This window comes from Diadema antillarum, unplaced genomic scaffold, assembly GCF_040938485.1.
Source record: "Diadema antillarum isolate AM-2024a unplaced genomic scaffold, OU_Dant_1.0 scf00000136, whole genome shotgun sequence".
Taxonomy (NCBI): Eukaryota; Metazoa; Echinodermata; class Echinoidea; order Diadematoida; family Diadematidae; genus Diadema; species Diadema antillarum.
The window spans coordinates 2228133-2372311 of record NW_027271025.1 but is presented as its reverse complement, the minus strand read 5'-3'; the positions used below and the strand labels follow the sequence as shown (position 1 = coordinate 2372311).

Sequence of the window (144179 nt, the reverse complement as noted above, 5' to 3'; positions counted from 1 at the left end):
AAGGAAATTATTCACAGGTACTATGGCTTGGCCCTGCACTCGGTATTGTGTATCAGTTTGCTTGGGTCATTGTACATGACTACAACATTGCCTCCATCTGCAACAAATGAGGTGTGACTTAAGCCCACTGGTAAGCTTACTGTTCCTGTGGAACAGGATTAGGGATTACCTCACCATCTGCAATTCATCTGCACAATGGGGCTAAAGAAGTTTCCAGCATGAAGTACACTTTGATTGTCTAATAAGTCCAGACAAGCTGCCAGCTATTTAGTCTACTCAAAACTGTTGGGGTATGTGATTGTGATACGGTCACTGCTGGTGGCGACCTTTTGAGAAACTCTACAACACTACAGGGCTGCCAATAATCACACTTCAAAAACAGAGAGGTTCTCATTTATATGAAGCTATACAGCACTGGAAAGCATACTATGCATAATCATGTGCCACTAAATGATTCAAGAAAGGGAGGCTTTCACATACAGCTATATATTCCTTTGTCAGGATGTGGAGAAATAACTTTTAGACATATAGGTCTAATTTCTTCCCAGAAACATCCTGCAGAGTCAGAGGACACGACAGCCTGACAACATTTTTATAAGCTGAAACAACAAGATCAAATTCTTGTGCTGCCTATTCAAAATCAACTGCTGGCTGATCGTGTTATATTTTACCCCCTCCATTAGAAGGTAGTATAATACATATCATGAAAGGGGTGGAAGTTTAATTTGCTGACAACACAACACAGCTCAATGCCAGTATCAGACCTCCCAACCTTCTGACTGAAAAATAGGAATGATACAGCTCAAAAGTAGGAAAGAAAGAGCAGTTCCCATAGAAGTGTGACATAGTCAAACTATTCAGAAAATAGGAAATTCCTGTAGAAACAATAGCTGCATATGGTCAATATTCAGATTCTTTCCTCCAAATTCAGTATGATTGGGAGGTCTGCAGAATGCTCTTGCACCTAACCCTCAATATGAACATACAACACTTTCAGTAACGTATTGCTATAACCATTTTGGATAGCTTGTAGCTCTGTAAAACCAGATCAGATTTACTATAAAATCATCCTGCATGCACAGCACTATTTTTGCACTACAGTCATCCACAGCAAACCAAAACCTTACTCAGCCTCAGACGTGGCAATCAATGAATGCAATCACAGAATTTCAAACAAATTTCAGATTCAAGATTCCAATTCCAAAAACAAGCATTTAAACACCTGACAATCTGTTCATAATAAAACATTCGCATAGTTGATAGTACACTGTACTACAATAATGATGATATGGTTGGATTGATGTCATCTGCAAAACCATCTATCTACTAAGCGAGAGAACTTGAATGCCAGACCTCAAGAGCCACAGTTTCTTTACAAGCACAAAAAACAACAACAGTGTGACAAAAATTTAGAAAAGAAAATTTGCCCCAATTGAATGAGAGAATCAAGTACATGCACCTTGCGACTAAAATGTCTTCCTCTCTCTCTCTCTCTGTTGTCCTGATATCTCAGATTTTTGTTGCTACCTTGGCATTAGCACAGTGCTGGCACTTCCATGTGACCTGTGATCATTTAGCTGTGAAACCGAGGTGAAGTGTGAGTCTGACATGGAGGTGGTTTCCGAGTTGGGGGAGGAGGTGGTAAAGAAGCTGCCCGGAAGAACCAGGGTGCAACAGGACATCCTGAGGCTCGAATCCGGTAACTCGGCAACCACATCCCATTCGTCCGCATCCACGTTGTAGCAGTGGACATCCTTCTCCCGCTGCCTTCCGAGGCCGTTGTAGCCACCGATGACGAAGATCTTCTTGTCCTCGGTCGCCACGCAACCCGCCATGCTGAGCCCCGTGAGCATCGGCGACATGGTGATCCACGCATCGTGCCGCGGGTCGTAGCGCTCAACACCCATCACGTCGACACGGTCACCGTACGGGTTGAGGTGGTTGCCTCCCATTACGTACATCATGCCTCGAATGCTGCACGTCATGTGGAACCCACGGGCAATGTTCATTTGGCACTTGGGGATCCAGTGGTCAGACTCATGGTCATACATGTAGCACATCTTGCTAAAGTTATGGCTCGCAAATCCACCGGTAATGTATAAGTAGTTATTCACAACTGTACCAGAATGTGCGTAGGTGGGTTCGTCCAGCCGGTGGATGTATCGCCAGCGGTTTTCTGTCGGATTGAAAATCTCCACAGAAGCCAGAGGACCCTGCTCATTCTTGCCCCCGATGGCAACAAGGCTGTCGTTCAGAGTTGTGAGATAGAAGAAGGCACGCCGCTGCTGCATGGGACACATCTGCAGCCACTTGTTGAATCGCGGATCAAAGCGGTGGACTGTTCCTATACTCTCCTTGCCGTTGGAGTTGAGCGTGACCTGACCCCCAACCACGTACAGGAAGTGGTTGAGATTAGCCACGCAGTGGTCGACTCTCTTCAGCGGCATGCGAGCCAGCTCCTTCCACACGAAGTTGAGCTCGTCGAGTACCAAGACCTTGTTGCTGACCCGGTGGTGGGGGAGCTCCCCACCCATCATTACGATCACCTCCCTGGTGGAGCGGAGACGGGTGCGAGGCGTCTGCATGGAGTGCTGACGGTGGGGGACGAGGTGGTAGTTGAGGGCCTCGATGAGGTAGTGGTGGCAGGCGGGATCTTCCATCATGAAGGAATGCGACTGGACGTGTTCCACAAGATCATCACTTGCGATGAGGGGGAAGCGAATATGTTTCATCAGCTGGGGTGCATACCTGCCAGACAGTGATGAAACAATTAAAAAAGAAATTAATAACTAACTGTGCATGACGTGCTTCTGGGAGATAGATGATAAAACAAAGCAATGGCGATAACCTTATCACTATCATATGAATGACATCTTTTTAAGTAACATTTCTGTGTTCCTATGCGGATGCAATCCAAAGAAAACATGTCAACATGATTATTCAGTGACACATATGATGAAAAGAGTGTAAGTTTGTAATAGAGAAAAACAGACTCAATGCATTCTATTTTGTACTGGCTAACATAATCCTTTTTTCCCCTGACATTTTCCAACATCCAACATCATGGAAAAGTGACTTTTTAAACATTTCTTGGAATACAGAGCAAATTAATACCTGAATGCCCTTCAAAAGTAGCTTTGATAATCTGGGTCATATACTGTATGTGTGCTAAGGATTGGTCATTTCTTTGCACACAAGTAAATTGTTCTAAGAAATCAATATTTTATCTAATCAGCTTTAAATACACAATCATGCACACATTTTCCTCAAGGTATATGTACATTCTGGATTCATTGATATGATTATGAAAGATAGCTAATCTATAGCAAAATCATTATAATGATTACCGGCAACTCTACACTTCTGCCTCATTTACATTTCATGTTGAAACATAGTGTGTTCTGAAAAATGATTGTGGATCAATATTGATGTACCATACCTAACTCTGTTGTGTTTGTCATGGTCAATCCACCTGGCTCCAATCTTAAAGAGCTCAATCTCGGATCCGATGGACATGCGATCCTGCCTGAGGAAGAAGCACATGTCGTCATACTTGAGCGACTGAAACTCCGGTCTCTCTGCCACCGCCGTGAAGTTGTCCACAATAAAGTCGTGCGCGTCCTTCTCCAAGTCCTTGAAGTTGAACTTCCTCGACAGGTGCAGGACGCCGATGCAGTTTTCGAGGGCGAGGACTGAGGTGAGGTACTGGATGCAGATGTTGATGACGCTGTGCATCTTCAGCTGCACGGCCCCACTCACCACCTTGCGCACGTTCTCCAGGGTCAGCTCGATCTGCGAGGTGTAGGCGTAGTTGAGCAGGAGCTCGAGGCAGTCTTGGGTGATGTTGCTGTGGAGCTGGACGTCGCGCACCGTGTCATTCTCCATGTAGATGGCACGGAAGTACTCGCTGCAGGAGGCAAGGACTGCCCGGTGGACGGAGAAGTGGCGGCCGTTGGCGATGATGGTGCCGTCGCACAGGATGCGCTCTCGCCACAGCCGGTACAGTTGTCCCAGGACGTCGGCGCTGTGCTCTGCACACTGGTACTGCCGACTTGGTGGTGGCGCATGATTCCGATGCGGTTCGGGCCGTATAGGCTTCTGCATGCTGAAATTGCTGGATATTGCAAGGCGGTCAGCCATGTTTATCTTGAAGTTTTCTCTCTCTCCTTTACCTTTCCTTCATTACAGCAATTGATAACCTGCAATGATGAATGAAAAATAAGCTATCAATAAAGGCATAGTTTCATCAATGGTATCTCCAATAAAGGAACTTAAACATGGTGATCTTGACACAGTAGACCCAGCTGTCTACATACACTGTATTTCTTTTTCACCTCTGCAGGGTAAATCAGTCATTACCATGAAACATTCGGATTGACAATATCTATTAGTATTACAATGTCAATGGCTGTTGTATCACATCTTTCAACAACACCATTTTGATTTTTATGTTCCTTTTGAGCAGTTGTTATGCAGCTGTCATTTGTATGACGCACCTCTTGACCCCCGGGATAGGTGCGTCAAAGTACCAATGTGCGTCATACCTTTTAGGTACCATGACGTACCCTCCGTCACAAAAAGTGACACACCTCTATGAGACATTGACGCATTAACCATGCAAAATGGCGACGCACCTCTTTGTGAAAATGACTGACCCTTGACGCACATGTTATTCGCGGTACGTACCAGACTGGAATGCTGCAGAGCTCTGAATGATCATGTCCCAGTGCAGTGGCTAGTTTTCGTTTTGTACGCGAGCACTGTAGCCTGGCGCGCTTCCCGACGGCTAGTTTTCATTTTGCATGCGAGCGCTATATATTATGGAAACCTAGGGTATGGCGCGCTTCCCGACGGCTAGTTTTCGTTTTGCACCCTAGCCTAGACTATATGGCTCGCTTCACGGCGCGTACGTTTGCAGGGTTTTTTGTTTGTTTGTTGATGTGTGTTTGTTTGTTTACACTTGTTTGTTTCTGTTGCCTGTAGGCGTGGATTAAAGATTGAAATTTGATTTCATTTGTATTTATTCATATCTATTTAAGCACGGTAAAAGCCCATTTTAGATACATGGCTGAATTACAATAGGGCCGCGTGTATGCATATTAAAAAAAGCAATTAAATAGAATATACGTATAGGAATGATTTCCCTATAGCTGGGTCGTAGTATACCAGGTACAAAAAATATATATAAACTTGGTCATATTGTAATTTTTATAATAATTTTGATAATCATTTAAATACTATTGTTTGATTTTTGAACTGGCATGCAATATTACTATTTAATTTAGTTTTTGTTCGATCTTTCGATCGTGGGGGGGGGGGGGGTGAATGTACACACCATCCCACCAGCTAAAATTCTGGGGGATGCATCCCCCATCCCCCCTGCTATCTATATGCCCCTGACTAGTTGACAATAAGAAATCAAATTTTTGAGATATGAACAAAAATGCGTAGGAAAAATAGCAATGAAATATAATATGAATACAAAGTATTAATATCAAAGAATATTTATATTATTAAGAAAATGCAAAACATATGAGATATAAAATACATAAAGTATTTTAATAAAGATACAAGGTAATTGTAAATATCTAAATATCCAAACAGTAGGCCTAGGCGCCTAGGCGTACTTTCTGAATATATTCAGAAATTTCTATCAACATTTTAAATATATTACAAGATTCCCAAATACTAGTTGAAAAAATTAGGAAATCGAATTTTTGAGATATGAACAACAACAAAAATAAAAATGTGTAGGAAAAAAAAACACTTCAACTTCGAATGACTTCGAATTTCTCAAAACCATTCCCTAGATCATGGACATCCCATACAAACGCGTGTTTTGATATGTACACGTTGCTATGGCATGTCCTCGAACTATCTAGTTTCGCGAAACTACGGCCTGGTTACAGTAATTTTTTCCGTAACCCCCCGCTTCCCCTTCCCCGATTCGAAAACAGCTTGATTGAAGCCCCTGCCTATTTAAACACGAACCTTATTAAACCCTAAGTTAGGTACATGGTTTATATGGCTAGTGTTTAAATAGAATTTACTATTTTAAGTTAATATAGGTTTTAATAGACTCTCAGTAGTTCCATAATCGTTTGTATGTGTCGATCGGCAGGTTAAGGTTATGGAAAAAAAAAATCGCGGCCTGGCCTCTGCCATGCCTCGTCTTCTGCATAGTCGTATACATATGTACACCTGTACTGTATACATCAATGTACCACATGGTCCACATCACGCACGTGGTTTTGCTGCAGATTCCACGGTCGACGGTCGATGCTACACTACAGTGAGAGTGACTGAAGGATAGCGAGCTTCGCGATGCCGCGGGCATGTATGTGATGATTTTAATCACAAATCATGTTTGGTAGTGTGGTTTCGGAGCAAATTTGTGCTCAAACTTTCTGAAAAGACCTTTAGTCTGACATCAGATAGAAAAAGAAGACATACGATAATGAAGTGAGTATCAGTATGTTATAATAAAACTGAATGAAAATTGTGTCATTTTCGCGTTTTCAGGAGCCGGTGAATTCGGCCGGCTCGCGATCCGATCGCGAGTTTGTTTTATTCTGTTACGGTGGAGGGATACCATGCAGGAAGCCTCGCAAAATTACATGAAGGTCCTATTAACGAACCTTTTGACACACTCTGGTTAAATGACCAACTATGACGCACATATGGGTCAGTATTGTGATAGACATTTTGCTCCCATGACGGTACCACGCGTCATCAAATTGGTGGTACTTGACACGACCATGACACACCTTTCCCGGGGGTCAAGAGGTGCGTCATACAAATGACAGAGCTCTGCATTGTCTAGACAGGTCTGACTGTAACTGTAAGTTTATAATACATGTCACATATTGACTGTGACTCAGAGTGAGTGTAGACACTCTAAACTAACATTAATTAGAGTTTTTCGGCCAGCGCCAGAGTGCAAGGGTCACATAGCCTATCTAAATAGTAAATTGTCTTGCTTGCCTACGCCTACAGAACAGTAGGACCCTATTGTTACATAATTTATACTAACAACATTCCACTCGATAGATAGACGTCTGTAAATCCAGCTAATGCGCTAGCCCCGGAGACCCGCCGCTCTGCATTACCCAACACTGTACGTTGTACGTTGGGGCTGCTGGTCGGTGTTACTAATGGCAATGCGCTAGCTAGTGCATGGAATGGCATGGTTGTCAAAAAAAAAAAAAAGTCTTCTTTTTAATTTAGATCCCTGAAATGTTCAAGGTTCAAGTGGTGGCTAGGATTGCCCAAAAAGGGCGCACGCGCCGGCGTCTTCTATTACTAGACCAAATCTAAACTTTACAAACTGTAGTTCTAAATTTACACTACTCTGATAAAACCTCACATAATAAAATGCATGTGGGACTGTTTGATGTGACATTGCAACGGAAACTGCGTCAGTGTTGATCGAAGGGCGATGCAATTTTCAAACAGTCATCGTAAGCCTAGCCTGAAGTTAATGCATAATGATTATGCCAATCTCGCAATCATATTCTTGATACTTACAATAATGTCGGACAAATTTTCCTTACGGCGAATTTACGTTTATTTCCCTTGCCATAGCCAATTGGTCATCACAGCCCTGAAAATGTACAAAGCGTCAGCCGTTGCTATAATTAACCACCGCGAAGTCGATAGAGGGCGTTATTCTCTGTTGTTTGTTTTGTTTTGTTTCATTCACCTTGATTTTGCAGTTTACTGGTACATGTACTTTGCTTTTGTGGTTGAACATTTTATTCAAATTTGCTTCATGTTATAACTCTCTTTTCCCCTAAAGGGTATATATTTTGAACTATGTGACCATGTTCGCTCAGTAAAAGAGAAATGTCAATATCATTTCTGAGCTCTTGGCAAACAAAGTAGCCTAACATTGTACTGAGTAAACTGAAGGATGAGTCATGTAGCCAGGCGTGGTCGCTATATCTCCAACAATACATGGATTGGGCGTTTGGGTCGGGTCATACCAAAGGGTGTGTAAATGCAGAGGCTGTAAGCAGTGAACTGGATGAGGTGGGAGTGGTTGATCCACACATAAAACTCTCTCTATCTCTTTGTGTTTTCATTAATAATTTCAAGAGAAAACCGCTAGGTCCCATCTAGTTTGGCCTATATGTAATTCCTGATATCCCGGTCATCATTTCATTTCGACCACACACACACACACACTCACACACACACACACACACACACACACACACACACACACACACACACACACACACATACACACACACACACACACACACACACACACACACACACACACACACACACACAAGTCATGTTACGTTATTTGGTATCAATACCTTCTTTATAATAAGCTGTGCAAATTACCAGCTAGTTGTCAATCATTCGTGTAATATGTCACCGATCACTGGTAATACTAGTATATAGGATGTATAATATAAATATATATATTATATATTATATATGATATATATATACAATAGTATATATAATATGAAGAGTTTTACTGCAAAATGAGCTGAGAGCCATTTTCTAACATTTCAAAGTCAGTCTATCATCTCTTAGAGCAAAATTAAACCTTTCCAGTAAATACTCACTTGTGACATAGCAAGGAATATTCTAATAGTTATGATTTAAAACATGTGTTTTCTCATTATCATTTTCTTTGTTTTTAGCTGCTTTAATCACAAATATCTCGACTGAACAAGAATGGATTTTGCACGTTTTGCGATAAAACTCATGTAATTATATGAAGAGTTTGCAAAAACCGATGTCCATTTTTGAAGATTTTGAAGTACGGTCTCTGTCAAAAAGTACAAAATAATACCTTTTGAATGACATATTGGTCACTACATAAAAGGGACATTTTTGAAGTTATGTTCAAAAGAAGCAAAAATTTTCTTATTATTCTCTTTATTTTTCTTGACCTTTAATCGCATATATCTCCATTTGGCAAATATGGACTTATCGGTTTTTGCAAACAAACTCTTCATATATTCATTGATATGTAATGTGTGCATGCGTGTGTGTGTGTGTGTGTGTGTGTGTGTGTGTGTGTGAGCGTAATATGTGAATGAAACGCAAACGCGTATTACTCTGCTGTAGATGAAAACAGCGGTATGTGTTTCTGATATTGAGAATCAAACCTGACAACACTGCTGTACCGCCCGGTGAAAAATCACCTCAGAACAGAACTCTTGGACCTTTACCAAGAGAATCTAGCACTTTGAAGGATTAAAGGGGAAGGCTAGTAACTGATCAGTGGGAATCAGTGCGAATGCTTGGGGATGATTGTTCCAATTATTGTGGGATTCATTTAAGAGTACATTATATATCTATTGTTGTGTGAAAATTATTTGCTTCAGAACGGTCTCATATTCAAGTAATGTGCAGCTTAATGCCCCGTCACTGACCAGGCATGCTAACCTGGAAACATTAAACTGCACATCACTTGAATATGAGACCATTCTGAAGCAAATAATTTTCACACAACAATAGATATAATGTACTCTTGGATGAATCCCAAAAGGATTGGAACAATCATCTTCCAGCATTTCCACTGATTCCCACTGATCAGTTACTAGCCTTCCCCTTTAAACTCCATGATCCAATCCTCTTCGTATTGTTGCAGTGCATCTTGACCTTGCAGCAAGACCAAGATGCACAGCAACAATAGGAAGAGGATTGGATCATGGAGTTTAATCCTTCGAAGTGCTAGATTCTCTCAGTGACCAGCAAACGGAAGCCTATCACTCAGTCTTAGGCCTACAATCACTATCTTCTTAGCGGGCCCTACGGGTAGGCCTACTTTTTAGGTTAGACACTGCAAAGTACTTTGGACTACAACTTAAAAAAAAAAATAAAGGCATAATTTACCATTTGCAGATGAAAGAAAAACCCAGCATTAGTGCTTCAAATATTTCTAAAATGTGAATTAAGGATAGAAACATGAGAAACAACCAATAACATAAAAATTTGAACCAGTATAATCGATGTTAAGTTTTGTTGAATATACAAAATGTGAATAATACTTACAATAAAAATGTTTCCATACTAAACTTTCTACAGTTATGGTTTAATAAGAAAAATAGTGATATATCCTTCTATTTTAGGCTTTATTGCAAAAGTGTTATGGTAGGATGTTTTGTGATACAACTGACCTACACATATGCATAAAAAATGATATTTTAAACATTTTTTAAATCACTGCTACCAAAGGTAAACAGGACCTTTAACTGGACCAATCATGTTATTTGATACTTAACCAAGAAAACAAAATCAACATTTATTACACCTTCCTCTGAAGGAACATTGGTGCATGCCAATGAAAAACTCAAATCCTATATGCTACATAGCACTGCTGCGTCCTATCCTGGCGTATGTTTGCACTGTCTGGGACCCTTAGGCAACGCAGGATAACATTGCCAAACTATGTTTTGCACGTTTCATCCTCAGTGATAACAAGCAGAATGTAGGCATATTAAACAAACGTAAAATCAGTGAATCACCAGCTTCACTGGCAAACCCTTGTAAAACGCAGAACCCATCAGATAAAGGCACTTAGTATGATGTACAGGATTATGAACTCCCTTGTAGATATCCCAGGGTTCTATAATATCCCAGTCAGGACAGTAGGCCTACTTGCGCATCAACCCATCTGCACCATGGACAGGCTATGAAATTTGTACTTTCAAAAGATTTTAATGCAAAGACGGTCACATAACAAAGATCGTTCGTACCAGATGCCACTCGATTGTGGAATATAATAGGCCTACATGTTGTTAAAATTTTCCACCGGATGTTGTAATGCCACGAATGCAGCTGCGCCTCTCTCGATCTTTTAAAAAGGGATGCAGGAAAGTCAACTAAAATTTTATTAGCCAGACAGGGCCTTTTTAACAGCACATAGATTATGAAAGGTGTTTTATTTTGTTGGCACGGTGTGCATCCTGCCGACACAGTAGTACGTGATACACCTTTGGTGGACTGTACTCGTAAGACTTCATGAAAGAAGAAGACGAAGAAGAACAAGAAGAAGAAGAAGAGGAGGAGGAAGAGGAAGAAGAAAATGAGCTCGGACTCTTAATATCATTATTGAGTTTGGTGCCCTATCTGAGTTTGTGATGTGCAAATCCTTAGGTTGCCCCTTCTATCACATGTTGTGTGTAATATATAAGTATAGAAAAAACAAATAAACAAAACAGCAACAACAACAAAACAAGAAAAACCTCTGCTTAATCTCTTAATAAGCCGAATGAAGTGGAAAATTGGTCATTGGCACAAGATATTACGTCGTTAAACCCACATGATTTTAACACATACATCATGTACATGACTGTATCATCCTATTGATTTTACCGAAGACACGATGGAATTCTGCGCATTGATATTCATTTTCTGCACAGGACCTGGGATATCAATATGAACGTCTAACCTTGAAAATGAAATTACCAATACAAATATTTCTTTTCCACTGTATGATACATACACTTGATAATGTCCTGCTTCGGTGTGGCAGTCATGTGCCAATGCGGATAATTGAATAGACAGCTGCTTTGCCAGCAGTAGAAATATTTGAACATCTGGCATGTTTTTGGCCCTATCATAATTATTTTATCATCGTAATCACAGGAATAGCGTATGGAAGTCACAAAGATGTTGCTGCCGATCATGACAATATCTGCCACTGGCAGTACGCTACTGTTAGACTGCTTACCAAACGCTATCGACAGGGTGCTCGGGTGTTCAACGGAATGGAATCATGTACGGTGTTTTACCTCGTTTAAAAATTGTGTAATCAGTGGTGCTGCGCAAGCTGTAGGCCTACTTCATCTCTTGGAGTTACCAATTTGTTCATGGTAAATCTAAATCTACCGTTTGATGATTGCGGGATTACCATCAGTTATCTTAGATTATCAATGGTAACATTGATATTGAGATGATGACTTCTCTTGTTCAAATGCTGAGTCTACGCCTTCTGATGTGCGTCCTGTCTGTTGGTACTCTCGCAATTGCTATCGACATGTACAATTGTTGCTCAGACACGGACAACGATATAACTTTCCGTTCCCCACTGTTGTGGAACAATACAGAATATGAATATGATATGTACTACGGGCATCTGGACTGCTTATTCTGTCAAAACGGAGTAGTAATCGGGGAGCATTGTTTGAAAGCTGGACAGGTGGATCGGTTTTCAGTGAAAGCAAATAATACCGAGGATGAGTTGACGGTGACTCTCACTGTCAGAGATGTGCAGAAGGAAGACGAAGGTGTCTACATACTTCTCGTTGCTCAAGAAAGAGATGGTGAAAGGCACAATGACGTCATAGATGCTTACATTGATGTAGTCATTCCACCTGCACCGGTCGAGTGTGAGGTCGTTTCATCGTCGTACTCTGCACACTGGATGGAGGTACACTGCTCTGCTCCGCTTGGAATGGACTCAGATCCACAAGGCTCTATCAGCTGTTTCCAAAATAACGTCAAGGCGCCATTTTTGAGCCCACCTGTTTACTCCACGGATCACGTTCAAGCTGTCTTCTGGATGAACGTCCACTTTTCTATCAACTGCTGCCCCTTCGCCCCTCAGTGTGAGAAACGTCCTGACCTTTGCATCGAATTCGTATATCCCAGTGAAAATTCGTCAAATTTGTTTGACGAGAATGATTCCGAAGCGACAACTCCTCGCCAGTTAACGATTGAACAATCCCTTGCCAACACTACCATGACTACGTTGGAATATGCTGATAGCTATGAGGACACTCATCAAACTTTCGTTGTATTAATCTCATGTATTGCTTTAACGTGTTTGGTAACTCTTACTGTCGTAGTTATTGTTAGTTGGAAATATGTTAATAAGTACCGAGTAAAATACAAGTCATATCAAAAAACTCAGATAACTTAAACGTGTCCAATGTGATTACCACAACGCTCGTTTCATTCACTCTTCAGATTTTTTTAAAGCAAATGAAATAAAACACACTTATGATTGTCCTATAGATAAGTCAGATATGATTTTTAATTGTTCAAAATCTTAGGTTGAATTATTTTGGTGTAGTTTAATTTCTGTATCATTTCTTCTTTTGATTTTATTGTGTCAAAACGGAGTAGTAAGAGGGGAGCATTGTTTGAAAACTGGACAAGTGGATCGGTTTTCAGTGAAATCATAACACTGAGGATGAGCTAGAGCTGACGGTGACTCTCACACTATCAGATATGTGCAAAAGGAAGACACAGGTTGTTTTTTTTTAGACCCTGCTCTTTGCGATGAATGAGTGAAGCGGGATCTTTTACGAGCATGAGTTGTGACTCTCTCACACACGGGACCACCATTTTATGTCCTATCCGAGGGACAGAGTGTTTTGCCTCTTGGTAGAGGGGACGGTATGATTACTGGATGGAGGTACACTGCTCTGCTCCGCTTGGAATGGATTCGGATCCAAAATGATCTATCAGCTGTTTCCAAAATAACGTCAAGACGCCATTTTTTAGCCCACCTGTTGTACACTCCACGGATCATGTTCAAGCTGTCTTCTGGATGAACGTCCAGTCTTCTATCAACTACTGTTTCTTTGCCCCTCAGTGTGAGAAACGCCCTGAGCTTTGCCTCGAATTCGTATATCCCGGTGAAAATTGGTCAGATTTGTTTGACGAGAATGATTCCGAGCAAAGAGAAGCAACGACTCCTCGCGAGTCAACGATTGAACAATCCCTTGCCTTCACCATGTTCGCTGCGATAGAATGTGTCGAAAGCTATGTGGTCATTCGATAAACTCTCGTATTAATCTCATGTATTGCTTTATAGTGTTTGGTGACCCTTGCTATCATATTTATTGCTAGCTGCAAATATGTTAAGACATCGAGTACGATAACTGTCATTTCAAGAGATCAGATTTAGTCTAGTGAGACTCTCGAAAAAAAAATGTGACCGAAGTCCGGCGCTCGGCGCAACCAGAGGGGGGTAGGCGGTCTCTTCCCTCTATGCAAAATAAAAAAGGAAGAATATATATATCTATATATATATATATATATATATATATATATAGGTTTTATTTTTTTAAATCAGATTTTGTATGTTCGGAGAGCATTGCGAGGAAAGAAATCATCGCTACGAATAAAACAATAGCCATGCGAAAATGAAGCATGAAATTGGATTTCTCCGATTTGTGTATTTGATGGAAGATTTCAATATTGATCTTTTGAAAGGCAAGAGTACTTATATATAATAAACTATGCATTATTTTGCCAGCAAACTTTTGTATGACACAATACGAGAAATGCAATTAACCCATCAACGTTGATTGAAATTATGCAAACTAAATATTGTATCTGGTCTTTTGTACAGTGAGATTTCTGATCACTAACCTATGTTCAGATGTTCCTAATTCGTAAAGACGTCAGTATTCTTATGTTAAACAAGCAAAATGTAAGATGAAGCGCAAATTTACATTTTTCATTAAATTTTTCATCATTGAATGGTGATTTAATCACAGAAACGTGGGATGGTGTGTTACCTTAGTAAAGACAAGTGGCTTGTTTTGTTAATTTTTGTTATTTTGATATTCTAAAGCATATCCCCAGTATTGAGAAAAGAAATTAAAAAAAAATCTCCGTGGACAACAAGGGGAATTTTTCGTTAAATTAAGAATTAAGAAATACATCATTACGACATCCTAATGATGAAAATGTTAGTACAGGTGTAGATTTTTCCAAAAATTAACTGACTCAAATTATTAGGCTTTCCCGAAAAATGTATTACATGGAAGCATTTGAAAATTTCAGTGGAAATATGTCAACCATTTGGAAAGTTATTGTGGTCATGGGTAAGCAAAAGGAGGTGTCAACAATTTAAATTGTACATAAAGGACAAGAGCTCTTTAATGCTAGGTTATAAAGATGTAGCACGTTGTTCTAATGATTTGTTTGTTAACGTAGGTCCTTCGCAAGCCTTAAAATTGATTTGACACAAACAGATTTTACGCATTTTTCAGCTATGCAAATATATTATTCCTTTAGAATTCCCTTGGAAACCAACAAACCATCAATGACCATAGTGAAATCCTTGACATTAATAAGTCTTTGAAAGTAAGCTACTCAAATAGTCACGATAAAAATGAGCACGTCTCTTTTAACATAAATTGTTGGTAATATAACGACACGTCCTATACTATATCCATTCGTCCTAGATAGTCTCTCTAAAGTCATATAAGAAGGAATTGTCTATCACAGACTATTATGATTTACTTTTTTAACTCTAAATGATGTACTGAACCACGATCAATATGGTTTCAGGAAACTCCATTCCACGGATAAGGCATTAACCCAATTGTACATTCTGTTGAATGCCTCAGTTGAGCAAAAACATGCTACCGGTGTGTTCATGGACCTATAAACAAGAAATTCGACTCTCTTGACCACACTATCCTTATACACAAATTAGAGTTCTATGGAGTTTGTGTCATTCCATTAGAAAGGTTTAAACTGCATGGGCGTCACCAGGGGGGGTGCGTTGGGTGCGAACGCACCCCCCTTCAGATCCTTAAAAACAAAACAAAAAAAAAAATCAGTCTGCGAGCGACCTCAACGCCGGTCGCTAAATAATTAATAATTAATAATTATTTGAATAAAATTTCAAATAATTCTTTTCTATTTTTTTAATATTTTGCACCAGGGACAAAAAAAAAAAAAATCGTCGGCAAAAACAATTCGCATCCCTGGTTCTGGTAGCACTGATTTTATACATATCTGCTAGTATTCTACAGTGTTTACTATTTATCGACCGTACTGTACATCCATATGATACGGAGCACTTATACACGTTTGCAGCTATGTACGTGTGCTACTTACAAGTATGTAGGGTCTATGTACGTTACTTCTGACCAATCCATATTGCCAGCCCAAGAGCGAGCCTTAGCCTCATTAAAAAAAAATGAAAAACAAAATGGACGAGCAAGCATATCATTTTGCCCACCCCCCCCCCCTCCATTATTCCAGAGACGGGAAGATTTTCTTATCTTTTTTTTTGACAGAAAAACAAAAACTTACCCCCATAAAAATATTGGAGGGGCAAGCATATTTCAATTTTGCCCCCCCCCATAACTAATAATTCCCGAAATGAGAAGATTTTCTTGCTTTTGAAAGAAAACAATAATGTTGCCCCCATAAAAATATTGGAAGGCAAGCGCACCATTTGCCCCACCCCACATAATCATAATTCTCGCGATGAAAAGATTTTCTTGCTTTTTTTGTTAGAATTCAAGCAATCTGTCCAATTATATCACCCAAAAGCAGGGAGGGGCTAAAAGCCAAAGCCAAAAGCTACGGGGGGGGGGGGGGGGGGGGAGGGGGTGCGCCCCCTCCCAATCCGCTGGTTAAAAAAAGACCTACCGAAATGGTAATTCAAGTGTTAGTAAACTGCTTTTGAATGAAAGGGTGATCAAGAAATAAGATATTTTTCTATGATTTCTTTTAACCATAATTAAATAGGTATATAGTGTGAAACATTGTTCAAAAAGCCCGGACCCGACAAAAGATTGTGATTCAGCGTGATTCCTGGTTGGCATTCTGCATATAAGCAGGATGTACAGTGCGCAGTGTATACTCAGTACATCCGAACGAAGAGTCGCTCGCTGTTGCGCAATGTGATGTAGAATGTACACCTTTGTACCTTACGCTTCGTTATATCAAAGCTAGATCATTGATTTTGCAGTGTTGCTTTGCATACTAGTCTATGATTATAAAAATGTCTTGCATTGCCAATAAAAAGACTTGACCTGGGCTAATTCCTAACTTTTCCATGTATATAATACACACACACACAAACAAACACGCACAATTAGTTTAGGGGACGCTCTAAAGTGCAGATTTTGGACATCATTCCCCCGCTTGGTCACTTCGACGCCACCTCGCTGGTCATACCTCCCCCAGTCATGAACATAAACCCACACCCTTGACTACCAGTGGCGGATCCAGGGGGATGGGCGCACCGGGCGTCCCCCCCCCCCCCTTTAATTTCCAAAGCGAAAAAAAAAATGATGTAGCTTCAAACGGCAGTTTCTGGACAGTAAAATCTCAAAATTTTCAAGCTCACTCGCTCCGCTCGCTCGCATTTTTTTAGTCGTAATGCCATTTTCCTGAAGTTGCTGCCAGTAATTGCCGGCAGTTGAACCTGGTGCGCCCCCCTTAATTTCCAAAGCGAAAAAATATAGCTACAATCGGCAGTTTTTGGACTGTGAGAATGCCAACATTTTCAAGCTCGCTTTCTCCGCTCGCTCGCATTTAAATTCTCCTGATATTGCTGCCAGTAATTGCCAGCAGTGTGTTGCGCCAGGTACGCCCCCTTAATTTCGAAAGCAAAAAAGCTATAGCTTCAAATGGCAGTTTTTGGACTGTAAAATGTCAAAATTTTCAAGCTTGCTCGCATTTAATCTTTATGCAATTCACCTGATGTTGCTGCCAGTAATTGCCAGCAGTTGCGCCCCGTGCGCCCCCCCCCCCCCGTAATTTCCAAAGCAAAAAAAATATGGCTACAAACGGCAGTTTTTGGACTGTAGAATGTCAAAATTTTCAAGCTCGCTCGCTCGCTCGCTCGCTCGCTCGCATTTAATTGTTATGTAATTCTCCTGATGTTATTGCTGCCAGTAATTACCGGCAGTTGCGCCCGTTGCGCTCCCCACTCCTCCTTTATTTCCAAAGCGAAAAAATATAGCTACAATCGGCAGTTTTTGGACTGTGAGAATGCCAACATTTTCAAGCTCGCTTGCTCCGCTCGCTCGCATTTAAATTCTCCTGATATTGCTGCCAGTAATTGCCAGCAGTGTGTTGCGCCAGGTACGCCCCCTTAATTTCGAAAGCAAAAAAGCTATAGCTTCAAATGGCAGGTTTTGGACTGTAAAATGTCAAAATTTCCAAGCTCGCTCTCTTCGCTCGCTCGCATTTAATTACTAGTATTATGCCATTCACCTGATGTTCCTGCCAGTAATTGCCAGCAGTTGCGCCCGGTGCGCCCCCCCCCCCCCCGCATTTAATTGTTATGCAATTCTCCTGATGTTATTGCTGCCAGTAATTACCGGCAGTTGCGCCCGTTGCGCCCCCACCCCTCCTTTATTTCCAAAGCGAAAAATATGGCTCCAAATGGCAGTTTTTGGACTATGAAATGTCAAAATTTCCAAGCTCGCTCTCTTCGCTCGCTCGCATTTAATTATTATGCCATTCACCTGATGTTATTGCTGCCAGTGATTACCGGCAGTTGCGCCCGTTGCGCGCCCCCCCCCCCCCCCTCCTTTATTTCCAAAGTGAAAAAATATGGCTACAAACGGAAGTTTTTGGACTGTAAAATGTCAAAATTTTCAAGCTCGCTCTCTTCGCTCGCTCGCGTTTAATTATTATGCCATTCACCTGATGTTGCTGCCAGTAATTGCCAGCAGTTGCACCCGGTGCGCCCCCCCCCCTTCATTTACAAAGCAAAAAAAAAAATATGGCTACAAACGGCAGTTTTTGGACTGTAAAATGTCAAAATTTTCAAGCTCGCTCGCTCCGCTCGCTCGCATCATACAAGTCATTATGCCATTCTCCTGATATCGCTGCCAGTAATTTGTCGTATCAAACCGTCATTCCATAATCCATTTATAGGGGGTACAACCCCCTCCGGCACTTCCACACCATCCCCCACCCTTGCTCGCTCCCTCGCATACTAACACCCCCCCCCCCCCCATGAAATCCTAGCTACGCCGGTGCCCTTTCCCCGCTTGGTTTCTCTCAAAAAACAGTAAAAGTCTAGGGATTGAGAGCTTCCTATATTCCAAATGTCTGTCCAAAAAATCTCGTAAACATTTAGTGTCAAAACGCACCCCCCTTGAAAAAAAGCTGGTGACGCCCCTGTAAAGACTATAGTAGTACTTGTCAAATAGAAAGCAATATGTCTGCTATGAATAAGTCAACTATTAATTATACAATGTGGTGTCCCATAAGGCTCTATGCTGGCCCCATATGACTATTCTTGGTGTATACATCAATGACATTTCGAACTCAACTCTGTCACTACAATACAATTTGCCGACGAGTATGCCAGTGTATTCTGTTCCAATTCAGATTTTACGAACAAACAATACTATGTTACCGAAATTGCCTATACATGGTCAAGAGCAATTGATTAACATTCAGTGAAAGAAACAACTATTTTTTGTTATTTTCATAATGGGGAAAATAATGCAGATACGCAACATCCCAATATTATGGTGGATGGTATGGTATTAGAACAAAAAGACAGCACTAGATTTCTTGGGATATGTATAATTAAAAATTTAAAATGGAACGCTGTGTGCAACATATCTCTGATAAAATTAGTTAAGACATACTTCATGAGCTATAAGGTATTATGTTCCAATAAATATTTCATTCATGCTCTATGACTCCTCGATACTATTGTGCATCTCATATTGCAACATTGTCTGGGTAAACTAAAAAAAAAAATGATAGCATATTACTCTTACAGAAGAAAGCCATGGCGTATATGCACTAACTCAGGTTTTCAGGATCATCCAGAAGCCTTATTTGCAGAATTAAAAATACTTAAGGCAACTGATTTTTTTTTTTTTTTTTTTTTGGGGGGGGGGGTGCAAAATTCACCCTTTACGTTTCGTTTTCATAACGATGGACGTACGTATGTACGTAACGATGTATGTACGCTGTACATAAGCTTCCATGTGAAATAATAAAAGCGCACTTGATCTTTATGCGTAACCATACTGACGAACAATCATGACCTGTGCCCCGTTGCATAAAAGTTACTATTGTGGTAAATTTGCCATCCAATGGTAACTACCATGGCAACAATACTCAACAGCCAATCAAAATCAAGAATTCAATGGAAGTTACCATTGGATGGTAAAGTTACCATTATAGTAACTTTGATGCAACAGGCTCCTGGCATACAAAGCTGTCCATTTGTACCTGGGTGAAAAAAACAAAACGAGGAAAAACATGCCACGTTATATGCTGGACTTTACAGAGGTGATGTTTTGCGTGAACAATACGCAAACCTTTTCCGAAAGCAGTCAAACCTCTCCTTTCACGTCTTCCCTTTCTTCTATTGTATAGGCCTATCTTTACACAAGGCACTCTTCTCTTCTATTTTTTCTTTGTTTGTATTGTGTATATTATGTATAAGGATTGTAAGCAAATCAAGGTACCCTTAACATGCTTAAGTTCCAGCCCTTCTGTAATTCGCTTAAGGTACGCTTAAGCTCTGTAGCCCTTCTGTAATTAAAAGTTCCTTAGAATATTATGTACTCATGAAAGCGTTATGTATATTGTTTTGTATCACTTTATATGGAAATAAAGTCATTTGAATTGAATCGAATTCTGTATTTTTAATTGCACCCTGTATACACTTTTATTGCACAACATTGTTAACAACATACGTATATATATGTACATGTAAATGATGTATTATGCATGTTATGTATAATTTATGTACAATATGTACATGTAGGCCTATACAATTGATAGTGCAAAACCCAATAAATCCAATAAAAAAAGAATATGCAATTCGCTTCCTCGCGCATGAATGTCCTCGTTGAATATCTTCCTATTCTGCCCCCTGAAAATTTGAAATCTTTTTACTTTGGATTCGGATTAAAGATTTCGCAAATACTACCTTGATCAGTAATCAAGAAATAACAGTAAATAAACATCAAACACTGTGTCAACTTTTTATTTGTGTTTATTCGTTATATTGCTCGCATCTTGTTATCCTGGTGTGTAATGTGACACATGATTTTATCATGAAATCTGTCACCACTCCATTATTTCACTGCCAAATATTTTGTCAATGCCATTTGAGCGATATTCACATCCACAGGACTTAGTATAGGGCCTACACATAGAAGACACACACGACGTTACAGATTCCACGATTTTGATAGCCAAAATATCCTCAATCTTTTTTTTTTTCAAATCTACTGACTTAAAACTTTGTTACAATTCCACCAGAAGTGGGCACCGTATCTTTGAATTTCAGTTCTAAAAATAAAAAAGCTCCCTCGTCTGGTAGGGGGAAACACACTCCCCTCACAGGTCACTCTCCTTTGGCTAAGCACACAGTGAAGACACACGCGCGATAAACAGAGCTTAGTTACCACATTTGTCATGCACATTGTCAGTAAATCTTTACTTTTCTTACATTTTGATTGATATTAATTTCCCAATATGTTTTACAAAAATATTTACCAGATCATGGGATCTCATTTCATTATTCATTTCATTTAATATCACCTTATTTCATTTCATTTATCTGTTTCCATATCCAAATGATTTAGAATTTCAATTCTAAAAAGGCAAGCTCCCTCGTTGTTTGATTTCACTTCTAAAGTTGCAAAACCTACCTCGTGTGGAAGAGGGTACCCCCTTCAACACTCTCTCCCTGTGGTCAATCTCCATTGGCTTATGATAGTAAAGACACGCGCTTGATAAGTGACAGATGCCACATTAGCCAATGCCATTGCTTGCGTATTAATTTCCTTAATTTGGGATTGACAAATATTCCCCCCAAAGTATTCACTATAGATCAAGAGTAGATCGTTGAATTCCAGTTCTAAAATGCAAAATCTCCCATTGAGTTTGTTGCCTTGTCTGAGTTTGTCATGTGCACTGAAATGATTATAGTTGCCCCTTACTTCGCATGTTACACATCAGTATACAAGAAAAAAAAAACAAACAAACTAAGAAGATTGAACCCCTGCATAACCCCTTGATAAGTCAATAGTAGTGCATGGGAGATATAGTTCATTTACACGTACGTCGTTAAACCTATGATAGCATATAGGCATATATATATATATATATATATATATATATATTTATACATATATATATATATAATTATATACACGTATATATATATATATATATATATATATATATATATATATCATTATACATTATAAACACATAAATTTAAAAAAAAAAGTTTAATAGGAGGATGCAGTTGCCTGATGTGCATGTCATCTACGCGTAAATGTATAACCCTATTCACCAAATACAGGGTGGAATGCCTGCACGTTGACATTGTCATTTTTTTTTTTTTGTTGCAATAGACCTGTGATAGAAAATAAATTTACCAATACAATCTCTCTTTTCCCCCACTGTCATGGCTGTATAATACATACACTGGATAATGTGTTTCAGTGGGGCATATGGTCATGTGTCAATGCGAATAATTGATTCATGTAGTCTAGACAGCTTCGCAGTAACATCTGTCATGTGTTTGGCCCTATCTTTATCATATGTGAACGTCACAGGTGGTAAGGTGCTGGTATCGATAAAGATAATGCTTGCAGCCTAATGGTGGCTACTGTTGGACTGCTTACCAATCGCTTTAGTAGGGTGCTCGGGTGTTCAATGGAATGGAATCATGTACGGTGTTTTACTTCGTTTAGAAATTGTTCAATCAGTGATGCTGCAAAAGCTGTAGGCCTATTTCATCTCTATATAAGAGTTACCCATTTGTTAATGGTAGATCTAAATCTACCGTTTGATGATTGCGGCATTGTTATCAGTTATCATCGTCACAAATCATAGATTATTAATGGCAACATTGAAATTGAGATGATGACTTCTCTTGTTACGATATCGGGTCTTCGGCTTCTGACGTGCGTCGTGTCTGTTGGTACTCTCGCAATTGCTATTGATGTGTACAATCTTTGCGTTGACACGGACAATGATATAACTTTTCGCTCCTCTCTTTGGAACAATTCAGAATATGAATATGACATGTATTACGGGCATCTGGAGTGCTTATTCTGCCAAAATGGAGTAGTGGTCGGGGAGCATTGTTTGAAAGCTGGACAAGTGGATCGGTTTAGAGTGAAAGCAAATAACACCGAGGATGAGTTGACGGTGACTCTAAGTGTCAGAGATGTGCAGAAGGAAGACGAAGGTGTCTACATACTTCTCGTTGCTCAAGACAGAGATGATGACAGGCATATTGACGTCACAGATACTTATATTGATGTAATCACTCCGCCTGGACCGGTCGAGTGTGAGGTCGTTTCATCTTCGTATTCTGCAGACTGGATGGAGGTACACTGCTCTGCTCCGCTTGGAATGGACTCAGATCCACAAGGGTCTATCAGCTGTTTCCAAAATAACGTCAAGGCGCCATTTTTGAGCCCACCTGTTCACTTCACGGATCACGTTCAAGCTGTCTTCTGGATGAACGTCCACTTTTCTATCAACTGTTGTTCCTTTGCCCCTCAGTGTGAGAAACGTCCTGAGCTTTGCCTCGATTTCATATATCCCAGTGAAAATTCGTCAAATTTGTTTGATGACAATGATTCCGAGCAAAGAGAAGCAACAACTCCTCTCGAGTCAACGATTGAACAATCCCTTGCCTTCACTACGACAGAATATCCCGACAGCTATGGGGACATTCAACAAACTTGCGTTGTATTAATCTCATGTATTGCTGTAGCCTGTATTGTAGCTCTTGCTGTCGTAATTATTGTTAGTTGGAGATATATTAATACATATCGAGTAAAATACCAGTCAATAAAGCTCACACAGAATAACAACGTGCCCGATTCGATTACCACATAAAGCATTTTATGTATACTTTATTCTTTAGCAAGTAAAATAGAACATACTTATGACTCTTTTGTTGATATACAGGTTATGGGTTTTAAATGTATAAAAATCAATATCAGGTTAAATTTGTTTCGGTGAAGTTATATTTCTGTTACGCTTTTTCTAGAATCCACAAAAGGTCGCTTGAAAAACCAGATGACCCACGAGTTTGGCACTGAGTAAAGGTCCAAGAGTCAAACAGCCCGCGTGTAATAAAGCTCATGATTTCGACACCAGGCAAGGGTTGAAGCCCATGAGTCCTATACTCTATGCAAGCAAAGCCAACGCGAGTTCGACACGAGGCAAACAAGGCCCAGGAGTTCAACACTGGGTAAAAACGACCCAGGAGTTCGACATTATACATGGACCTCGCTTGCTTAATGTCGAACTCGTGGGCCTTGTTGGTTCTTGCCTAGCGTCGGACTCATGGGCCTGCTCATGTTCTGTATGGCTCGTTGTGCTGTACACCTCGCAGGGGCGTCACCAGCTTTTTTTCAAGGGGGGTGCGTTTTGACACTAAATGTTTACGAGATTTTTTGGACAGACATTTGGAATATAGGAAGCTCTCAATCCCTAGACTTTTACTGTTTTTTGAGAGAAACCAAGCGGGGAAAGGGCACCGGCGTAGCTAGGATTTCATGGGGGGGGGGGGGGGGTGTTAGTATGCGAGGGAGCGAGCAAGGGTGGGGGGATGGTGTGGAAGTGCCGGAGGGGGTTGTACCCCCTATAAATGGATTATGGAATGACGGTTTGATACGACAAATTACTGGCAGCGATATCAGGAGAATGGCATAATGACTTGTATGATGCGAGCGAGCGGAGCGAGCGAGCGGAGCGAGCGAGCTTGAAAATTTTGACATTTTACAGTCCAAAAACTGCCGTTTGTAGCCATATTTTTTTTTTTGCTTTGTAAATGAAGGGGGGGGGGGGGCGCACCGGGTGCAACTGCTGGCAATTACTGGCAGCAACATCAGGTGAATGGCATAATAATTAAACGCGAGCGAGCGAAGAGAGCGAGCTTGAAAATTTTGACATTTTACAGTCCAAAAACTTCCGTTTGTAGCCATATTTTTTCACTTTGGAAATAAAGGAGGGGGGGGGGGGGCGCGCAACGGGCGCAACTGCCGGTAATCACTGGCAGCAATAACATCAGGTGAATGGCATAATAATTAAATGCGAGCGAGCGAAGAGAGCGAGCTTGGAAATTTTGACATTTCATAGTCCAAAAACTGCCATTTGGAGCCATATTTTTCGCTTTGGAAATAAAGGAGGGGTGGGGGCGCAACGGGCGCAACGGGCGCAACTGCCGGTAATTACTGGCAGCAATAACATCAGGAGAATTGCATAACAATTAAATGCGGGGGGGGGGGGGCGCACCGGGCGCAACTGCTGGCAATTACTGGCAGGAACATCAGGTGAATGGCATAATACTAGTAATTAAATGCGAGCGAGCGAAGAGAGCGAGCTTGGAAATTTTGACATTTTACAGTCCAAAACCTGCCATTTGAAGCTATAGCTTTTTTGCTTTCGAAATTAAGGGGGCGTACCTGGCGCAACACACTGCTGGCAATTACTGGCAGCAATATCAGGAGAATTTAAATGCGAGCGAGCGGAGCAAGCGAGCTTGAAAATGTTGGCATTCTCACAGTCCAAAAACTGCCGATTGTAGCTATATTTTTTCGCTTTGGAAATAAAGGAGGAGTGGGGAGCGCAACGGGCGCAACTGCCGGTAATTACTGGCAGCAATAACATCAGGAGAATTACATAACAATTAAATGCGAGCGAGCGAGCGAGCGAGCGAGCGAGCGAGCGAGCGAGCTTGAAAATTTTGACATTCTACAGTCCAAAAACTGCCGTTTGTAGCCATATTTTTTTTGCTTTGGAAATTACGGGGGGGGGGCGCACGGGGCGCAACTGCTGGCAATTACTGGCAGCAACATCAGGTGAATTGCATAAAGATTAAATGCGAGCAAGCTTGAAAATTTTGACATTTTACAGTCCAAAAACTGCCATTTGAAGCTATAGCTTTTTTGCTTTCGAAATTAAGGGGGCGTACCTGGCGCAACACACTGCTGGCAATTACTGGCAGCAATATCAGGAGAATTTAAATGCGAGCGAGCGGAGAAAGCGAGCTTGAAAATGTTGGCATTCTCACAGTCCAAAAACTGCCGATTGTAGCTATATTTTTTCGCTTTGGAAATTAAGGGGGGGCGCACCAGGTTCAACTGCCGGCAATTACTGGCAGCAACTTCAGGAAAATGGCATTACGACTAAAAAAATGCGAGCGAGCGGAGCGAGTGAGCTTGAAAATTTTGAGATTTTACTGTCCAGAAACTGCCGTTTGAAGCTACATCATTTTTTTTTTTCGCTTTGGAAATTAAAGGGGGGGGGGGGGGGGACGCCCGGTGCGCCCATCCCCCTGGATCCGCCACTGGTAGTCAAGGGTGTGGGTTTATGTTCATGACTGGGGGAGGTATGACCAGCGAGGTGGCGTCGAAGTGACCAAGCGGGGGAATGATGTCCAAAATCTGCACTTTAGAGCGTCCCCTAAACTAATTGTGCGTGTTTGTTTGTGTGTGTGTGTATTATATACATGGAAAAGTTAGGAATTAGCCCAGGTCAAGTCTTTTTATTGGCAATGCAAGACATTTTTATAATCATAGACTAGTATGCAAAGCAACACTGCAAAATCAATGATCTAGCTTTGATATAACGAAGCGTAAGGTACAAAGGTGTACATTCTACATCACATTGCGCAACAGCGAGCGACTCTTCGTTCGGATGTACTGAGTATACACTGCGCACTGTACATCCTGCTTATATGCAGAATGCCAACCAGGAATCACGCTGAATCACAATCTTTTGTCGGGTCCGGGCTTTTTGAACAATGTTTCACACTATATACCTATTTAATTATGGTTAAAAGAAATCATAGAAAAATATCTTATTTCTTGATCACCCTTTCATTCAAAAGCAGTTTACTAACACTTGAATTACCATTTCGGTAGGTCTTTTTTTAACCAGCGGATTGGGAGGGGGCGCACCCCCTCCCCCCCCCCCCCCCGTAGCTTTTGGCTTTGGCTTTTAGCCCCTCCCTGCTTTTGGGTGATATAATTGGACAGATTGCTTGAATTCTAACAAAAAAAGCAAGAAAATCTTTTCATCGCGAGAATTATGATTATGTGGGGTGGGGCAAATGGTGCGCTTGCCTTCCAATATTTTTATGGGGGCAACATTATTGTTTTCTTTCAAAAGCAAGAAAATCTTCTCATTTCGGGAATTATTAATTATGGGGGGGGGGGGGCAAAATTGAAATATGCTTGCCCCTCCAATATTTTTATGGGGGTAAGTTTTTGTTTTTCTGTCAAAAAAAAAAGATAAGAAAATCTTCCCGTCTCTGGAATAATGGAGGGGGGGGGGGGGGGGTGGGCAAAATGATATGCTTGCTCGTCCATTTTGTTTTTCATTTTTTTTTAATGAGGCTAAGGCTCGCTCTTGGGCTGGCAATATGGATTGGTCAGAAGTAACGTACATAGACCCTACATACTTGTAAGTAGCACACGTACATAGCTGCAAACGTGTATAAGTGCTCCGTATCATATGGATGTACAGTACGGTCGATAAATAGTAAACACTGTAGAATACTAGCAGATATGTATAAAATCAGTGCTACCAGAACCAGGGATGCGAATTGTTTTTGCCGACGATTTTTTTTTTTTTTTGTCCCTGGTGCAAAATATTAAAAAAATAGAAAAGAATTATTTGAAATTTTATTCAAATAATTATTAATTATTAATTATTTAGCGACCGGCGTTGAGGTCGCTCGCAGACTGATTTTTTTTTTTGTTTTGTTTTTAAGGATCTGAAGGGGGGTGCGTTCGCACCCAACGCACCCCCCCTGGTGACGCCCATGCCTCGTGGGCTGTATGATTAATGGACTGTGACTCGTATAGGTTGTATGATTCATCGAACTCTTCAAGTGCACCCCTATCGAATAACGACCAAATTTCAAGGGATTTATTTTGCCTTTGTTTTATATCTCCGTCTTTTCGCTGCAGTTGAAGTAATCGGTCTTGACAGTGTAACTCATTATTGTAGTTTGCCCACAGAATTTGTTCCGGAACATGCTCAAATGAAAAGTTATCAAATATCCGTGTAAAAGTTAGCGTATCTCTTATCATTATATACAATGAACTTCTCGATGGTAACATAGGCCTACCTCAGAATAGCACTTATCATGCTTATTGCATCGCACATAATAAAATTGACAAAGTACCTGTTTGGTCTTCATCAACTGACTATGTCTCTCTTTCCCTGAATAAGTTGTGTGAAGGTCACCATCCCTGGCTGTGGCAAAAAGACACTGGAGCAGCAAACGTATGTGAAATATAGAAAACGCAACATTGTTATTAACTGTGCTATACGAATGTCATAATTTTTAGCTGTTCACAATTACAAAAACTTGAATGTATATTTTAAGCATAGGCCCTACAGGAACCCTCGTGGCACTTAAAGTGATCGTATAGTTTTGGTTGAGACCTAATTTCAGGTTTCTAACATCTTTGGTGAGATAATGCATGAGAAACCTCTTATGAAATATGAAAGAGCATGTAATTCCATGAGGAATTCGACGTGTATTTGATGAAAATGGTTTTGAAATGGCTGAGATATCCAAAACAGAGCGATTCCAATAAAGTGTGGGGCCTTTCTTTTATTACGATCGCTTCGTTTTACTTTGTTTTTGTATGTTTCAGTCATTCCAAACCAGATTTTCATCAAATAAACTTTGAATTCCTCTTAAAATAGTATACTCTGTACTATTTCCTAGGTGTTTTCTTGGTATCTCGCAAAAAGTTAAAAGCCCAATTCTTATCTCCACCAATACTGTAACATCCCTTTAAACATGACAGAGTGCTTACAGACTCCAATTCCGATTCCAATCCCAATCCCAATTCAATTTCAAATTCAAATTTAAGGATGACAAATTTGGTTAATCTTGTCTTCAATGAGAGGTTTGTTGTTGTACTCATTTTGTGTCGCAAACTGTCAGGGTTTGGTGAATGATGAGCTCTTATTAGAAGCATTATCATACAATCATGTAAACCCACTTTCTAAATCGATAACGTTTCCCTAGCTGCGCTAAAGAACTCAGGAATAACCATACTTTTTCTGTGCTTCACAGTGATATGTTCACAGTGATATCTTCACATCAGAGTTTCTGCAGTTTTTTGTTTTTGTTTTCTTTTGCTATATTTTTTCATATTTTATTCGCCCCTTCAAATCTGCGCATGTTTCAATTGAGTTTATAGCGTCTCCTCATTTCTCTCGTATTTTTTCTTTATTGTACTACTCTTCGTGCTTCCAAGATCTTGTTGGTATCATACGCAAAATTTGATGTTTCCAGGTGTACTCATTGAGTTACCGTTATAGTATGACTTTTTTTATTTTACTAATTTCTTTGACACTTTGTTTGAGATTCATTTCTATATAATGTTTACCAAACTTCCTTTGTCCCTCTTTGACTATAACGTCCCTTATTCTATTATACAGGCATTCATCCCTTTATATTGATACTATACTGTGTGTATGGGTACAGTTATAAGTAGCTTCCTTCCTGATTCATTTATCCCTGTTCGATTTCATTTATTTTGTTGGATAGTGTTCATCGTATTAGTTGTTGGTTTTTATGTCGTCATAACTCTGGGTTCAGTCAATCAGTATTGTAATCTGCATACTACATTATCGCTCGATGTTAGTGTTATACGGCATTCAATTCCTAGTTATAGCACGTCGATTTAGCGTGTGTGTGTGTGTGTGTGTGTGTGTGACTACTGACTTCCTAAAATCATTTGACTTGATTGGTCACGCCATGGCACTTTGCAAGATGATCGAGCGTAGTGTTCGCCCCAATATCATTCCTGTCATTTCAAGTTTCTTATCTCATTGCACTTGTGGGGGATTTAAACTATATATTAATATAATATATTCTTGCGTGTATTACCTCCAAACACAAAGATCGACAAATGTAAACAAACCGGGAAATGTGCAAACGTTTTGCCAGGAAATGTGCAAACGCCGGGAAATGTGCAAACACCGGGAAATGTTCAAACGTCTCGCCGGGAAACCATGTGCAAATTTCATCAACGGGAAATGTGCAAACATGACGCCGGGAAATGTGCAAAAGTTCAATTTTTGCCGGGAAATGTGCAAATCATTTACTTTAATGATATTGTGTTTAAAGATGGTAGATAAACCCCATGTCAAAACTGCTCATGAACCTCCACAAATTATATTTTTAAATAAAATCTTTGACAGATTTTCAACAAAATTGACAGGTAGCACCATTTTGGCAATAGGATCTCAATTTGTTGAAATTATCCAACACCCCCCCCCCCCGAAAAAAGGGGGATCTCAAAGTCCCAGAACTACCGTTTTATCAAAATTCTTCTTATATTATATAACCAAATATTGTTAGAGCTAGGTTGAGGCTATAAAGACATTGATGACAGTAGTTCAAGTTTAAAGGGGATGGCTAGTAACTGATCAGTGGGAATCGGTAGGAATACTGGGGGTGATATTCCAATCCTTGTAGGATTCATTTAAGAGTATATTATATATCTATTGTTGTGTGAAAATTATTTGCTTCAGAATGGTCTCATATTCAAGTAATGTGCAGTTGTTTCCAGCTAGGTTAGCATGCCTGTACAGTGATGGGACGATCGTTAACATTAAACTGCACATTACGTGAATATGAGACCATTCTGAAGCAAACAATTTTCACACAAGAATAGATATACATTGTATAATGTACTCTTAAATGAATCTCACAAGATTTGAAATAACTATCCCCCGGCATTCCCACTGATTCCCACTGATCAGTTACTAGCCATCCCCTTTAATGACAGATCCAGGGATTCAGGGCGCGGGGGCTATGTGGGGGAGGGGAGGCTTTAACCCCCCTCGATCCCTTGCCTCCTGGGGGGGGGGGGGTAGGGGTGAATCAAGGGGGTGGGATCGTTTGGATGGGATTCAGAATGTCAGGTTTTTCTTGAAAACCTTACACTTGACAAAAGGATTGGTCATGTTTGCAGAAATTTTCTGTACAACTAAGAGTAAACGAACAAAATTTTATCACATTTTTGTAGGCCTACTTTGATGAAATTTCACGTCTGCTTATAACGTGGGGGCTACCCTCGTCTTAGCCCCCGCTTTGGGGAAGGGGAACAAATTGGACTTGTTGCCTCTTCGAATAAATTTGGATTCTAAACTACCCTAGAGATGTTACGTCCCACGTTTGGTAAAAATCCGTCAAAGATTACTCAAGAAGTTGCAGAAAATGTGGAAAATTCCCCCTCCTTTGCCTCACTCACCCCCCCCCCCCCATAAGGACACCCATCGATCCGCCATAATCAACATGATTTCAGTCATTAATGTCTTCATAGCACACATTATATAGCTCTCCATTTGTCGGTTAAACAGAAGAAGATAAAAATTCCAAAATTTAAGGACTCTGAGGCTGCACACCCCCCCCCCCCCCCCTTCAGCGATGTGTCATGTGTGTGTGTGTGGGGGGGGGGGGGGGGCTCATTTTAACAAATTAAGATCATAATAATGGCAAGTTTGGCGAAAATCCGTCGTTGATTTTTTCAAGAAGATGCTGAAAATGTGGAAAATTCCCCATCTCCCCTCACCCCCCCCCCCCCCCGATCAGGGCACCCCTGGATCCGCCATAATCAAACATGGAATTTCAGTAATTAATGTCTTCATAGCACTAACCGTACTCACACTATTTTTGCAAAGAAAACAATTATATTTACTGGACCCAGATATTGGAATGATCTCCCTCTAGATATCACTTCTTCCTTATCTTTATTCACCTTCAAACGCAAATTAAAACAGTTATTACTTAGTGGATACACACTACCAAGCTTTTAGCAACCTTTTTATGCTCCCAGTCTTTTGTCCTTGTCCGCAGCACCAAGTCATTCAAGTTATTTCATGGTACCGATACATCTTTTAATAATATAGCATTTTTGTTTTTCATACACTGCGAGATTTGTATGCAGTCTGGTTTGTGCGATATCTATGTGGTTCATTAGTTTATTACTCATCGATTTTTTGTACTGGTGTAATTTTAGTTGGTCAAGACAAACAAATCCGTTCTCCGTGTAAAATTATATGCCTATGAACTCGGGAACCTACAGTTTTACAAGCTTTAAAGCTTTTATGTAGGCCCCATCATATTTCTTATACTTACTAGTGACATTTTCGCACGATATGACCATGTACATTTGTGTCGAGTATATTTTTTTTCTTTTTCTTCTACAATCAAAAGACATGATTATATATATTTCGTATTCTTGTTTTGTTGTCAATAATTTTGTAATCTCATCATGGAGAAAATGGAAATATGAAATAAAATCTGAACTGAATGAACTAATTGAACTAACGTAGCTCTATCTAGAACTGATCTAAAAATTTTATTTCGGTTCGATAGAGTAAGAAAAAAAACCCCCAGAGTTTAGCATCTCCCCCCCCCCCTCCTTCAGCGATGGGGGGGGGGGGGGTGCTCATTAAAAAAATTACGATCATATTACCAGAAACATGCTTCTATGCCAAGTTTGATAGATTTTTTCAAGAAGATGCTGAAATCAATAGAATACAGTAGATGTTTGTGTGCTATGTATGTACATGACGTGTACTCTCTAAAGAAATTTAGTGAAAATATTCACTCATAAAGGAGTGAATACAAAAAAGAGTGAATTTAGAGTGAAATTGGAATAAATTTCGAGTGAAAATGTTCATATTCACTCATTTTGGAGTGACCTCAAGGATCACTCGAAGATTTTAACTTTCTCTTTTATTACTCTGAAATATGTAGGTTTTGTGGGATATATATATATATTTTTTTTTCCTGTAACCATAATTTCTTTCTTTATGCTTGGTAATATTAATCTAAAGTTTTGATGTCGTGCTCCTTTCTATTTTGTCATGCTACAATAGTGTGGAAATCAATTCTGTCTTACCGTCTAGTTTTTGAATATATCTGTATTCGTATGTATATCTACGTTGTATGTCAATAACGCCACGTGCGTATTCAGTTTTGACTTTCTCTAAGTGCAATATTTTATACCTATATAAGGTTATATTACATAATTATGATATTAATATTCAGGTGTTTTTCTGGGATGTACATACTTGCGTATTTATCTGTGTGTGACTTCTGTAATCATTTCTGTAATCCCTTTACGCATGGCAATATTAGTCTACGGACCTAATAATGTTATTCTACACTCAGCAAAAAAAGAAAGTAAACACTTTTTCGAGATTATATTTCTCATGTAACATTTGGCTAAAAGTTAATGTATTATACACCATATTAAAGATAATTAAATTGGCTATCAACCCGGTAGGTCAACCAAAAGGAAAACTTTACGCATGAGTGAACACCTTTGTTTTTCTCTTCCAGGGCACAAAAGTAAAAATTGCAAACTGAGCAAGTTGTCATTCATGCGTAGGCGCTCTTCCATATAACAATGAGAACAAACACAAATTTCACACAAAAAGCAACATGAATTAACTTGCAGAAATAAACCTATGATCTCTATGATATCTTTAAAGCCCAAAAAGATCAATGAAGGCTAAAAATAATGGAGGAAAATGAGGAATCTTCTGTCAAAACTTAATTCAAATGAAATAAGAAAAGAAGTAATAATTAACAAAAATGACAGATATTTTAGTTGTTTCTTTTTTCAAATTAGAAAATTGTCAATAATGTTTAGTTCGTGAATTTGTCTTGTGAATTCTTTAAAAAAATGAAATAAGAAAAATTATGTTCATTTAACCATGTTTATGCATATTACTCCCTATATCATTTGAAGTTTGAGTTGACAGAAAATTATTATTTGTCCTTTACTTTCCCACTTTGTTTTTGTTGGAGGTTATAAAGAGATAAAGAGAACAAAACCTTATTTTTGCTATTTCATTCATGTCTCTCATTGTGTTAAACCGGTCGTTTGTTGTCATTGTTATCGTGAAGGGCATTTGCAAATGAAAGGCAACATGTCAATTTTTGCAATTTTTACTTTTGTGCTTTGGAGGACAAAAACGAATGTGTTCACTCATGCATAACATTTCCTTTCGTATTAACCTACTAGCTTGATAGGCAATTAAATTACTTTTAATATGGTATATAATACATTGATTTTCATCAAAATCTTCTGTGAAAAATATGAACTCGAAAAAGTGTTTACTTTCTTTTTTTGCTGAGTGTATATACATGTATTTCTATTTGCAATAAAAGCGAAATTTAATTGATTTTAATCGAACTCAACAATGTTTTTAATACAGGATAGGGAGTTAATTGTGATATTGTCCAACAAATTTGTATAAAGTTTCATCACATTACTAAGGAAGTCGATGCTTGATTTCTAAATCTATGTCATGATATCAGAACCTACGTCAATGCGAGTAACGGGCTTTGCCCCTCGACGAAGATTTTATGGCCATGTTTAGTCTGCATATAATGTAGGACCCTGAGTAACTCAACACATTGAGATGATCAGCCAAGTTTGGATTTTCTTGTGCTTAATGACACGGTATATAGCACCCACCCATCCCCCCCCTCTTTTCAGACACATACACACGCACACACGCGCACTCACTTTTTTTCAGTCATGGCATACATAATTTCAATTTCTGTTTCATATATTAAAAATGAAAACTTACACAATCACTTTGAATGTGTCAACAGATTGAACCAATAGCATGATCCAATAGGTATGATTTTTTTTCTTAAAGTGTATATAAGGATTATATGCAGATCCACATATTATACGAAAAAAGAAATCACGTGATTTTAATACCAAATTATCCTGATCAGATGGTAACTTGTAATACATAACTTATCCGGAATTCATTATGTAAAAAAGCAAAACAAAAACCTTCCCTGCCTACCAGGATCTAAGCCCCCAACTCATCCCACCAATCCCACACATGTTTCAACATAATAAACCGAAATTTATCAAGTATGTTATATATATCTTTTAACACATTACCAATATTTCAAAGTACTCTCCTTACCTAAACCATAAATCTCATCCTTTCATCATCCTGTATAACATAATTCCATTCTCTCGCCGATGCAGGAATACCGTAAAGGGGAGGCACCTTTACAAAATAAAATGACGGGGGGGCACACGCGTCCCCTCCATTTTTCCTTTTTATTTCTTTTGTCAAAAAAAAAAAAAGGAAAGTGGGGGCGCGCGCCCGGTGCGCCGCCGCCTGAATCCGCCACTGATTCTCCACCCCCTTAATTCCATTTACTCCCCCTCCACACGTCTCCCGACAGAACCAACGTTACAGCATATTATAGACAAACACACACACTTACCCCCACAGAAACACACGCACACACACATACACTCAAAAGCACCTATACCTCTATTTATACCATGTTATCTTCATATATGGAATGAGTCATAAAAATATGAACATTTAATCACAGGTTTCATGATATGTCTTGGTAGATTGTATCCTACCAGTTTTGTTGTTGTTGTTGTTGTTGTTGTTGATTGTGGTACTCTTTTTCATTTGGATTTTTGCATGTATGCCTGAATAACAGACAATCTTTAATGAACAACTGCAAAATCTCACTTGCACCAAGTGGCTGGGTAAAGAATGACACAAACTGTGAAAGACTTTACAAATCAATTTGCATGCAAAAAGACACCCCACACATACACACTCGCACACACACACACACACACACACAAAATAAAAATAGTGATGATGATGGTAGTGCTACTGGTGGTGAATGTGTTAGGAAAAATTGTTCGAAAATTACCACTTAAACGTTCAGTATAATTATCTTGGTAAAAAAACAAAAAACAAAAACCAATGCTCATAATCAAAAAAATGGAAACGTTGTTAACACTGCAATATTCTCTGATTTTTTTTTACTGGGTGCGTATATGTGTGTATGTGTGTGGAGGGTGTCTTCCTGCGTGCACATGAATTTGTAAATTCTTCAAAATTTGTTTTAATCATCATTATTTGTTAACACCATTCTTGTTATTGCAAGCCTGGTCGCGGCAGCCAGCTGAAATGCGTGCAGTACCGCCACTGAGCCGCATGTTATCCTCCCTTCTTTTGGATGACAAAACCACACAAAAACAACGTATACACTCACAAATTTGGGTGGCCCTATCGGACCATCAAAACATATCTATTCTTTAAAAGACTGACATCTATTTGTGGTAGCCCGGGGTAACCGGCAACCGCTAGTGTCGAACCTTATCCAAGGCACTACATTCGTAAAAAAGAAAAAGGAAATAGAGATAATGCATACCGTATCTCAATATGGAAACAAACAATGAACTGTCGTATTGCAGAACTATCACAAAATAACATTGCGTCTTAACTTGCTCTTGAGTTTGAACGGTAATAATGTTGATGATTCTGCACAATGAAAATAATGATTTTGATGATAACAATTTATTATGATGAAGGAACAAAAATGTGTTATAAAAATTGTTCGCATTGATGAGAAGAGTTATCGTTCTTATTTTGTAAAACAAAACAGAAAATAACACATAGAAATCGTACACAACAGGTGGTCTTTCATCTATTCCATCAGTCTGTTGTCATGCAAACATAAAAAATGATTATCATATACTTGAAGTTTTAAACTTCAATTTAAATGAGAACTACAACATCAACTTTACTTAGCTTTTCATAATCTAATACAAGTTTGACTTGCAAGATACGTTAATTGTACCAGTGAAAATATTACTAACCGGTATAATTATTACAAAACGTAAAACGTATTTTTTTTTGGTACAAAAATTTCATACTAAGGTACTTTCCACAATATACATCATAATTATATGTAATACATCTTACACACATTCACCAAATTTCTAGGTTAAGATTGATCTCGAATTTTCATAGAAATCACGTATATCCTATATCATTGACACTGCAGATATTTTGATCGTATTGATGACTGCTGTTTGTGAATAATGATCACTTGAGATATAGCCATATTCTCATTGAAGCTTTCACTGGTTATATATTTAAAGAGAAATTATCTATATAGTCTGACAGGAATGAGTAGAATCTTATGAAAATAACAACAAAAAATTGATTAAAAAAGGATGAAAATTTGGGAGTTTTGGGAAGTTTTGGTAATTTCTGCCGAACAGTTTTCATACAGTTTGTATGAATATGCAAATAAGTGAGCTGATGATAACCATCACCTCACATTTTTTCCATTGAATGTGTACGAGAAAATTATTTCATTGTTTCTGTTATCAAAGTGCAAAAAAAAAAAATGATGTTGTTACTGCTTGAAAAACTTCAGAATTCTGATTATTAGATATATCAGCATTTGGGACTGGAGCGTAATTGCGTTCGATGAAAAGTGGCAGAATTCTATGTAGAAAGTATTTATTATGACAAATTCCAAGGCATGGCATTAGCACTCCAGTATTTGCATATTCACACCGACTGTTCAAGAACTGTTTCATGAAAAATTCACAAAACTTGAAAACGCTATAACTTCGTTATTTCCATCCGATTTTGATCAAATTCTCATTGTTGTATAAAACATCTTACTCTTTTTTTTTTCCAGACTAACATTTAATTACAGTGGAACTCCCCTTAAATGGTGAAATCCTTCTTCTAACCACTTCTCATGACCTTACAGTGACCGACTCCACATAAGATTGCGCCATCAATGCTTGAATTCTTTGTTCAGTTTGTTCTTGAAATTTGAAATTTATTCAAAAAGTTGCTGTGTTATTCCCGTTAAGTAAAACACAAATACCCGAATATAATCAATATCCCTATACTTCATATGAAACTAGAAAAGCTGCACATATTACTGACATTAGCGCCAGCCCAGACGACGATATAACTACGGTGAGTTCCGATCCTGTTACTGTCACCAGAGGACCAATGGTGATCGCTGCAAAGATCTGTGCTATGAATGCCATGGCAAACAGCATGGCCATGTCAGTTCCCTGGCCGCGGACCAAACCATTCTCAGGGTGGGTGAACTGCATGTCAGAGACGTGCGGTGAGGAATGAGGAAAATAAACAATTCTAGATGTAAGTTAGAATGAGAGGGGATATTCTTGTGAAACAAAGCAACATTAAATATAAAACAGAATCAATTTTGACTTTAATAGCACCGTTATAATTTCAAAAATCATTAAACGACCAGAATCTTTTTTATTAAACTTTGAACTGCATCATGTAACTAATATTGATAACGACATCATGTTCTCTTTTTTGTTTTACCCCTCTCCCCATCAAAACACATACACACACGCACAGTAATGACAACAACGAAAAGAAACAAATAAAACCCGATACACACAGCTTGATTTTACTCGTGCATTATTGTACGTCAGATTTGAATTCAGAAAGTGATTTTGTTAAGGGCATAATAACGTCGGTGGAGCATGATGCTCAAAGTTAGCAGATGACATTTAGTCAACACCCTTAACACATTATTGCAATTAAATCATGCCAAACGGAAGAGGAAAAACAAGAAACTTCAAATTATGACATTCACATGATTGCCGAGAACCAAACAGACATGGTTGTTTTTTTCCAGTTTCTTTCTTTCGTTTAATCATCAAATTGCTCTTCTGGCTTCAATGTTACAATTTTTATACTACTAAGTTTTCTTTTTCAGTCATTTTCATTTCACCTATGATGAAAGGAGGGAGAAAAACAAAATTTTTTTATCAATATCCAGAAATTTGGAACGCCAATTGTCGTCAAACATGGCAGAATCTGGTCCGCGCAAACAGAATAATAATATGCTTCTATAGAGTACCTTTACCTCCTTAGCCCAACTTAGCAGACAACACTTAGTACGTCATAGCACTCCAGTAATCGATCACCAGTACAACAGGTGTATATTTTCACGACGTACTAATCACCCGGACAGACGCGTCAGCAGCGTAACAGTGGAAATCACATTGATAACTAGACTTCGAAATTTGCCAAGACTGTCAAATGAGGTGATCCGTTCAATCCGTGATATATCAAGGGGCGGTATGGCCATGTAATTTTTGAAATGTTAAAGGGATGGTATAGTTTCGGTTGAGGTAGGTATGGGGCTTGAGGTTTACGACGCTTTTTGGATGGTGATTTTTAGAGATAATGAGAAATCTCTTATGAAATATGAAAAGACATAATTCTATGAGTAATTTAAAGATTATTTGATGGAAATTGGTTTTAAAATGGCTGAGATATCCATAACAAAGCAATCCTAATAAAAGTTTGGACCCACTTTTTATTAGGATAGCTTTGTTTTACTTTGTTTTTGGATATTTTAGCCATTTCAAAGCCGATTTTCATCAAAATAAGTTTGAATTCCTATTAGAATTGTAAGCTTTTCAACATTTCATGAGGTGTTTTTAAATACCTCGCAAAAAGTTAACAGCTGAATTCTCAAGTCAACCAATAGGCCTACTATACCATCCCTTCAATCAAAGAGTAGATATATATATATATATATATATATATATATATTTTTTTTTTTTTTTTTTTTTTTTTTTGGCGGGGGGGGGGGGGGGGGGGGGGGGAATCAAGCAACCAGGATTCAAACTCGGTATCTTGTGGACGATATGCTACAGGTTTCGAATAATCACCTCTTTCGATCTGTGGTAAATAGCCAGGATATCGTAAGGGACTGTCTGTATAGTGGAGAAAAGGAGGGCGAACGTAGAACACAGGGCGAGAGTCACGAGCGGGTAGTCCGTCAGTAGAGCCAAGCTGCCGACGCACACGGCGTAGATGAGTGGACAGGTGACGTACACCGCCTTGAGACTTACGTATTGTGTGATCTTTATGAAACAAACTGTGATTTGAAGGATGAAATACAAAGGAAATTACAATAAACTGCCTTCTTTACTCATATTTCAAGTCATTCATCGTTAAAACTAACGCACTACATGTATTTGATCTGCAAGTTATGAATTGATTATTCATTATCAATCAATTTATGCAATTATACATTACTCGCAGTCATCATCTTGTATAATCTCAAATACCACACTATATTATTTTGTCTAAAAATTAATAAGCGGTGTATCACAGACACTTTGACATTTTATTTTTAATCTGTGAAAAAGAATTGCGCGCTGGTTAATTAGGTATGAATTGATGAAATTTACAATGACGAGTGACAGCGCATGCATGCAGCATGCACACAGTGCATCCTATCGTAGGGGTTCTATTGATTACTCACACACAATGCAGTTTAAAACACTCATCAATAATATACGAATGAATGTCACGTGATTTCAATTAAACCAATCACAAATTATGTCTTCAATGCCCAACTTTACCGTGAGAGATACAGCATTGCCCACAGACAGAATTAAAACAGAAACAAAGGATAAGACAGAATAAAAGTTAAACAAGAAGTGATATTATACCTGAAAGCAATGCAGAAGAGTATCCAAAGATGCAGAGACCCCAACTGCCTAGTCTCGTTCCAGCCTCATAGGCCTCGAAAGCTGTGGTGTTCAACGGTGCGTCCGGGTTTCCTGGAGTAAAGAATCGCAATAGAGTGTTTTACATTCATTTTTCTAATTTAGTGGCTTTGAGTTGATATTTTACATCTTTTTTTTTTGTTTCGGGTACGATAGAATTTCAATACGTAAATAAGCATATCATACCCCCTGCAAAGGGAAAATCGTTGCCGACACTATAGTGACGGGAAAAAAAAAAAGAAAACCCGCCAACGACAACAAACACTAAACAGAATAAACAGCAGAAATCAGTCACGTGATTAATGGATATAATTTGGGATGGTATGAATTTCTTGATTTATTTGTTACATTTCCGACAGAACTGCCATTGTTATGCACTTTCTTAAGACATTATCAAATCTAGGTTAAACATTTACGCATCACGCCGCAAAGAAACAATGTTCTTTGCATTGACCTGAAAAAGTCGAAAAAAGAGAAAGAAATATCTCACCGCCTACTACAGCTTGGGCGAAGTAATCAGTGAAGTACAGGAGAATAACGCAAAAGGACGAGAAGCCGAAGAAATGCGTCACGCACAGCCAAACGAGCGCTCTGGGCATGCGCAAGACAGATTTGATGCGATCGCCAATACTGGGGGCGCTCTCCAAGCTGTCACATGACTCGGCAGATACGAGCTCGGTCGTCTCGGTGTAGCTACAGCTGGCATCGTGCCCGTCAGTTGATCTACTACGACCAGTGAGAGAGAAGATATAGTTAATGAAATCTTGAGGGATTTTACTGAAGAAAAAAAAAAGCATACATGGAAGTCAGTGGCTCTTGCGTCAGGCTGCTTTTATTGCAACTGATCGACAAATTGCCATTTATCGACGTAAGGAACTATTTCACCGGATGAGACGTCGTTGCGACTGCCGCGATCTGCGCGAGTCGAAAGACCAAAAGAGGGCTTGCATCCTCACCAAGAAGGCGAGGCCAGGCTGACTTCCGAGACGTCCCCAAATAAGGTGACAACTCATTCGCCCAGAAGTCGCGAGACGTCGCTATGAGGTCTCCGATACGTGATCTCAGACGTGGAGACGTCTCCGTGACGTCTTTACATTGGCACCGGTAGGTCGCCATGGGTCTCCGCAAGATCGCGGAAATGTCTTCGGAGACGTCGCGCACAACATCAGTTTCCGCGACTTCTTCCGCGAATAAGCCGAATGCCCACTGTGCGACCTGAGCCTGCGAACTGGTGGTGAGTTGGTGCGAGCTGTATGGGGCGCCAAGTGTCACATGGCCTATTTCGTTACGAAAGCAGTCATTTCGTTGAGAAATAGGCCATGCGACACTTGGCGCTCCATACAGCTCGCACCAGCTCGCCACCTGCTCGCAGGCTCAGGTCGCACTGTGGGCATCGAACTCACGATCTCACCTTCTGATTATTATAGAAAGGCGTCATATCCACCAGACCAACGACTAAAGTATCGACTAGACAAATCGGTGTTTATTAAAGGCATTAATAGAATTTGCAGATAAAACAAAAAATCTTCACGATAATTCTAAAAAACATATTGCGAGTTTAGGGATAGAAACAACCAATGCAAAAATATTAATCAGTATAATCATGTTTAAGTATTGTTAAATATACAAAATCTGAACAATAGTTATTATAAAATTTTTTCTAGAATAAACCTCTACAGTTATTGTTTTTGAGAAAAATGGTGATATCTATTTATATTTTAGGCTCTATTGCACAATTTGTTTATGGTAGGATATTTTGTGATACAACTGACCTTCACATATGCATCAAAATAACTGTAGCATTTCGATTTTTTTTTTCAATCACTGCCATTTCAATTCAAGTCAATTCAATTAAGATGAAATCTTATCTCAAATAAGACATGTTTGTTATCGATATAGATTTTAAAAAAGTACAATGTATTACAACAAAAGAATATGCATATAATTATGGAACTCGGTGGTCTAATGGATATGGCGCCTGCCTATATCGTTCAGAAGGTCGTAGGTTCGAGCCCTACCCGAGTATGAAGGGCATATATGCCCACGAATTTTTATCATGGCTTTTACTCGGAGACTCAATAATCGGTGTTTGTTTACGTTGATGAAGGGCAATTTGTCAGACAGTTGCATCAAGAAATCATCTTATCAGTTTTATCATCATTGCATTGGCACCTCCGACTTTCACTGCATATTTTTATATTGCATAAACATGATAAATATCAGATGGATTGAGATTGCAGAAGGCAAATTTTAACAGGCAGGTGGGGATACACTCGCCTAATGGCTAACCAACCTCTACTTGCATCTTTAGCATAATGTTTAGGACTTTTTTTCCTACCTGAGCAAAAGTCATGAAAAAGAAGGAGAGTAAGAAGAAACAGAAGAGAAGAAGAATCTTCAAATTCATTTTTTCAAAACTTTTGGAGAAAAGCGGGCGGGATCACTTCAAGTTTTCAGTGTGTTGGCGATATTGTAGAGTAATTTATGAATTCAATGAATTTAAATATGGTTAAAGTATACGACATGACGGTAATAGGTGCTCATATTTGTGGAAGAAGATGCTTGTTTAACCCTATAAAGCACTAAAAATGGACAGTATGATAAAACCATACGGCATAACAGGCCACTGGCTTGTGGTTAGGGGGTATAATGGTTAAAGCAATCATCGACACAAAAACAAGAAGGACAATAACCCATCACTGCATTTTGGGTTTAATAAAATGAGTTAGATTCAATTTGTTACTGGACCTTGAGCAATTAAGACAGAAGCTACAACTAATCGCAAATGAAGAAAAAAATTCTAAACTGGCCTATTAAATAGACACGCATGGGCTATCTACTTTTACCTGTTATTCTAGCTGTGTGCATCGACAAATTATAAAAATGGACAGTCGCGACTACCCACAGATACTTTGTGCTGGTAGGCTTAGACGTAGAGTGATAGTTCATTTTCAATAGTGCCTTTATTGGCAGCTTTGGACAGTTTTACTGTCCGGGGTTTTGATCATGGCGTTTGGAAAAACACAGCGAAGACCGGTAAAACAGTCGATAACTTGGCAGTAGAGGCACTAAACGTGAGCTGTCATGCTACGTCCTCTGGCTCCATCTTCCCGTCAGAGTTATATTCATCAAATATAATGCAGCGCCCATCACGTACGTGTCTAAGGCAATTTCGTGCGATCATGTACCTATGCAATGTGTATACCAATAATATTTTTACCTCCGCCAAGGGAGGAAGTTATGTTTTCGTTACCGTTTGTTTGTTTGTTTGTTTTTTTGTTTGTCCGTGTGCAAAATAACTCAAAAAGTAGTCAACGGATTTGAATGAAACTTACAGTAACGTTTGAGAATGACACAAGTAACAGATGATTAAATTTTGGTAGTGATCCAAGAATTTTGGGGGATTTTTTTAATGGAATAATGCCGACTATAACAGTAAAAGTGAATTTAATGATGATCCAGTTATATAACAATGACACGGTCTATAATTAGACAAAAAGTAAATGGTTAGCTATGTAAATTTGTGTAGACCTAATGTGTTTAAAATGCTATGGTGTTCATGTTACCACTACACCGGTCACTATAAATCCGAATCCGCACCCACAGAACAGCCCTACGGGAACAAAATAAAGTTCAACACGATAACCGGACATCAGCTTAATTTTGCTAGTATGTAGGAAAAAGAAGTGGTACTCGAAGATGTCTGACTTCATTGGATACAGACACAAGTAAAGAGACGAACTTCGCTTTTGGATTTGGTTTGCGTAATCCACGCGACTTCCTCTTACAAAGAAATATCCTCATTCAATAAAGGCAAAACCCAATGTGTCTCAAAGTTTAAAAACTGGAATAATAGCTTCATTACTGCGTCTGAAATGATATGAAACCTGCAGGGAATACGAAAATGAGTCCGCATATTAAGTGCTGAATGGCATCACCAAGTACAGCAATTGTCAGCAAAGCCCGATGGAGAGACACTTATAGTCGACTGCGAAATTTCCAAGTTCTTAATCACCCCTCGCTTGTCTTGATCTCACATCAGTACCAATTTACGAAAATAAATTCATCACCACTTTATTAGATCACCTTGTAAATCAACACAAAACAAGAATCGATTACATAAATGATAATGAGGACGTATGTACGTGTATATACTGATACATTGTATGAAGTTCAGCCAATATACACCTTTTCTGGTATTAATGATATATATAGTTTTACAGTTCCATTTTTTTTCCATCCCAATATGAATCTAATGTTAGGACCCCATGGAAGAACAGCCATGTCTTCGCAGACAGAGCTGAATGGGTGATCCTTCCGTATATATTCATAGTTATAATTTATATTCATTGTATATACACCTGCACATAAAAAAAAAAATACGAATACACCCACAGTGTGCTTACCCGTAGTGATGACGAACACCGTTGCTATTTGCGTCATTAGGCAACAAAGGAATCTCCTCGAGATCGCCCTTGTCTTTCTCCCCTCCGCCCTCGGCCAGGGATTCTTCAGGAATGCTGACCAACGTCAACGGCACGCACACGATATAGATTAGGACGTTGAAGACGAAGATGACTTCGTAGTTGTTGCCGAAGATCGTTCCAAGCCACGTCTGTTTCCAGTTGATGCCGTTGACGAGGTAGGCCGTGCCACACCCAATACCTATACACACAAGTGAAATAAATTGCCACAAAGATATTCTGTTTAAACTAATCAATCATCCTACGTGTACTTGACATCCTTTCCGCTCTCCATCTATTCGTTCCCCTCCCATCTCAACTAATCTCTTCTCTTCCCTCTATTTCCAATTCTCTCGTCCTATCTCTTTCTCGTAAGCGGAGCTTCCGCTCCAGTTTTTTTTTTATTTAAACTCATCTTTGTATAATAACTTTATTATATTTCATTATGTGTCCAATTATTTGGAGCCTAAAGTAATATAAACTGTGCTTTTAATCTGGCTGTCACTTTGCCGTAAGTCAATTTGATCTGAACTGTACGTTTTTACCTTTCTACATCATGTAAAACAAAATCTGATTGAATTGTGATAGCCATTGTGTAATTTAGATTTGTTGGTTTCCTCGTTTTCATATAGACACAAAGTGGAAATAAATGAATGAATAAATGGATGAATGAATGAATGAATAAATGAATGAATGAATGATCGAGTGAATGAATGAATGAATGAATGAATCAATCAATCAATAAGTGAATGAATGAATGAATCAACAAATGAATCAATAAATAAATGAATCAATAAATAAATGAATAAATGAATGAATCAATCAATCAATAAATGAATGAATGAATGAATGAATCAATATATGAATGAATGAATAAATGAATGAATGAATGAGCGAGTGAATGAATGAATGAATGAATCAATTAATCAATCAATCAACCAATCAATCAACCAACCAACCAATCAATCAATCTATCAATTATACAAACAATCAAACAATCAATCAACCAATCAATCAATCAATGGTTTAATAAGACGTGCAGAAATGTAAGTGTTGTATTCCGATAGAGGCTTCCTTGATACATGGACAATAAAAAACAATAAAACGGCACCTGCAACTTAAACACCAGTCAGAGAAAAGGAGTAATCCCCCCCCCCCCCCCCGCCGTTATACCCAGCAGGAACATTACCTGCACCAGACACCCGCATAGTCCCGACTGTCCGACAATATACGAGAGACTAGAAATACAACATTGTCAACATGAACTCATTACTTTAATCTTTACATATAATGTGCATGTACGTGTACGATTATGTATCGCGAGTTGATATTGCAAGACGTACTACAATGTACACTGGAGATTTCCATCACTGACTCAGCCACCCTCCATCTTCCTTTCTCCCTCTCTTTCTCCCTCTCTTTAAACTTATCCTCCTCTTCAACGAGCATCATGTTCGACCCCCTTGTTTTATTGTATAAATGTTATGTATCATCGCTACCAAAGAGTACAATCTTTTTGCTTGTTGTTGGAACCCGTTTTTATAGAAATTCATAGCGCTTGTAATTATGTCACAGATGCGTTACGAAAATTGTTTAAATTGTTCAGAAATAAATGTCACTTTGTGTAGTACCATATACTGTACGGATATATTCTATAATGCTTGCTAATATCGCTGAACGTTGATGGAATTGAAAACCGATGCCATACAGAGAATCGAATCGAATCAAATCAAATCAAATTAAATCAAATCAAATCAAATCAAATCAAATCAAATCAAATCGAATCAAATCGAATCGAATCAAATCAAATCAAATCAAATCAGCATACAATGAATATTAATGTATTTTTCAGTAACAGCGTACACCGAAACTACAGGTGGAAATATACCTTCACAGACATTAATTTTGATACACACCTTTAGGTTATAGATGTGAAAGGTATGTTGGACGGATCAAATGAAGTACATGTGATAAATTATGACGACAGCAGCACCATATTATGGTACTTAATAGCTACGATTTAATTTCGATCGAAACAAAAACAATTATGAAAACCCTCGAAAGGATGAGAGTCTGTGAGAAGTGATATGTAACCCACTAGACAGCAGATGACGGTATACCCATGCCTACATACGTATAACAGTCCAGAACATACTGTTGCTATTAAGAGTTCATTAAAGTTTAATGCGTCAACGTCTAAGTGTAGAAAGGAACAATCAATTCCGTTGATAGATGACATCGACAACCGCAGTACGTGACTATAATGTTACGATTTCAAATAAAGAAATAACAACATGAGACCTTTCGAATGAAGAATCAGCTATGAGAACCTGTTAGAAGTAATGTGCAACGGGTGCACGTCACGAGTTCGACACCCACGAATCATAGTTTTACTTTCATTTTTTTTATTTCTTTTGTTTTTTACGAAAAATAAGGGGGGAGGGGGTGCGCCGGTTGCACCCCCTCTGGATCTGCCACTGCGAACCCTGATGCATACGTCATAAAAGACCCACCTCCAATGATCGATCTGATAAAAAGTCCACGGCTGGTATCTGAAAACTCGCTGACATCCAAGAGGTATGCCCTCGACAGTGACTCGGTCAGGAAGGCACAGAGGTCGACCAGGAAGATTCCGACCATCGCTGCGGTTAACGCCCACTCCTCGTTGTCTGGATGGATGACCACCAAGAGTAGAAAAAAAAGGGAAGAAGGACAGGGGTGTATGTTCGTTATTCTGAAGGTTCGTTAATCCGAAAACGTCCTAGTACTACCGAACCTTTGGAATGACGAACCTCTTTTCGTTTTCGGAGCATCGGGAGAGAGGGGGATGATGGTGGATTTGGTATGAAGAGGAAATTGAGATGAGTTTAATAGTCCATGCCGGTTCATTATAGTTTGAAACACTGAGTTAGTTTCGCTCGATTGATTAACTTGCATTTACGTCATACACGCACATAACGAGAGAGCTATTTCAGAGTATAATATCTATAGACGGCACAGCCTACTATGAAACAGAGACCTGAAATGCAATAATGCATGACTATATGCGACTGCATTGCTATCAGCCTTAGATATCAATACTGACGAAATGATAAGAAATGCTGGGAATGCCATGAGAATGAGACTAACGTTTTAAAGGATGTGCTTTCACTGCGCCTGATTTCTACACAAAATGGGCCTTTTAATTCCAAGAGATATTTGCTATCATACTTTCACCTCGAGAATGTGAACCGCCAGTCCTGCAACCTCGCAGTTGCAGCTATACCGTATGTCCCCCCCCCCAAAAAAAAAAAAATAAAATAGATAAAAATAAAAATAAAAATAAAATAAAATAAAATAAAAATACAACGGGACCCTCCGCAATGATATCTTTACAAATAGTGAATCAATCAAAATACACATTCAGGGTATGAACCACATCTTACAAAAACAAAACAAAAAAAAACCATTCGATTTGCTTCAGTGGTCACAGAGAAATGAGGAATTTTGTAAAGGATGTCAAGACTCTCTTCCCTCCAAGTTCTGTCTATTGTATTCACACACAAAAGCATCGAAGTGTTAAACTTCGAGGAATCAGACTCATGACATGCTTTCAAACATTTTAACATTCCACATTTCTCTGTGATCGCTTAACCAAATTGAATGGAGTTTTCTGCAAAATAGAGCTAAGATGTTATATTTTAAGACCCTGAAGTAGCATTTAGACAGTTTAATCATTTTGGGTGTTATCAATGCGAAAATTTGATTGTAATATTTTTTTTTTGGACATACTGTACAGTACCGCCTTTTAAATTCATACAAGTAAAATAGAAGAGAAAAGCAATGGACCCTTAATTATCTGCGTGGCACATTACTTTCCTTTACATAGTTCAGGTAGGTACGTGTGTGAAATTTGTAGACTTTAAACTTATTGTCACAGAGAGTGTTAAACGCTTTACAGTCGTTCATATTACGCCATCCACATTATTGTAAAATTTTATTGACAACGGACTCCCACGATCTCTTATTATATTGCAAAGTCAGGCGGTATTCGAAATACATGAGAATATTTAAGTAGTTATGTTAGTCACAATATTACTCTAATGATTAATATTTGATATTTGTATTTTTATGAGCTCCTTCGTGGAGACTTTATGAGTTCCTTTGCGGAGACGTTATGAGCTCCCTCGTGGAGACATCCTGGTATATTCTTATATTCCTGCTTAAAACTTTTAAGATTTATTATATTTGTTTTATGTTAGTATTACCTGGGGCAAATTATTTGTTGTATAGGGCCCCAATTTTTCTTTCTCTCCCTTCTTTCTTTAAACACAACAACACATGTTAGTCATTGCTTAACAAATATCTATGAGTTGTTTGAAGGTTTTATGAATTGATAAATATGTCACTTCTGTGTGACACGGGACATCAGGTAATAAGTGCCGTAAATTTTATCATGAGTGGCAGGTATACATACGCAGATATCATGCCAGCATGCAGAATTATACACTCACACAGTGCACCATTCCAATCTGAAATGACACATATACCATAATGGACAATAAGAGGTTTACGTCAGTTGGTGATTATGTTAGGTGAGTCACAAGTCTCAGGGTACCAATAACAGCCTCATTATACCAAACGTTCAAATAATTTGCACTGCTTCATCAAATTCATTGCCCACTTAAGTGTTGAATTATTGACATGAAGTAAACACAGCAGTAATGTTGATAAAGAGGAAAGTGTTTATATATTACAGTTATCGTTAATACATCACACTTGCTATTTACATCGTAAATGACATCCGGGGTTTTTGTTCTATTCCTTGATTTTCCATCTTCACTCAATAATGGTGCATCGCGGACAACTTCAGCTATCACATCCCTTCCAAACCCCACACACGCAAATGCACGCACACGTTGTATAAGATTATGATTGTACAATGATTATGTACAATGTGCAAGATAATGTATGCAAATATAGTAATATATCCTTTCACTCCTGGGACTCGGACAAACATGAACATCTGAAGAGTTTGTTCGCAAAAACCGATAATTCCATTAATTTTGAAGATTTTGAAGTACGGTCTCTGTCATAAAGTACAAAATAATACCTTTTAAATGATATATTGGTCACTACATATAAAGGTACATTTTTGAAATTATGGTCAAAAGACGCGAAAATTTTCTTATTATTCTATTTATTTTTCTTGACTTTAATCGCAAATATCTCCATTTGGCAAACATGGACTTATCGGTTTTTGCGAACAAACTCTTCATCTCTTTTATTGGCATTTAGAAAGCACGTTATATTTGTGATTGACTTAACGGTACAGGACATCGGTTAATGCGAACATACTTTTCCACCTCTTCATGTAACATAAAAGAAAAAATCAACAACATTAAATTATTTTCTTTGGGTGGCATTCACACATTTACTATATACAGAGACGTCTGGACGTATATTGATTAGCCTTTTAGCAGTCGTGTGATCTACCTGCACGAAGGCATGTCAACAATATCTCTACATCTATTCCTGGGTTATGCTTCAAATTCTGTCCATTCTCGTACACATGACCAATTAGGCAAAACCATGGTGTCATTTATAAATATAGTCACATTTGCAAAGACCAAAATAGGCCTTCGAGTCCCACGTTAGCCTTGCGTGTAATAGTGGGACTGTATCGCAACTATTCGCAAGTATGCATGAGGGGGAAAGATACCAGATGCATTAAAGAAAAACAAAAGCAAACAAAGTCATTGTAGTCAGTATTGGTACTTCAAGTTCATAGCAATAAACGAAGGAAACTTGCACATGACAAATTCCACTCAGCAAAGGGCAAGTATACCAAACAGGGCACAGAGAACTTAGAATCAAAACGAGGCACTTCTTTTCCATGTTGGATTTCCCCGCCCCCTTCAGCTGCCCTTAAATTCAGTAATATTTATAGGAGTTGTGATAGCAACTAATTGGTAATATCAATGTTTCACGTAGATATACCCCCCCCCCCCTCCGAAAAAAAAAACCAGAACTAAAAAAAAAAAAAAAAAAAAAAAAAAAAATCAGCATTCCGTGACATTCTTAAATGAAACCTCCATCGTTCTTTTCGTTATACTTATCTACCGGAACTAACATGAGTATCCCAGTTAACATTCGCCATTGATAACGCGACAAGGGACGGCTAGCGAAAATAGGAATGATTACATTAGAAATACAATTTAAAAAAAACCACAAGTGTACCAGAATGCCTAGTAGTGTATATAATAATGTAGGTTAGCTTCTCACGATGTAAAATATGACATTAGATGGTATGCCTTATTCTCACCAATATTCTCCACGTTGAGATAGCAAGCTGAACCCAGAAGGGTGAGAATGTTAAGGACCACCAAAAAGGGTCTCCGGCGTCCCCATTGGGACGTGCAATTGTCACTAAACGAGCCCAGAACAGGTCCGAGCGTGGAGCCCAGAATTGGACCCAGTAACCAGCATATTCCGTACAGGTAAAGAGGAACGCCGAGTTCTAATAAGAGCGGCGAGCCGAGGGCAGTTTCGCAGCCGAAGGCGAACTCGATCGCGAACTGCTGGGAACCGTTGAGGAGCAGCTGGCAGAGAGTCCTCCTCGGCCGGCGTCGTTTCTTCGAGCCGCAGCGTTCTCCATCGATGAAGGTCCCCACTTCCTCGTCCAGACTCCCGCACAACCTCGGCGACTGGTCCTTCCCATTTTCCTCGACCACGAAATCACCCGTCACTATGTCCTCACAAAGTCCATCCCCGCCGGTCCCATTAGGCTGCTCGACCGTCATAGCGGCGCTCTACCTTGGGTATCTCTTGGAAAACGAAAGCTTCCGAGTACAGGAGATGTGGACTTCACTGAAGCCCTAGTCCTCATGGATAACCGACGAAAACTTCAAAACCAAAACAGATCCAATCAAGAAGTTGTGACGAATTTTTTTCTTATGATTTTCCGTTCGGCGAATGGCGTCTTTACGGCCCTGTATACTTCGGCCGCCTCGTCTCAAAAGCCTTTACTGATGAGGCTGCGCATGTTAGGCCTACTAGCATACGTGATCTCTGCTCAGAAGGACGAAAAGAGTGTATACCAGCAATACTTCGCTACTCGGATAACATTGACAAGATGCCACTGACTCAAGGGTAGTATGATACAGTGACATGGGGGGGGGGGCACAATTTGCATTCATGTGGACCTGCATCCACTGGTATCGACCACTTAACAACAACATCAAAAAAAAAAAAAAGGTCGCATGGACCGATTCAAGTTTCAAGTTTTCCTACAAATATACATTATCCCGTTTGAATATCCTATAAGTTCATATAACCATGGAGATTTTGTGGCTCTATGATATAACTTTTTACCCATACAAGTAACATTCAAACACGTTTAATTTTCTACCGTATATTCCGATGGCTATATATAAAAGGAACGTTTATCTTGTTTTAACAGGGATTTTGATAACGCTTTAAACAAGATTAGTGTTCACTTTCCCTATACTTGAACACGAGGATGACATCTATATGGGCTTATATTTCGCTCCAAACAGTCAAAGAGTCTGCTTACGAAAAGTAAAACAGTGAAGACCTCGAGTCCCTTTGTAAATGTTTTTTAAACAATGAATTACTGTTAAATATAGATAAATGTCAGTTTAGGCTTATTAGATCTGAAAATAAATTTGCAATATTCAAAAATGTTCATGTTGGAAAGCATATACATCGGGGTCATATTTTATGAAAACCAAGTACGTATCATGGACTTCAAAACTTAAATAAACAATGTATGACAGAAGCAGAACCCTCTATGATATTCATATTTTTCCATATAAGAAAATTAATTCATAGAAAGATGTTTCCCTAATGATAATATACACAAAGTCCTCATGAAACCCCATTTGGATTATTGTAGGATGATCTGGGCCCCATTTCACAAAAGATGTTAGATAGCAACACTTGCACTGGTTGCTGGAATGGTAAATTCCCATAGCAACAGCCAATCAGGAAGCTGGATTCTTGGCGTTACCATGACAATTGCCACAATTGCCATTCCAGCAAGAGTTGCTATCATATCAATCTTTCTATGAAATGAGGCCCTGGATGACCGGTCACATGAGTAAACTAATCGACAAGTCATTCAGAATAGATGTCTATAAGAAAAGGCTGGTCTAACATTGTCCTATATAGGTGTTGATACCCATCTCAATAGGGAAACATTTTATTCTTCTCTATAGAGGTTGGTCGGCTCAAAGAAAGAAGATGGAACAAGCCTTACTCTTCAGTATTCCAATTTTTGCATGACCTTGCCCCATCAACTCTGTCTTCCAGTGTTCGAATTGTTTACTACTTTATCATGTTTATTGACCTTTTTGAAACACACATTGATCGGTTACTATTAATCAAGCATTCAGACACTGCAAACACGGTTCTCAATAGGCGTTTTCACATCAGCCCGATGTTTCAAAATAGCGCGCTATTTTCTGACTTGGGAAATTAAAAAATATCTCGAGCTTGGATTTTTATCGGGCTGATGTGAAAACGCCTATTGTCAACCGAGACACAAAGCCACCATTCCCGTGAACTAACCTATTCTCAGGGCTAATTTAGCAAGCCTTGACTGGTTTTAAATGTACAAAAACAACGATGTTCACGTGTCTTTTTAAAATCATATTATGACTATCTTCAGAAAACAGATGAAAGCATTCCCGGACACAAAGAAAAACACGCCAAAAACATATAACTGAAATTGAAAAAAAAAAAAAAACTATCTGACTCATTAGAACTCAGCCGTTAAATTCCCCCGCAAGTATACACTTTTCTGTATTGTATGGACTGGTTTTTTTCAAAGACCAACATATATATATATATATATATATATATATATATATATATATATATATATATATATGATATCAACATCAACATGATTGCTTAATATTATTTGCTTTGAAATTAGAAAATAATGTTCCTGTATTCTCCGTTATGTTATATGATTTCAATTATTGAATGAAATGAAATAAATTATAGAATAAAGGAAATATGTTTGCTATATAACGTTCTGATGAAAAACTTCAATGAATTAATGAGAATTACAATTTTAAATTGAACTTCGTTAGATCAGAGTTTAGAACAAACACCCTCACACACACCTACGCACTGAAAAAAAAAGAAGAATGGAACTATTCCTACTCCAGAGGGGGAAAAAATTGCTACGACGAGAGAGTAAGATACGATAGCTGTTCTTGATGAAATTTTGCATTATAGTTAAATTGTAGTATACTTATGATGCATATTCACGTGTGCTTATCACTCTTCCAAAAAGGGGGGAAAGATGAAGAAGAGAATTATATAGATGCGGGTCGCAAAGCATCTCGACTCGATACGATAGAGAAAATCCATAAAGCTGCTGGTATAGTGAGACGACATTCCAGCGCTGCCTTCATTGAGTCATTTTGTCTTGTCATCGTCAAAATGTCATGTGATACACCTTGTTATACACCTTCGCATGTCTCTATCGTGTAAATGTGCACTCAGGCCTTTACCCGCATTAGCGCTAGATTTATAGTTGAACTGGCAGGCCGGGGAGGGGGATAGTCGACTTATTGTTTTACAACATAAACACAAAACTTCATAAATTCTCAAAGCATTTTTACCTCCTTTTTGGCTTGCTTATATTATAATACTGAGTGTATAGTTTTTAATGTTCATATTTTGTTTTACTAGCATTGTCACTGTCTTCATTCATGGTCCGTACATCTAGTTTGACAGAAAATAACGCGTTTTAGGAAGTAGCATAATGAAGAGACCGGTACACTCTAAAACACAAATGTTGAATTAGCATTTAAAAGGGCCGAGGAATGACAACATTTTCAAAGTGTTGGTTTTCCTGCTAGATTCAACATTTAAAATTTTATTTTAAAAGTTGGATGCAACACTTCAAAAATGCTGTCACCCCTCGGCCTTTTAAATGTTGATTCAACATTTGCGTTTTTAGAGTGTATATACATGCATTTTGACAATTCACACTGCTCCCCCTTGCATTATTTTGTACACAAAATTTATAGTGATATGAATATAGATGTTGATATAAAGATCGTGTATAAAGATACCACAAGTCACGTATTTACTGAATAGATTTAACTTTGGAGTGATTCGATGGTGAATTGCATTCTTCTTACATTAATGTCAGAGAAGAGAGAAAGTTTACAAAATCAAAGGTGTGGGTCAGTAATACGCATTGGAAGGAAATAAGCCAGTTCACGGTTCCAATCTGAGCATGTGCAGATTAAGGTCATTGCAGACCTTCTCTTGAAATTGATTTGCAACTGAGGTATTCAAAACCTATAGATAGGGCCTCATGACAACTGTGTTGTAAATGAACCAGGTGCAAATTTGTATTTATAGGTGATTGTGCATTTTTTCCAGCAACATTAACAAAAGCCATTCATGCAGCATTGACATGTAAATTACCACTTCTAGCATGTCTGTTTTCAACTGCTCTTCTTGAAGAGAATTCCATGTATAGCAAAGTCTGTGGTTAGAGAGGTCATTGCAGGCTAGTGCTCACTGTGAACTGGCTTATTGCGGTAGAGTCAGGGTCTCATCTGTATGCAATATAATTATTAAGAAAATATGCGGACTATTGAAAATCCGAAGCTTTAACTTCTAATTTAACCAAAGCTTCTATGGTTTTAGGTTCAATTTATGGTGAATCGATCAACCCAGCCCCCGCGAGCGTACACACACACACACACACTCATCCGGACAAAAGATTTATATGTCAGAAAGGCGCGTTCTGAGAGCGGAGGGCGAAAGAAACAGTATACTAGGCTCGAAACCAAAGAGGTTCCAGAACCTCTTTGGTATTTTAAAGAGTTTGTCTCATCTTGGCCTCGCCGCCAACCCTTGCCGCAAACATGCACCAGAACATTATGTAATTTTGCGGGCACCCGTGTGAAGAACATGCATAAATAATAATTCGATTATACAGAAATAACCACATTTTCTCATGGTCGGCACACAGAGTGGTTCGCCCCAAAACACCAGTCACAATTTGTGCTGGCACAAATGGAGATTAACGACATGCCCACGCTGACCCTGATAAGTTGTGCGCACAGTTTACGGGAATTTCGAAATCTCGTATTCAATGGGTTAAACGTAATATCCTGTAGAGGCCGCACCTCGGCGGGATCGAATGATGACCTTGTTAGTTTGACAGAAACCAAACCCTCACTCTGAAAGTACTCAATAAAACATGAATAAAGTTCCGAGTTTCTCGTAACGGTAGCGACGAATAGTGGTTCTACGTTAGAACAATATTATCAGGCAGCACACCCCCATGCCGACAATACATGTTGGCAGTGCATGCATGGTGCCTGAAAAGATGATCTGCCTCAAAGTATTTCTTTATTTTTTATCTTACTGCGACACGAGTGACATTTATTCGTGGCTTGTTTGTTATCTATCGATTCATTAATATATTCATTAATCTATTCATTAATCTATAGCTTAACCCTAAAAAGACTGGGGGGGGGGGGCTAAAAGGCCCCCCCCCTCGACATTTCGCGCGATTACTCAGCAACACGCAATGCTCTCGCCGCGATGCTCTATGACTTTTTTCTTTCGAGTTTCCCGCACATTTTGACACCAAATTTGTGACGCCCGGGGGTACGGTTCTGAAGTTACATAACTTTTTGTACATGCACGTGAGACCGTAAATGGCTCAAAAATGTGATTTTGTGTACAAAGTCAATACAAATTGAGTTTTATCACATGGTTCATATAAATATGCTTATTTTTACTCTCAATGGCTAAAATCAATTTGTTTTAGTAGTATTATGCTTCAAAAAGGGTCTGCCACAAATTTTGCTGAAAAAAACAACAAAAACAAAAGGTCAAAAAAACAAAGAAATACATAAGAAATTCATAAAACAATAAAATAAATAAGAAATTAATTTTGATACCGAATTTTTTTTCAAGTACATTTGTTAAGAATGCTACAAAGAATATCTAGGCCAAATATGAGCACTTTTGGAGCTTTATTTACTGATTTAGATAAAAAAGTATGATTTCTCGCATAAATTAGCATAATTAATCAAAATGAAATAAAAGAAGACTATTTTGGAAAATTTGAATATACGATCTTGTAGATTACATCGCACACTACCATTGTGCAAATTTCCGCGGCGATCGCGCGATCCACGGCCGAGATCTTAAGGGGGGGCCCTTTAGCCCCCCCCCCCCCCCCCCAGTCTTTCGAGCTACCAAAATAGCCCAGTCTTTTTAGGGTTAAATCTATTCATTCATTTATATATTCAATTATGTATCTCATTCATTTATCACTATTAAATTTGTCAATGATTCATTCATTACATATCTACTTTACATTTGAACATCTTTTCTCATCATTTTGTGTAATCATGTACTCATTTGTTCTTTCTAAACCTTACAAATGACATTGCAGTTTCTGCAAGAAGAGGAAGTGAACCCGTCGCACTGAAGTCAGGGATACCAAAGTCAGAGATTAGGTATGGTGACATTTTGCGGTGTGTTTGGTGTGGAGCGATGGCAACCAAGTTTGAGAGGATGCTATCCCACTTCCAGCGGTGAGGAGTTTTAGCATTTTTTAAAGAATATACAAGGTGTACGTCCAAATTCTGCGATCTGGTGCACGCTACCTATGATATTTTCATTGTTCTGATAAAAATAAAAATAAATATCTAAAAAGTGGTGGTTGTAATCCATGTCTGTGTTTTTTTTTTCATACACAATGTCATCGCAAATGTCACTGAAGTCTTGAACAGTATGAAGATTAAGCTTGCATTATGTCACACCTCTGAAGTGCAGTTTATGTTCATATCGACAAATCCTTGTTACACACCATCTCTTCCAATCAGTCATCTTCTTTCTCCTCAATTCATTGAATTCATTCACATGACTGTCGTTACATAACTTTTATGTAATCATCTCTCTCATTTTTCTTTGCATGTGGCAGAATTCATCATTGTAAAATACCAATGAACGGTCAGCAAACATACACACAGACCTGAAAGACAACACACAGGATGATTTCTCAGGCAGAAGAGAACAACGGAATCATGATGAGCACATACATTTTATTTATTCACTGCGGAGCAAGCATTACAATGTGCTTTGACAATCACATGATATGCACAGTGACCCTCAGAGAACAGTGTACAGGTGGTATCTGGTCAAAGTGAAACCATGAAACAAAATTTCATCTATATTGCCTTCAGACGTCTGAGTCTAATCATTGTTTCCCCCTCCCCAAATAAGGAACTTCAGATTGCGACACGGACGTTAAGACAACAGCGTTGGCCATTCTCCACTCCCTCTGCGTGGTGTTGTTGTAAATAGCTTTAGATTACACGGAGAAGCAGCCTATACAAAGTAAAATTGTGCCCAAAATGATCATTGCATCGAGTAGCTCTCTGCGTCGTGAATCGAGTGGGCGTGAAAGTAGCCCAAACGCGTTGTGAAAACTCAAGACAAGATATTGATTTTGATAAGCGATTTTGCGCATGCGCAGAATTTTTTTTTCCTCTGAACATCTGCGTCGCGAAAATCTAAAGCTCCCTTATAACAAAAGAGGAGGAAGAGAAATGTAATTCAAAATTCTTTTATCTCTCAACTTTCAATGTATTGGATGTGATCTTACTTACTATAGACAAACCACACATCAATTACTGTAATCATAATTATGAAAATGATATTGAATCCTATCAGAATAATCTCATACTATTCCTTTTTTTCACATAAGTATACTGTACTTCTCTAATCTGTCATCCAGATTAACTCGTCCATGATGAATATTTACGTTGAAGTTAGCACACAACATGATCACACCTCAAGTGCAGCAGACATCTTCCTTGTGACGGATGATACACAACAGATCACCTGGCAACCACTTGCTGGCCTTACAAATAAGAGGGTTGGCAGCACCATACATTTGCATATCAAGTAACCAAATTCGATCCATACGAATTTAGTCAAATGCCTGATATTCTTATGAAGCACCACTTGCTTATTGACAAAGGTTGTCCACTCCATCTCAAGACAAAAACATGATACCATTTTTTTCCAAGCGTTGCTTTGCTGGACTCTTGTGGGTCTAATGACCGATGGTCCAGATCTACACATATTTAACTCGAGGTCACTTGAATATCGAACGCACCATTACATGTATGTGGATGAAACTTAGCTTCAGAGAAAAGATGTCTTGCCATTATGGCTGGAATTTTCAAAGGTAGTTTTAAATCTAGTCCATGGACTGTGCAATTTCGACTGGTAAAATGTTCATCACAAATTATGTACACCAACAGCCATCCAGTACTAGTAATGAGCAGGCACACATGTAAACTAGGCCAATTTCATGCTTGCTTTAGTCAGTGGACTAAATCTAACAATGGATTTGATGTAAATTACCTTCGTGAACTTGGGCCAATGGGTCTTCATTACTTTTGTCAATAACGAAAAAAAAAAGAGGAAATAACATACACAAAAATAACAAACAAGTTCATCAGACCATTTTTTTTTCAAAATACCAATTCTGACGATCAATTCTACACAAAACATTAATACACATATCAGCACAAATATGTGGCATGGTAGACATGATATAGTTTGAACTGGCCAAAAAGTAATGATGATCCATAAAGTTTGATTCTTAATCATACGGTAACATGTGACCATATAAGTTTCTTCCTCTCTGCTATCTGTATGATAGTATTCTAGAGGTGACATATTCATTTGCATATAAAATACATGATGATCATTTGTTGCTACATCACAAAAATCCTTCAGAAATTCTTGGAAATTCTTGGTTGAAGCAGGCACAAAGTTTGACCACTCTGGTAAAGCTGTATTTCAAATTATGCACAGACAAATTCTGGACCATTCGATTCAAGGTATTGCCAGATATGCCCCTAAAGTATCTCACTTCTATTCAGCCTATTCACTTCAACAAGTCAAACCTGTTTATCTTTGATGCTCTCCACTTGCCTGGTGAAGTTCTGTGAAATCTTCAGCCTCACCTTTGACCTCTGACATTAACCCTATTTTAACTGGCCTATTTGAAACCAAGTTTTTACTGGGGGGGTCAAATTGACCCCCCCCCCCCCCCCCCCCCCTTCAGATCTCGGCTGCCGATCGCACGATCGCCGCGAAATTTTGCCTAAAGATAGAGCTGCATGTCAGCTACAAGATTACATGGTCATACAATAGAAAACTATTGCCTTTCTATTTTTAATAAATTAATTATGCAAATTTATGCATGAAATCATATTTTCACCTATTAAAAAGACTGAAGGATTGCTAAATTTTTGTGTCAGAATTCCTCAAAACGCATCAATTTTCTTGTAAAAAATAGCACAATCAAAATCAATTTCTTTTGTTTTTATTGTTTTGTTAATTTCTTATGTATTTTATTGTTTTTTTACCTTTGTTTTTGTTTGTTTTTTGGCCAAAATTTGTTGCAGGCACTTTTTCAAGCTTATCTACACTAGAATTGATTAATCTCAATGATTAAAAGTTGAAAATTCTGTGTAGAAGTTTTGAAGCCCTCAACTAGTGCCATCATATAAAGCAAACGGAATCGAAATCGGGTTAAAAATGGCGAAGGAGTAGCATTTCGTAGCAAAATGTACAATATAGGTCAAAAATCAAGGTCAAAGGTCAAAGAAGTCAAAGGTCAAAATTCTGTGTAGAAGTTTTGAAGCCCTCACCTAGTGCCATCACATAAAGCAAACGGAATCGAAATCGGGTTAGAAATGGCGAAGGAGTAGCATTTTGTAGCAAAATGTACAATATAGGTCAAAAAATCAAGGTCAAAGGTCAAAGAAGTCAAAGGTCAAAATTCTGTGTAGAAGTTTTGAAGCCCTCACCTAGTGCCATCACATAAAGCAAACGGAATCGAAATCGGGTTAGAAATGGCGAAGGAGTAGCATTTTGTAGCAAAATGTACAATATAGGTCAAAGGTCAAGGTCAAAGGTCACGACTGAAATTCTGTGTAGAAGTTTCAAAGCTCCCATGTAGTGTAATCTAATTTATATCAATTTAACCAAAAAACACAATTTGCTTTGGATTTGCACATGATATCATGAATTTGAGCTGTTTTCGGGTTGACATGCATATGAAAAACATTACGTAACTTCAGAACGGTGTACGTGGACGTCGCAAATTTGGTCTCAAAATATGCAGGAGACTTCAATGAAAAAAGTCATGAAACGACGCGGTAAAATATTTGCGCGTTGCGGAATCGTGGCGCGAAACGTCGAGGGGGGGGGTCAATTTGACCCCCCCCCCAGTTAAAATAGGGTGAAACCCGTTGAGGACAAGTTCCGAGTATACTCAGGCAAGTGTCTATGGGGAAATACATATTGTAGCAAAATCAGCTCATTCTCAATGGGTTAAGTGACATTTCTGCACCTGATAGGTAAAGTTTCATCAAGTGCTTCAACCTCACCTTTGACCTCTGACATTAAGTCAGAGGTGAATTAATGTCATTTAAATTTTAAGTGACATTTCTGCACTGATACTTTCCTGTCAAGTACTGCCATCTCAGTTTTCATCCTGACATTAAAGTCTACGCAATTCTGCACTTAGACAGGTCAAGTTCTGTCAAATTCTTCACTTTGACCTTTGATCTTTGACCATGAAGACAGCAGGAAATCATTTTAAGATAATATCCTGTGACCATCTCATAGTAGTCAGTTTCATCAATCTTAAGACATCACACTCCTTATTTGGTTTAATGAAATATCCCTTGCTACACATCTTTTCAATTGAAAAACTTGACCTCTCTTCAAAATGCTCTTTGCATGTGGGACTTCAGTCTTTCTGATCTTCTTTTTTTTTTAATGAGAAAATCAACCTTGTCAAACAGCTGACACTTCAGTCAAATGAGAGAGGATGTCTTTCGTCAGACATTAACAAGACCTTATTTTAGACAGTTTATGGGCATCTATAAACCAGTCACCTTTGCTTCACTGCCATCATTACACAAAAAGACCTTTTTTTTTATGCTGGTAGATTCATCCTTTAAGCGTCATTCTTTCACACTACCAACATAAGAATGCACAAATGTCTTTGACAGGTTTGTATTCTCCTTAAATGGATGCATAGCAGTATGATCACCGAGTTATTTAAAGAGCATCATATGTTTTAGTGAAGGTCACCTGCCGTACATCAGGTAGATCACTACAGCAAAATTGATCCCCAGACTGAAACCAAGGAGGCACGGCAGCAGGAAAGATGTCCAGCCTATCAGGGATGAGGGGGGAGACGGAGATGGGTGAAAAAAAGGAGACAAATGATGAGAATAAATACATCATTAACACAAATTTGTAAGGTAACACAGAACATCCTCAAATTGGCAACATTTACAAAGAACACACATAGCCACAATGCATTGACAGGCATGCCTTGTTACTGGTAGTTCATTGATTCAGCCAAGTCTCATCTACGTGCAACTGTGTGTGCTCAGCTTTTCTGAAACATGCCAGAAATATTTGGAGATGGGTCATTTGTCGCCTGCTTGACCTTGACCTTCTAGTCTTTTAACTCATGTGCCATGGTGTAAACCCCCTACATGCCGCGTTATTCTGAGACAGCAAACATAGTCATGCTTTGAAAAAAAATTCTACATTCTTCTAGATTTTCGAATCTACATGTAAGCCCTATATTACTTCCATAGATTTGAGTTACCATGGACATGTGACAAGCAAAACTAGAGAGGCTGCAAGGCTTTGCATAGATGTAAAGTGCATGACTGTTTTTCTTTCAAATGACCAGTAGCTACGTTACTGTACGGCCACAAAAAACAGTGACAGAAATTTACTCCCAAATCAATTAGGAAATAACACTTGATAGTTAATCACCACATTAAAAAGGCAAACTATATGTGACAGGAATGTAACTGGCACAAACGCTTCAATGTACTGTGGCATTTGGTGATTTAGCAATCAGTTTGGGGGCAGGTTTGTGCGTCTCAGCAGAATATGCAAACTTGGCACGCTGTCGACTTGAGTCGGAGGCGCGAACGTGTCACATAAAGAGTTAAGAGAGCACTGAATATCCAAAGCCAGTCAAAGGTGATGTAATATGATTCTCATCTTGGTACGAATATTGCCACATGAAACAAAATATTGTGTGGCACTTTTTATCTACCAGTATTTACTACAGCCACCTTAAACTTGGAGTGACATTGAACTGTGAAATCCTTTGCCAAAATTGACATGGCATACCACGCCATGCCACTGAAGTATTAATCAAGAAATACTAAAATCCTCTATAGTGTTGGTAAGAGACATTCATTAAATGTTAGTTTGCTCTTTATGTTTAACTCTGTTCTTTCCCACAGTTTCTTCTTTGTGAGGGCTCACAAAATCAAAAAGAAGCTATGAAAACTGGTGAAATACCACATAGAGGCAATAAAATTTGATAGTGTAAACGCACACAAACCTATAGAAGACAAGTACAAATAATTTCAAACCTTAAAAATAATTTCAAACACACTAATGATCATTGACAAGTACTGATACTGCTTTCAGTCTTTCCCCTTTAAAAGATTTTCCTCAGTCACCATTATTAGATTAAACACTCTGTGTGATACATTTTGTCACACATGACCTTTAATTTGCCATGATTAAAGTTCTGTGGTCTTTGCAGCATGAGTTTTTCCACAAAGATGTACAAGAGGGTTTCCACTAAACAGCAGAAGGGGCCTACACTTCTTGATTCGAATCAATCGTACATCCCAAAATCAATCATCTTGAAAAAACTTTGGTCTGAATTGATCGGAGAATTGCAATCGATCACAAGTTATGATCAACTGCAGCTTTCACAAGATTTGAAATAGATTTCTATCGCAAGTTTTATAAGATGGGGCTCAGTGATGCCAATCCTACTAAATAAACAATGGTGCAGTACTCTGAGGGCTGAAAAGGTGATTTTTTTTTCTGTGGAAAAATCAGTATTTTTACCTTTCCTGCAATAGACATGTGTATTGATACACTCTGGGAAAACAGTATTTTCATAAAGCCTTTGTATTTTGGGCAAAAATAAAATAACAACAACAACAAACCTGATAGCACAAAATAGTGCAAAAATTTGACAGTTGGCATCTTTGATACACACATGTCTTGCAAATATCAAAGAAAGCTCATCAAGGAAGGATGACTGGCAAATTTCCATGAGGTCTGCAGGAACAAAGACTACCAGTAAGTTCTTGACCTTACCTTGCACAGGAGACTTTTGTGCCTTGACGGGTGATTGAAGTGAGTTTTCCTGTTTGCAGGCACTCATTCCGAGCGGAAGAGAACTGTCAGAACTATTGTCTCCGAATGTCTGGATGCTGCTCCCTGTAGCAAAAAAAAAAAAAAAAACTCGTATTTAAAACTAAACAAAACAATAACTAACAGCCAAATACCTAAAATTACATTGAGCTGATTTAATGACTTAAAAATAAAAGCTCATATGAACACAAAAATGTTGATCACTCATTCAATAAACTAATTGCAAACAGATCTTCACATGATCCCAATATGACTTAAAAATAAAAGCTCATATGAACACAAAAATGTTGATCACTCATTCAATAAACTAATTGCAAACAGATCTTCACATGATCCCAATATGTCTACAGTACATATTGCTAATGTGAGACAACAATTTCACACGATTGACAAATAATATCTGGTAAACTTATACTTACTTTCATTACAATACTATGAGCCACTTTCAAAATATGGAAAGCAGGTGAAATTTTAGTATATTTACTTGACCTTTGACCCCATGGCCTAAAAACTTTCCCTACATAATTCCTGTGTGGTCAAGCATGTACAAAATTGTATATACCAAGTTTAATTACACTAAGTGTATACATACAATTCATTCAAGGATATGGAGAAAACAGTAAAATTTTCGCATTAATTGGTGTAATTTTACCGAATGAACTTCACTTTTGTATCTTGACCTTTGACCTCTGACCCAAAACTTCCAAAGATAATCCATGTCAGGTTATATGTACTAAGTTTCATGAACATTCCATTATTGTATAGATACAAGTGGAAATACTGAAATTTAAGCCTTTGACCTTGACTTCTGATCTTTGGCCTTTGATCTTTGACCTTGAGCGAGTGTGCCCAAATGTTGAAAGGCACTGTGAAAGCCCCCTATGTTACTGATCTCAGAACCCAGTTACACACCTCTTCCGCTCTCTGCTTGGGGCTCCCTCGAAGACAGAGTCTGGCCTTCTTGTGGCTTCAGCAATGTCATGAAGGCACCGCTGAAAGAGGACGCAAACGACGACTGTGATACGGTTCGCTTCAGACTGGAGGGGTTAAAAGTCGCTGGCGATATGACCGGTCGGAACTGGCGAGAGGAGGGGCGCTCTTCAAAGAGAGGCGTGGTCGGCCGACTGGTGGGAGGGGTGTGAGCTGTCCACACATCTGCAAAATTAAAAGTCAAGTGATATTCACACATGGCACCTCTCTAAATCGATTTAATCAATACAATTTGCACATGAAAGTTAATATTGGTGTCCTTTTTTCCCCATGGGCAGTATATTTGCTAATGGCTATATTGTATGTAGCACTGCTATGTTATTACCTATCCCTTCTGTATGTAATGATAGTGCTAGGAATCACTGTCTGATATTACATATCAATTCGCTGTACATTCTTTTTTCTTTTCTACTAATCTGTCACATGAGCAAAGAGCTTAATATCTTGTAAAGGGTCACAGTGAAATTAGCAATGATGCATTACAAATATTGCAACAACAATGAGAGTGAAAAATGAAGCAGAAACTTGAACTACATGATCAATAGCTCTATAATAAGTCATGAAAATCAGATGTCTTTCCAGGACTCAATGAATTGTGAGTCATTGAACTATAAATGAAGAATCCCTTCATCAAGTTAATATACACCAGAAAAAAGATTGAAATCACTTTTTTTTTCCAACCTTCTTTAAGGCATTTACCCTCCTTCTCATTGCAGTAGAATGATTAGGAGACCTGACACAAGCCCGTAAAACATAATTCACTTTGTGACAGGAATGATCATTTCAGCTAAAGGTCTGATACTGGAATCCCACCTCTGTTCCTAGGTTTGGTCATGGGCGGAGGTCCGAGACTCAGTCCCCCAATGTCCTGGTCCAGGAGAATGTGTTTGATCTCTTGGTTCTCAGCCCGCAGACTTTGGGTCGGCGATGCTGAGTCAATCTCGATGGGTGCAGACTCTTCTTGTATTTCTACCGGCTCCTCCTTTATCTCCTTGCATGGACGGGGTGGGGGCTTCGTCAGGCTCTTGATCCTAAATACAACATTTATAGATATACATCATGTTAATCACTTGTTTGTCTAATAAGATATCAATTTTGTGGGCAAGATGATCACTTAAAGGAACCAAAGCCCAAAGAGAAATGTGGATTGAGTGAAAGCAGCAACATTAGTAGGACACATCAGTGAAAGTTTGAGGAAAATCGGACAATCGATGCAAAAGTTATGAATTTTTTTAGTTTTTGTGTTGGAACCGCTGGATGAGGAGACTACTAGAGGTTATGATGTCATGTGTGGACAACAATATAAAGAAAATATGAAGGGAATTCCACAAAAATTCACTTTTCTAGCATAATGAAAGAGCACTTGACCAACCACTTTCAGAAAGCAGGGGGAATAATTGCTACCCTTAACATATGTCAGTATCAAATTGATAGAATGTGTAATTTTCATGAAAAATGAATTTTTGTGGAATTCCCTTAATACTTTCTTTATATTGTTGTCCATACATGACGTCATAACCTCCAGTAGTCTCCTCATCCAGCGGTTCCAACACCAAAACTTTAAAAATTCATAACTTTTACATCCATTGTCCAATTTCCTTCAATCTTTCACTGATGTGTTCTACTAATGTTGCTGCTTTAACTCAATCCACATTTCTCTTTGGGTTTTGGTTTCCTTTCAGAGAATTTGAGGAAATGATCATCACAAAATACATTAAAAACAAAGCAACGTGTGCTGTTTTCTAAACCTCTCCACATCAGTTCAACTGGATTATTTGGGAGTAGGGAGTACATGGGGAGGACAGCCGGCTGCAAGGATTTTGGCAATTGCTTGACAGGTAACCATGGCTACCTATATATGCATGAGAAGGTTTCATCAATGCAGTGATGAACTTGATTTTCCACATGATATAAATACATAAGAAATGTATTATGACATAATAATAAGCAAATATATTGTGCAAAACCTCATACTTAATGCCTGATATACTTGCACATGTTACTATTTTTCATTTGCAGAGTCATCCAAAAAACACATTTCAAAGGAAAAGGAAACTTTAAAGGGATGGTATAGTTTTGGTTGAGATGGGGAATCAGCTTTTAACCTTTTTCAAGATAATTGGAAACCACTAATTCCAAATGTTTGAGAAAATACAATTCTAAGAGGAGTTACATGTTTATTTGATGAAAAATTGGTTTTGAAATGACTGAGATATCAAATAACAAAATAAAACAAAGTCATCCTAATGAAAGGTAGGACCCATCCTGTCTTAGGACCTATGTGTTTGGATATCTCAACCACTTCAAAGCCAATTTTCATAGAATAAACTTTTAATTCCTTTTAGAATTGTATACTCTTTAATATTTCATATAAGTGGGTTTCTAATCATCTTGTGAAAAGTTAAAACCTGAATCAATCCCCATCTCAACCATAACTATCATCCCTTTAAAATAACATTGAATCAATAGGTAGAACAATAATACTGCCTCTTTATTTCAAATGATATCAAACTTATTTCTCATGTAACCACATACACAAGTTATGAAGAGTCCCTCTTTCTTCATGTCTTTTTTCCCCCCCCCCCAATATCAACCAACTGGTTGCCAACCAAAGAAGCCTAGAGTCTTAACAAAGTGATTCTAGCAGCAACTTTAGTCTTCAAAATACACCTACACCTGCAAAATATATTTACAGGCAATCAGATTTGATGATAGCTACAGTACCTACGTACCTGTTGGTGACTGCCAACCTGGTTTTTCTTCGCCTGTAGAGGGCAGCATGCTTGACAGAGCTCAGCAGCAGCATGGCAGACAGGAAGCTGGGCAAGGCCTTGGAAGGCATCCAGGCCAGGATGGACCCCAGCATCAGATGGACAGCACTGGATGAGGTTGACGTTTGTGGGGGTGAGATGGAGGACAGTGTTGGGCCAGCTCCCATGTAAACCATCCACAGCAGTGGACAGACACAGTCCCAGTGTGTCAACCTGTGATAAAGAAGGGATAATTGTGACTGCAATTGACAAATAGACTGATTTACTAATGCAGTCAAATTTATGAATGTTTCTGCCCTGGGTCATATCAACTTGCTTTTCCATTAACCTGTTCCCGATGAATAAACATCAATACTTGGAATCCACTCTGCTTACCTTAGTTGTTGCTATGTCAGGCAAGCCTCCAGCAAGCTTTCTGGTTAACAGGAACAATTTTTACGTACAAAAATTGCATAAAATCTGGATGTGTCGGTAAACAGGTCTTTTCATTTCACACCAAAAGGCTGAAAGAAATGGTAACACTTTCCGCCATGTTTGACTCATATTGCCAATTTGGCACACATGATGCTAGCCATAGGCTTTGGGCTTTTTTTTCTTATATAAACTCTGTTTTAAGCCAACACACACACAAACTCTCTCTCTCTCTCCTTCTCTTTCTCTCCCCGACTTCTAGTGAGATATGTAGTGACCAAGCATAAGAACATTCACTGCATTCTAGTGAAGAGAAAACACACAGATCTTCTTTTATGACGTGAATCTGCCCCTCAATTACACAAAACAATCTATTCATATTCATCAAATACAAGACCTCAAAGAATTAGCTTTTTATTTGTTGTCACATTGTGTATGCTAGTTTTTGTGTCAAAGACATTTTATTCAAAATGTTATAGGGTTGTAACCATAGAGACATACTGTACAATTCTATCAAGATATATTTTTCTCACTCACTTGTATTTCCCAGCCAGCAGGGATGAAGAGATACAACACACAAGACCAAAGAGGGCGACATTCAAGGAATTGGCTCCAAAATTAGCAAATAGTTCAGACACTGTGGAAACAAACAGGTTTACATTACACAGTGAATGTATAATACACTTGAACACACTTAGGAAATGCACAGAACATCTAGATGAACCCAGGAGCAAAAGTGAATGCATAGTCTAAACATAGAAGAGGGGTAGGATATAAACAGAACATCAAAACAATATCTTCATTCCCTAGAATAAATTTTTCTTTTTCTACTTTTTTCCATCTCAGGTTTCTTTTCTACAGTTTGCAAAAGACGATGAATTGAAATGTCAAATGCTGCAGCAGAAATATGTTCCCTGCAGTCTACAAACAAGTTTTGCTAAACATAACATACCATAAAAGAAACACACTTACCACTGAGAGGACTTGAGCCCTTATTCCATTCACCTGGCATGACATCTTTCAGTTCATTGATGAATATCACAGTTGCAGTGGCCATTGACAGAATTCTCAGCCATAAGACATATTTTGTGTGAGAAGTGTTCATAGGCAGTTCTCCCTGGAAAAACATACAGGGAAAAGATAAAGGCACAGAATTATGTAAACAACAGAACTTTGATAAAAATGCCTTTCTGAATGAATTCAATGTGAAATTTCTGATAAAGAGAAGAGATTGAAATAGAAGGTCAGCTATAATCTGATGGTATGACAATCTGGATGCTCTTCTACAAATCAAGTCAATCATTTGCAATTTTATTTGCTGTATCCTTTTCATTTCTTAGTGACACAATTTCCAGATGATTACTCACAGGCATGTAACAGCCTGAGAAAGTTGACAGAAAAAAACAACAAACAATTAAATACATCTCTTTATCTTTCTGGGTATCTGTTCCCTTTAGCTCATGGTGTATTTTTGTATATCAAGACAAATATAATACATGTATGTCAATCCTCATAGCAGACGTGATTACAAAAAAAAAAAAAATCTCTGCACAACAGGATGCCGAATCCTGATTCAAGTTACGTTACTTGAATACCACCTACGACTGGGATGGGATTGGATGATAATCTGTCAAACATGCACACCAACATTTGTTCACACATACCTTCACATTCCTCATGACAGCCTGATTCAGCCTCTGCCCCAGCTGTTTTGTCATGATCTCCGCATCCTGCCTGTTGAGCTCATTTCTGACATCCCAGTCACAGGCTGGACAGAGTCTATATGCGTCTTCCAAGTAGTTCGCATACTCGCTCACTTCAACATCAAATCTCTCCTGCGAATATGAAATATATGATGATTTGAAATATCACAAATATTTTGTGCCAAGTACTGGTGGAGATACTGAAAATCATGTGAATCACAGATGAAGAAATGAGAGGAGAAAAATGGTCATTTTGCCTCTGACAAAAATTCTGCTATGATCTAAAGCTCATGCTCCTTTTGCTCCATTGTACTACACTGGCTTGCTACTGTTGGGTAGGCAGTTTTCAGTTTTCTTTCGCTACATCTAGATAAAGAAATCATTGGCACAAAGACTCACATATATTCTGCTAGATAATGAAGAAGGTCTTAATTGCAAAATCTTAATCAATAGCACAATTTTAAATCAGCAGCTACCTGATTTCTACTGATATCTGTTTTATTTTGTCTAATGGAAGCCTGATGCATCAAATGAGAAGCTCATATAATGTCATCAAACTCAGCTAAAATATCTGAAAATGATGATCTTACTTATACAACTGAATTAAAAATCAAAGCATTAGTTGTTGAGCCTGAAAACTGTTACACTTTTCATTAAAAAAAAAGGAACTATAAAATTTGGAGATTTCAATAAAATCAAACATCTGGGAGTCTGACAAGATTCTCACCTCACTGGAGGGAACAAATGCAGCAAGCTGTTGAATCTTGAGTTCTTGGTTGGTCTGGCATTCACTGCAGAAGCGACTTCCAGTCTGGGCAGCTTCCTGCTCTTCAGCACCTTGGGCCCTGGGCCTACCACTGTTCAACTCCTCACAGAACTGGGCTGGAATGGACTTGTTGTAGCCTCCATCCTGCAAGGTGAGAGAACACAAAAAAACCAGTCAACCGGAGTCAACACATCATTAAATCAATCATCCATTTCATGTTTCAAGGCTCGACTTTGTAGACAATATGACACATGACCTTTCACATATATTTCTCTCATTTTTGTTGTTTGTGGCCAGATTCAATTCATTAAAAATATATTCTTATCAGGATGTACTCAACAAAAAAAAGATACGAACAGAAACCTATCGTCTCCAGGGAAAGTATTTCTTGTAGCTTAATCCACAACCCTCATAAGTACTGTGAGTTATGTGTCAAATGGACACCTGGAGATCTATCTATTGTTTTTCTCTCTTTCCATGTATGAGAGGAAAATGATTCATAAATACAAGTCTGTTCATATATATAGCTAAAAACAAATTTGCACTTTTTGGGAATATTTTTAGGTTTGGGCAATAAGACACACTGAGATTGTCAAATAGAAATGAAGTACTAAAAGTTCAGATCATCACTCCTAAAAGGATTTTTATTAAGGATGTACAATTTTTGCTTTTTAAAAGCAACATCAAAATTATTATGCAGTTCAAAGGATACCTTCATGAAAACCTTTTTGGTTGGTGTTGAATAAATGGAAATTACTATTAGATAAATAGTATCCATGTGCAATGTCACACCAGCACTGTCTGTGGTGGATGAGTTGGCCCAGTTTTATTCAGTGAAATATTTTCCTCACAAACAAAATAACTTTGCAAACAAGAAGATCCATCAAAAAATATACAAATTTGTAAATTTCCATGACTTTTCATGACATAATCCTGCATTTTCCATGACTTTTCCCAGTCTGGAAAATCATAAACAAAATTCCATGACTTTTCCAGGTTTTCAACGACCACAGAAATCCTGCTTTCCACACCTCAGTGAAGCCATTGTACTGCTCACACTCCAGACAGTCAAAGGAGTCTTTCTCTCCAACAGGTACCCAGAGAGAAGCTTGGCAGAACCAGCATTCCACTTTGGTCAGCACCCCTCTCTGTCGCCTGTAACACACCCAATGTGAAATAAATAAAACAAACATAATAATCATACAAAACAAACACAGATTTGTAAAGTGTAACATGTGTTGCCCTGTAAAAAATAAACAAAGAAAAAAAAAGCAATTTCTAACTGGGAGGCTTCAAGTATGCCTAACAAAAGATAATATATGCACTGACATAGCAATGCACCTGGCTCATCGCATAACCCATTGAAAGTGCTTTTGTTCTTCTTTGGAAGCCCCCAGTTATAATTATGTTATTTACAGTGCTTTGAAGTCACAGTGGACTCCCGTTATAACGAAGTCCTCGTGACCGGCAGTTTTCCTTTATTATATCGAAACTTCGTTATAACCAACAGTAAAATACATAGAGTGGATAAGGTTGCGGCCCAAATTTTTACTTCGTTGTAACCGGAATTTCATTATAACCGTGCTCGTTTTAACGGGAGTACACTGTATACAACTGTCAAAAATGCTCGAGGCTGTGTTTTTAAAGCTTTGTTTACACTCCATAGTTCTCACTACACAGAACACTCTTCCACAGGAATATACAAACTGTCACATGTTTTGAATACACTGATGTGAAAACAGCAGCATACTCATGAACTACAGGTCATGAGGTGTAGTAGTAGGCCTCCAGCAATCCTCGTTACTGAGCTCACTCCCAAAATGTGAACTTTAAAGGAGAGATATCATAGGATCTACAACAGCCCAACACAAGTTGGGATCAGTAGATCAAGTTATTAAAACATAGGCTCTTGTGGAGAGGTGAATTATGACTTTCCCCTCTAAAACATGTACCGTACTCAAATACAATGAATGCCATAACCATATCATGTAGTAAGTTGCCCACAATTCGACTACAATGCCGTCCCAAATTAGACCACATGCTTTTACATATGTAGAAACCTATGCTGTTGCACACGCGGTCATTCGGTCAAACTTTGGCACTGGAGGTTGAACCCTGCTGCGCGTGCGGGTGCTGATATACATCATGTATGTATGTGTAGAAAATAGTCATCATTCATAATCATCACATCAATATGAAAGACAGTGCAGGAATAAGGAAAGACAAACTAGTTTAAACAAAAAAGAGCAGAAAGTTTGATTTGTGGAGGGTCACTACAATGAGAGTAAACTAGTACTAGTTATCTAGTTGTTAAGCACTCTGAATGATATTTTAACACTAACAGTTTCTATCGTCCATATCTATTGATGAAGACAAGGCCACAAGGGAGGGAGTCAACCTTGGACTCTGGATGGAGTAGCCCGACCGACCAGACGCCGTTATACAGTGACTGGGCTGTGTATGAGGGAGGGAGTAAAATAACAGTACATAGAGCTTGGATTGTTAGTGTTAGTGTTGTTAGGATCAGGAGTTCACCTTTTTCTCTGGTGGTTTCGAATCCACCATATCAGCACCACGGACAACGCAATGAATGCAGGAAATGGTAGTAATAATGCCGCAAGCCTTCCTTGGCCTTTGTAAAAACCAAGAGTATCGGTATCTTCGGTCGACATAGCAGGCTCCATCTATCCGGGCGATGAGGCCTTGTATTAGTCCGTCTCTAGACTAAATTACTAGATCTAACGTTAGAGAGACACGAGGTGATTCTGTGAGTCGAAACGATCGAAGTGCTGCTGGACATGACAGTCAGTCCCATTCCAAGTCAGTCACGTTGGTCGGAACCCAAAACCGAACCGGGCCTTCCAGGCCTGGCTCCCCGACCGACTGCAGCTGCTGAGCCGTCGGGGCCCCACCGCTCTGGATCCTCGCTGGACGGTGATGGAGGAAGTTACCTTTACCTCACCAATACAACTGCCATGGAAGTCCGGGAAGTATTCTGAAACTCACTATGGATACCAGTGAACTCGTGCAGTGAAATTCTAGTCTAAAAGTCTAGAAAAAAGGTGAAAATACAACAGTAAAACTTCATTCGCCGCTGCCACACACGCACGAACCTAGTAGCACAACGTACTTGCTCGCTCGAGCTGGCTCGCTCATGCTCGCTCGCGATCGCGCTCTCACACACGTGTGTCTGTAACGCGCGCGAGTATGCTTTGATTTTACGATGTATGGCCGTCTTATGACAATGAAACCGCCAGCTCGTTACGAAGTTCGCGTACAATGTCGAGATCCCTGCACAAAGTAGGTTCGGTGGAGCCGTACCGGCTTGAAACGACAAGCTCTCGGAGCGAAAGAAGCCCAATAACAAGGTAAAAATCGACTTTCGTCGCCAGAGCGCGCGTTGTGTGAACCGAATTGTGTCAGGTTGATACCCTCGGCTCATTGTTATAGCATGAGCAGGAGGCGATCGCGGAGCTAGTAGAGGAGCAGCAGCGTTGTTTATGATGTGAACTCTGGATGCTGGAGTTGGATGCATGGTAAAGAGCTAGCTCAGTTCAGCTTGATTTTTCGAAGTTCTACAACTAGATTTTTCGGCAATGCAATTTATGTTGTTGTTGTTGTTGTTGTTGTTGTTGTTGTTGTTGTTGTTGTTGTTGTTGCTTTAATCATTTACTCATGTATGAACGTGATGAATGGGGAAAGCCTTGAAGTTGTGAAATGAAGGTGAGCTGATTGAAGTTATCATTCGTGAATTGTGTTGACCCTCGCATCGTTCCTGGTATGACCATCCACATCTGGCGTGACTGGTTAAATAGTGGATGACTCGATCCCATGATCCTGCAGTGTGAACTAGTGCAGTGTGTCATGTTACACTGTTACTGTGTCACACTATTTACTCATTGATGAATCCACCTTCCACATATTTCATTGATTTTCAACAGCACCTGCCAAAATAGATATTAAACTTCAGTGTTGTCTTATTATTAGTAATAGTATTATTAGTGTGCCCTTACCCCGGCGTGGGGCGCTGTAACATTGGGGTCGCTGCTGTGGTTAAGTAGGCCCCTACTTACTTTTGTCTTTGCAGTAGACAGCATCAAGTGGTTGCAGCTGCAGTGAGCAGTGCTACCAGTCACAGTGAATTGGGTTTGGATAATTGATGTACCGTACAGAAGATGGAGAAACTCGAGGCAAATTCCGACGGACCAAAGTGGCACCCGCTGATGGCGGCTGCAGCCGATGATGACAGCGAGGCGTCATCAAGCGGGATCTTCTCCCAGGAGGAGACCGCGACGAGTCCTGTGAGTGTGAGTGGCACCAGCGGAGGCGACGATGATTACCAAGCGCATCTCCAGCAGAGAATGGAGAAATATATCATGGAAGATGCAGATGAGCAAGACAGCAGATCGACTGAATCCGCTCAAGCCACTGGATCAAAAGCAAAAGTAGGACAGACAGACATGCCAAAAGAAAACAACAAGAAAGGTGGTGAGCCCGACATGAAGAAAACCCATTCAGCTGGCAGGAATGCAATGCCCCTTGCAGAGGATCAGCCAAAAGAACCCCTGAATGAGTCCCTCAGCGATGTTGCCAAGTTTGCCTACTCTTCTCTCATCGCCGTCTGCCTGCCAAATCTGTTTGAAAACCAGTGTAACAAGTAAATAATTTTGTTTTTTACCTTTTTATGCAATGGTAATATGCTTGTTCCAGTCATTCAATCCAACTCTTAGTCTCTATATAACCCAATATTTTGACAGTCAATTTAGCTTTGTTATAGGTTTGTGTGTGTGTGTGTGTGTGTGTGTGTGTGTGTGTGAACAGCAATGGAGAAATGATTTAAACCAGTTCGATATCGTATGTCCCTGTTGCAACTTTTTACCATACATGATATTTATCATGATGATGTTTTGAAAGACATTGGTGGTCCTGATGATGTTTTGAAAGACATTGGTGGTCCTGATGATAAGAATGACGAGGTATGGGAATTTGCATATTGTAATCAAGCTATCTTCAGGTTGAACTTTTGCCAGCTTCTTGATGTTTTTATGCAAAGCTTTGATGCTTGATATTCTTTGATGCAACGCTTCACACCTGGTGCTGGTTCACTGGTCCCTGACCAGTAAAATTCACTGTCAGACCAGTAACTTTTTTTAAAGGAATACCGGTAGACCAGTGAAAAATGGAAAAAAAACTGGGTACCTGTTGGTCTGATATACAGGTCCAACCAGGCAGTAGAAAATATGGGTTAGTGTGCAGCCCTGCTTTAATGAAGTCAATATTGGCCAAAAGGAGTACCAAAGTTTTCACGTCTTGTACCTGTTTTGTGTTAGATGATTTGATATCTGTGAAATCATCAGCCTGACTGTTTGATCCAAAGCCAGTAGATGAGATGATGGACCATGCACACACACAATGCACACACACAGAAAAACAGCAAAATAAATCTGCTCTTCAACCTTTATTCACCTGATTTTAAGTAAAATATCTTTGCAGAGCATCTCGTCAATGGATGTCATAAAAGCTTTGATTTTAATGTGTGACTTGTTTCTTTGATGTTTTTGTTTGTGTGTTTGTTTGTGTGTTTGTTTGGGTTTTTGCAGACAGTGGAACTTGAAGATGGTGAAAGAACTGAGCAAGTACCTGAAGCTGCCCAAGCAGTCACAGCAGACTCTTAACATCATGGTTGAGGACCCTTACCACCATGATATGTCCAATGCAGATGTTTTCACAGAGTGCCTTGTAGAGGATCCCTCTCTCTTAAGACCAGATATCATCCCAAAGGTGGGTGGAGTCCAAAATAATTTGCATATATATCTCATTTATAGGAAGGTTGTACTCCTTTTTGAGAGAAACTTTATTTGAAAAAAAAAGAAAATCAATGTATTGAACAGATATCATGAGTTCCAATTTGAGAAAAGTTGAAGGAATTATGATTTTCTCTGTAAATTGGTAACCCTGGAATTTCATCCTATTTCATCCAGCATTAGACTCTAGGCAATATTTCCAGTGCCATGCTAATCACATTGTGAATGCATCATTCACATAGAAAAGCGAAGAGTCAGTCGAGAGATGTGGTAGCAATAGAGCCAGAATGTGCTGAGTAATTCATTGACATCTAAACAGGAAAGGGGGAAAGAAACAGTCCAAAAGCTAATAATGCAGGTCTGTTTGACATACAAAGGTGAATATAGTGCAATATATGTTATAGCATGGTCTGTTACAGCTGGTATGATCTGAGGATGGGGGTAATAATACAGTTGTACATTTAAATAACTTTCATACAGTTACTTTAAGTAAGTGAGTAAGTGAGTAAATACTGGTATATTTTTCAGTGACCCCATGCACATCAGTATTCAGAGAAGAGGATTCCTTTATTAGAAAACTGTATTTGCCAAAAGAAAATCTGGACTCTAATCCTTCACTTTGCCAACATAATTATTTCTCTCAGTATTTGACCTCATTCGAAATTCCAATTTGCTACGTAAGTATCAACATCCTAAAGATGTTATTCTCTTTGTATAATACTTGTGCTTACAATTGTATTCTGGCTTATTTGGATATATTATATTTACACTGAAAGTAGTGTGTTGACCTTTTCAGTTTATATGCTGTGGTAATGCAATATCTATAGTATACAAAATGTAGAGTCAGCCAAAGTTGAAGATGAGGCAAGAAAAAAGAAATAATCAGTTTATGATAACAGTAAAATGAAAAAAAAGCAACAACAATTACGAAGCTGCATTAGCGTACGCAGACCAACCTTTTTTTAAAGAATTTATAAAGGAAATGCATTTTTGGTAACACAATCATGATCTAGAGCAATTATACAGAATGTTACAATCACTATTCTCACTGTGTCAGTGTGCATGCAAATAGTATGTGTGTGTGTGTGTACATGTGGATGAAATATGTAAGGCTTATGTGTGCTTCCTAGTATTCCCTGTGTGCTTGTGTGTAAGTTTGTGCTTACAAGTGCATTTCACCAAGCTCTGTCGGTATTGATTTTTAGACCTATAGAATGACCAACTTTCCGTACTGTTCTATTCACTTCAGAACTTTGATTTTAGGTGGTCTTAGTATGATATCATGACAGTGTGCATATTGTTTGTATATAATTACTGAAACCAAAACTTCTGATCTGATCGTTATCTTATTTTTTTTTGTTTTCTTGTGGCAAAATGTAATAGCCATCATGGAGCCATCAAAATTTAAGATATTGCAGAATGAGATATCAGATTACCATGTGAAACTGATTTATGGAGGAAGTACACAATAATAGACCTTGTCATAAACTGGGATTTAATATCCATTATCATCCGTGCTTCAATTGCACTTCGCTTGTCTGGTTAATTTATTATACAGTCACAAGGTATTCTAAAGTTCAGGCACATTGTCTACATATAATACTGGTCATATCAGAGATTGTTCACACACTGGAATGCAATCATGTGACAAATACAGCAAGGGTCAAACTCATTATTGTAAGCAGTGACTTCACATCAGATGATCAGTTCCCAAATTGACTGGCTGCCAGTGGGGATTGAATGAAATAATGTGCATTAGTAGATCATATGATATAACAGATATTGCCTTGTCTATCATTGTGATATAACACTTGACAGTCCCTTGGGAGTTATATTTCCTCAATATTTTCCCTCAGTGCTTAGCACTTTAGGGATATAAAATCTCTTGGGGGAACTATAACTCCTTCTTGGCCGTCAAGTCTTTGATTATGAATATTCAATTACGCCTCTTAGAAAGCAATATCTGTATATTATGATATCCCTCTCGCCCCTCCCTCACCCATCACCGGTTTCTGGCTCTGTTTTCTTGTGACATCGAACAGCTCCCTTGACTAATAGAATTGTAGTCAGATATGATACCTTTTAATAATAATCAGCTGTCTTTGATGTAGCCCTTGTGTTTTGGTATTGTAGTCAGATACCTACAAGTTGTATTTGTAATAATCAGCTGTCTGTGATGTAGCCCTTGGTATACAGGTGTATGTTTTAATTATATTTCAATGCAGTATGGTAATCTCTGTATTCCAGGGATTGGTTCTCAGTGTGTGTTTCTTTCCTTGACCATATAAGTTTCAGCTCTCTCCTTTTCCCATTTTTTCTTCTTTAATATCTTCTAGCTGTGTACTATTTGTTTTAGTAATGTTGTTTGTATATTTGCCTCCGTGTGTCCCATAAGTTGTTGATTTTTTTTCCTTGCAAAGTAAAATTTATACTATATCATTGATAGTTTTGGTCATGATAACTATTGATTGTACATACTGAATTGTATGAGTGGTTCTCCAGACTTAGTGAATAGCAGCCAGGTTGTATCAATACTCTCCAGAATGGTGGAGTATGTTTGCAGTCAGTGTGGATGAGATTCTGATTTGTTACTGGGGATATCAGTCTATAGCACCATGATATAGTGGAAAGGCACAAGATAAGGGACAAGTGTAACAACATTGTCATTCGTATGATTCTTCATCTCTTTCTTTCTTCTTAATATATTGCTATCCTCATGAATGTTTTTAGATTTTTGTTATCTTTATGATTAGTTAATGCATTGTTATAGTATAGTAGTGGTACAGGGTAATAATGATTATCATAATGATTATGATAATAGGAGTATTGTTATTTCATTTGTTATTAAATATTATTGTTATCATTATCATTATCATTTCTATCATCATCATCATCATCATCATCATCATTATCATCGTCATCATCATTATCATAAAAAGTGATGTTTGGTAGATCATAGTTCTTTTGACACCACAATTCAGCGGCCATGCTTTGTATTTTAAAGCATGTTTAACAAGACTGAGATGAAAAAAATTAGACAACTGATTGTTGCCTCATCTTGGCTCTCCTACAGGACATGATTACGCGAGCCCTGCACAACGGGACTTACGATGCCAGGATGCGAGTGCTGGTGAAGGAGGTTGCTAGGCGACTGAAAGTTCCGTGGGAGACGATCAGGGCGTTTGAGAGGGGCATCATCGACATGTATGAGCAGGAGGAGCACCAGCTATCAGAGTAAGCACAAGATCAGAATTTTTCCATCTTTCTTACTTCTGAATGGGATACTGTAAGACCAGAAACGATTATTCTCCGCTTGAAACTTTTGCTACTTGGAGCCAACAGCGTTTTTCACAGCGTGAAAATTTCGCAAATTAGAGACTAGCATTCAGTGCATCGTGTAGACAAAAACTTCCTTGTGTATTTTACTTTTGTTAATCTTGCCTCACAAATTTTACAAAAGTTTTGGACACACAAAAATTTCTGGTTTTACAGTAGTCTGCTAAGTGCTTCCTTTTCGAAACCCTTTGTGGGCCCAGTCACTAAGCTGTATCATGGCAAGCTTTTTCATTCATCAACGTTCATATAACCATCAAAACTTGAACTAAAAGTGAGGAAGCCCACTCAGGGTGTAGCAGCATGCCTCAGGCTGTGGTGACAAGAAAGAGATTAGGGGGATTAGGTAATCTCTATTCATTGACAATTAGCAGTAGTTTCCAGACTTTCTGTGCCAATATGCAAAGAAAGTGTTCCAGCCTGATGAGGGTTAATTGGCCAACAAAGCACAGTGAGGATTAAACTTGGGTACCACTTTATCAGCCAATTCTCTGATTTTGTGTTTGTTTGTTTTTTCCAGGGAAGAGAGGCAGGAGAAAGAAAAGAAGGCAAAGATCCGGAAAGCCAAGAGAGTGCTCATGATTGGAGCAGCAACAATTGGAGGAGGAGCCATCATAGGTACATATTACCCTTTCAGTGCCAGTGCGACAAATGTGTACAAATTTCACACACAAATCTATAGACAGGAAATTGATGTAGCATGCAGAGGGTTAAGCTACAACTCCACCTGTAGCTTAGCACATATCAATAATCTATTCCTCAGTAATTTAATATTCACCCTAGCATAAATGCGTATAACCTGGTATTTCAAGGACTCCACCCATTCACCCTCACACACTGACTCTTAGATATTGCTCGGTCAGGAAGTAACAAGTACTTGTTAGGTTTCGATGCTTCTCTTTTAATGTTAAAGGGCTTGAGTCTATTGAATTCCGATATGTTAATGCCCAAATGCTATTTCAAATGCTATAAAAGTTTGTGTTACTTCACACCCTTGGCATAAAGGGATTAAGTACTCACTGTACTGTGAATGAATGTTGTGAATAGCGTGTCTATACATTGTGTCTCAGACACAAAACTTGGATTCACGTCAATATAACTCAGTGAAATGGTACACCTCACATCCAACTAGATCTCATGGAAGACCCGCTTGTGCAGACACCTCTGAATATGGGCTATCCAGCTGTATTTTCAGATGGAAAAATGAAACAAATAAACATCTTTTAATATACAAATTGTTTTTATGTCGAACAAGAAGGCTTATAATTGTTCCTTGCGGTATGTCTTAGTCTATGATGATTTTGGAACACTCATCTCTCCTTTCTTTGCCCTGTGCACCTGGATTCAGGACTAACGGGAGGACTGGCTGCACCCCTCATAGCCTCTGCTGGTGCTGCCCTGCTGGGGACCAGCATCGGGTTCTTTGGGACAGTGGCTGGAGCCGCCGTCATCGGCTCCATAATCGGGGCGGCTGGAGCTGGACTGTCAGGTGGACATTCTGGCTGACCTATTTGAGACACTTTTAAGTTTGGAACAGCAATTTATTGGAATAGTTTGTTCTCTTTCTCCTTCAAATAACACTGATTACTTATCATTCATATACACTTATTACAAGAAGCTTTGTGTAGTGAGGAAAATGTATGTTTATGTATTCATTCACATATTTATTTTGTTATTTGTGTCATATTATGACATACAATGAGCATCATTGTATGAACTATTGATAAATAGATAAATGGATAGATAGGTATAATATAGAAAGGTAGATATATGGATGGACAAATAGGAACTGCGGTTGTTCGAGGTTAGTGGTAACCCACCCCAATTTTTTTTTTTTTTTTTTTTTTTTTTTAAGAGCTTAAAGTGTGGATCCTCTAGATGACTAAATAGAGTAGCTGGATAGAAAGATAGATATTGTCATACAATCCCCGACACGCCATTAGGAGATTGGAGTAATAAGGAAGAAGATAGTGCAGAGAATGGAACAAACAGGTGTTTGTATTATTCTTAACCTTGACACCACCATCAGCAGCCAGATTTCATCAAATGTCGATGGTGCTGTACAACATTGGTAATGAGAAGGTTAAAGGGTGTGTACAGTTCTGGTTGAGGTGAGGATTTAGCTTTTAACGTTTTGCGAGATATTCAGACACCACTCTATGAGATGTTAAAGAGCATGCAATTCTAAGGGGTATCAAAAGTTTATTTGATGAAAATCGGTTTTGAAATGGCTGAGATATCCAAAAACAAGGTGAAACAAAGAGATCCTAATAAGAGGCATGGCCTGTCGCCTTTTATTATTATCACTTTTTTTTTATATCTCAGCCATTTGAAAACCAATTTTCATCAAATAAATGTTGAATCCTTGTTAAAATTACATGTTCTTTCATATTTCATAAGAGGTTTCTCATTATCTCACTTAAGAATGTTCAAAACATGAATCCCCACCTCAACCAGTACTGCACAGTCCCTTTAACTTCAAAATTGAAACTCTCGCTTGTATGTGCTCCTGAGCTCCACCAATCATAAATGGCTGTTTTTGTTTCACTTTGGGACAGGATACAAGATGAATAAGAGGGTTGGTGCTGTGGAGGAGTTTGAATTCATGCCCCTGAACGAGGGAAAAGATCTGCACGTTACCATCGCTGTCTCTGGCTGGCTCACCAAGGATAGACTAGGTCAGTTTCTCTTCTCAATTGGTCTCTATCTGCACATCTTTGTCATAACTTGATTTGGTCACGTGATTGATGCTTGGATTCATTTCCTTGATTCAGATAAAACATTGTTGTCATGTTCTGATAGACCCAACACCTTAATATCATATTGACAGATCCTGACACTGTATTTAGAAAGACAGTAAATCACAAACAGAAACCTATAATTAAAAAGATACTGAAAAATAAAAGAGCACAAAAATAAATGATCTGCATTTCTTGGCATGTCAGAATCACATGGTCATGAGAGCACAATTTTGGGGGTCTTTTTGCTCACTTATGCAGATGTTTTGTTTGCCTCATACATTTTCCTCTGGATTATTTCAGCAGAGGAAAAATTTGATTTATGATTGTTTATTAGTCCTTTCTGCAGGGTGCACACACCCCATCCTCCATGAACTAAGAATTTGCTTGGTTAAGGGTCATTTGGAGACCTGAATCTGGCCTTGTTCTCAGATCAAATAAGATGATGTATTTCATTTACAGTCTTGATAATTTTCGATTTGAATGTGAGAGTTTCTGATGTTCTTGATGTCGTATCGACAGTATGATTTTTTTGCAGCTGTTTCATCTCATTTACTGCAGTACATTATCAGTTTAGTTACTTCTATTACGAATGAATTACCTCAGTCAGTAGAGTAATCAGATAGCATCACTCTCAGCTCAAAGGTAGATGTTACCTCTGGAATATCTTCATGGTGTCTCATTTGCATAGATAACTTTTCTTCCCCTTGGTAACATACCTTTGTGGTGTCTCCATTTGCATAGATGTCTTGTCTTCTGTAATCTGGGTAACTACCAATGGATAACCTTCTATGATGATTGTATCTAATTTGCATAAATAACTTCTCTTCTCCTTGGTAACCTACTAAGGATTACCTTCATGGTGTCTCATTTGCATAAATAATTTCTCTTCATCTGGGTACCTGTTACCAATGGATTTCCCTTCTATGATTGTATCTCATTTGCATAGATAATTTCTCGGCTCCCTGGTACTCCCTGGCCAGTTGCCAGGAGATCTACTGTCTGAAGTGGGAGTCTAAATACCTGTTGGACCTGGGCCAGGCCATGGAGTATATCCTGGACTCTGTCATGACCATGGCTGCTAAGGAGGCTCTCAAGTACACAGTCCTTTCAGGTACGGTTGTCTGTTGTGGTATGAGTGTGTGCGTCGCTCATTGACCTGTTCCTTATTGGAACCTATAACCTGACATACCAGGTGCCCGTGGTGGCAACTGATATATGGGAACCTGGTATACCAGGTTCCTGAAATATAGACAAGAGTGTCTACATTTGAGGCCTAAATTCATGTTTATTTGTGTTAAATGTTGCTCAGAAAAATGGCTTTGATAGAAAGATTATAGTTTCTACTTCGGCATATGTTCTCTTTCTGTAGGAAAACGGCGTATACCACAGTATTATTTTCCTCCCCCCCGATGTAGTTTGTGCTTGTTTTGGTATGAAACTCGTAAGAAGTTGTGCATATCAATCAAGGCTGAACTCAGTAGATTTTGACATTCGCTGACTCTATACAGGTGCTCGTTTTGTTTATAACAAAAGAGTCTGTGAGCCCATCAGCACATGCTCTATTCATCCTTCATGCCCGAAAGGTATTTTCATTGTTTGATGACACATGTATTTGACCATGGAAAGGGAAAACATGTAATGTTTGACTGCTCTCGCACAGGTGGATTACCAACCTGTCTGTTTGCTGGTAACAGGCCAGAAGAATCTTGTTTCCGAGCATTGAAGGCTCTCAGAGAATTGCGGGTGAATTCATCTGTATGTGTCAGTACACCATATCGTCCAATATGTGTTCCTTGCACATACATGTACAGGTGACTCTCGTTATGATGAAGTTTTTCGGAACTGGCAGTTTTCTTTTGCTATATCGAAATATAGTTATAGCCAAACATTAAAGGGCATAAAGATATATAGACAATAATTTTGGGTCCTGAACTTTAGAGTTTCATTATAGCCATGTTCCTTATAATGGGAGTACAATGGAGCACATAAGTACATGTACAATTCAGTTCACAAATTTACCCAGAAATGAGCTCTAAACCTCACGCTTTTCTTGACAGAAAATATGTTCTGTATTGTCCAATTTGGTTTTATCAGCTACCATGCCAGCCGATGCTGATGATAGTGTTATTTATAGGGACATCCACTCAGAAGATGACAATATCTCCCTTCAACATGATCTTGAGGTCTTATCCACCTGGTCTAAAGTCTGGGCACTGTCTTCCAATGTGAAGAAATATAAACAGTGCTTACCATTATAAGAAAACGTAGACCCAACTTGTACAAGTATACACTGTGCAATGAATCCATCCGTAGAGTTGACAGTTTCAAATAGCTGGGAATCACAGTAACCAAAGACCTCCGATGGAATGAACACTGCGAGCTAAAGACCAGAAATGCCATCAAGACTCTTGGCCTTCTGCGCAGAACTCTTGCACCATGTCCAAAGACGGTAAAAGAAATTGCATACAAAGCCCTGGTTCTCCCCAAACTTGAATACAGTTCAGAAGCTTGGAATCCCTACACATCACAGTGTGTAGATAACCTTGAATGAATCCAGAGAGCAGCTGCATGTTTTGTTACCCGGGTCTACCGAACAACCACATCATCTTCGAGTCTCGTGAGTCAGCTTAGGTGGGATCTTTTGCACAAACGTCGCCTCCTTGCACAATCCACAACAACTTGTAAATATCTCCTTCCCAGCTTTCATAAAACCAGCCCCATATATCAGCAGAAACGACCACAGCCTCGAGCTTATACAGTACATATGGCCACCATAGACCCCTGCAACTTTTCTTTTTATCATCAAGCCATCCGAATATGGAACTGTCTACCACCTCAAGCAGCAACAGCACAAACCCTTGCTGCTTTCCAAGAGGCTGCCCTTCCTGCTATTAGAAGGATGAAGCCTCCCATTGGTGACAGGATGCTGTAATTCAAGGGCATCTTTTACTTGCACATGCATCACATTTTCATTATACATATCTTGGTGTAACATGTGCAGCATCACATGCTGCCACTGCACCAACCCATCCCAGGCTAGCTGTATGTTCAAGCTGCTATAGGGATTACTTCATCAAGACAAGACTCAATATCCCCAAAACGACTTCACAGTTATGAAACTATCGATGTCCAGCCTGAAATATCATTAAAGGAGACATCCGGATGATTTTCAGATTTTTACATTTGAACAACTTTAAATTAGTTATACTTAGGACAGAGTTTCAGAATATTTAATAATTGGGATGAAGAATAAGAATATTTTCAAAATTTAGAACAAATTGGAATGAACAAGGATGAAGAAATGGTAGAGTCACCATAAGAATGCATGAGTTTGAGCTCAAGGAAGCAGAACAAAAGAAGAAGGTTGTTGTAGTTATTGTTCTAAAGAAAGAAAGAAGAGAGACAAAAAAATTGGGGCCCTATACAAATGATTTGCCCAGACAACACTAACACTAAAAGAAGAAGGCATGCATAGATTATACACAGGTGAACTCACAAGCAAGCGGTATTGTAATGGAATTACACTGCTACATTTCTGAAATATTTGAACCTCCCATGTCATCATCCTTGTTCAGTGTAATTTGTTGAAAGTGTTTCAAAGTATTGTTACTCTGCTCAAGAACCACAATGAATTCCACAAATCTATACATGGAATTGTTGGTTTATGTACTACATGATGTGAAATTATGAAAATCATCTGGAATGTCCCTTTGAGTTCAAATTGTGGCAGAGGAGCTATGAAGAAGGTATTATACTACTTGTAAGACAGCAAAGCTGATTTAGTAGAGTTTCTTTTTGGCTATCCCCCTTTCCAGTCTCAATTCGCTATTTAGTTCATTTTGTTAAGGTTTTTAGGCGGTCCCACATTCCCATTTACCTGTATTTCATTTCTTTGTCACCACCTTCATTCTTTTCCTATTCATGTGTTCATCCATTTGAACCCACACCTAATCCTTTTGTTCAACATTTCATTCTTTAAAGTTCTCACCTCAGCTCATTGCCACCTTCTTCCAGTTTGTTTTCATTCTTAGTCGTAGTGAATTGGGTTCTTACTTTTTTGTTGGTCTCTTCCATTCCTTTTACTTCTATTGGTCCTCTTAGTTAATTTAAATATGTAAATACAGTTTATGCAAATTACGTTCATCATGTTGAGTTTTGCTGAGGGTAAGTCAGCCTGCAGATAAACCAGTACTCATGTTAAGGTCTGTGTCCCACAACCTGCAGCTATCCTATATGAAGCGCTCTGCTTTACACTCTTTGTGTCAAACTGTTCCTTTTCTGCAATTGGAGAAGTGTTGCACATATTGTAATATGAACGGAAACTTGTTCATAATATCTAGAGAAAGAGTTTTAATAGACAGATAGACAGCTGAGGTGAGTGAATCATCGACTTGATTTTCTCACATCTGTTAATATTTAACTGCCTTCATTTTCCAAATAAATTCCTTCATTTCTCTTTCTCTGCATTGATAGACAGCTCTGCTGGGAAAACATAGCACACTTTGTTATGTCTTGTAAAAGGAGTGTGTTGACATTGTGCCCTCTGTCTTCAATAATAATAATGATAATAATAATGATGACGACGACAACAACAACAACAACAACAACAACAACACCAACACCAACACCAACACCAACACCGACACCAACACCAACACCAACACCAACACCAACAACAGACTCTTATAAAGTGCTCATTCTACCTAAAAAGATACTCATGGCGCTGTAGAACAAAATACACAGCAGAGTACATAGCCGGTTACTCAGAAGTCATCGTTGTTTGGGATTCCATGCAGGTTTGCTAGCTGCCATAGCCCTACCAGCATTTGCCTACACGGCCATTTCGTCAAGCATCGATAACCCCTGGAGTGTGGCTACTAGTAGGGCAGGCGAGGCGGGCAAACAACTTGCTGAGGTGAGTGAATCGTCAGTATTGTTTCTCATGTCTTTTAATAATGAACTACTTAAAATTTTCTTTCATTTTCCAAATAGGTTCTTCCATTTCTCTTCATCTGCATAGACGGGTTTATGGATGACATGCAGTCTATCTTAATACTCAGTTCATAGTATGAATTTATCAGAATTGTTGATGATCAAAAAGTCTGTAGTAAGATAAAGATGGAACTATACTTCCAGCATATGTGTGTGTCCATAAACACACACTCACAGTTTGCGAGAATCTTCAGCAAATGAAAAGAGGCAGACTAAACCAGAAGAAGAAGAAGCTATTGGTATGCATTACTAACATTTTCGATGTTGTTCATTATTCACAGGGTAGTGTAGAAATGACTGTCAGTATGTTGTACATGAGCAGTGCTTGCTGGGCCACAGTCAGATGATGGACAGATACTTTCTGATGATACCGTTTCCTTTGATTGACACTTGACTTATCCCAAGCATACAAAATAAGGACTTGAGGTGTTTTCTTTCGTGTTTTTTTTTTTTTTAACATCAACTCTGAAGTGTGGAAGACAGTGAAATGAAATGATTGCATGATGATTGAATATATCGAATATTGGATGAATGAAATGATTGTTTATTGAAATGAATAAGATTAATGTTGTTTTAAATGACTACATCAGTAACAGTGATTAAAATCCAGAAAATGCATGCAATGGATAAATTAACAGGGTTTGGATTCTGTGATTCTACTTGGATGCATATTTTCAAAGCTGCAGTGGCAATGCACTGTATGTGCAACTTGTTGCAAACCTTGAATCAAACTAGGGAGGAAGAAATGAGTCTCCACATCATATTTGTAGTCTCAACTTACCTTCATTGTGACCTTTGAACCCCCAAAAGGTCATCCTCTCAAGGCAGCAGGGCAAGCGACCTGTGACCCTGATTGGGTTCAGCATGGGGGCAAGGGTCATCTTCTTTTGCCTGCAAGAACTGGCCCAGCGAAGCGGCTGCGAGGGCATTGTGCAGGACGTCTACCTCCTGGGGGCGCCGGTCACCTCCGTCCCCCAGCGCTGGCAGCCATTTGCAAAAGTGGTGGCTGGAAAGATTGTCAATGGTTTCTGCAGGTATGCCATATGTCAGTTGGCATATTCAACTTTCATGATAGTAGATGTAGAAATATATACAGGTATAAAGATAGATAGATAGATAGGCAGATAGACAGAATTGCACATACTTTGTAGCAATATAACTTGATATTTATCCATATCTTGAGTGTCATTTGTACATAACACAATTATTTAGTACAATCAAACCTGCATTAGCGGCCACCTGTCTATAGCGGCCACTGAAAAATCCCCTGGAGAGAAAAGCCCTGTTAAAGACCCTGTGTATAGCGGCCACCTGTCTAACGTGGCCAGCGGCCACAAATTGTGTTTCCCACGGTAGATTTTAACCTGTCTATAGCGGCCACAGAGTCAATAACTTAGCATATTTTTCTGCTTTGTAGCCGGACCAGTCATTCATGGGCAACATTCAGTGATCCCCAACGCTGCATTCATCCCTCATTCAGTCATAATAATGCACTAGTGTTAAGCTTTCTTCACGAGTGTACATATGCTGTTGTGCAACAATTTCATAAACACCAGCATTGTTCAATGCATGAAACACATGTGTGCATACGTACACACACATACATGTAGGCCTGCATGTAAGTACGGTCTACTTTATAGATGTATACAATGATGATACATGTACATGGAGGCGATGCACACAAAGTTGGATAACCTGTCTATAGTGGCCACCTGTCTATAACGGCCACTTTTTCCGTCTCCCTTGCGTGGCCGCTAAAGACAGGTTTGACTGTACTTCATTCAGTATGTGTGACTTTATGTCAAAAACATATATTCGTGGCTACGTAGCACTACCTTTATCATTAGTGAGGTAGGTTTCGATTCATTATCATGCTTCTCCATAAAACAGCCTTTTTGTGTCTCGTGCTGTCATTTGTAGTTTGAATTTTAACTCAACTAAATGAAATTTGACAATATGCAGACAAAAAGAAAAAAATGGGGGGCACATGTTCTGGTGATTTCTTATTCACAAGATGGGCAATTCCACGTTAACTGACGTTACACGTAAGGATTTTCATGAAATTATTTACCTTGTAGTTTTGTGAATGAAAGCACCTTGGGCTTGCAATTAGCATTGATGAATGAGTTCATGAGAAGGAAGAAATTGGTGGAAAGTTTTTCTCTCAAACTGCATTTCTTATCACATAGCAAGTGAAAATGTGTCGGTAACTGACGTTACGGAAAAAGGACATGGGAAATTATGGTGTAGATGTAAATGGAAATATCTCATGTCCCTGACTTTTAGCCTTTATGTGTTTAATATGGCAATACACCTAGGTTCTTAGGAACAGGTGTGCAAAATAATGTGCACTTTAGTTGTCTCCTTTTACCACCATGCCAATTTCAGTGAAGGCATGACGGTAACTGACGTTACGTAACTGACGTTACGCTTACATTTGCCATAGGGTTTACACATGCAAAATCATGATTGGGAATAGCTATGTGATATTTCATAATTCTGACCATTCAGAATGATTTGGTTGATATGGAGTCATACCTTGGTTCATCAGTCATAAATACACAATGAAATGAAACAGTAGTCCATTTTCTTTGTGTTCTATGAAAACTTAAAGGTAAACATGTCAGTAACTGACGTTACGTAACTGACGTTACACATACTTTGCCGTGGGGTTTACAGAGAACTAATTTATTTAACATGTTATTATACTGCTGCAATGTACCAGTGACAATCCCAGGCAACTACAGCAACAAATTAAAACAAAATCTAAAGACACAAATGATATTGGGTGGGCCCTTGGGGGGAACCCCCCCCCCCCCCCCCCCATGCCATAGCACAGTTGGGCAAAAATATTGTAAATGCACAAGAGGATATTTCTTGACATTTGTCTGAAGATTTAATTTTTATTCAACATTTATGATTACACAGAGCCATTAATAGATTAAGCAGTTCCAAGTATAAATATATTGACATGACTAAGGGCTTTTTTGTTTGTTTGTTTGTTTGTTTTTTAATGAACAGGAAAGTTTTTATCTACATAGAGTGCTCCACCCATAATACCTTGTAGTACTACACAAAACATGGATATTTTTGTGCTTCAAAAAAATATCAAAATATCTTCCAGGTCATGGGGAAAAAAACATGTATCAACTCATAAATATGCATAAATATGTATGAAATCTATTGTGATATATTTCTCCTTCTTTTCTTTATTTTACTCCTGATGATCTCCATCATCAATTGATTTAAATGAAAAGTGTCACACTTTTAATATTTCTCTGTGAAGAAGAAAAATAAATGCTTTTTTGGTCAAAAGAGCATTATTGTTTTATTCCTAGCTTGAAGAAATTTAACTGTTTTTCTTTTCCTTTTCACTGATATATCACGGCTTGCAAATACATTCGAGATACCAAGAAATCGGACTTTGCAATGAAAGAATACTAAAATCAATATAAAAAACTCTTTCTGTTCATAATTATCATGTGTTGTATTACAAAATGTCCCTGCATGAATAGAATAAAGTAATCAACAAATACACACTGTATGAACAATTAAAAAAAAAAAACCTATAGAATCCTCTCTCACTTTGAGCAACATCAGTGTTAAGTTTCAAACAATAATGAGTACATGCCTTACGTACCATATAATACAAGATGAGCCATGTTAACTACACCACACATTTAAAGTGCAAGAGAAGAAATATCTGTTTGTGCATTTGCCTTGAGGTAGAAACTTGACTAAGCTTCTTGAAAAAAAAGAAAGAAAAATGCCAGCGAAAGCAAACATTGGTGAAGATTGTTAAACTGTTGGTATACAGCTGTGCAGAAGTTTGTTTTTTTTTTTTTTTTTTAGAAAATGTGGTTAACATGCAATCATGTCACTGATTAGGCCTACAAACTTTGGTAGCTTTATCATCCCGTAGGACTGGGAATGTACTAATTTGAGTGCATATACTGCATTTGGCAAACTAAACTTCCAGATGATTTAACCTTAAACTTGTGCTGAATCAAAAATCGAAAGCTCAAGCCCCCCCCCCCCAAAAAAAAAGAGATAATCATGGTAAATGAATTTAGAAATGAAAAAAAACATATAAAAAAAAATACCTGGTATCCATGGACATACCATGGTAATGACATCACTTCCTATGAAAGGGATTGCTGCTCTTTGTTGTAAGTTGACTTCCCAGATGTATTGAAATGGCCAAAAGTCAAAAAATTTGCCTCAGTTATAATTACTGTCATGGTAACTGACGTTACATACTCGTGTATGACGTTTCGGTAACTGACGTTACACATTTTGTAGTGTTCATTTTGACTCTCCAGTATGCCAAGTATCCTTATTTCTGGTATTGAAATAAAGGCATATGGGCATACATTAGAAATCCCAAGTTACATCATACAGCTCACTTCCTTTGATGAATAAACTTAAAAATTCCTTGTTTTTGGTAACTGACGTTACATCCATCATTATCAAAGTAATTAACAGTTTTTATCAAATTCTTTAAAGCTACCAGCTTTTTTTTTCTATCGTGTGGTAAAAGACTTCTCTGGTAACTGCATACATATGAAAGATTGTTGTTTAGAGTACTAATAAAGTGGATATACAGAGAGTAAGTTATGCGACAATACACTCTTTTCACCATTGAGTTATAGGCATATTTTGGCAGCCATTTTGAAAATCAAAATGGCCGCTTTTATTGAAAAACATAATGATTCTTAAAACTTCAACTCAAGTACTGTCTGAAAATGTATGGTGTTTGAAACAAATATCATTTTGAATTTTTGGCACCTGTGTCCTAGTTACCGTGGAATTGCCCAGATGTATAAAAATACTATTTATGATAATTGATTTTTTTTTTTCCTGCAGAGGTGACTGGTTGCTCCAGTTTGTGTACCGTACTGCCTCCATGCAGGTCAGCGACATCGCTGGTCTGGAACCAATCCGATGGGACAACCGTCGAATGGTCAACGTGGACCTCACAGAGGTGGTGAGTTATCTCATTCTGGACAAGAGGTGGTGGTGTCTTGATGGTATGACATATTTCTGCTCATATTTTTCCTTGTACCGGTAATACTCTACATATTACTGTCCTGCTTAATGTAAAAGTGGGTAAACTTTTGAGGGCATACTGTAAACCTCCTCATGGATGGGCCTAGCACATTCTGAGTTGGTGTATGAAGTGTTAGGTAGCAAAATGAGATATTGTAATTGATGAACAAATTGCCAGCATCTATTATTTACTTTAATGAAGGGCAATCTGTCAATCAGTTGCAATAGTAAAAACTCGATGCAATAATTAGCAATTTGAATAGATAAAATATTGTTCTTTTGGAGACTCGGCTGTTGTCATTTCTGAGTAGCATATGTTTCAAAAATGCAAAACTCAAATTTGAATATTCCGTTATCATGGCAAGTTGTAATGAAATTAGGGCACACTTCATTCTCTACCAAGTTTAGTGTTAAATTGACACTGCAACATTAATGATGCATCTATTACAGATTGCAGGTCAGTCATTATTCACCAGTTTATACAGTGTTTGTTGGAAGTGTGATGCCAACAAATTAAGATGTTTTGTACATTTAACCCTAAAAAGACTGGGGGGGGGGGGGGGGGGGGGGGGGCTAAAAGGCCCCTCCCTCGACATATCGCGCGATTGCTCTGCAACACGCAATGCTTTTGCCGCGATGCTCCATGACTTTTTTCTTTCAAGTTTCCCGCACATTTTGACACCAAATTTGTGACGCCCGGGGGTACGGTTCTGAAGTTACATAACATTTTGTACATGCATGTGAGGCCGAAAATGGCTCAAAAATGTGATTTTGTGTACAAAGTCAATGCAAATTGAGTTTTTTCACATGGTTCATATAAATATGCTTATTTTTACTCTCAATGGCTAAAATTAATTTGTTTTAGGAGCATTATGCTTCAAAAAGTGTCTGCCACAAATTTTGTTTAAAAAAACAACAAAAACAAAAGGTCGAAAAACAAAGAAATACATAAGAATTTCATGAAACAATAAAATAAATAAGAAATTAATTTTGATACCGAATTTTTTTTCAAGTGCATTTGCTAAGAATGCCACAAAGAATAATTAGACCAAAAATGAGCACCTTTGGAGCTTTATTTACTGATTTAGATCAAAGAGTCTGATTTCTTGCATAAATTAGCATAATTAATCAAAATAAAATAAAAGAAGACTATTTTGGAAAATGTAAACATAAGATCTTGTAGATTACATCGCACACTACCATTGTGCAAATTTTCGCGGCGATCCATGCCCCCCCCCCCCCCCCCAGTCTTTTGAGCTGCCAAAATACAATGTAGCCCAGTCTTTTTAGGGTTAAGTGTGATATGAGACTCATTTATGTGTAGCTGTCACTGTAATACCCCTTTTACACTGGACACAACTTTCGCTCGCTTCTGATGCCTGATAACTTTAGCTCGGGCCAAGGCATTTTAGACTGCCATTCTTGACCACCCAGATGTTGCATGTGAGACAAGAGAAGTTGTCATGGTGTGGCATATACAATTTCTGGTTCACGAGTTAAAAATGAGATACCATTTATACTGATGTTAGCTGACTTCAGCTACCTCCCAATAGCAGGTAACTTAGCTTGGCTAAATATTTTTGGACCATTTATACTGAAAGCTAGCTTGTTTCATGTCCAAGGTAACTCCTAATATAAATGGTGTGTAAACCTCCTAATTGGAGCAACTTCCTATTTGGTCAGTGCTTAGTTGGTCTGTAGCAAGAGTGAAGAGCTACAGTTGAAGTTTGACAGTTTGAAGTAGCATCAGGCAGTAGTGATGTAATGTCAATGGTAGTAGTGATGATAAAGTCGATACCCTTCTATTGTGCCAGTATTAGGGCATAAAGAAAGTAAGGAGAAGAACAGTTACAGTAGGCTACAAAAGATTGCAGTAATGTGTTGAATTACCAGTGAATAAATGTTCAGTATCATATACTTTAAAGCATGTAACTGAAAGTCTGTTAGCGAAAAAAGCTGCTGAAAACTGCTTATCCAATGGTGGCAAGCCAATGGAGTAAAATGGAGTCAAAAGGGGCCTGAGCTTTCAATCCTAGCAGAATCTTGGTCAGAGGCAAAATGACAAACAGGCAGGGAAAGCAATCACATACAAGGACTTCACACAACAAGGACAGTCAGGGACAGGCTAGGGACACAGAACAAAGAAAACAAAAGGGAAGGATTGGGAGTCATGGGCAAGGAGCCCAACAGGTACAGGGGGATTAGAGCAGGAGGGTGGACAGACAAAAGGCAGAGGAAGGTCAGTGATGATACGGAGGACCAAGGGGGCAACCTTTGAAGGATAAATTAGGATGAATAGGGAGAGAACATCAAACAAGATAAGGAACAACAGAGGGATAAAGAAAGGAAAAGAGTGAAATAGCAACAGCATGGGGAGGGGGAACAAAATGAAAGTGAGAGTCAACCAACAAATGCAAGTTATTAGCTCACCTGAGCCAAAGGCTCAAGTGAGCTATTGCGATCGCCCTTCGTCCGGCGTCCGTCGTGCGTCGTGCGTCGTGTGTCGTCCGTCGTGCGTCGTGCGTAAACTTTTTACATTTTCATCTTCTTCTTGAAAACCCCAAGACTGATTTTCATCAAACTTGGCAGGTAGCATTCCTAGGGGGTTAGGAACTCAATTTGTTAAAATGGGCACCATGCCCCACCCAGGGGGCCCCCAGGGGGCCCAAACCCCCCAAAATTAAGGAATCTGTAAAAATCTTCTTCTCTAGAACCAGAAGTGATAGAGCTAAGTTAATATTATGAGTTAGTACATTGATGACTGTAGTTTCAAGTTTGTTCATGGCAGAATCTGGGGTGCCCCCCTTGGGACCCAGGGGAGGGGGGTGGGAAGGGGTCCTAATGGGGCCTATATTGTACATTTTCATCTTCTCCTTGAGAACCCCTTGACCCAATTTCACCAAACTTGGCAGGTAGCATCCCTAGGGGGTTAGGATGTCAATTTGTTAAAATAAGCACCATGCCCCACCCAGGGGGCCCTCAGGGGGGCCCAAACCCCCCAAAATGAAGGAATCTTTAAAAATCTCCTCTAGAATCAGAAGTTATAGAGCTAAGATAATACTATGAGTGAGTACATTAATGACTGTAGTTTCAAGTTTGTTCATAGCAGATCCAGGGGTGCCCCTCTTGGGGGCAGGGGGTGGGGGTGGGAAGGTCCAAATGGGGACCTGAATTGTACATTTTCATCTTCTTCCTGAAAACCTTATGATGGATTTTCGTCGAACTTGGCAGGTAGCATCCTTAGGGGGTCAGGATCTCAGTTTATCAAAATGGGCACCATGCCACACCCAGAGGGCCCAAGGGGGCCCCAATCCCCCCAACTTAAGGAATCTTAAAAAAATTGGGCCCTTATTGTACATTTTCATCTTCTACTTGAGAATGCCTGGTCAAATTTTAGTAGAGCTGTGAATAATTTAGATTAGTGACTGCGTGAAAGGTGAACTTGCGATACTCAGGTGAGCGCTAGACCCGCGGGTCTCTTGTTAAACATATCAAAGTATATATACACAACAACAACAACAGTAATAATAACAATAATAATAATAATAATAATAATGATAATAATGATAATAATGATAATAATAATAATAATATTGATAATAGAAATGAAAATGATAATTTAAAAAAAATATATGAAAAGGGGGAACACAAAATCAAAGGGAGAGAAAAATGCATATGTTGATATGCAAGCATGAATGCAAAGTAAGCACAAACATGTATAAACACAAACAAATACAAGTGTGTGTATGTGTAGATGGAAAAGGGCTGTATAAAAGAGACTCTGACAAGAGGAAGGAATCAATCGGGAATAAAAGGGTTACTATGCAATAGGAAAAAGCACAAAGAAAGAACAAAAAATAGAATATAAGAAAGTTTGTTAGTTTGACTATATTTCACTCCCATTTGTAGGTCAATGGTCACCTGGACTATTCAGACAAGATGGCCACCATCCTGGAACAGTGTGGCCTGGAGACGAGAGAACTCCCCAGGTCATCCTCCGACCTCTCCAAGCTTAGGGACACGCGTGAGAAGAAGGATCCCGCGAGAGCGGGACCGACTCCGCCCAAAGATGCCGGCAATGAGGAGGGGTCGGGAGGCATCACAATCGACGCCATGGATCTTCTCATACCCAAGAGTGCATCAGCGATGAACCTGGCCCTCACTAAACAAAAAGAGGAGGGTCCTGCCTCGGCAGACTCAGGCTCTGCTTCTCATATTGCCAAGGTATGTGGGGAGGTGACAAATAACGTTATGTAACTATCAATGGTTCACGTTGCTGTTTTGAAGTGGGTGACATCAGCAAGCAAGTGATAGATAAAGAAGTCATATGAATTTAGAGACTCCAACCCCAAGCACCTTCTGATCTGGAGATTCTCCCGCCTGAAACCCCTAACAAACGGGAGACTCACATTTGATACATCAAAGCGCACATCACGAGCGCGAAGCGCAAAGTTCCTTGCAGCTGGGGTCCAGCTCTAGGATTCTAGATGCTCTCTCGTGCTATCTAAGGCTTGTTTTTCAACATATGATGACACTAAGCAAGAAATCATTTCAAAGGGGAGACACAGAGCCAAACGGGAGAAATTAAATCTCAAGCGGGAGAACGAGAGATTTTGCAAAAGTGGGCTTTCAGCAGGAGATCTCCCGTCGAAAGCGGGAGAGTTGGAGTCTCTGTGAGTCATGTAGTTATGTAATTGTGAGTTGTATAACATGTACAATTAACAACTTCTTCATTCAATTATTCACCTGAGTTCTTTGTCTAAGACTTGGTTGTCACTATGCATTTTAGAAGTTAGAGCAACTTGAACTCTCGACAGTGGGCCATAAGGTGAAGTCAGTAAAGAAATCTCATGTCCTGTTGTACAGTTCTGCATTTGAGATTTGCAACCCTTCACAGTGCAGCCAATATCTCACTTTCAGTTTCAAATTTCCAATGGACCACCTGTATCATTTATGAACTCTCTAGAGTGAGCTGCGATACAATAAATCTTCAAACAATTTTGAATTGGTATTTCTAAAGTGAGGATACAATGTGGTAAAAAGTACCCACAAAATAGAGCAATTATTGGTGAAAGATTAGATATAATCATAAAATACCTGAATCATGTTTAAATCCAAGGACTTCATTTCATATTGTGCAGCCACTTATGATATACATGTAGGACTGAAACTTCTTCATATCTGATTTTCATAAAACAAGTACTGTTCTGAAATAAAGTTTCCCTTGAATTCATGTCCTTACAGGCTTATGGCTAAAATATGAATAGAGATACAAATGTACCATTATGAACTAAAATATATAAAATGCTAATCATGAAAGATTGTTGAAGTGAGCATAGCCATGAGTGTAGTTGATTTGATGTATTATTCATGTCTTTGTGGAGTGTCACAAGTATGATATGCAGTAATAAAATGCTTGCTGTTAGAAAATGAAGTAAATAAATATTCTTCTCATTTACACTTATTTTCTTTCAATATCATGACCATCTCTGTTTTTTATCTTTTTCTGCACTTAAATCATGCCGACATAGTGATACACAGTATCAAGGTGAAGTTTGTTTGCTAGTAGTCATAGATATGTGTCAGTACGTAGATGAAATTTTATTCTTTGTGGTGTTTTGGTCTTTATGTATCACTAGTGATGAACCCAGAATTAATTCCTTCTACAGTATATTGTCCAAATCCTTGCTGCCCATCCATCAGTGATTTCTGTGATATCTGAGTCCTCTTTAGTTCTTATCTTTTGTGTCATTACCAACAAGTTTCCTTTGGATACTTTGATTGTTCGTAAAAGTAGTACTGTGTGGGGGTATATGTAAATGCAGGCTCCTAATACTGCTTCTGGTCTAGTAGCAGCTGTATTGTCCAATCCTCATTCTGTCTGTTGTGTCATTTTTACTTGTCTTTTACTTTATTCTCATCAAATGTATGATGGCAGGATGAAGTCTTCAGCGTACAGTTTATTCCTAATTACAGAAAACATGGAATGTTTTGTTGCTTAGAAATTTTCAGCCTAGGAGGACCCCAGCAACAATATTTTGTGAATTTTGTCAGTGTGAATTGATATCTTTACTTGTAGTTTTTCAGTTGTAAGCAAATTGAGGACATGCAAAGTTCATCTTTCTCAACCTCCTGCAGATATCACTTGTACTGAAATATTGTTTGTTACAGGCTCTTTGTGAAAAGCATATCACACATACCTTACCAAGCATGCTGAATGCCTTTTGGAAAATCATCCACAGTTGAAGGAGAGAGAAAAACCATCCGCAGTTGATGGAGAGAGAAAAACAGGATCATATGACTCTTTGGGGGAAAAATAATATGCATTCAATATCATCAAGAAGGCTTCAGTTTTGTATGTTATTTGGAGATTTTAAAACATATTTTTTTGTGATTGTATTTGCTCTTAGGCTTACTGAGATTGTAAATATTTGAACTATTATAAAATTAGATCCAGGATCACAAGCTTGCAGTAATACAAAAATACAACCCACATTCATTCAAATCGCTGTCTTGAGCGAGGTTTGCATTCCTTTGTGTTATTTCGCCCATGCAGTGATATGCACTTGTATGTGATCTTCTGTCTAATGCATTTGCAGTGGATATATATTTTTTTAATCAGTCTGTCTGTTGAGCCTGTCTTTGTTTGTATGCTTGTCTGTTTCTCTCTATATCTTCCCATCCTGACTCCATCTTTGCTGTTTCCTTCATGATTATTTTAATGCTCATTCTTCCTTTTTACTTTCTGCACCAAAAGGGAGAGAGCTGTGATCGAACTGCACATGCGCATGAAGTTCAAGCGGGGCAAAGTTTGGCGGAGAACTCTCCCGGAGAAGACACCGAGGGCGCCAGAGGTGGAGATGTGTTGGCAAGGTCAGAGAGCGTGGAGGTAGGGGAAGATCCGCTGGAAGCTCTGACGGAGGAGAAGACATAATGATGGAATGCAGTCTTAGAAAGGCTTGGAAGAGTTGCTGGAGTAAGACTACATTAAACCATGCCTTATGCAGCTTTTGATGTGCTCAAATAGTTGTTTATAAAATTAGTCATATGAAGTATTTCTGGCAGGCAGTACATGATCCTGTAGATTATGTTAAAGATATTTCAGATCAGTGTGGTATTGTGTGTTTTTGTAGCATGTATGGGTTACATGTTAACTCAGAACCAAACACTTGGTTTCTTGTGAAGCAAGAATTAGTTTGCATTTGAATATATGTGAAAGGGTGTTTATATGTCTGTGTTTGTGTAGCTTGTCTACAAACCAATACATTCCTAACATTCGATTAGATGAGATCTTTTATTTTTGAATCACATATAAAGATTATTTAGTTTTTATTTGTACCAATGAAAAAGAACACAAATTTTTAGTATTTTCATTTTGTACAGATATATGTTATATGTCATAAATCGTTTCCATCAAATTATATTTTTATTTCAAAAAGTTTACAGAAAGATGAATACTTGTTTGATATGAGACACTATGAATAGTACTATTTCTGCAAGGTGTTTCTGTGTTGAGTCTTTCAATATTTATACACCCGCACACATAGTGTGTAGCGGGGTATTACAAATCACTCTGAGGTCAGTTGGTGGGTCAGTGCATCTGTTGCAAAATCTTGTGGATCAAATTTCTTCCTCAGTTCATCACTTCTGTTCTACCTAGATTTATATAAGAATTCATTCTTTTTTTGAACAGTTATTGAACTGAATCTCATGCTCTTATAAAAGTATGTAATTGCACAATGATGGCCAACTAGATCCTATATATGAGGTGTCAAAACATCCAACCCCCCAGACTAGGTTCCTGAGCTGATACCACAATAAAGCCAGGATTTAACAATTCCAAAAGACCAGAAATTAGACAGTCTGAACACAACTCCAAACATATTCAGTGTTAAACTAATCGTCATCTCTCTCTCCCCCCCCCCCCCCATCTTCAATTACCGTCATGGTCAAAAGTCTCTGGTACATCATAATACTCAGCATATCCAGACTGACCCATATGGTCACCTCGTGATGATATAAAACTGTTTTACACAAAACAGGAAACTGTATTCCACTGGTTTCCATTTGACAAATTTACATCTTACTCCAACAAAAAAAAAAAAAAAAAAAAAAAAAAAACCAGTTGAATCCCATTCCCATATCTGGAAGGCAAGTTGCCGGGTCTAAAATGAAGTTATTAATTTGTTTTCAGCTGAAACCATCTTGGAATTCCATGCCCTGTGTCATAAAGCTGTGCATGAGTACCCAAGTTGTGCGTAAAGTCACATGTAAAGTAACGCACGCCTTGGGTAGTTCCTTTGATCATAGACTGTATTTTTCCTGCAAATACAGAAACAGATATGGAGCACAATGTTTTGAAATTCTGTGATAAAACCGTAATGTCTTTTGCATCAGTTGATTTGGCCTTGGCAGCCTTCCTCACTGCTTGAGACTTTGGGTCTTGCCATTTCCTTTTCCGTTCCTTCCACTCCCTCTTTTGAGTGTCCGACTCCTCAGAAGGACTCCCACTTCCTTCGCTTCCTGTCCTCTTAGACAAGGAGCTGGCTGCTGGGGCCACCCTCCTCATTAAAAAAATGCGCGTCAGCCTGGTCCCTGAGGGCGGGTTCGGATCCATGGACCAAACTTGGCTTAAATGAATGTCCTGTGGGTGTACATAATCAAAATATAAAAACTGACAAAATATGTGGTCAGGAAAGGGGTTGCTAGACCGCTGGTTTGCAGACGTACAAAACCTCGTTTTAGGTCAAGGAGTCTGCGCCAAGACTACACTGTCCCATAGGCCCTGTACTGTAGCGTCTCCCAACAGTCAGAGGGACAGTGCCAGTTGGTGAGTGTAATAGTCTTGGCGCAGACTCCTTAACGCTCAACAAGGGTTTGTGGCTGCAAATTACCCGTTAAACCCTGGGACCCAGGGTAGTTTGCAGCCAGAAATTCACCACACACACACACACACACACACACACACACACACACACACACACACACACACACACACACACACACATACGCACACACACATATGTTCAAACATGGCTCCTTGATCGCTGAGACTGTGTGACGTTTTGTGCGCTTGTTCCAGCGCTTGGCCCACTGAAGTTTGCCGTCCTTAGTAACTGCATGCTTCCAGTCATAATGGTAGTTCACATCTAGCACAGCCAGCTTCACCCGAAGGCCATACCTCAGGAACATGAAATATGACCCCTTGGAGGCATACATCAGAAGTGTCGAATAAAACGATTCCAGACTGCCTGTGTGGAGAAAGTCTTCATGATAGTGCAGGTTCTTCAAAAGTGTTTATCCATGAGGATGAATCTCAGCTTTTCATGAGGTGGACTCCCTGGTTGTATGTATGCGATGCTGGTGTCACCAAGAGGGCCATGCTGACACTGACCTGGTCTTCCGTCGATGGTGAAGCACCACTCATGTTCTCCAACAATATGGTGCAGAAGTCCAGCAAGATCCCCAACAAGCTTGTCTTTGTCTCCTTCGCAGGTCTGACAGCAATGCCAGAAATGGTTGCTGAATTTGCGAAGGCAAGGTTGCAGTTCATGGCAGTTTCTTTCTTGAGCTGCTGCACTCATTTTTTTTGGTCAAATTTTTGCCAGACATCCCACTGATGTTTGACAGGACCAAACTTCTTTGTGCGCCTCATCATGGCTGCTATTTGGGGATGGCCATCTGTGACAATTTTTTCCACTGTAATGTGAGTCATCAAGAAATCCATTCCTCTTTCAAACTCTATTCTTTCCATGTTTGGTGATTTTCCAGATGCCTCCTGGAGGGTCTAGGGCAATTACCCCCTGGGCAATTACCCCGGACCCTTCCCCTGACCTAACCCTAATCCTAATCCTGAACCTAACCCTAACCCTTACCTAAACTCCGTACCCTAAACCTAACCCTAACCCTATTCTTTACTCTAACCTTACCACTAACCAGTTTTTAGCCGGGGGGGGGGGGGGGGGGGGGGGGGGGGGGGTAATTGCCCTCTGGGGGTAATTGCCCGGATACGCTCTTGGACCATGACATTTGTGGTGTGCAAGATTTTCTTGTTAGTTTCATCACAGAAACTATACGTGCAGTATGTTGCACAGTGGCCTGGAGAGTCTGAACGGCCATCACCAGACAGGGAGACAGGACCATCACACGATGAGAGAAGTTCTTCCTGTTTTGTCTGGTAAAACTTATTTAGGGCTGGTGCTACGTACAACTTTTGTATCCTCTCAAAGGTCCGTCTTGCCATCATTCTAAGGTTCATGAATTTAGACATGGTGGTAAGTGTAAATAGTGAATATCACAACTTTAATCATTTAGTTTTGGGGAGGAGGAAAAAGAGGTAGAACCTGTGACAACCGATTCAGATGATGACCTGCAAGCAGAACCATCATACCTAGGCCGGGCTATTTAGGTAGATCATGGAGCCAGGGGGGCCTCCCAGGCCCACCCCCCCCCCCCCCCCCCCCAGATCTCGGCCGTCGACTGCGCGATTGCAACGAAAATTGGCACATACATTGCCTATGATGTAATCTAAAGTTCCATGAAGTTAAATCTAAAAAAAAAAAATTATAATTTATGCTAGATTATGCTAGTTTATGCGTAATGATGCATGAAATCAGCTGGGCATTGCAAATGTGGTGTGAAAAGATATGGGAGACTCAAAAGAAAAAGTCATGAAACGTTAAGGCAATAGCTTTTCGCGATAGCGATACATCACGAGGGACATCGAGGGGGGCCTCAGAGGGCCCCCCCACCCCTGGCCTAGTTAGAGTTAAGTTGACGGGAAAGTCCAAGCCAGCTCCCTTTGCAATGGCTGGTGTGCTGGTTGCTGACTGTACAGTTTCCTGGATATCCCGGACACTCTGCCGGATCCTGTTTTTGAACGATCTGGAGTCTGTTTTCGGACAGTGTTCGGGAACGTTGGAATAAGTTCTTTCTTTGTCTTGTGCTTAACAGTTGCACAGTTGACTTCATGGAAGCTTAAGAAAAAAAAACAACAACTAACGAATAAATCACATCAGTTAATACGCTAGTAGCATTGTGATTACCTTGACTTGCATAGCCGAGAGGCGTTACCAGAAGTATCCGAAATTTTATCTATTCCCGTATTAAAATATAAAAGATCTTACACTGAAACTCCCTATTCACAAGGACCTGTTTAATGTGGTCCAGCCAATGGCTGCCCCTTCATCAGACGACCTAGTCCTCAGGATGCCTAGGTTCTCTGAGTAGGTCGTCCAGTCTCAGATATCAGTTGACTGAACACACTTTACAAGATGATATGGGTCATGGCTTCTGTCTTGTAGTCGAGATTAGGAAACGAAGTGTGTAGGATGAAGGATTTCTTTCCACCTACGGATCTGTTGTTCAATTGCTGAGTGCGTTGAGTCACATTCACTTTGTCCGTGGTTTGTTTCGAAAAAGTGAAAACAAATCAACTTCACATTCTTTGCTTATTTCAGACAGGCACTTGCCCTTGAAGGCAAGTCAGAGTTCTTATTCTGTCCCCGACACCCATCACTGAAAAGATCTACATTCTTTACATATTTATACCCCCGCCAAACGAAGTTTGAAGGGGGTATATAGGAATCAGCGGACGGTCGGTCGGGCGGTCAGGCGGTCGGGCGGTCGGGCGGTCGGGCGGTCGGTCGGGCGGTCGGTCGGGCGGTCGGTCCGTTGCAAATCTTGCGTCGCGAACTACTTCCTCAGTTTTCAACCGATTCCCATAAAACTTGGCACAGATGTGTGCCTTGGGTTGTAGATGTGCAAGACGTATTTTTTGACAGTACCCAAAAGTACGTTGCCATGGTAACGGCATATTATGGGCAAAAATGGGTACAAATCTTGCGTCGCGAACTCCTCCCACAGTTTTTGATCAATTTTTATGAAATTAGGTACAGATGTTCATCTGAATATGTTAATGTGCAAGACACATATTTCCGCAGTGGCAAAAAGTGCGTTGCCATGGTAACGGCATGTTATTGGTAAAATATAGGGCAAAATGCTTCATGGCAAAACTGCTTCATCAGTGTTCTTCCAATTCTCATGGAATTCATATTGAATGTTTGTCTTAGGATATAGGTCAGCATGACACATTTCTTGACAGTGACAAAAAGTATGTTGCCATGGTAACAGCTCACATATTATGAGCCAAAATGATGGAAAATTTTGTGTTGCAAACTACTTCCTCAGTTTTTGCCCAATTTCCATGAAACTTGGTACAGATGTGTGCCTTTGGTTGTAGATGTGCAAGACGCATTTTTTGACAGTACCCGAAAGTACGTTGCCATGGTAACGGCATATTAATGGCAGAAGATCAAGGAAAGATCTTGCGGATTTAACTACTTCCTCAGTTTTTTGACCAAAGCTTATGAAATGTGGCACACACCTTGATCTTGGTGGGAAGATGTGGAAGACATATTTTTCGGACGTGTCGGAAGCTGCGTTGCCATGGTAACGGCATATAAATGGCAGAAGATCAAGGAAAGATCTTGCGGATTGAACTACTTCCTCTGTATTCGACTGAAGCTCATGAAATGTGGCACACACAATAGTCTTGGTGGGAAGATGTGCAAGACATATTTTTCGGACGTGTCGGAAGCTGCGTTGCCATGGTAACGGCATTTAAATGGCAGAAGATCAAGGAAAGATCATTCCTTGGGTAAGACTGCCGTCACGGGGCGGGGGTATTAATCACCTTAAGTGATATTTCTAGTTAATACTGTTTTTTTTCCAGATTTATATGATAATTTAAGTATTGATGAAGTAAGTTACATAATTGACAATGATAAACCATGACACAACTTTAAAGTAATTGACCTGTATTCCTTTTCTCAGTTAAGATGTGTACACTTTTATATTTGTAATCCAGTCCATAATATAGACAGTACATCGCAAGCATTAAGATGCCTCAAACGTTTGAAAATAGTAGTTAAATTGTTTACATTTAAGTCCTTGTTAAAGATACTGGCTATGGTAAAGGATCTGATGAAAAAAAAAATGAACAGTTCAGAGTACAGGAAAATAAGTAGCAGAATTATAGGCAAGGTAAAAGTATTTTAACTTTTCATTGGATTAGATCCTGGAAAACTGTCACAGCCTCTTTGAGAGACTTTGTTGCATCTGCTGTGGAGGTTTCCGTGTTTGTTGGTACTAGAGCAAACAGGCCAGTGCATTGAAGGGGCAACATCAGAAAATCTCTCTGAAAGCTGCATTACAATGTTATCGAGGAAGGGAATGACAAGATTTCTAAATTAGTAACTTTCTACTTCATCCTTCGCTTCATCAATTGGAATGTTGCTTCTGTGTGTTTGACATCCTGTGATCCGTGGTCGAGATGGTTCTACCTCCACAGCCGAGGCCATTCTCTTGGCATGGTCACAGATCTGCTGGAATTCTTGGTCAACATTTGCTCTAAGTTCGGAGTAGACGTGCTTAATGTCTTCAATATCCGAAAATGCCTGCAGTATGTCCCTAGACTTTCCTTGGAGCTTCACAGTAATGCCGCTCAGATGAGACAGCATCTTGTACACAACAAGAAATGTTACAATGAAGTCGAAGGAACAAAGAGCACGTAGCAGTGAGGATGCCTTTGCCTTGGAATCAGTGTCCCAGCCTGAGGTGAATTCGGCAGGCATGCTGTCCTGATGGAGGGAGTAGGCCATCACTTCCAGAGTCTTCACAATGAATACGAAGCTTGAGTAGAAGTGACTATACGCGACGTGGCGCATTGCCCAGCGAGTTTTGCATAAGTCCAGGATGGCTTTCCTTTTCGACTCTTGTGCAACTTCATTCTGAACTTTGCTCTCTAGAAGAGCCGTTCTCTTGGGGCTGTGAAGGAAAATCAAACAGGTCTCCTTCAGAATGTCAAGCACGTTTCTTACATTAGTGATCAACCAAATTCATACGAATCAATGAAACGTGGATCTACACCTGTGTTCTTTGCAAAAGTGGTTGATGCATTGACTCTGCACGTGTCCAGCAGAAAGTAAAATGCAACAACCGTCCATCTGTTGGTCTGGGCCTTCGTTGTGTAGCTCTGTACATGTTGATCAACAATGTCTGTGCCCCCTTTTGTGAAGTCATACAGTTTCATTATTGCTGGCTTCTTTTGATCATCAGTGGTCGTGCCTAAGATGGGCTTCATGATACTCATTACAAGGACATTTCTTGGACCGGTGCTCTTCGTTCGAACCACGTAACTGTGTAGGGTTATGTTTGGGTTGTGTTTCTCCCACATTACATGGTAGGAAAACTCATCTCTTCCTTGTGTCATCTTCATTTCGTCTGGGATGCCCTTGCGGTTAGCTTGTATTGTCCCTACAATTGTCATTTCTTTCTATGTGAACATCCACTTGGCCAAAGACAGGGATGTGTACAGGCAATCGGTGGTCAGGTTCCTCCCACATAGCTCAGTGTGATTCCCTAGTTCCTCACTGATGTATTTCACAAGTTCCTCGATTCCAGTCACATAATGGTTATAGTTGTGGTTTGCCACAATAGGGTATACTGACCAAAATGTGTATGGATAACGGGAAGCATTCATTGAATGGAAAAGCAGGCCATACTTTGCCGGCTTGTTTCGATTGTATTGCTTCATTGAGATTCTTGCACGTGTTGAATATAAGGTCTCATCAAGCGTGAGGAAATCATCTGGGGTCATAACTCTCGCACAGTTCTGACTCATCATGGAGTGTAGATCTCTGATACCTACATAACGGTCATGCTTCCACCTATCTTTCCCAGTTTCCAGGTCATCAAGGCTGACTCGGGCCAAGAGGAAGAGGAAGCGATTCTTTGACATTGTGGCCCCAAACAAGGGGTTTGGGTGACCTATCTCCTCACTGAACAGATGTTTGGCATGCAGGTGACATTGTGATTTTATTCCTCGTGCATACATCAATCCGATGAATGCCTTTAGCTCGCTGAGGGAAGTCTCATGGAGGAACATGTATTTGTTACTAGCTAGAGTCTCTGGTTTCAGCTGTTCTCTGTAGGGTCTAATCCGCTGATCGGTGTGCTCAAGGACAAGATTCAACATTTCATCCGTAAAGAAACATTGTCATGCATCTATTGGTGTTGCTCCCCCTCTTACAGCCATTTTTACTCGTGGTCAGCCTGTGATCACATTGGCAACATTCTGGCATCCTATCTGGGTTCCAGGTTGATTTTTCCTAGTCACTGTCTTTTGCGGATTATTCCTGGTACCCTTTTCAATTATGACCTTATGTTCCTGACAGTCTCTTGGAAGCTCAAAGACATCATAGTTGCCATCATCCAATTTAAAGCAGCATCAATGGAATTCACTTTCCGATTCGCAATTCTTGGAAGTTTATGGCAAGGTTGGTCTTCAGCTACATCTTCGGCACCTGACTCATCACTATCATCACCAGATCCAGATGCAGCTTCATCTCCAAAAAGTTCACTCATGTCATCTTCTTCCTCCTCAAATTCCAGAAAGATCGACATCTCAGTGTCAAGCTCCACATGTTTACACTGCAGAATCAGAAAAAAAAAATGCTATAACATACTGAATGTAATTCATATTCATATGTAAAGTAGTACTTTCTTTCAACATTTGTATTTATAACAGGATATTGGCAAGTGTGAGAGTATTCTACATTTTGAAACAATTATTCTTGCTTATCCATGAAGATTATATTCCACCACCCAGGCTAATAATATCAAATTGACAATATTACAAAACAAAAAAGTGAATAATCAATAAATAAATGATAATAAGGAACATCATACCTTTTCTTTCCTTTTCCCTCATGTGGTTTCCTTAGATGTTGATGCCATAGCGCAGCATTGAATCTCAGATGAATATATTCCAATATAGTATCACTCAGAAGGGTATTCAGAAAATCTGAAGATATGAATTTTTCTGTGTCAAATTACATAATGAAGGCAGGCACAAAATGATGTGATAACAGTGCATGCTTGGTACCAATGCATCATCCAATGATTCCTTAGTATAAAAACTGCAGACTTGTATGACCAGAAAGTGGAAATAAACTTCTTATCAGAGGCCCTAAAAGTTTATCTTACTCCACCTGGTCCTGGAAGTTGTTTGTTAACTCATTGGATTAGCTGGCACTCTAATCCCCTGCAGATTTGTTTTGTTATAATCCCCTACCCTGAATGAGCCTAGGAACTCCAATTTGAAGCCTGATTTTCCTCAGTTCCTCAGACATGTTTGTAAAATTCCTTTCTTTGTTGTTTTTCAGCATTGTAATATAAAAAGAATTATATTTTCCTTTATTTCAAATTTCGTATACCCCTTTGTTTTTAATCCTTATGTATTTTATTGTTTTCTATTTTCATGTTTAATCTTGTATTATGCTTTTGAAGTCCATGTGTGGCATAAAATAGTCATCGACTGCTAAGAAGATTACAAAAAGAAGGAATTAAAAGCTTGTTTTGAAGTGTGTAAGGCAGGTGTTACATGCTTACAATGTAATATGTACAAAAATATGCTTTTTGAATGACCTTCAATTAGTTATTGCAATATAAAAGTATAACTATAGGTACCGTGGGGGTAAATTTGGTATCAAAATGCTCAGGAGACTTGAGAAAAAGTCATGGAAGAGGAGCGTGAAATTTTGAGCGCTTTCGACGCACCGTTACAAAAATGACAGGGGGGCCATAATGCCCACCCCCCCCCAAGTAAGTTAGGGTTAAGCTGTTTGGGGAGTGTCATCGTCATCAGTCAATTTTCAAGGATGATCGGCCTGTAATGACCGTCCCACAATGGATACTTCCCATGTGACATCATTATGCGGACCAAACATTTGGGAATGGTAAATGCACTCTCAGACTTTGTTGCAATTGTCCCAAACAATGTCCTGTCCCCCTGCTTTGAAATAACCATATCCACTGAAGAGGCAGCCTCACCCTATAATTACAATGTATGATGCCACGATTGAATCAATATCTGTATGTTTCTTGTCATGGCAGATCCTGCAGTCTTCTGAATGTTCTGTGAATGAACATATCTCAATGTAAACATTCGTTGCTTGCTTTTTGGATTTCTTTAGCTTGAATCTTCCAAGCTTGCATTCACATGGCTTGCACATGAAGGGTGGAAATATCACGTCATCCTCTCCAACCATGTCAATCTGGAGGGCATGTGATATCACTTTGTGATCGTTTTCTTTCTTGTATGGCTGCCTATCTTTCAGAAACACATTTTTCACACCACATAAGTGATGACAGTAGGACCGAAGATTTGTCTTGACGTGTTATGAAGCCACCTGCAGAACCTGCGATCTTGCACCCTACAACAAAATGAAATATGGTGGAAACAAATTACGATGGTTGACAAATCTCTCCACCCATCATACTTTGTAGAATACCATTCCTCATCAATATAGTGAACTTTGACCTTCAATTTTTCATTCAATAAATTTAGAATCCTTTATCTCTAGAGGGTAAAACTATGCTGTGGACCACTTCCTCCTTGGTTCCTTTTCCACACAGATGGGCCACTCCTTCATAAGTGGTAATTGTGATCCTATCGCAGTCTGTTGCTCTTTTTCTTTTTAAATTCATGCAATTGAATTGAATTTATTTGTTCAGCATAAAAAAAGGACATCAAAGATTGACAGTGACATACCTGCCAACATTTGTAAATTGGAAATCTGGAGACCAATCGGCTGGGGGTCTAGGGGGCCGCCTATAGGCCCCCTGGCGGGGTCAAGGGGCAGCGGACCTTGTGGGGGTTCAGGGGGCAGCGGCCCCTGAAGCTACTTGATTTTAGCAATTTCAAGGGCCAAGGAAACACAATTTTCATAGTGAAAATTAATGTATTGAAGGTTGCAAAAGTCATTTGAAATACACTGTAGTATAGTGAAATGAAAGTGGGTTTGTACATTTATATAGCACTTCCTATGGTTGATAATTTGTAGTACAACTGCAACTCTTAAAATACATAGAGAGCAGGTCTCTTAATTTCAAAATGCACTGGAAATTTAGTAGATTAGAGCAACTTATTTGTTTCCACTACACTGTCTACACAAACATAATGTATGCCTACCTGACACCTTAACTTATTTTTCTTTGGAACTAGAAGTACCTTTCTCTTGGTGGAGTGCGGGGAATGTGGCTGATTTGGCATTCCTAAAAAAGCACACTCTCACTGTAAGAAGCCTAGTAGCATTTAATGTCTCTGTTTTACATGGCCAGTTTGTGTGTCATAATTGAGCTATGTAAGTGTGGCCGTGGTCATACTTGCTTGTTCCTTGTTTTTGTTCTTGAGTCACCATGGAAAAAATTATCTCGCAGTCCGCATCACTGTGGTAGATTATCAGCACGCTCTTCATTACAGAGGGAAGAATTTGGTACCTCTTCTTCATTCGGGAAGCATCCTCAATCTGTGCAATCTTGTGCCATTCCTGGTCAATACGACTATCCTTGTCAAACTGTATGTCCGGATCACTTTGATAGCGATTGAATTCCGATTCTAATTGATCCATGAACTGGCTTGGGACTAGACTAAAGCGGTCTAAAAAGTACTCTACGGACTTGAACTAGACTCTACTCCTTTCTGCAATGTTTGCAACTCTGGCATGTATCAGTAGATCATCTTGATAAGGATAATAGTTGATCATGTAACTTGCAGCAGCAATATAGAATTTCTTTACACTAGTGTAGAACCCATTCACATCCAGTTTGTCCTTGTTTTCTCTCAGATAGGACTTGCATTCGTAACCAATTTGAATGTCCTCTGAGCTCTTGTGAATGTCTTTGTTGCTTTCTTTATAAAGGATGTACAGTATGTAATTTTCTGAGACATACCCACTGCCTTGTCCTCTGCAGCTGCGTTTTTACGATGGTTTTCTGTTTGCATGTGCCGTTTGATGTCAGTCTCTCCTCCGTGACCTAGATTTAGGTCCGTTCTACAAGGTTTGCAAAATGCGAAATTTTTACCCTTAGCAGATACAGCGAGGCACGGAAATATCCTTTTATGTTCTTCGGAGAAGTTCACCAAATACCTTGTTCCTTTCTTACTCATGATATTGACAAAAGATATGCGGGAAATCCAACGACAAACCGGCCGGGTGGTGAACGTACGATAAAACAAAATGGCGACTCGAATTGGCGACGTATATCGGCAAGCCATATACGTACCGTACTGTAGTTCAATCAGCTCGCCTCGTATCTCTTTGGTTCAGTGCTGATCAAACTGTACTGTGCATGCAGTGTACGAAATCCGAATATGATTGGTCTCAGGTACGCTGTGCACAGTACATGCACATGTGCGCATGATGAATCGCGATCATGAAAATCCTTTGGAAACGCACTTACGTATACAGGTACGCGGGGTTACTTCCACCGAACAGTGTGGCTACTTCATGCACCCCCTGGTGCCGCGCCGCAGCGTGTGGAAAAACGAAGCTTGCATACAATGCAATGCGCATATGCATGGAAGTAGAGTATGTGTATGTACGCAACTGAGGCAACTATGATGGGTCTGGCTAGCCAGACCCGACTATGATTGCGGGATTTGTGGCGATTTTTTACCATTGTTGTTGTTGTTGTTGTTTTTTCACGTGAAATTTCAGAAATCTTGATTTTTGGCCGTTTTGAAAGTTGAAAATCGGGACAATCCCGATAAAATCAAGAGTGTTGGCAGGTCTAAAAGCCTGTTAATCAATAAACTTTAAGTGTACATTTGTAGTATCAGTTAAACGGTTTTCTTGTGGAACTTCATGATAGCAAGTACGGTGCCTCTTTCTTCACAAGCTTTTTAGTCGATGGTTCCAGGGCTATGGACCTGATTTGCGCGGTCTTCCTCTTCCTTTTTGCATGGGAGTTCTTTGTCAAAGGAACTTTGGTCATAGGAGCTCTTGTCATAGGAGTCTTTGTTGTAGGAACCTTCATCCCAGGAGCAATCCCTGTAGGAGCTTCCATCAATGGAGCCTTTCTTCTTGTTGGAGCTGTGGCAAGTCTATTGGCCTCAGCAACACAGTCCTCTTGGTCGTAAGTTCATATTGCACCCAGGTTTTCTGTTTGAGAAGAGCACATAATTGTATAATGGAGGAGTTTGTAATCCACTGTGTGGATAATCCTAATAAGGATTGCTGATTTTGTATAAGGGGTGAGGAAAGAAGAGTGAAGAGACCGGAGAAAATATTCTTTTGCTTTAGATTTAGTTATTTATTCTGTGTTCTTTGTACAGGGTAGTCTCTTTAGTACATAAAACTGCTTTACAAGAGAGCCCTGTATTGCATGAAAAGAAGTACAGTTTACAATTTTAAACAAATTTTGAACACTACAATGTTACAGTCCATAACAAGACAATGCATAACAGATTTTGAACACTACAATGTTACAGTCCATAACAAGACAATGCATACAATACAAATACTCCAATACAAATAAGTTAAAACAGAAATCAAAATATAGAATTGAATATGATTTTAGGTAAATGAATAGTATATAACAACATAAAATTGAATTATGTCTTTTATAACCAGTAGAATATCACAAATGATCAGTACGCGAGAAGTCAATCTGTAGTACGCTCAAGCGGATGATTTGCGAATAGCGTGGTGTTCAAGTCTGCGTTCAAAATGGATACCTTAGCCCCTACATGGATAAATAGGGAGACAGAACGGCCTGCAATGTCTAGTTCGCACTGTTTATATTTCCAACCTGCGGTGGGTTGGTCCGGGTATCACCCATAGTGAAGACCTTGGATGGTTCGTCATATTCAGTTTCATCCAACTTGCAAACTGGTGGTGTTTGCTTCTTATGGTTCAGTTTGTTTCTTTTTTTTTTTTTTTTTCCATTTACCCAATTTCCGTGTTTTCCCTCGATGGAAAAAGATTGAAAGAAACTTCTCGATTTGTAATTGTTTTTGGACTGTAAGGATATTGAAATTGAGACACAAAATGCACATCCTTACATGTTGCTTTACAGTCAAGCAATGAAGTTGCATGTAATATCAATGCAATGTACTTTGTTTCTGAAGTCTGTAATATCATTGACATAGAATCCATATTGTGCATGGGAAATCTAAAAACAAATCTGTTTGAACATGGAGGATAACAGTATAAGTACAGTAACAACATCAAGATAGTATTTACTTATAGTACAGTATGTTGACTTTGCCCTATAAATTACATAAATGTTAATCCTCTGTAATATTGTAAGAAAATCCTGCTCTGAGGCTCATTTCGTCAAATGTTACGACACACAGCTTGTCCTTATCACTCATGCAAGTCACTTTGTCCTTCAACAAATCAAACACTCTCTGTGGAAATCCAGGCCGAACCTTTATGTTGCTGAGCCAGCGGCGTAGTGATGGAAGAGAAGGGAGTGTAAAAACCCATTGACAGAAAATGTATGCCTTTGGACTCTGATGGTACAGCGAGAGGGCAAGAACTTTGTCATCATATGACCACCTCCTTCCCTTTGCTTTACGACGGTGAGTCGAATTACGAAGCTGTGAGGCAAAGAATGACATGGCAGGCTCATCAAGGAATTGTTTTGCACTTTTAATCAATTCCTCTATAGATTTTGATTCTTTTGCTGCTGTTTCCATGGATTTTTGAGTGATGCCACCTTTTGTTTCAAGCGAAATGTTCTCTGTCATTCTTTTCTGAGAAGTTTACTCTGTTTCCTGGCTGAAAGTTTCTCGAACGGTTCAGGCGATGGCGTGAATGATGAAGGAGCGGGTGTAGAAGTTCCTGGGCTTTCAGATCTGGGGCTGTCCACTGTTGGTTTACTGTATGCATGTTCAGTCAGGACAGAGTAGGTCACGTCAGTGAACGTAAGAAAAAAAAAAATCATTAATCCATGGTGTCAATTTTGCATTCATCACAATACTGAATCACTTTTGGAAATTGAACTCTAGGGGCGGTATTCTGAAAATTGTTTTATCTCTAAAATGCTTTATCTTCTGCCTTAAAACAAAATCAGTATTCTGAAAACTGTGTTACCTTTTGTTATAACTTTTGTTTTATCTTTTTTCCCATCCTCCCGTCTCTTCCCGTGCTTAAATTTTGAGCAATTTGTATTACCATCCTCACTCTAATGCGTAAACTGGCAGAAACATGGATATAGTGCAGCAAGACAGAATATTAGATGCGTACATTAGTTAAACATGCCCGCAAGTAGATACGCGCAATGTGAAGACATGCTTTGGCACAAGCGATGTTTCCATCGGTTGACTTACAAACATAAAATCAATGTTGAGTCGTGGACTGGTTAGTTCCCAACAAATGGGTATGGCAGAGATAAAATTAGGGGCAGTCTTCCAGAGGTAAACAATTTTCAGAAGACCAATTTAAAACAATTTTAGCGATGTTTTATCTCAGGAAGATAAAACAAAAGTTAGAACAAACGATAAACAATTTTAAGAATAACACCCTCAATCAATGTTTTAAAATGGGTACATGTATTTTCTTACCATTTTTCAGCCTATAGAATAAATACATTATGATTATACTTCTTTTTTAGGTGATCCGAGAATCTTCTCGGATTACCTTCTCTATCTGTACTGATTCTTTGTTTTTCTTCTTCTTCTTCTTCTTTATTTCTCCGCAAAAGTTGTGTAGAGATTAGCTCAGAAAGTGCATTGCCCATGAATGTCAAACTTATACCATATATGTATCGTGTCCCAAAGACGACAATCGAACTAAAATCAAAGTGTTCAGTCGACCTTGACGTCACTATGTCGTCATTATATGAAAACACATTCTCATTCATATCTCATTAATGGTATGGAATTTCTCAATGAAACGTCACATATATTTCAAGTCATTCTACTCATATTCTAAAAATTCATATTTACGCTTAAGACGCATAAGAAATATTTGTATGCTCCAATTGAGCTCAAATTTTTTTTGCATACGTTTCAGACCAAGTGGAGCATTTTTTGAAAAATTGAAAAAATTGGACGGACGCGTACATGCGCGCACATATACGCATGCACAGCTCATATGCAATAGAAATTTCCCGTTTTTTCACTTGAATCAGATGTCTGAAATGTCAAGGAATATTTCTACCAAGTTTCAAGTCAATCCGACTCAATATGACGTCATACGGGCCCGTCAAAGTTGAAATTCCGTGCGCGCGTCAATGGCGATATACAGTGCAACAATGCCACAAAACTGCCAATTTTAAATCCGATTTCACTCGTCAGTATGGACAGTGACCCCCAATTTTCTTTACATATTCTGAAAGCTGATGTGTTGTACATGTCATTTCATGGGTTGGCGATACTGAAAAAATGATTAAAAGATATCAAATTTCTTTATAAAGTAAAAAAAGTAAATTTACAAAATGACGTCATCAAATTTCAAGTTTATTCGAGCGTATCTCACTAATCCTTTGTCGGTTTTCCTCCGGATTTCAGTATGTTTTAGCTTATTTAATGTTCTTTCAAACGTAAAATAACACAATTTTGATTGGATGACGGTATCACCTCGTAAAAATGGATTGAATGTAATCTTGTCAAATTTGACCAGTTTACGTGTTATCTCTATGGGAGTGCAGTTTTTCTGGAAATGAAAATTGACATGACTATCTTTATCGAGCACTAGCTCATGCTTCGGTAAATTTCTCCCAGATTTTAGTATGTTGTAGCTGAGACTTAGAGCTATCGTTAGTGTGCCCTCTGTTTTTCATACGATGTCGGGATTACGTTAGAAAACTTGGTTGAAATTAGAGGTTATCTTCAATGTATTAAGATATTTCTTTCTTTCTGCAACTTTCTTTGCAATAACTCAAGAAAGACAGCCCCTATCACCACCATATTTTGCACATGTTTAGGTCATGTCACGTACATTATTTCATAAAATAACAACTACTTCATCGGACGCCATCTTGGGTATGTAAATTAGGGTCGAAGGTCACACATGTTTCATCCTGTATCTTGGTGAATACATGTCCTATCTTTCCCATATTTTGCACACGTAAAGACCATGTTACAAGAATCATTTCACAAAATAACCACTTTTTGCTCAGATGTCATCTTGTCTGTGCAAAGTGGGGTCAGAGGTCATATGTACTTTTTTCTCGATCTTCGTTATGACGTGTTATCTCTATGGGAGGGAATTTTTCTAGATGTGAAAATTGACATGATTGTCTTTTTCGAGCACTACCTCACTTATGCTTCAGTGAATTTCTCTCAGATTTTAATATGTTGTAGCTGAGACTTTGGGTTATCATTATATGTCCTCCGTTTTTTCATAGAACGTAGAAATCATGTCGAAAAACTTCACTAAAAGCAAAGCTTAGCTTCCATGTATTGTCATATTTCTTTCTTTTTGCAACTTTCTTTGCATTAACTCAAGAAAGACATTCCCTATCACCCCCATATTTTGCACATGTTTAGTTCATGTCACATACATTATTTCATAAAATAACAACTACTTTATCGGACACTATCTTGGTTATGTAAATTAGGGTCAAAGCTAGAAAATGTTTCATCCTGTATCTTGGTGAATACATGTCCTATCTTTTCCACATTTTGCACACGCAAAGACCATGTTACAAGAATCATTTCACAAAATAATGTAAGATAGCTACAGGGTTAGGGACACAGACTGTAAACATGAGGCCTGCACGCTTCAAGTCCTGAGGAGCACACTGCTTTATTATCAGGCTGACCTGCCCTCAGCAAAACTCAACATCATGAACATGCTCTGCATAAACTGTATTTACATATTTACATATTTAAATGAACTAAGAGGACCAATAGGAGTAGCAGAAATGGAAGAGACCAACTAAAATGAAGGAACCCTATTCATGAAGACAACCAATGAAAACACACTGGATGACTGTGGCTACAAGCTGGGGTGAGAACTGCAGACATGGAATGATAAACAAAAGGATCAGATGTGACAACAAGCAAGGGTGATAACTGTAAACATGAATGGGGAAGGAACAACATGGATGGGAAAGGAATGAGAATGGTGGGACAGAAATAGAATACAAGTTAATGAGATGTGGGACTGTCTAAGAACCTAACCCAACTGAGGTACATGTACATAACAAACTTATACTGGAAAGAAGGAGATAGACTTTGCTGTCTCACAATAACTTAGAGTCCTTCGTCAGACGAAGGCTGTTCGGGTACCTCAACACACTGGTCAAGATTACTTTTTGTCTCACGGCCAGTCCAACCAGCTTCTCTTTGACTCTAACAACATTCTCGTCAGCCGTACAATTAACGAAGCACGAAAGTACCTTGTCATGAATGTTCTTCTCCTCACTGACAGGGACACTGGCACCAGCCACACTGCAGGCCGGCGACTTTTCGATTACCATTCCCACCAAAAAGGAGTCAGTACTGCCAGGCCTCCTCCTTTCAGCAAACCTTTCGACAACCATCACCTGAATTGTTTCAACACCCATGATTGAGTCCTAATGAGCAATGAACAAACCAATTCAACAAGGGAAGGCGTATACTTTAATTTTTACTGTAATTTAAGCTCCTGAACGTGATTAACGAAACACACACAATGTGTGGACCGAATGTGCATAAAAAAAGAGAGCTTAAGATTTTAGACGCGCGCGGACATTCAAATGGAAACGAACAAGATGACGCACGGTTCTGCGCACCGGCTCAGAACATGCCTATTATTTTTTCCCCTCGTTGAACGTCTGCGCGTCGATCTAAAATCTATACAGTCAAGGCGCTAATTCTTGTAAAGAGCTTAATTAAGGAGATCGTCCAACCCACCCCGCAGAAGAAATTTGACCTGACAGGGTGGTAAATGGGACCTCCATGAACATCCCCAGGTAGTATGTGATTCCAAATTGTGGTATCAGTAGACTGATTCTCAGCTTTAAGGCTTGAAATTATCTTCGTCATGTAAACTTACTGGTTGGAAATTTTTCCAAAATCTTGCCCTGAAGCCTATGATTTAGAGCAGTTACCTCCTCCAACTTCTTCTTTAGAGACTGGTTCTCAGCTCTAAGGCTTGAAATCATCTTCGTCGCCTTCATCAGTGTTGCAGGAGAAGTTTGGGATGATGGTGGGGTTGGAGATGATGTTGGGGTTGGGGTGGAGGTGATGGTGGGGTTGGGAGTATTGATTTGGTTTGTGGTGTGGTGGGGGAACTTTTAGTTTTTCTTTTCTTTTGGTTGAGTTGCTCTCTCAAAATGGCCTCCAGAGCTGTCCGTTTCGCTGAAGAGGTTGCTGTTGTTTGTGCCACCTAAATTGATGCCACTCAGTAGAAAGATATTACTAAGCAAGAAGCTCTACTGAGCTGAGTGTATCATTTGCAATGTGCATTCTCTGGCAATACAGTTATATTTTTTCTGGTCCCCTTTCTAATCACCCTCCAAGCAAGCCTGGCAGTCACTCAGGGTAGTGATATTTTGGGATACTGTTACCTTCCACTTGAGTGTTGTTCACGCAGGTGCCATTGTACTCTCGATGGCATAATGCAATGGACTTGTTCAGTCGTCTTTAACACCTTCTTGATCCATTTGTGTGCTTGCCCCTTCTGTAGTACATTGGATTTATCTTTTGCCCACTTAATGTCAAATACTGGTGTGCTACTATAGTAAGTGCATAATATGCATTGTATAAGTGGGCCATTACTGCAGGGTAGTGGCGGCAGAGCTTGTCCTTTTCGTGGCGAAGGTTGATGGATGATCAGTAGGACTTTTAATCGTTGAGACTGCATTTACCCTTAGTCGTCTTGTTTTCTTTATGTTGAAGTGTGAATACAGTACCGTGTCTTCATAGTCCTCCTCCGTGAAATGAACTCCACACACAGCACTTGAATCCAAAGTCCCATTCCTAATTTTTCTCGTGATTCTTACTCATTGTGTCCAAATTTTACGGAATTTTGGGTCCCGAGGAAAAAAGTGCAGGCTTACTCCTTTTTTTGAAGTGTTGCTGCACCCAGCAACAATGGCAGTGTTTATAATTCCTCTGGACAAACTGTTTAAATGGTATTCATTCTCTCCTACCGGTATATTGTAAACCAATGAAGGATGAACATATTGTAACACATACTTAAAACAAATAGCTGTTGATTCACTGAAGTAAAAGGAATCATGAAAATATGTTTAAATGTAACGTTACTCTTCATGGGGTTTGCCAAAATGTGGTCTATTTTTTAATTTCTCTTGCATTATTGAAGACAGAGCCTTCTTCTTTGCCCCATCTATTGCCAGCATCTGCTGCTTCTGTAATGAAATATAAAGTTCACTTCAAATGAATTATTTGGTGAATTTAACTATTTACACAAATGAATTATTTGGTGAATTTAACTATTTACACAAATGAATTATTTGGTGAATTTAACTATTTACACAAATAAAAAAAAAAATTCATGTTCATTTTGAATCAAAATTTTGATGGATGTGTTACCTGTCCTTTGAAAGATTACACTTTGAGATTTAGCATCACAGTGATGTGTAGTTTGGTTCTGTAGACCATGAAGACTGTAACGGTGGAGACAAAGGCTGGGCCAGGCCAATATCTTGACTCTGAATTGGCCCTTGGTGTTGCACATGTGGTGCAGGTGTAGGGTGCTGCCGAATCGGTGAATGAAAGATGAACAGTGAAGTGAAGTGAAGACTAAACACCAATTCATGTACAAGTTCCAATATAATGTCATTGGCTTAATTGTTGTGGAAGTGCACCTCGCAGTTGTGGCAATGGAAGTGAGGTGTATGAACACGAGGCAAGTTCTTACTGCATCCTATCAAATGCTCTGTGAAAACCTGACATCATTACTTGCATCATTTGGAGCTGATGCTGCCTGTCTCTTTCTTTTTCTCTTTCCTCGTACTCTAGCTCTTCCCTCCTCCTCCTATCCTCTTCTTCTCGCTTCCTCTCTCCTGCAGCCTGCCTATTCCTGAGCAATTTGCGCTCCCATTCAATCTGTCGCTGGAGATGACGATCCTCTCTCTTGTTGAACTGGGCAGTAGCTTCTTTATCAAGCTGTTGCATCTCTTTGGCCATCCATCCAAGGGATGGCTCTAGCTTAGTCTTCTTGTGCCTTTTCCCTGTAGTCGAGCGAGCAATACAAAATGTTTAACGTTACATTAAAATGTGTGTACATGAAGCAGTATACACTGCAAATGCGTGTAATGAATGACAATATCTGAACTACATGATAGTATCATTACTTCCATTCAATTTCCTTTGGCAGACTAAATAACACCTGAAATCAAAGACAAGCAACTTTGTCATAGTGGAATCCAGGTGGACTGAAAAAAACAAACACTTTTGACTGCAATGCAATTAACACTTCCATTCACTGGAACTCTTCTTCAGCTGACCGATTATTTGACTTGTGCAGTGTTGACTTTAAATACAGTAGGCGAGGTTGATTGTATTTACAAACCGTATTACCAATAGAAATGTGATGGAGCTTCTTTGATAAACCTTTGTACCTGTAGTTTTCCAATATTTGATATCACAAATAATCCCAGAGTAGATCTCATACCAGGCACTTATGGCCCTATCAACAATAGTTCCAAATTTGTGATTTCTACTGTATATCTCTCTCCACACAAAGGAATCTAATTTTGAAATTGTCTAGCTCCAGACTTACAATCTTCTCAACTGTATGATGAGCCTTAATCCAATCTTAAAACATGTATTCCTGAATTGAAACAAAGCATTATTTTGCCCCCACAATGTAAACTTGACTTTAAAGTTACTGGATTTTTTTTGTATCAAATGGGCAAAAGATACATTTTCATTCAAAATAAATTCTGCCTGGGACAAAGTACATGTGCCTGTTGATACTGGATAATAAATGAATAACATTAATGGTTTTACTGAGACCAGTGATTAGAGCAATGCTAGAAGAGGGAAAGATACACTGAATAAGGAAACATTTTTATTTATTTATTTTTTTAAGTGGACAAGTTCAGGCAGATGGAAGAAAAAGAACCCACTTCAAGTACATTTACACATTGTATGTACATGATGCATAATTCCCTTACCCCCTGCAGACTTCTTGCTTTTTGAGTCGGAAGATGGCTCCTCCACTCCTTCTGTCTAAAAAGTTCCAACTGAAAGAAAACTACATTTATTAAAATAAAACGGGGTTTAGGATAACAAAGCTTTGTACACACACACACACACACACAATTAGAAACAAAAAAAAAAATGCTTAATGAGTGAAATAATGTAAGTACTTCTCCATGACTATTGACTTTTTTGTTGTCATTACTGTTTGTTCTAGTTTTCTGAGGGCTGATAGTGGTAATTATAAGAGGCATACATGAAATCTTCAATTATTCTTGAATGGAATTTTTTTCTCATAATATGTCAAATCATAATTTATCACATATTGTAATTGCTTAAGTTCTAAACTGATTTACTCTCACCGATATTCATATAAGAAATATCTGTGTTGCAACTGATTGACAAATTGCCTTACATCGACATAAATAAGCACTGAATTGATCAGTGTTTAGTATTAGCCAGGATTGACAAATTGTCCTACATGTACTTCGACGTATTAAAGTAAGCACTGAATTGATCAGTGTTTAGTATTAGCCAGGATTGACAAATTGTCCTACATGTACTTCGACGTAAATAAGCACTAAATTGATCAGTGTTTAGTATTAGCCATTCATGGCTACTACTAAACACTGATCACTTCGGTGCTTATTCATTGACAAATTGCCCTACATTGATGTAAATAAGCACCGAATTGATCAGTGTTTAATAGTAGCCATTCTAAAATCTATTGAATACCACAAATTATACGCATTGCAAACATATTTAGTTCTGGTGGTGTGCCAGCATTTTCTAGATCTGCTTCCACCATGTCCACATCATCATCCGAAGTAGTTTCATGACTGTCATCATGATCGTCCACAGTACTTGATGTATCCAGAGACTCCAACTCTCCCGTTTTCGACGGGAGATCTCCCGCCGAAAACCCAATTTTGCAAAATCTCCCGTTCTCCCGCTTGAGATTTAATTTCTCCCGCCCTGGCTCTGTGTCTCCCGTTGGAAATGATTTCTTACTTATTGCTATCGTATGTTGAAAAAAATAAGCCTTAGATAGCACCAGAGAGCATCTAGAACCCTAGGAACTTCGCGCTTCGCACACATGAACTTGGAGTCTCCCGTTCGCTAGGGGTTTCGGGTGGGAGAATCTCCAGATCAGAAGGTGCTTGGGGTTGGAGTCTCTGTGTATCACGTTCCACCGCCTCCTCATCCTCCTCCTCTAGTGGCATGTCTTCTTCCGTTTCTAGTGGATGTGATGATACAACAGCCACTGGAGCAGTCTCAGGACGTCCTCCAAGAATCTCCTCCAACTCTGCAAAAAACTTGCAAGTTTATACTCTTCCTCTGCCAGACCTTTTATTGTTATCTACAACCTTTTGGAAGGTTGCTCTTAGCTGTTTCACTTTCCTAGGAATTGCACAGTAAGCAGAGATTATCCTCATCAGTCCACAGGCTGCCTCTCGATGACATGCTTGTTTACTGAATACAGGTAGGTTAAGGACTCACTGTAATTTAACACACAATGAGTGGTACCGGTACTGATAGTACATGTAGTACGTACACTCAAATCCAAAGGAAATGATTTTTCTTTTTCTTCTAAGTTTATCGCTCGCATACTGCCTTCTTCATATGTTTCTGGATGAAAGATCATGTCTGACAAAAGTAAAAAAGAAGACTTAACTGATTCCTGATCAATGATGAAACCAGTGACAACAAGACGAAGACAGTAATTTGATACCATGTACCTACAGCATACCTTCATCATTACAATCTGTCAAACTAAAATTATCGATCATACTAAAAGGCAAGCAATGTGACGGTCAGTGATTTCTTGCGTATTTAATAATCCTAATTTTTGATGAAGTCCACATATCCCAAAATCAATCTGATGCTGTATTTTAACACCATCTACCTTCGCATCATATTTCATTCAAATCCATCAAACAAAAAACTTTCACATTTTGTCTGACGCCACACCATGCATCAGATAGGTTGTCAGATAACACACCAGGAAAAGTGGTTGCATACTACCTTAGGATTACTATAATACTAGTCTTGTATCTTTCTTCACATTGTTCAGGCGAGACAAACAGATGAATTTCAGCATACTCTTGGAATTGGTCCAACCACCAGCTGACCACTGCAGGCAGCTACCAACTACCACACTGAATTGATCCAGCTCTGATATATACATCATCAGCCCCTGCACACGGTGTTAATCGGTCCATATGCACAGCGGTGGTGCTTTCTTGTAACAACCATTAGTTAATACTCATGAATGCAGCCCCACCAAACGGCGCGGCGTAATACAATTGTACTTGATTTGATAGCAGATAGGCCCTACACGCGTGCTCAACACAACACTCGGCTCAGCATCACTAGCCATCAGCACTGCAGCAGCGGTAGGGCTGATTTCCACAGCATGCATAACATTTTCGTCCTTCATTGTTCTTCTCTATCGTTGTATGTGTGATTTCTTTCCTTCTTTTATTCTCGACAAGAATTCCTTAATATTCAATTTCTAACCTTTTAAAAAGTGGATTTAAACTTGCCTTCATCATGCTTGTGATGAATCATCAATCAATCTCACCGAGTGCAACTAAAAACACAGAAATACAGGGGTGGGACTATACGAAGTTGAAGGATACAAACCTTACAGCTATAACACAGCTTACGTACAGTTAGTGAGTTTAACAAACGCAACAAAATAAGGATACAGAATGACTGATTAAACTGGAAACACATCGACGCTGTCCAGGACAGCAGAATTCCAGTAAAAATCACAAAAGCACGTATTTAATTATTTGTACAAGAAGCTAGAAGTTTTGGTCATTCAAAGTTCATTTCTGACGCGCGCGAGGTAAATTCACGAATGATGACGTATCCAATTGCACAAGCCGACGCGACTCTCGACTCTCGAAAGCCGGCGTCGGTCCGCTTTTTGTTTACACATGATACGTGTAGGCGGCGTGAGGCCGACTTGAAGCGGACCTCAAACCACCTGCAGAGGTGGACCGAAACTTGGCCGGCCTCAAGCCGCCATCAGTCCACTTGTGTGTTTACACTTACATTCGAGGCGGCGTGAGGCCAGCCTCACACCGGCGTCAGTCGTATGTGTAAATAGGGTCTAGGATGTTAACAGTGATGAAAACTTGAATAGCAATTCTGCCCATCTCATAGTTACTGGATTATGAAGATTTTTACATAAAAACACAGAGATTATTGAGATGACATTTTCAGCTATAGTATGTTTATAGATATGCTTGCTGCAGACCAAATCAGTGAAGTATTTTGCGTTGATCTGTCAGTGTATTATTACATTGTTATTGAACGTCTTCAAAATTCTACGAACCATTGCCTATCAAAACAGTCTGTACACCAAATGCTATATTAAATAGGTTTTGTTTTTGTACAACTTGTGATCTTTTATAGAGGCTGATCAGTCATCTCTATTCCATATGTAGCATGGAAATAATTACCTTTACAGAGAGTTTATGTTAGCTTTATATGGAATGTGCCTTAAAAGTTGAGTTAATATGTTTTATTGTTATACTCTTTCTCTTTCACTGTCTCCTCTTCTCAACTCAACACAAAAATAATTTAGTGTCTGTAAATGTTCATTTCTAATGCCAAATATGCTTTTTGAGCTCAAACCAAGAAATATTTTTGTGCAATACCTAATTTTGAATGTACACAATTGTATAATGTGTGTGTGTGTGTTTTTTAAGTCCAAATGTAATTGTTTTAAAGTGTACCCAAGCTTACAGATTGATTCTGGATGTCAATGACAGTAAAACATGTGGACAAGAATATTGTACTCTCTATTCTAATGTGCCAGATACAAAACTATGCCTCCCCTTTGTTTTAGGCCTATAGATTTCTTATTTTTTGTCATATCAGCGATATTTTTATGCCTCCGCCACGAAGTGGTGCCGGAGGCATTATGTTTTGGGGTTGTCCGTCCGTCCGTCCGTACATCCGTACGTCCGTCCGCTTTCGTTTACGCGATAACTTGAGTAATATTGACTGTAATTTTACCAAACTTGGTCCAAGTATAAATTATGATGGGGCAATTATTTGATCAGATTTTGGGTGAAATCGGCCAAAGGTCAAAGGTCAAGGTCAAATCATGAAATTGTGTCCGCTTACGTGATAACTCAAGACTGGATCAAGCAAATTTCACCAAACTTGGTAGGAGGATAATGTATGATAGGGCAATTACTTGATTAGTTTTTTAGTGAAATTGGACAGAGGTCAAAGGTCAAAGATTAAGGTCAAATCCTAAAATTTATCTGTTTACGTGATAACTCAAAACTGGATGAAGCAGTTCTCACCAAACTTGGTCCAAGGATGATGTATGATGGGACAATTAGTTAAGTAGATTATCGTGACATTGGCAAGAGGTCAAAGGTCAAAAGGTCAAGGTCAAATGTTAAAAATGTTGCTATTTCCCCCATATCTATGCAATGCCCAAAGGTATTTTCTTGAAACTTAGTGTAGACATGTACTACTGTGAAAAGATTCTCCAGAGAGAGTTTCATGTCATAAGGTCAAACGTGAAAAGGTCAAAGGTTAGGTGAAAATGTTGCAATATCACTTTTCTCGCAAATGGTTCAATGTATCTTCATGGAACTTGGTACATACACATGTACTGACTGGCAGGGATTATCTAGGGAATTTAGGGGTCATGGGTCAATAGTCAGGGGGTCAAAGGTCAAGGTCAACTCCTCAAAATTTTACTATTTCCCTCATATACTAGTATATGCAATGCTTGCATTATTAGTTTTAAAACTTGATATATACATGCATTACCTAATGGATATTCTGCGAGAAATTTCCAGCCAGAAGGTCAAAGGTCAAAGATTAAGGGTCAAAGGCCAGGTTTCAATGCCCCCCCCCCCCCAAAAAAAAAAAAAAAATATATATATATATTTTGTACTGTAATTACACTCTTTCTTCATGCCTTGGAAATTACTCAATGCATGAACTTATATAAGGGTCCGTCAGAAGTCAAGTAAAGATTCTCAATTCCCTAAATATGTGTACCTGCACTCTTAGACAATTATAGCAAACCCAGTTCAAGGAAAGTGAACATTCAAGATATTTCTGACAAACCTGTCATTTCAATATTTTGCCAGTTATGTGAAACACTGTCATCACACATTGTGAAGACATTGTAATATACACCTATTGGGAGAATCATGCATTATGGCGGAGGCATCAGTCGCCATAGCGACATTTCTAGTTTTTTTCATTCTTTATATCGTGTGCTCAAAAAGAGGCACGATCTTCAATTAAAGATTGGGATAATGTGTGTGCTAATACAGGGGACACTGTATTTTCGAAGTAGATTGTCTCACGCAATACCAACTTTTGTAAATTTGGGTGATGTTCGTTATTCCAAAGGTACATTTATAATTAATCTAAAAGTTGAATAACTTGTTATTCTGAAGGTTTGTAGATTCAAAATGAAAAGAAGGCGCGCAGCAACGAATGTTCAGAATTACAAACCCTATTTTGTCTTTGTGTCATATAACCTTCTGAATAATGAACCTTATATCATTTTGGATCGACAAACCTCTGGAATAGCGAACCTTATTTCATTCTCAGATCAATGAACCTTCGGAATAATCTACTAGCTGTAATTGTAAATTTGGGGCATACTTTGTATAACCAGGAAGCTTGCCGAAGGCTCAGTACCTTGCCCAACATAGCAATTCCAAAATACCTTTGAGCCGAGTTCCAAGTATTGATATTTAAGTATTATACAGACAGACAGAATAGCTTACTGTCGGTCCTCACAGGCCAGAAAAAATATCCATGATTTGAAATACATAAGAATGACGACCTATTGCATTTTCTTGTTGAACACACACTGCTGTGAGTTGTAAACTTGATATGGTGTACCCTGGCGAGTGTTGACTGCCCGTTTGCATTGCTGAATGTGTATTGTAGTTTATGAGGCTAAAAAGTGAGTACACTGCGTAAATCATATGTAAGCTAGCATTGCCTGCAGAGATTTATTGGTTTAGAATGTTAAAGTTCATAGAAAAAAATTATTTTGTTTGTGTCAGTGATCTTGAAATAACTTGTTAAAATTTGTATGGCTGCATTGGTTTATGTGTATGACTTTATATGTGTGGAGTACAAGACCTATTGTCTCAAATAAATGCCTACGTGTATTTCAACAGGATGCTTACTAGTCAATAGTCTGATATCTTGTATTTGTGCTGTTCCCTTTTTATCCGTAATTTTGAACTTTTTTCCAAAAAGTGATTCTTTTAATACTATCATGTGTAAAGAGATATCAAAAGTGTAGTCTGGTGTGAGAGAAATGTGTGAACGTGAAAGTCCTTCTTTAACTCACCTTTTTGTTGTTAATTTTAGCCCTCTCCATGCATCCATCTCAAAATGCCTTGACGGCCATCACATACTCCGTTGTGCTGGTAGGTTGTCAGTGGTAACGACAGGTAGCCACGTAGACCACAGATTTCTTTGACATGCTAGTTACTATGATTGATAACCTGTAAACTATTCCTATAAGCCAGTTCACAGTTCCACTTTGCATATGAGAAGAAAGAGGTCATTTATTCATGATACAGTCAGGCATGTTGGTTTTTAAATTCACTGAGGGATTTAAAGCATCCCTGATGTAGCAACTATTCATGCAATCCCTATAAATAGTGCTGTACAATCAGGCGTGGTGATTTCTACATTCACCAACGGTGAAGGGATTCAGAGCATCCCTGATGTAACAATTATTCATGCAATCCGTATAAAGAGTGCTTGCCAGCACATGGCGTAAACATTCAACACTGAATGAAGCGCACTAATACACATCAACATCAATCCACCCGACTGCAAGCCTGGTATTTGACAATATTAATAGAAAAGGGTGTTAATGCATTCTGTACAAAACAATGAAATGGATGCCTGCCAAAGTGTCGATTGACAAACCATTCTGGTCACCTGGTCTATACGCTATATTCTTTGTGTGAATACGAATTCCATGAAGTGTTACATTGGACAAGCATAATTATGCATAATGCTGCTTTAAAAACAGTATTAAAGTGCCTAACCAACAGATTGTGTAGTAGTAGGTCCATGATTGCATAATGTTTCCCTTCAATGTGCTTTGTTCATCATATTAGTAACACGTACACATGCAAGTTTTGCTTTAATTTAGGGAAAGGTACATTCCAATGTATTTTGTTAATCTAATTAGAATGGGAGGATCAGCACAAGAATGGGAGAACATTCCACAGAATATTCCTCTTGTGGGAGCCCTATCACATGATCATGATTGTCCAATCACTGATGAGCATTTCACTGACACAGGCAATAAACTGAGAAGTGGTGCACACACAAATAAAAGAGGACACTAAAACAGGAGCGTAAAGATGTATAAATTTAATACTGGAAACCACATCCAATATATACACCCAGAACAAATATGAAGGACAAGCAAAACAACACTTTGCTTCTTTGGAGTCATGTTGATGCTTTCCGAAAGCCATCAACTATTCAAAATAAAAAAGAATAAATATTTCTATTACATAACAACACAAGAAGCTTCCATTTTACAGACACTAGAGACATAACCACATCATAGTGTTGATATATTAAGTACTTGTGGCCTTTCACATATGATACCATGTCTGCCTTGTGAATGGGTGCATGGAGTAACCTTTATTTTGCTTTTACACAATTATTATATTTCTGTATTTCTGTATACTAAGTGTTCTTGCTTAGCATGAAGTCAAGTGGATGCACTGGACATCTGTCATTCTCCATGTATTACATTCACTCAAAAATAATAAGTGGTTAAAATTATGAGTTGAGAACATGCAGACTGCTCCAGACCTAAGGCCCTGTCCCACTGGCATTTAGGCAGATTTGCGTATGAAGTGTGCACAAAATTGTTTTATATTGTTTCATTAAACATCCGAAACCAAAATTTTGTGCAGCTCAAAAATCCTGGAAATGGAAAAACATGCCTCTGCGGATAACTGCGGAAGTGTGCAGATGTCGGCCAACTCATACAGCATGTTTCACGAATATTGTGGATATTTGGCGAATATAAACCAATTTTGTGCACAATTATACGCAAATCTTCCCAAACGCCAGTGGGACGGGCCTTACAAGTAGCAATGTTAAGAGTATAGAGTTGGATAAAGTGGCTTTTACAGAAGGCAATTGAACATTATTTGTAGTCAAAGTACTTTGTCCATTTGAATTTTACTTGTAATGGAGTTATTTGTCATACATTGTACATTGTACTGTAAAACTGGAAATTATCATAGTTTGGTACAATAACTAATACATGTTTTTCTAAAAATATCCCTCTTACTATTTTCCAGTGGTTCCATTGATCATGACATTTTTTTTAAGTCTCCACATCACAAAATATTCCATGTTTATGACATGTCATTTGTCTTGAGTAACCAAAGTTGTCTTAACAAGTCCAAATTTGAGACATCTAATTCTCCGAAAGTGTACGCAATAGAAAGCAATTAGACATACTCTCCAAATTCCAGTGCTGCAGTGGCTAGGCCATTTTCTTGCTTACATTTGCCTTTAAAGCTATTGCTAGATTTGACGGGTAAAGTGAAAGTCTATACATAGCATGCTTTGGGGTTATCATGAGTAGCCTCATTCATGAGAATTTGTTTGATATTTGAACAAATCAAATGAGCCAGTGCTTTCCTGGAAGCTGAACCTTTACAATAAATATATTGCCCTTGAATATATATATGCCACCTCTTTGAAGAAAAGCGTGAGCACAAAATGCAAAGAACGGTACAGTACTCGTGACACTCTAATTAAGAATATTGCACAAAGTGAACTAGGCAAATTAATCTATTTCTATGACAGACAGCAACACAACTTCTGATTTAGTGATGTTTCTCCGGAGTAACCATAACAGATTAAAGCTGGCAGATATATTTCAGCTTCAGTGTCTGATACAGAGTGCAACTGAAATAGCAAAGTGTAACATAAATTTATGTGAGTTCTGCATAACAATAGAACTCTTCAATTACAAGCATTCATTTATGAAATATGCAACGTATCAGTCATGTGATGCAATCAAGAGTTCCCATCTCATTTCAGATCCCATTTTTAATACAGGCCTACATTTCGATTGACGAAGTAAACAAGTTGGTCCAAATCCAGTTTAAATTTTCTCTTACTACTCTCAAAGCAAGAGGCTAGTATTTCATTGCCTGCCGGCAGAAGGGCCCTAAGGTTTGCATGCTCTAAAACTTGCTACGACAGGGCCCTAAGGCTTGCATGCTCTAAAGCTTGCTAGGGCCCTTCTGCCAGGCAGGCGACGATTTATTCTGATAATCTGCAAATGCCACTCTTATCGTAACTGCTAAAGCTTAATGCATGTTGTAGAGAAAAGACAGTTCTGCAGAAATATCACTCTTTATTTGATGAACAAAAAGGTACTCTCAGAAAGTAAAATTATGAAGAGGCAGCGAGAAAAAAAGAAATAAATGTATTCTTCAAACCATCAACATAAATACAGAATATGAGTTGTACGGTATCTTCTCAGCAAACAATGTTTTGAAAAAGATACAGAGGCAAAAGAAGCAATTGTGCACTCATTTTTTTCACAGATGCTAATTCTGTAGTGGCAAGATAGCAAATGGGTGCAATTTACACACAGGACAAACACATAGACCTGCAAGTGCACTTTGTAAGCTGCATATTGTGCCATACATTGTATTATATAACATAACCAATCTTGTTTCAAATGAAGAAGTCTGTATATCCCTCACAAATTCAACAAGCAAGAGTGGCACTCAAATTTCTACATCCATCTTCTTTCTTAAAAGTCTTGGCATGAATGCATTCAATGATTGCATTCAAAAACCATGCAGTGTAAATGAGAGCTCGAGTGCAAGTGAATGAAAATTGTGCATTCAAGAGTGACAATCAATTTTCATGTTGGATTTCAAACAATGTTTCACACTCATTAAAGGATCCATGAGTCAAATATATTTTAAAGTTTAATCATGATATCTTGCAATGACCTGTTTGTGTATTTGCTGCCTTCACCACTCATTCACTGCATGCAGCTTTGTCATTGAAGGCCTTAACAGCAGCAGGTATGAAAACCTTTCCCTGAACAAAAAGAAAGGGCTCATGTTTGCTGAAATGGCAAGAAAGTGAATGAGAAGGGGACTCTAAGACATAATTAATCATCACACTACTCTAAAAAAAAAAAATATTCTAGAAAAGCTGCAAAAATCACAATTTCCCATTTGTTTTATGATCCCACACTTAAAAATTATATAGAAGAATTGCTCAGTCAGAAAATTTAAGAAACTTGAAGATTGACTCGGTTGATCCCTTTCACCTATTTCAAGTCTGCAAGTAATATCTGGTTGTGCAACTTATGTTGATTTTATGGTGAACGATCACACAATGGGCATAGATATGGTTACTTTTGAAAAACAAAACAAATAAATCAAACAAAATCTACATTGCAAAATACAAATATACTGTACAGAAGATATGATGCATAAAGGCCAGTTAACTTCACACATTTCCCATTCATATAAGTATCTACGTGGCAGTGTCACTGATATCTATTGAGTTGTAGTAGATGTCAAATACCATACGTCCATGGTGGAATCTCGCACAAGATTGTCACATTCTGTGAATGCGATCTTAAAACTAGAGAGATTTCATCTGAAACTTCAGTTCAGAAGCAAGCTACAAACCTTTCGTGCTACAGAATTGATCAACTGTTGCACTGTGCCTACACGAACTTTAACAGATAGGACTGAACAATGAATTTGGACAGGGAAAAAATAAATATAGACTGACTATAACACAGTTGATCAAACTCAAAATTCTTTATGATAGTCAATAATGCATGCGACAGTGAAGACACACAATTGTAACCACACAGCTTGAAAACCCACAAAAAGTAGGCCAAAATGAATTTCCACTTTTCTGCTAGGTTTAAAGAGAAAGCTCTAAGTTTTCATGTGAAATTGGACCATCCTATCCCCCTTAAAAATTGATTGAAAAAAAAGAAACAGCAAGGAGGTGCAGTTGCATAGAAAGGGAGAAAAGGGGATTCTAAGAATGAGAGTTACTCAGGTGTCCCAGTGAAAACAGTACCTGGCAAACAAACAAACAAAAAAATGGTCCAGAAAAACTGCCGATACCTCAATTTCAATTTTGTTTGAAGCTTCCAAATTTGATAAATGCAGAGAAAAGATTTCTCTCCTCAGTAAGACAAACTTCCAAACTTTGAGTTGGTCAACCCGAATGAAATATTTTGGTCCATCGCAGATAATCTTAAATTGCAAATTTTTGTGTGTTTTGAGCTGGGCGGTCACAAATATTCATAAGAGCAGAAATGGACCCTGTATGGTGAAGGTACAAATTGATGTTTGTAGCTCTGATCACTAAATCAAAGGCACTTGATACAAGTAGATGAGTGAGTGATTGTGCAACACACATCTCATACAGTCAATGGCAACAGGCTTCTCAATGGGAGGAGTGTATCAATCCCTATTAGCTTGACATGGATCAATTTGACCGAGATGAATTTGCCTTCTGCTAAAGCACACATGTATTGCCAGCAAACAGAAACACTTAAATCACCACACAATTAATGTGGAGATGAAAGTCTCTCAAATACCTTCTCTCTCTCTCTCGCAATGTGAGAAAAACTGTGAATGCAGCATTGATGGATTTTCCACTCTGCACATGAACATTGCAAACAAAGGGATGTGCTGATCACATACGTGTACGCCGAGCTTTCACCCTCGAACGTATACAATGGTGGCCGTCAAACGCCGGCTCACAACATTTCTGTCGACACACCACTAGAGATGGCGCCACAATCCCCCCGAGCCACTCACTGTGGGACCTCTCCTCCCACTTTCAGGTGAACGGGGATACGAAGTTCTCTTGGGGCGAGCTCTGGTCAGACTGGGCCTTTCGCAGCTTCCTCCTGACACACCTGGGGCAGGGCTGGTGCTCCGTCTTGCACGCCTTGTGGTACACCGACTTGCACCTTTCACACTGCACAGACAGACAGACAGACAGACAGAGGTAAAAGTTGTAAACATTACACACAAACTGACATGGCACCATTACTCTCAGCGTCAAATTCATCTCCACAGAGACTTGAACCCTAAACATCTCTTAACCTGTTGAGGACGGACTGATTTTGCTACAACACGCATTTCCCATAGACACCCGCCTGAGTATACTCGGGACTCGTCCTCAATGGGTTTATTATCCCACTTGGCCCCCTAGCAAACTGGAAACTCTGATTGCGTGAACACGCACACAATGTAATGTGGGAATACTGCTCTTCATAACCTCATCATCCCATTCCGAAGGGATCCAGGGCCCTTAAGCGGGCACTGGAAGGTCCAGGGTTATAGCTGCTCTCTGGTGCTATTTTTACCTTATTTTTATGGCAAATATTTATGGCAAACTAGTGTCGGGTAGGAGAGAGCTAATGTTAAGCGGGATGAAAAGCACCTTAGGTAGGAAACACACAGCTCGAGCAAGAGAAATTCAAACTACCGCTGGAGAACAGAGAGCAAAAATTGCCTTAAAGTGGCCGAGTTAGGAATCTCTGTCTTCATAAAGCATCATTCTTGTTTCTGCCATCTTTTTCTGCTGTGTTCTTTGGGGAATGCAAAATACCAGTTATATGAGCAATATCACTATCATGCAACTGTACATTTTGTGTGTGTGTGTATACCTAGAGATAAAAGATAATTTCTTTCATTATGTAACATTTTTGTGGAGTAGTCAGCATGTTGGATCTAACATTAAAATTATGATTATAATCCTGCCATCTGACTGATAAATATTTATCTTGTCTTGCCTGTGATGCCCACAATTCATACATTGATTATGATCTTTAACACAAATTTGTTTCGGTATACGTGAAAAAAAGGGATGAATAAATCACTGCTCTTGGAACACTCGTGTAGATAATCCTTATTCACCGATATTTTATAAACATTTATTATGCCTCCGCAACGAAGTGGCCGGAGGCATTATGTTTTCGGGTCGTCCGTCCGTCCGTCCGTACGTCCGTACGTCCGTACGTCTGTACGTCCGTCCGTACGTCCGTCCGTCCCGTTTTGTTTTTGTCGATACAATCATCTCAAGAACCGTGTGGTGGTTTTACATCAAACTTGGTATGAGGGTATATCCTTGGGGGATAATACTTTGTGTGGATTTTAGGGTCACAGGGTCAAAGGTCAAAGGTCACAGGTTATTTTGTGAAAAAAAAATGTGAAATTTCATGTTTTTCTCCATATCTCGCAAATGGTTCAAGGTATCTTCATTGAACTTAGTATATATGCTTGTACCGATGGGCAGTGATTATCTAGGGAAGTTGGGGGTCATGGGTCAAAGGTCAGGGGGGTCAAAGGTCAGGGGGGTCAAAGGTCAAGGTCAACTCCTAAAAATATCACTACTTTCCTTAAAATGCAATATGTCTGAAGGTTTTTTTTTTTAAACTTGGTGTATGGCATGTAATACTCAATATATATTTCGGGGGAAGTTTCTTGCCAAAAGGTCAAAGGTCAAAAGGTAAAAGGTCAAGTGAAAGTGCTAAATTGCACTTTTTCCTCCATATCTCGAAAGTAACTCAAGGTATCATCATGAAACTTACATATTTATGCATGTTCAACCTAACAGTGATTCTCTTTGGAACTGTGAGGTCAAAGGTCAAAGGCCAGGTTTAGATAATGCTATTTTCCCATTTGATACTGAAATTATACTTTTTCTCAATACCTTGAAAATTACTCAATACATAAACTTATAAAAGGGTCAAAAGTCAAGTAAAAATCATAAGTTCCCCCAAATACCTGCACTCTGACATTTTAATCATTCATCCAATTGAACCTAGTTCTAGGAAAGTGAACATTCAGCACATTTGTGGCAAACCTGTCATTTTAATATTTTGCCAATTGTGTGAAACTGTCATCACACATTGTCAAGACATTGTACTATAGACCTATTAGGAGAACCATGCATTATGGCGGAGGCATATCAGTAGCCGTAGCGATATATCTAGTTTTTAGGTATACATTCTCAAAGATAGGAGTCACTTTGTTAAAACTAGAGGATATATAAAAGGATCTCTCACACTCTTAACAATAGTTTTCTGACCCCCAGCGATAAGATAAAAGATAAAATGAAGTTCACATTTAAGACTGTTCCAGCTAGAGTTGGCAAAATCTCTCACCTGGACAGTAAGATCCATGTCAAAGGGGTAGATGATCTTGCTGTTCTCACAAATTTCGCAGATGAAACCCTTCTGGCTACAGAGGGCGCAATGCTGGACATGCTTGACGGCAAAGATCACCACTTTCCTCAGGATGGGGGCCAGGGTGCCAGCCTGCACTTGACTGAAGTCCTTTGGAGGTGATTGAAGGAAATCATTGCAATTTTGATGAGTGGATTTGGATGTTGAACACTTTGAATCAACGCAAAAACTGCAGGTTAAGACTTGGCACATAGAAAGGATGAGATGACACTATCACAACCTAATTGCTTGGAATCAGATAAGTACTGTAAAAGTGAATATTTTTTAATGTTTAATTCCGTGGAATCAACTTCATTACGCAGTGGTTCATGTAGCAAAGCATAAACATTTCTGTGCTTTTTTTTTAGTGCTAGTTTCTGGTTGCCTGAAATGCACCAAAATTCCCACTTTTACCGTAAATGAAATCAATAGAGCCCTGACAATTTATTCAAGAGAGGACAATTAGACATTAATAACTAATAAAATGTCAACAAAGCACATGTTATTTCCTGTCACTCTCCTGATCTCTCTTCCTACTCTACTCGTATCAATCAAACCAATTTATTAAATCTATCTAGTGTCTATCTATCTGCCTAACTACCTACATCATCTATCATCCATCCATCCTTCCATCAAGCAATGTAGCTGTTTATATTCTACCTGACTGCCTATGTATCTATTTACCTATCCTATCCATCTATCTATTCATGTATCTACAAAACTATCTATCCATCTATCTATCTATCTATCTATCTATCTATCTATCTTTCTTTCTTTCTATCTATCTATCTACCTAACTACATCTACCTACATGTATCTATCTACACGTATCTATCATCAATCTATCTATATTTCCATCTATCTATCTTTCCATCTGTCTATCTTTCCATCTTTCCATCTATCTATGGTCTAGTATGCATGAAATAAGTTGTCCAGAGTAGTGAGATGATTCACAAACATACCAGCATGGAGTAGAGGTGGACGTGGTCAAGCATGTACTCCCGAGGCCACACCCTCTTTTTGAGCTCCTCAGCAACAGACTGCTTGCAGGTGAAGAGGTACGCCTTGAGGTACTTCAGCTGCATGCGGACCATCTTGGGGGGGGGGGGGGGGGGGGGGAGGGGAAGGAGAGAAGATCAGCACCCAAGAGGACAATCAATGCACCTGCAAAATTACCCATCACTCTTTGGTCCACACATATTTGGTCCAATAAAAGAAACTTAACATTTGATAAATGACACAATCAACGATACAATCAAAATTTGGTAATTCCACATGTATTATTTAAGAAATAAGTCATGTCACCATGGTCTTATCCAGGTCTCATGCAGTCAAACATTGGCTTCATATCTCGTTTTTTTTTTTCATACTGCATACGGCATACATGATGGCAAGTCTTATTTTTTGTCACTGCCCAACAATTTCACGAGTGGTTGAATGCGTGATCCAATTTCACGAGTGGTTGAATGCGTGACCAAGGAGTACAGTAACGGATGGAAAAATGTACGCACGCACGTCACATTCATGTCACGATCATAGTTAAAGGGGATGGCTAGTAACTGATCAGTGGGAATCAGTGGGAATGCTTAGGGATGATTGTTCCAATCCTTGTGGGATTCATTTAAGAGCACATTATATATCAATTCTTGTGTGAAAATTATTTGCTTCAGAATGGTCTCATATTCAAGTAATGTGCAGTTTAATGTTTCCAGGTAAGCGTCCCTGGTCAGTGACGGGGCATTAATATGCACATTACTTGAATATGAGACCGTTCTGAAGCAAAATAATTTTCACACAACAGTAGATATATAATGTACTCTTAAATGAATCCCACAAGGATTGGAACAATCATTCCTCAGCATTCCCACTGATTCCCACTGATCGGTTACTAGCCATCCCCTTTAATACTTTCGCATGTTGTAAAATTCGCAAATTGCACTGACTTGCAAAATTAGAAAAAATTGAAACCTCATAATATATATGGCGTATAGAGTATCAGGGACGACAGTTAACAGTCACATGCATTTGCATGCAATATTCAATAAATGTTACTTATATAATATGGCTATCATCATAATAAACATTACAATTTTTTTCTGTTCTTATTGTTGAGTTTTTTAAGGATGACATACTTGTAAATCAATTGCTTCTCTCCTCTAAAACTATCTAAATGGGACCACGTCGCAAAAGCTCAATCATTAACACCCATACATCGGACAGTGTGAGATTATTATCAAGACCAGCACAGGAAGAGTTAAAGTAATTTCATTTTGGCCTACCTTGACCTCTTCCAACTCAGTGACAGCCTTGTAGAGGGATGGGTTTGCTTCGGCGATGTCTATCAGTGGCATGGCCTCAATCTGTTGCAGAAAGCTCTTGGTGTGTTTGGCGACTGTGTGATGGCAAAAAATATAGTCCATGTATCAATAAGCAATGTGGATGACAGAAACATAACTTCTCAATGAAAAACCTATCTAATTAATGCTACTATAAGCACAACCAATGGTGGTATTATTAACTTAAATTGTATTAATCTATTGCTCATTATATCTCTCTCTCTCTCTCTTTCTCTTAATCATATAACTACACACGTAAAATCAATGATATCTAGTTCTCTTCTCTTTGCCCTCATCTATCTTCCTTTTCTTATCTGCAAAAAAAAATAACAACACAAAAATGATTTCTCTACCTAACAGCTCAGCATATTTGTCACACTATCTGATTTAATTTCTGTTTATATTTGTATTTTTGTTGTTCTCTTTTACCCACTTACCTATCGATTTTCTTTTCTCTGTCTTTGACAATATTTATCTATCTAGTTATAAGACTACCTAGTATCTGTTGATTAATCCCATTTGTTCTTCTACCTATCTAGCTATCCATCTAATATATATTTATCTATTCAACTATCTAGTATCTCTCTAGTTATGCTATGTACGTATGACTACCAATCTACCTATCAATCTCCATTGTCTTCTATTTGCCCTATCTATATGTATCTGCCTATCTATCTATCTATTTAACTATCTATTTATCTATCTTCCAGTATCTATCGAGTTACGATATGACTACCAATCATCTATAAATTCCCATCCAGTCTTCCATCTATCTAGCATCCATCTATCTATCTATCTATCTATCTATCTAACTATCTATCTATCTATCTGACCATCTATCTCTATAGTTATGACTAATGACTACCAATCATCCATCAATCCCTATCCAGTCTTCCATTTCTCCCTCATCTCTCCACACCTTTGTGTTTCCTGAAGTCCCAGCTGTAGAGGACCCTGGCTGGAATAATGGCTTCTTCATCCACATGGCACTCATAGCAGTAGTAGCAGCCATCGTAGCTACAAACCTTGGCCTTGCCATAGACTGTCAATGAAAGCACACACATAGACATCCTTATATCATCTTATCTTTGCATGATATGATATACCAGGCCAACTTTTCAATCACAAAACAGTCTCAACTCTGGCTTTATAACTCAGCTGAGCAGGTTTAGAATGGCATTGAATAAGGCATTTATGTTCTCCATGTATTACAGCATGATGTATGATGCATGATCAGAGACTCCAACCCCAAGCACCTTCTGATCTGGAGATTCTCCCGCCCGAAACCCGTAGCAAACGGGAGACTCCAAGTTGATGTGTGCGAAGCATGAAGTTCCAAGGGTTCTAGATGTTCTCTGGTGCTATCTAAGGCTTATTTTTTTCAACATACAATAGCAATAAGTAAGAAATCCTTTCCACCGGGAGACACAGAGCCAGGGCGGGAGAAATCAAATCTCAAACGGGAGAACGGGAGATTTTGCAAAAATGGGCTTTCGGCGGGAGATCTCCCGTTGAAAACGGGAGAGTTGGAGTCTCTGCATCATTAATTCTCATATCTCACTCATCACCATCAACATAGTCTTCTTTATCATATATCTACTTGCTACATTATTAGAGCGTGTAAAATTTTGATACATCACTTTTTTTCACAGCAATGGAATGACATGCCAGTTTTGACTATCATCTGCTTCAAAAAACAACACATGATGTAATTTCTCTGCAGGAGTCTATACTTATGAAAACTAAAAGTCTTCATATCAAGCCTAGCCCTTGAGAGAATGATGAATGCCCATTTCATTTTTCATTCTTACTTTACTATTATCATTAATTATACAATTATGTTGCTTTGCAAGGCAATGGTAATTTACTGCATCTATAGAGTATTGACCACTGGGATTTTGAAAAAAAAAATGGAGAGAAAGAAATAATATGACTGAATACTTTTTCCACGGGTTAAACTGACATAAGCATGAACATTTGTGACAAGGTTTAAGCCGATGTCCAAGTTGATAGTAAACAGGAGTTCAAACATTCTATACCATAGGGGTCAAAGGGTTATGATAAAAGGATGACATTTCTCTGCCAGGAGAGGGCAGTATACTCACTGATCCCGACTGGTCTTGTGCAGCCTTTGCACTGGTAGTTCTGTGTGTCCAGCCCCTTCTCATTAGCAATGGTGGTCACTTTGGCCAGTAATTCCTGAGTGCGCTGCATGATGATTAAACAACAAGAGCTAGCTGATACACCTTACATTTAATGAAGTTTTAATCAAAGTTTTACAATGAGGTCTCAGAACTATCATCTCGATTTGCCTTTACATTGGTTTCCTTGGAGCATAGTGCACCTGTTTTGATACTAGAAAAAGAATCGTAAACCCTCATAAGATACAATTCATGGGTTCTTGTTTGCTTTAACATGTTTAAGACTTGGTTTTATAGACATCATCAAATGAGGGCGTAATTGATAGACAGACTAATCAATAAACAATCACCCACTAAATAAGTATATGATAACTTGATGACACGTTGTACGACAAAAGAAAAAAAATCAGACACACACATGATGATGTGCTCCAACATGCCAGGTACACAATTACATATAAACAAATGTAATAATCATTTATGACACTGAAAGTAGTTATTTAACCCTAACTAGGCCGGGCTATTTTAGGTAGTTGATAGAGCCGGGGGGGGGGAGGGGGGCCTCCCAGGCCCCCCCTCCAGATCTCGGCCGTCGACCGCGCGATCGCGACGAAAATTGGCACACACATTGCCTATGATGTAATCTAAAATACTGTGAAGTTAATTTTTCAAAAAATTATCATTTATTCTAAATTATGCTAATTTATGCATAATGATGCTTGAAATCAGACTATTTGGTATAAATCACAAAATAAAGCTCGAAACAGGCAAATTTTTTGTGTAAATATTCTTTTTAGTGTCCTTAACAAATGTAATAAAAAAAATTGTGATATCAGAAAAAATTCTTAAGCATTTTATTGTTTTTTGAATTTCTTATGTATTTCCTTGTTTTTTCGACTTTATGTTTTTCATTGTTTTTTCGATGAAATTTGTCTGCGACATCGCTCCGAACAAGAAAATTGTTATTCATTGATTTTCATCAATAAAACACCAAAATAATCATGCTTTTATGAAATTTGCCTGTAAGCACAGTTTGCATTGAAATTGTACGCAAATTCACGTTTTTGAGCAATTTTTGGTCTGACATGCATGTACATATTTGTGCGTAACTTCGGAACCGCACACCCGGGCGTCGCAAATTTGGTGTCAAAAGATGCGGGAGACTCGAAAGAAAAAAGTCATGAAACGTCACGGCAATAGCTTTTTGCGATTGCGATACATCGCGCGGAACGTCGAGGGGGGGGGCCTCGGAGGCCCCCCCCCCCCCCCGGCCTAGTTAGGGTTAAGATACATATTTCACGATGATATCAAAACTGGCTACAAAATGTATGAATAATTGATGTCAGACAACACAAACATACCTTCTACAAAATAAATCTGATTTGAATAGCTTCCTTCACAGTAACATGCATGTATTAAATCAAGTATGTGAGGACAATGATTAAGTACTTACATGTAAGTATGGAATATGAATGGTAACAATTGGGGACAAAAACTGAGTACAAAAATTCACATTGCATCCCTAGCTATTACTGCTTTATTGGCAACTTTTTTATGCAAAGCTGCTTGTGTTAATACAAATTCTACGCATCATATCTGCTATGAATAGCACATGGGACTAGAATTAATACACAAAAAGCATCACAGGGAAAATTAGAATATGAAACAGGGATTATTAATTCTGATTCGCTATTCTGACTGTTACATATAATTGAATGATAACTGTCACATACAGCTGCCTAAACTCTGTGTCCATATCTATTCATTCAATTTGATATCATCTGCACATTTCTACTACAGCATTTACACAGTATACCAATACGCCATATATATTTCACTAGGGTTTTTATTTTCATGAATTTCGCGAGTCGGGTGCTATTCCTGAAACTGAGAACAAGAAAATATGTCAACTCTGATCCAGACATACAATGTAAGTGCAATGCATGCACATAACATTGTGGACTGGTATACAGTACACAGTATATCAGCAATGTGCTTGATAATATTGTCGGTCTACTCAAAGATCGTGAATTTAAACCACTTGCGTAATTGTGAGGAAGTCCCAATTCGCGAAAAATGAAGACTCGCTAAATATATGGCGCATACGGTATGCAAACAAGAGCTACGAAGCGATGTTTACCACGTCGGCATGTTTGGAAGCTGGTGAGCTGCTGAATGGAATTATTTCGAAATCCAGAGGAAAATCGGCCGCTGGCGGCGACAGAGAGATGGGGCTCTGACGAATGAATGACCACGGTGGATGAAAAATCAAAAGAGAAGATGGAAGGAAGAAATGAGTAATTCTGCATTTGAGTCATGGCAAAAAAAAATAAATAAATAAATAAACAATACATGGACTAGACGATAGTTTGCAAATGCAGTCACGTTTGATACTAAGTTGAAATCATATTTGCATGCTGTAATCAGTCCATTTCAAATCTGCTGCGAAGCAAATTGGGTGATACAATTCAACATTACGAAGTTTTTAAAAGTTAAACTTGTGATGGACATGATACATGCTAGGTCATTTAAAGTGATGATTTCATCATTTCCCACTTGATCACATGGAACAAAATGAAGATGTTAAAAGAAAATATGTCAGGAAAAAAAAAATTATGTATGCCTCCCAGTTTAAGACTTGGAAAGAAATAGTTGCAATTCCTCCTTTTGTTTAATGTTGTTGGTATACTGTTGGCATGTAACATGAGCATTTACTGGTAAACACATCCATTGATATATGACGGATATATGCATGATCAAAGATGGTTAATGCTTATTGATCACTAGACTGACAATTTGCAAATACAGCCCAGTACAACAAAAAGGATTGAATGTTGTCATGGAAACAATAAAAGTCATGTCTGTAGACGGTAACAGGCAGAAAGGAGGAAAACAGAATGGTCATGGTATGAAATCAAATACAAATCAAAGAAGCATCGATGGAACATTTCAATACCTTGGGCTTGATGAATATTGATAGGAAAGAAGAAAGAATGCAGTGTAAAAAAGTTATAATTTATGCCAACCAAATCAAAACAAGTTATACATGAGGTTGGACTCTGCACAGAAAAAGGCACGACAGAGCATAGATTATTGTTTTTATTGCACGACCAATTGAATATGTGAGATCATAAGGCTTAAAGACAATTTGTGATTTTTTCTTTTTTTTGCTGTTTCTGCTTTGTTATGAGCATATAAGACATGGATAAATCAAATGTTCGATTCCATCAGTAGTCAAGCATGAAATGAGAAATCACTGCTTTAATAGTTAAGTATGCTTTGTTCTTATGTGTTGCAGGGAAAACAAGGGCGGAAGACAATGTAGCTTTGTTTTGAAGAGCAAAATTCTAGGTTAGGCTACTCCATGAAAATATCAAAAGAATAGCATTATAGTATGTAATGGCTTAGCAGAAGGCTTGCAGAAGGCATATTACTCAGTATTGGTTTATGTTTTGAGGACAATAAAAAAGAAAAGGTTGTTTTAACCTTATTCCCACGGGGGGGCATTTTGCCCCCCCCCCCCTACGTTTCGCGTGATTATTCCTCAACGCGTGAAGCTCTCGCCGCGACATTTTATGACTTTTTTCTTTCAAGTATCGCGCAACTTTTGAGACCAAATTTGTCGCTCCCAGGCACACTGATTTGAAGCCACGCCCCTTTGAAAAAAATTTGTCGACCCCAAAATTGCTCCAAAAAATGATTTTGTGTACAAATCCAATATAAATTGTGTTTTTGCAATTAATTCATATAAAAATAAATATTTTTACTTTCAATGGCTGATAATGATTTATTTTAGCCTGATTATGCTTTAAAAAGATTCTGTGACAAATTTTGATGAAAAGAAAGCAACAAAAACAAAAAGTAAAAACAAAGAAATACATAAGAAATTCAATAAATGATAAAATACAAGAAATAATTATGAAGCCGAATTTTTGCTTCAGTATTATTGTTGAGGATATTGAAAAGAATATGTTCACCAAAAATCCGAAGTCTTGGAGCTTTA

At 38.8% G+C, this 144179-nt stretch overlaps 5 protein-coding genes and 1 pseudogene across 5 annotated transcripts in view; 1 reads left to right on the top strand and 5 right to left on the bottom strand.

Moving 5' to 3' along the window:
• Window positions 1–1523: 1523 nt before the first annotated feature.
• On the bottom strand, window positions 1524–4140 carry LOC139721011 (kelch-like protein 13). The gene is made up of 2 exons (XM_071632341.1): window positions 3440–4140; window positions 1524–2748 (listed from the first exon to the last, which is right to left on the bottom strand). Exons 1-2 carry the CDS (start codon window positions 4138–4140, stop codon window positions 1524–1526), a joined length of 1926 nt encoding a protein of 641 aa, XP_071488442.1.
• A 33320-nt stretch (window positions 4141–37460) lies between these two features.
• Window positions 37461–51372, bottom strand: LOC139721010 (membrane-associated transporter protein-like). The gene is made up of 7 exons (XM_071632340.1): window positions 50895–51372; window positions 47104–47259; window positions 44534–44792; window positions 40618–40853; window positions 40071–40181; window positions 39282–39490; window positions 37461–37673 (listed from the first exon to the last, which is right to left on the bottom strand). Exons 1-7 carry the CDS (start codon window positions 51370–51372, stop codon window positions 37461–37463), a joined length of 1662 nt encoding a protein of 553 aa, XP_071488441.1.
• A 10395-nt stretch (window positions 51373–61767) lies between these two features.
• Window positions 61768–74566, bottom strand: LOC139721009 (uncharacterized). The gene is made up of 12 exons (XM_071632338.1): window positions 74544–74566; window positions 73360–73500; window positions 71562–71685; window positions 70492–70674; window positions 69726–69896; window positions 69034–69178; window positions 68599–68698; window positions 67612–67863; window positions 65693–65910; window positions 64802–65044; window positions 63833–63955; window positions 61768–61856 (listed from the first exon to the last, which is right to left on the bottom strand). The coding sequence occupies exons 1-12, from the start codon at window positions 74564–74566 to the stop codon at window positions 61768–61770; spliced, it is 1812 nt and encodes a 603-aa protein (XP_071488439.1).
• A 139-nt stretch (window positions 74567–74705) lies between these two features.
• On the top strand, window positions 74706–99383 carry LOC139721008 (transmembrane and coiled-coil domain-containing protein 4-like). The gene is made up of 12 exons (XM_071632337.1): window positions 74706–75187; window positions 76131–76311; window positions 79408–79568; window positions 80188–80285; window positions 81016–81156; window positions 82226–82345; window positions 83355–83519; window positions 87205–87323; window positions 88211–88434; window positions 92267–92387; window positions 96359–96673; window positions 99207–99383. Exons 1-12 carry the CDS (start codon window positions 74706–74708, stop codon window positions 99381–99383), a joined length of 2304 nt encoding a protein of 767 aa, XP_071488438.1.
• A 6954-nt stretch (window positions 99384–106337) lies between these two features.
• On the bottom strand, window positions 106338–107249 carry LOC139721007 (uncharacterized; annotated as a pseudogene).
• A 25658-nt stretch (window positions 107250–132907) lies between these two features.
• Window positions 132908–144179, bottom strand: part of LOC139721006 (pleckstrin homology domain-containing family M member 1-like) — a 27189-nt gene continuing 15917 nt past the window's right edge. Inside the window, exons 7-13 of the mRNA XM_071632336.1 lie at window positions 142317–142412; window positions 140141–140243; window positions 138955–139077; window positions 137979–138091; window positions 136662–136793; window positions 135640–135810; window positions 132908–133445 (exon numbers count right to left, since the gene is read on the bottom strand). Coding sequence (XP_071488437.1) covers window positions 133305–133445; window positions 135640–135810; window positions 136662–136793; window positions 137979–138091; window positions 138955–139077; window positions 140141–140243; window positions 142317–142412 — 879 coding nt within the window. The 3' untranslated portion in view covers window positions 132908–133304. The remainder of the gene's footprint in view (window positions 133446–135639; window positions 135811–136661; window positions 136794–137978; window positions 138092–138954; window positions 139078–140140; window positions 140244–142316; window positions 142413–144179) is intronic.

Bases quoted from the DNA above. Each gene is read 5' to 3' on its own strand.
- LOC139721011 (XM_071632341.1), bottom strand. From the start codon at position 4,140: ATGGCTGACCGCCTTGCAATATCCAGCAATTTCAGCATGCAGAAGCCT. The intron at 2,749-3,439 runs GTATGGTACATC...ACTGTCTGGCAG, and splicing joins GACAAACACAACAGAGTTAG to GTATGCACCCCAGCTGATGA.
- LOC139721010 (XM_071632340.1), bottom strand. From the start codon at position 51,372: ATGACGGTCGAGCAGCCTAATGGGACCGGCGGGGATGGACTTTGTGAG. The intron at 40,182-40,617 runs GTGAGATATTTC...TCTTTACTCCAG, and splicing joins CGCCCAAGCTGTAGTAGGCG to GAAACCCGGACGCACCGTTG. The intron at 39,491-40,070 runs GTATAATATCAC...TTCAAATCACAG, and splicing joins CTCTTCTGCATTGCTTTCAG to TTTGTTTCATAAAGATCACA.
- LOC139721009 (XM_071632338.1), bottom strand. From the start codon at position 74,566: ATGTTACAGCGCCCCACGCCGGG. The intron at 70,675-71,561 runs GTGTGGAAAGCA...CTCACCTTGCAG, and splicing joins AGTACAATGGCTTCACTGAG to GATGGAGGCTACAACAAGTC. The intron at 68,699-69,033 runs GTAAGTGTGTTT...TTGTTTCCACAG, and splicing joins GGGCTCAAGTCCTCTCAGTG to TGTCTGAACTATTTGCTAAT.
- LOC139721008 (XM_071632337.1), top strand. From the start codon at position 74,706: ATGGAGAAACTCGAGGCAAATTCCGACGGACCAAAGTGGCACCCGCTG. The intron at 92,388-96,358 runs GTGAGTTATCTC...TCCCATTTGTAG, and splicing joins ACGTGGACCTCACAGAGGTG to GTCAATGGTCACCTGGACTA. The intron at 96,674-99,206 runs GTATGTGGGGAG...CTGCACCAAAAG, and splicing joins CTGCTTCTCATATTGCCAAG to GGAGAGAGCTGTGATCGAAC.